Raw genomic sequence first — 143,671 nt, forward strand, 5'->3', positions numbered from 1 at the left:
ATGTTTTATTTTACTAGATTCTGGCTCATAGAATCATTCCCCAAACCAGCAGTGGGGTGACAATTATGCACACAGATCATCCAAGTGAGATTGCAGCAAGAAACACGTTTTACTTCCCATTCCAAAACCAGAGACCCAAAGCCAACTCATAAATATGTGTAGAAAATACTAAAGTGATGGCTTCTTGGCCTCCCCTGTTGTGAAGAAAGTATTCTGGATTATTTAATTATCACTGTATTGCTGTCCCTTCCTCGTGAATAAATGAATCTGCCACGGTGCACATAGTTTCACATGGAATAACTTTATTCACCCCTGGAATGATTCTGTGTTGGGGATTGGTAGTGGTGGTTGTGGGGGAGAGTGGAAACAATCCAATGTCAATCTGTTGGGAAATGCAAGAATGATGCATCAATTAGAACAATCTTACATCGGTGGATAATATGTCTGTGTGTGTGTGCACAATCTGCATATGTAGCCTGACAGTGTAAAACTGGTGTCACCTATGTGTTAGCTTCATCCTCTCTCTTGTGAACACAGTCATTGTTGGACCAGCATCAGTATGCATGGCTCAGGGCTCTGGCTGTCTCCCTCTCCACTGATCATTATTGATCTGTGGCTTTGACAGTGCACTGTGAACTGCACACAACCACACTGTCTCAGTTGAACACACATTTTAAACAACGTGCGAGGTAGTAGCCTACCCACAGAACTAGATTGAGATTCTATTTCTATGGCCTACCCATACATTTTATACCAGTGTGGTTCAATGGTAGAGTGGCCATCGCTTATGACATCAATTCAGCACTGCGTGAGCCCAATCATTCATTCAATAATGTGACAATAATTTTAAAAAATGGCCGGGGACCCCTTTTGTGATAGCAAATTCATCAGGGACCCCCTCATAATCAGAACACAACTGGAGTGAGATAAAACAAAAATGGCATACAAGGAGTTCTGCTATGACTTTGGTAGTGCATGGCCGGACAAACCAAGTCTGGCCCTGGGAAGGAATATTTTAAAGGTCCATCTCCTGGCATCGGAGAGAACATTTTTTAATTTTCAAGCACATTTCCTGCAATTCTACAGATTTTGTCATGGGGCAGAGAGAAAACTTTGCAGTTTTAAAGCTTAAATTACAGTGCATTTATGTTTAAAAAATATGTATATTTTTTTTTTTGGGGGGGAATACAATAAGTATTGAGTTGATAATTGGTGGAGTACTGTGGATACCAATATCCCTGAGAGCCTCCCAGGCCCATGTTGCTCAGGGTTAATTAAGAACATAAATTAATAATATTACAATGATTTGTATTACATCCTCTAAACTTGTTCCACAAATCTCTTGGCCAAAATTAATGTAAACTGTTGTTTGTAATATTCATTAAAATTCAACGTAAAAAAAATACAGTGTATATCAAAAGATTGGACATACCTACTCATTCAAGGGTTTTTCTTTATTTTTACTATTTTCTACATTGTAGAGTAATAGTGAAGACATCAAAACTATGAAACAACACATATGGAATCATGTAGTAACCAAAAAAGTGTTCAACAAATCAAAATATATTTTATATTTGAGATTCTTCAAATAGAACCAACTCGAACCTTCAGCTCCCTCCACAGATTTTCTATGGGATTAAGGTCTGGAGACTGGCTAGGCCACTCCAGGACCTTAATGTGCTTCTTCTTGAGCCACTCCTTTGTTGCCTTGGCCGTGTGTTTTGGGTCATTGTCATGCTGGAATACCCATCCACGACCCATTTTCAATGCCCTGGCTGAGGGAAGGAGGTTCTCACCCAAGATTTGACGGTACATGGCCCCATCCATTGTCCCTTTGATGCGGTGAAGTTGTCCTGTCCCCTTAGCAGAAAAACACCCCCAAAGCATAATGTTTCCACCTCCATGTTTGACGGTAGGGATGGTGTTCTTGGGGTCATAGGCAGCATTCCTCCTCCTCCAAACACGGCGAGTTGAGTTGATGTCAAAGAGCTCGATTTTGGTCTCATCTGACCACAACACTTTCACCCAGTTCTCCTCTGAATCATTCAGATGTTCATTGGCAAACTTCAGATGGGCCTGTATATGTGCTTTCTTGAGCAGGGGGACCTTGCGGGCGCTGCAGGATTTCAGTCCTTCACAGCGTAGTGTGTTACCAATTGTTTTCTTGGTGACTATGGTCCCAGCTGCCTTGAGATCATTGACAAGATCCTCCCGTGTAGTTCTGGGCTGATTCCTCACCGTTCTCATGATCATTGCAACAACACGAGGTGAGATCTTGCATGGAGCCCCAGGCCGAGGGAGATTGACATTTCTTCGGTGTTTCTTTCATTTGCGAATAATCGCACAAACTGTTGTCATCTTCTCACCAAGCTGCTTGGCGATGGTCTTGTAGCCCATTCCAGCCTTGTGTAGGTCTACAATCTTGTCCCTGACATCCTTGGAGAGCTCTTTGGTCTTGGCCATGGTGGAGAGTTTGGAATCTGATTGATTGATAGCTTCTGTGGACAGATGTCTTTTATACATGTAACAAGCTGAGATTAGGAGCACTCCCTTTAAGAATGTGCTCCTAATCTCAGCTCGTTACCTGTATAAAAGACACCTGGGAGCCAGAAATCTTTCTGATTGAGAGGGGGTCAAATACTTATTTCCCTCATTAAAATGCAAATCAATTTATAACATTTTTTGACATGCGTTTTTCTGGATTTTTTTGTCGTTATTCTGTCTCTCACTGTTCAAGTAAACCTACCATTAAAATTATAGACTGATCATTTCTTTGTCAGTGGGCAAACGTACAAAATCAGCAGGGGATCAAATACTTTTTTCCCTCACTATATGTCCTAACTTTAGACTGGTAGTGTGTATATATATATATAGAGAGAGATTGAGATCTGACTGCAGACCCCCTGCAGTACCTTGGGGTCCGTGTACCCCACTTTGAGAACCCCTGGGGAGGATAGACGGGTTGGTTGTTTAGCAACAAAACCAACACATGCGCAACTATGGGGCAAAAAAGACAGGGTTCGCTTATATTATTGACATGTAAACTATATTTTGTCCCAAAATGTTTATTGAAAACATAAATACATTTGCAGAAGGACCACTTGTCTCTCAAATACATATTTACAGTTGTTGGTTAGCTAGCTAGCAAATTTTAGTCATATTAGCATAGACATGACATGAGTCAAATCACCTCAACACAAGACATGGTATCAATAACAAGGTACAATGAGCCACCTACAATTCCCCACATTGTAGCTTCTTGTCATGGTTGTTAGCTATCTGAATCATACCACCACACGGCCTTCTGCCTCATCGATGCGCGCACATCATTCGTGACGTTGTCAGCCAACTCATCTATAGGTCATTCAAACTTTCTCCATCAGGTTTGGTTTCCCCCACTTCTTTCAAAGATGTTCTTGATTCTTTTAGCTCTTCCTCCACAGACCTCCAGCTGTTCCTGGGTCTTTCCGGTTTCCTTTTCCCCCTGGAACTTCCAGGTTATAGATAATAAATATTATAGATAAGTGTTCTTTTAGGTGTTGTTGATATAGAGAAATTAGCTTGCCCAGCCTTCAGAGAGTGAAACAACCCAACCAAAACCCCCAAAAACACTCGGATCACAGTTTAACCAATAGTATTTAATGGTTTATGCAATTCTCTGCTAAGGCCCAATCTCCTCCCAACAGTACAGTATAATGGGTAAACCAGTCCCTTGCATTTTATTTGCAAAATATTCATTAAAACAGACCTAAATAAATATGTGTTTTCATGAAGGGGGCAAATACTGAAAAGAGAATAGGACAAAAAAAAAGAAAACAAATGTAAAAAGCACCAACTGCTTTTTTCCTTAAAATTGGGTAAACGTAAAAGTAACACTTTTTTTAAAAAGGGACCATTCATTAGTTTTCCACTTCATATATCATGTAACACAACTAGAACCAATATAAAAACTGCAGCGGAACAGCGCCACCATCTGGAAGTCTTACACTTTGGTCATAGGATTTAAAACAGACATGGGGGAGTGAGGGGAGAGCATGCCTCCCTTCAAAAACTACCTGGACTCAGGAGAGCAGCTTAAATGAATGAACGCCATAGGTCTTCTTCAGGTCCAGTCTAAAGGCAGGCTAGACTGGTACTGTCAGTCAGGGGAGGGGGTTGGATGACAACCAAAGCATTTATCAAAGGAGAACCCAGACTATCTGGGATGACTCCGAGGCATGGTGTGTGTGTGTATATGAGATGGAAAACAGAGTCTTCCAACAGTCCCTTCCATTTCTCCAAGCTAATGCAGCTCTGTTCCATTCTTCTCCTTTCCTTCCATCTAAAATTGTTGAATTTCCCCACTTCTCCTCAGCTCAGTGCCATGACCCCCTCCTCACTGTAGGGGGACCCTAGGGCTTTGACCCCCAGAACAACACCACCCTTCAGGGGAGGGAGAGACAGGGAAGCTGGGTGGGTGGACATGGGGGATGGAGGGCTCCAGGTTGCAGTTGGAACACACAGATTACCCCCCCTCCCCCTCACCCATGATTCCTCACGCTCCCCCTGCCTGCACCCAAGAGGTTTCCCTGGGGTGCTGAGCCCATGGCAGGACATAGCAGGATGGTAAGTGGTGAGGGGGCTGAATCAGGCAGCCACCCCTACCTCCACCTTCCACTCAGGTCAGTCAGTCAGTTCCTAGTGAGATAGATAGTGAGGGCTCAGTTTGAGGCGCTGCTGTTGGAGGAGCTGGAGGTGGAGGGTAGAGCCGTGCCAGCGGCCCCGGACGTGGCCACAGACTTGCGGATGTGAGGCATGAGGAAGGGGTCACTGGCTAGCTGGTGCACATCGATACGGTCCTCCTTTCGGTAGACTAGACAGCGCCTTATAAAGGCCTGGAGAGAGATAAGGAGGGGACATTTAGAGAGGGTGTGACTGGGGAAGAGTTTGTTTACAGAGCAGAAAGAGATGAATGTGTAAAGTAACATACAAGTGAAAGAGGGATGAAGAAACAACATCAGGTGAGGAAGATTTTAAGGAATGGACTAACAAATGACAGAGAAAGGTGAGGGACAGACAGAAAACAAGTAGTACCTTCGCTTCTGGAGTGACCACTGGTTTGGGGGGAAACTGCACCTCTGTTGCCTTCAGTATTGTGTTCTCCTGTAGGATGTCCTGTTGAGACTGGTTATGGCCAAAGGGCTGGAGGGAACGACAAAGAAAGAGCAAAAGGTAAAAGTTAGCGACACAAACCGTCCTCATCTCTTAATGGAATATAAAGAGTATGAATACAATTCTGAGAGTAGTTAGTAGTGTGTGCGTGCTTGCTTGCATTACCTTGCGTCCATACAGAGCCTGGTAGAAGATGACTCCCACTGACCACACGTCCACCTTGTTGGAGATTTTAGGAGGCTCTTTACCCACCACAAAGCATTCTGGGGGAAGGTACCTGCAAGGGAAGATGATTTATTAGAGCAACATTCTTTCCACAATAATAACATATGAACGATCATCCAAACAAGATCCCATAAAAAAAAAATATATATATATATTTTGTGTGGAGCCTCACCAGTAGGTCCCTGCACCCTGCGAGGTCAGCTCCATCCCGTCCACTGAGTTGTAGCTGTCGTCGTCCATGATCTTAGACAGGCCGAAGTCGGTGATCTTGATCTCCCCACAGGCTGTGCCATTCACCAGGAGGATATTGCCTGAGGAAACATCAAGTCAGAGGTCAAGACATAAAGGTCATAATGAACATGGACATTTCTCAGTAATATACTGTCAAGGCTGGTTTATACTTGGTCTAACAACATGTCTGTAGACAATTCGAATGTGACAAGTTGCGCTGGTTAAAACAACATTTAATTTATACTCCGGTGGAATGTCTGTAGACCGTCGTTGAGACTGTCGGTTTCTTTGTCGCAGACAGATGAAAAGAAGTGTGTTGTCATGGTTGCCATTACCTTGAACAATTATCGTGTTGAGAGTTTATTTTCCTGTAATAATTAATAAAAATGTGCAAATGTTATGACGTCAGCTACGCTCTGGTCATTATTGGAACTGCCTAGCCTTCTAACGAGCTAGAAATAAACCAAAACATTGTTTCTAAAGTTGCTTTTAGTTGTCTGGCTTGCTAGATTGACATATATCGAATTCGTTTTTTAAACTGATGGGTTTATTGGTGTTAAAATACAGCAGTTATAAAGTGCAATTTGGACCACCAGGCTGCTGTCATGCATATCATAACAACAACGACAAGTTTGATGTCAGACAACTATAGAATGTTCATGATGTCACTGTGACAACAGTCTACAGACTGTCGATGTCGATAGATCAACAGTAAACCAGCCTTAAGAGTCAAAAGAGACCTTTCACTCAGTTATCTTGTCTCGTTTTAGTCTGCCGTCATCGTTTCAACTTGCTTTACATGCAAGTGATCGCATCAGTGTAAGTGTTGACCTGGTAATACTATTGCAGTGTAACTGCTGCCATGCTAGCGTCCGTGCGATCCGTTGCTGTGTGTACCCACCAGGTTTGAGGTCGTAGTGGATGATGGGCGGGCGGATCTCGTTGAGGTACTTGAGGGCGTTGACCATCTGCATGATGATGGAGCGGCCCTCCTTCTCTGACATCAGCTTGTGCTGCTTCAGGTAGAAGTCCAGGTCGTTCCCCTCACAGTACTCTAGAACCGTACAGAACCTGGAACACAACGAGACAGAGGAACCCACAATGAGGTATTGTTTCATCTCGAACCGTACAGACCCTGTGACATAACGAGAGAGAGAGAAAGGATGTGGCACTGTTTAACTCTAGACCTGCACAGAACAACGAGAGCGAGAGTTGAATCGGCTGTGTGGTACTGTTTTAGTTTAGAACCATACAGAGCCTGTTCCACAACGAGAGACAAAGGAACCAACTGTGAGGTACTGTTTCAAAACAGTAGGATACAGAGTTGAAAGAAAAATTAACACCAGAATTAGAAACCCCCAAAAAACTCATGTTCTATTCCAAAGATTTGTTGGATATGTTCTGCTGCTGTTTGAGAGGGGGGACTTACGAGTCTGTGTCGAGTGAAAAGTAATCGTAGAGTTTGACTATCCGCGGGTGGTCCAGCTCCTTATGGATTCTATACTCTCGACATGCGTGTCTGAAACAGAGAGAGACCACGTTTAACTCCAATATTAAATCCAAAGTGCTTTTATTACCCATATCACTCTGAGAAAAAGGTTTGTCTATCTTATCCAAAAGCATCTATGATAAGAAATAGACAACACTCACTTGTGGTAGTTTTCCTTCTTCTCCTCCCTCCAGTTCTTGTTCAACTGGTGGATTTTGACTGCGACGTATCTCTGCTCCGTTAGATCAAAGGCCTTCAAAAGTGATAGAGACATGACATCAATATCAATTCCAAATAAATAATTCTAACATCACATCCATTATTCGTTATCATATCTGAGAGAAACCTGGCACCAATATGAAATCCTATGAAAACTTGGCACCGACTTCAAAAATTGATTCAGGTGAACGTCAAAAGTTCATCATGAGAAATCCTTTAGACTATGTAGTCGCTGTACTTAGTTCAATAGGTATACAACTATGCTTTTGACCATGATGACAAAAGGTCAGTTCCAATGACTGTTGATGAGCGGGCAGAGTGCTCTCACCTTGTAAACTTCACTGAAGCCCCCTCGGCCTAGTAAGTAGAGTAGTAGGTACCGGTCGTTCAACGTAGGGTGGTCTTTGAACCTGTTGTGGAAATCAGACATATTTAGATCAAAAGTCAAAACAGAGAGCACACACAAATAAGAGAACACAGTAACACTGGTAGAGAGCACGTACGTGGAGTTATCCTCGTTGTGGATCCTCTTGAGCTCGCGGATGTGCAGGTTCCGTACGCGCTCCAACCTCTCCAACTCAGCCTGGATCTCTGCCTCCTCCTGCAATACACAGCAAGCATATTAGCTGCTTTTACAGGAACCAACAGATCAACAGTACAAAAAATACATACACACTGCATGTAAACAGCACCCTACCTTCTTGAGATGGCCCAGTCTTAGTTTGAAAATCTCCTCTTGCTCGTGATACTCCGCCTGCGATAACCTGTAAGAAGAAGAAACTCCCCATCATACACAAAACCAAACCTGGGAAAATGTATGCATTTGAACAGAGCGAGGAAGAGGCGAGGTACGTACGCGTCGCTCTCAGCTCCGTTGGCCTTGCTCTTGCGTTTGTTCTGCTCCAGGCTAGGGGGAGGGGTCTGGGCCATGGAGGGTGGTTTCCTCTTGGCCAGAGCCTTCCTCTGTCTCTCTATGTCCTCTCGCTGGGAGTTGATCCTCTCCTGTTGCCTAGAGACAAGACAGACAGACAGGTGACGGGGATGGTCAGTGCTGGTAAGGCTGAGCTAATCTATCCATCTTTCCCTCTAGTGCTGATATGTGCGTGAGAGAGAGAGAGACAGACAGAGTGAGATTAAAAACAACAGAGGAGGGTAGAGAGGAGGAGTATGAAGGAGGAGAGGATGAGATGCAGAGTGAGAGAGGCTTTTGAGTGGCCCTTACTTGATAAGGTTCTGAAAGGCATATCCGTCGGTCCACTGTTCTGTGAATGAGGCACCATGTCGGACGGTGGTGAAGTGACCCAGACGAAGACGGTCCTGCATGCTCTTGTCACGACACGCCATCTTCTCCTGCTTCGACTGGGGGGAGAGAACACACACACACATTATACCTGGGGAAAGCTAGTCCTTGGTCAAGACAAAAGACATGGGTTAAGGTATTCTAGACTCTGGTAGAGACAGAGGGAGAACTCACTTTCTCGATTAGCAGCTTCTTGCTCATGGTCACACATTTGTTCAAGCGTTCTTTGTACCGCTCCAGCATCCTCTGCTGCTCATCCAACTGCCGTCGAAGGTCACAGTTCGCCTGAAACAGAACACAGCACAGGTCAAAATCACATTAAATTAAACAAAGCTGTTTTAAAGTTGTCAGTTGGTCGTTTCTGAGGAGATCTGTTTCCATATCTGGAGAATAAACCTATCTTATGACGAGGCCAAGAACATGTTATTCCATTAGAAGAAAGAATGGAAAACAAAGGCGCATTGATAGCAGATGTGTACCCACCCGCAGTAAGTCATCTATCCTCCCCTCCTTCTTCTCCAGGTCAGAGTTCTTGTTGTTCTCAATAGCATTTAGCTTCTCTACCGTCAGGTCAGACTGCAGGAGGAGAACAGGATGACGAGAAATAGAGATGAAGAGAGGGATGGAATCAAACAGTCATTAGAAACAAGGAGACATGTCATATCATACAGGAGTTATTACAGACATCACCAGTGCTCTGTGTGTGTGTGTGTATGTGTACAGATGGTGTAAGGTAACAGCTACCTGTGTGGCTTTGTGGTTCATGTAGAGGGAGACAGGCTTCAGGGAACAGGTTGAGTGCTCTGTGTTGGCTGAACCCATAGAGGATGGGCTGCCCTGCTGCATCTGGGATACAAAGACATCCACACATACCACTAACATCATGTCATGGACCACAGTAACATTCTGCTTTGCATTCAGGTCAGTTTGAAGGACGTGATAGGTTCGTTAGGAACGGGGGGGAGAAAAAAGGTATAATGAAAAGGGAGGAGGGAGAAGTGAGGGAGAATGCTCACCGTGCCTGGGGGGTTGGAGAGGGAGTGATGTTGTGGGGAGGAGCGGACAACTGGAGGGAGACTCCTGGCAGGACTGGTACCAGGTCCGCTACCCCCCGCAAACTGACAGAGATTTAATGGAAAGGTCAGAAGAAAAGAGTAGGAATTCAAAGCTACATTATGTAGGCTATGCTATGGATGCGTTTTGACAAAAAGTGCGCACACTCACCTCAAAATAATCACTAATTTTCTGTCCTCTTGCTCCTCCTTTCCCTGGAGAAGAGAAAAAAAGGCAGAAAATCTGTGGGCCGTTGATCAACTCTGACACAAAATGGCTGCCGGCAAGGCACGACTGAGGTGCATGAGAGAGATCATGCAGGAAGGGAGAGACACCTCACCTTGGCTGCCGTCATACGGTTCTGCTTTCCTCTTCCTCGTTCTCTGGTCGTTAGGCTTTTTCTCTGGGGTCTGGAAAAAGAGTAGGAGAAACTTTATGACAGTGGAAGATGTATAAAATATCATCTAACAAGAGTGAAAAGATGTATGGCGTCACAGCTGTGGGACTCTGACCTCCAGCTCTTTGTCACTGAGAGAGCCCACGCTGCACAGGCTCTGATTGGATGACTCATTGTGGCCTGAACCCTGTTCAAAACAAACAAACAAACAAACAACCCCACACAATTACACATCAGACAAAGAGTGGAAGGATATGCCAAGGGCAGGAAGGGACTAAACTTAATTCACAGTTAAACCAGGGGTGTGGAAGGGAGGGATGGGGGCTTGTGCTTTCTGTTTTCATTTGACTGACTGTTTCTCCCCATGGCTACTGTCTGGTGAACAGATAAGGTGAGTAATTGTTTGTGAGAGAAAGAGAGAGCAGAAGAGAGTCAGAGAGGAATAAGGTTGAGCTAATATCATCACCATTAGTCTCCACACTGTACCTACCCTAACAATTCTAAATGTCTGTTCCCTAGGTGATGCCTGTCACTCAAATGACTCACTGCTCACTTTTGAATTCAACAGGCTCTGCCATATCAGAGAAACATACTTAGTCATTCTGGACACATAATGCTGCTCCCTCTAACTAAATTGAACCTGAAATTGCTGAACATCAGACATAACTAATGCAGGTGGGAGTAGGTCTCTCTCTCAATCTTTTTCTCCCTCACGCTCTCACCTTTCATTATTTCATCTTCATTCTCTCCAGCCTTGTTCAAATAATTAGAAAATCCTACTACTCAGATAGGGTATTGAGGGCTTTCACTGTTTCCCTGTAAATACATTTTTAGGATGGAAAAACGCTACACCCTGACAGATATAATATAATTGACATTATATATATATAATCTTTGAGAACTAGAAATCACCAAAATAAAAGCTAGCTAGACAGTCAGGGAGAATCAAAAATTCAACAACAATGAATTTAGGAGTATTTTTGGAATAGCTGGATTACTGACGGGCCACGCAGGGTACATGCCCAGGGACACCGATTGGGGTCCCCATTGGTTATGTTATAATGTTTAAGAATAAAAACACAGAAATGCTTAGAAATGCAGGAAATTAGCTTTCCCTCTACAAAATTATCTGAGCTCCATGGAAAAATGCATAGAATTGCAGGAAATTAGCTGAAAAACAGCAAATTTCCCTCTGCCGCCAATTCTGGACCGATTTAAGCCGCGCCCACAATGCTTCTAAGGCAGCTCAGGATGACTGATAGGGAGCAGAGCTACAGGGCTGTTCAAGGCCGAGAGACACAGGCTGAGCTGCCCCCACCATATCCTGGGGCTTTCAGACCTCCAACACCAGGGCAGGCTATATGTCTCTCATTTCTCTCTAGGCTAATACTTCCTTTCTTTCTCTCCCACTCTTTCCACACACTGCAACTCTGTCAGACGGACCCTGGTCAGACGGGCGGTCGTGGCGTGATGCCTTAGCGGGAGCCACCATTTTCTCTGCAACAGCACCATGCTCTGGGCTCAGTTCTGCCTATGGCTGGCATAGAGCCCAGTCCTGGCTTTGATTCGCTCTCTGGGCTCCGGTTCACTTTCCACAAAGGCAGCTCTCTAAGATGGAGTCTACCTCAGCACCACCAGGCAGGACCTCTAATCAAAAGCCAGAGCGTTACTGCCATAACATCTGGCCAGGGTTTCTATGCGTGAGGGTGACCGGCATTCCTGCCCTTCCTTGCCCCACTTCACCCTCCTGCCCGTTCCCTTCTTGGCAGTCCTCGGCACTTGCATATGCAGCCACCACATCATGAGCCAGGAGGACAGGATACCAAATCACACCAGCCAACAAACACAGACACACAGCTCTACATTCTCCAGAGAGAGAGAGGCGGAGGGGGCTAGCCTGTCCCTGGCCAAGCTCAACCAGAAATAGAGAATCAAACAAAGAAAGGGAGAAACAAAGAGAATGGGTGAGAGAGACAAAGAAAGATAGATATGGTCCTAAAATAAATGTGCAATACTAAGATCCCGTTCTGTCAGTCCTACATTAGGGGAAAGGGTGGAGCGGGAAAGGAGCAGGACCCCCCTATATAGGCCTCTCTCATCACCAATGATATAGTGTAGTAACACAGACCTTAGCCACGCCGACCCCAGTGAAGCGAGCCTCCAGCAGCTCCTGGCGCCGCGGGTCCAGGCTGTGCAGTTCTTCCATCATGGCTGCAGGGACAATGAGCAAAAGACACACAATTTGATATCACATCTGTTCACTTTCCATAGCACAGACAAGCACATCCTCTGTAGGTCAATTGGTAGAGCATGGTGCTTGTAACGCCAGGGTAGTGGGTTCGATCCCCGGGACCACCCATATGTAAAAATGTATGCACACATGACTGTAAGTCGCTTTGGATAAAAGCGTCTGCTAAATGGCATATTATTATTATTATTATTATCACACAGAGTAAGAATAAAAGGGGTTGGAAGTCATCTGACAACAGCGTTATGATTTAGTAAAACAACATTTTACATTTACATTTTAGTCATTTAGCAGACGCTCTTATCCAGAGCAACTTACAGTTAGTGAGTGAATACATTTTTCATACTGGCCCCCCGGGGGAAACGAACCCACAACCCTGGCTTTGCAAGCGCCATGCTCTACCAACTGAGCTACAGGACAGCCAGTTCAGGGTTGTGTATAGATGAATGTGTTGATGCATGCAACTATACATTCTTAGAAACTGTGACTCATGGATAACCTCGGACACACCTGTTTTTTGTTTAAAATACCAAAGCAAGCAAAGACTAAACAGGCATGAGCTATGCATACTCTAGTGCTGACATGGGACATTTAAGCAAATATGGTTTGAAAACTGATTACAGTATCGTGATAAGATTAGTGAATCTGATTTAGTCATTTTGCCACATAGTTAACTGGCTAGGTGACGAAGCAGACAGTTTTGGCAAGAAGGGTCAGGCCAGCGACCAACCATCTTGTTAATGTTATTTCAAATCAACTAGCTAGCTGGTCAAATATTACAGGCAGCCATCAACCACTTGCAGGGGACAAAATACTAACAATGAGAGTAACATGATAGACCTGGTCATGACTCATGATCATGTGTTCATTACATTAGTTGACGTGTCAATAATTCAGGTCCCCCTTGGCTAGTCTATGGGTTTGGCTGCCTTGTTGGTGATGGCATTCCAAACGTCCATGTTTTTGTAGCTAAAGGCTTGTTAGCGAACTAGTTAAACTACAGTACATAGCTAACGTCAGACGTTAGCCACCTGGTGCAGCTAACTAGTAACTAGCAAGTTGGTCACTTCGTTGGCGAATATGTCTGCTAGGTAACTAAAAAGCAATATATTTTATATTTCCCAAATATACCTACTTGCAAAATGGTCAATTTAAGAGAGGAATTGATAGCTAGTTAGCTAACTACTTGGCTAAGGGTGATGGATAGCGATATGGCAAATGTTCGACTAACATGTAACGTTAGCTAGCTAGCTAACGTTAGCTACATGAAAACTGCTGTTTTTCAGGAATATTATTCTGACCCAACCCAACGTTTTATGTTAGAAATAAAACATGAACAATACAACTAGACCAAGGTTACCTGTTGTAATTATATTTTCCACGGGTCCAATCTTTATTTGTCCAAGATTCTTGTCTCCCTACCTCGACACTGCCAAACAAGGCCTCGTCCAAATCCCCGTTTTTCGGTGTTGATTTGTTAACCAGTCAGGAGACGATCGTCTGCTTGGCCCCCCAATAACGACTGATAATTCCCTTCTCGGCCTAGAAGACCTGGGGTATCCCGAACCCTCCTTTCTGCACTCCCTACACGGGTATCCCCAGGTTCACATTCCTTTCTTCAAGGGCCGTACCATGCCTCTTTCGGGGTATTTTATCCCGAACAATGGCCATCACTTGCCCTTTTCATCGCACATAGATCCAACAATGTGGGTATTTTGTGTTATAATTTTGTCATCCGATCTGATATGTTCGGTCTAATTCTGTGCTCAATCAGAACAAAGTTGGTGTTCGGCTTCACCTTCCTCGCCCTAGCAAACAATATGTTACGGAAGTTGTGTTGTTCCGATCATTTCAGTTGAATCCGGATCGATTCGGTTCGGTTTCTCTTTTTTTTTTGTAATGTAAACAATAATCGGTAAATCTCCTTTATTCTCGTGAGATTGTTCAAACCACGCCTGCCGCCAAACCTTTGGTCTAGACCAATTGAAGTCGATTTACAAACAAGCTCAATGCAATCATCTTTTATAATATAATAATAATAATAATAATAATAATAATAATAATAATAATCTTTTGATATGTGAAGTGAAGGCAATTATCTGAAAGGAATCATGTGACAATGATGGGTTCACACATTGTTTTTTAATCATTTTGAAGGTGTAAATGTAATTTTAAAAAAATCATACAGCACAATTTATCTAAAATAATGGATTATGGTAAACAGTCTGTTGAATGTAAACATTAGTATATTGGGTTTCCAGCCCTTTGTTCAGGTTTCATGAGCTCATCAGCCTTCTCTATATGCCGTTTCTGAGTCATGTCCACCTCTCAGTCAGAGATACATTATCAAAAGGCACCTGGGGGAACCCAGAGCTGTGTAGACAAATGGCTGAAGGAACCCAATAGCAAAACATGTCTAATGCTTTGCACACACATCACCCCTCAATCCATCTCCATGGTGTCCATAATCACAATTGTCTCATGGAGGTATCCCAATTCTATCCACCCCTCCCAGGGGTTGCAGTCCCACTTCTACCTCAGACACTAGTTGAGACATAAACCGCAGTATTCTCTCTGCTGCTCCTGGCTCACTCCTGTGACTCTGTTGGTTGGGTATGAGGCTTGCGGTACTTGCATTGGATCCAGACACGGTACATGGTCAGCTGCTTTCCTCTGTTCACCTGCAGCCGCCGGTCCACCATGTTCTGGACCTTCTCCAGACCCGCTTCACTGAAGTAGTCATGTAGTTCATCTGGAGAGAGATGTCATGGAGATATTATACACAAAAAACCCAGAAAGTTTAGAAGGAAAAAAACAAAATTTGCAAATTACCACGGTTAAAAAGCAGTACATACCAGCCTTTTGCTTTGATTTATTTATTACCTTGAGTGAAGAAATAGACTCGTGTTCCATCACCCCGGACATAAAAGTTATCTGACAAACACCTTCCTGAAAAAGGAACACATTCAATAAATTTTCCCAAAAACATGTACATATTGCTAATCACAATTTACAAGCATTTCGCTACACCCACAATAACATCTGCTAAATATATATATGTGACCAATACAATTTGATTGGATCACACACAGTCCCACGCATGAGTGCCTATGGTAACTAACCTTTCTTGAAGCGTAGCTGTGCCATGTCATAGCGTCCATAGTCCCTGAGCAGTAGCACTCCTCCAGGCTTCAGCAGCCGAGCCAGTCTGCTGATGGAGGCCTGCATCCTGACAGAGAAAAAGAATGACATGGGAATTTGATTGCACTTAATTTTCCCTATCACACACACGCAAGCAAACACACATACATGCACCCACACTTGCTTGTTGCCACACTCAAACACACACATCACACAGGGGTGGCTTACTTGTCAGGATGCAGGGCTGAGAGCACAAAGATGAGCACTATAACATCCAGGCTGGCGTCTGGGACAGGGTAAATAGCTCCCTCATCACCCAGGTCATGAACAAAGGCATAGCAGCGCCCGGGGTCATACTCTGAATTAGCCTGGTGGTGAAAGGGACAATATAAATGAATCTATTTATCAGCCAACTAATGACATCATCTATCAAGCATTTCTCCTTCTCACCTTGACCAGCTCCACAGCGGTGCTGGAGAAATCACAGCAGTAGACAAAGAGCCCAGGGTCACTGTCACACACAAAGAAGACAGGGTCAGGGAACATGGAGGTGCTAAGAGGGTTGCATCTAAAACATATTGAGATCTGAATAGCAGATATACAGCATGTGCGTACGAAGAGGGTAGTAGCTAGTATACGGGACCACCTAGTGTTGACACGGAGCCCCGCCGATCCTACACGACTGGTCTGCGGACGAAATCGTCTGATGTGGTTACGACGTTAACCACGAAGATTCCATCCATCTGCTAGCCCTGGCCCGCTGGCCGTGGCCTCTTACTAGTGCTTCACCACCGGACCTTATGATAACTCAGCTATACAGCTGATATCTGCTGGACTGTTCCTTTTTACGGTACTACATCCTGTTTATGTTTAGCCTCAGCCCAAACATGGTTAGTTTATTGTTGTTTCGGTTATTTCTAATTGTACTATATCACTGTAGACCCCCCAGCCTAGCTAAACCTGCATTAGATAGCTCCTTTGCACCTCCCCTATACACGCGGAGACCGACTCAATTGATGACTCTAGCGATGCTATCTCTTTCATTGTTACCCAACGCTTAGGGTTACCTCCACTTTACTCATATCCTTCCATATCCTTGTCTGTACATAATGCCCTGAATCTTTTCTATAACACCCGGAAATCTGCCCCCTTTATTCTATGTACCCAACGCACTAGAAGACCAGTTCTTAAAGCCTTTAGCCGTATCCTTATTCTAGTCCTCCTCTGTTCCTCTGGTGATGTAGAGGCTAACCCAGGCCCTGCAGTCCTCAGTATCACTCCTACTCCCCCAGGCGCTATCATTTGATGACTTCTGTAATCGCAAAAGTCTTGGTTTCTTGCACATAAATATCAGAAGTCTACTTCCTAAGTTTGAGTTATTCACTGCGTTAGCACACTCTGCCAACCCTGATGTTCTAGCAGTGTCTGAATCCTGGCTCAGGAAGGCCACCAAAAATTCTGAAATTTCCATCCCCAACTATAACATTTTCCGTCTAGATAGAACTGCCAAAGGGGGTGGAGTTGCAATCTACTGTAGAGATAGCCTGCAGAGCTCTATCATACTATCCAGGTCTGTGCCCAAACAGTTTGAGCTTCTACTTCTAAAAATCCACCTTTCCAGAAATAAGTCTCTCACTGTTGCCGCTTGCTACAGACCCCCTCAGCCCCCAGCTGTGCCCTGGACACCATATGTGAATTGATTGCCCCCCATTTATCCTCAGAGTTTGTACTGCTTGGTGACCTAAATTGGGATATGCTTAATACCCCAGCCATCCTACAATCCAAGCTAGATGCCCTCAACCTCACGCAAATTATCAACGAACCTACCAGGTACAACCCTAAATCCGTAAACATGGGTACCCTCATAGAGATCATCCTGACTAACTTACCCTCTAAATACACCTCAGCTGTCTTCAACCAGGATCTCAGCGATCACTGCCTTATTGCCTGCGTCCGTAACGGGTCCGCGGTCAAACGACCACCCCTCATCACTGTCAAACGCTCCCTAAAACACTTTAGCGAGGAGGCCTTCCTAATTGACCTGGCCCAGGTATCCTGGATGGATATAGATCTCATTCCGTCAGTAGAGGATGCCTGGTTGTTCCTTAAAAGTAATTTCCTCTCAATCTTAAATAAACATGCCCCATTCAAAAAATACAGAACTAAGAACCGATATAGCCCCTGGTTCTCCTCAGACTTGACTGCCCTTGACCAGCACAAAAACATCCTGTGGCGTACAGCATTAGCATCAAATAGCCCCCGCGATATGCAACTTTTCAGGGAAGTTAGGAACCAATATACACAAGCAGTCAGGAAAGCAAAGGCTAACTTTTTCAAACAGAAATTTGCATCCTGTAGCACTAACTCCAAAAAGTTTTGGGACACTGTAAAGTCCATGGAGAATAAGAGCACTTCCTCCCAGCTGCCCACTGCACTGAGGCTAGGAAACACTATCACCACCGATAAATCTACAATAATCGAGAATTTCAACAAGCATTTTGCTACAGCTGGCCATGCTTTCCATCTGGCTACCACTAACCCGGCCACCAACTCTGCACCCTCTGCTGCAACTTGCCCATGCCCCCCGCTTCTCCTTCACACCAATTCAGACAGCTGATGTTTTGAAAGCGCTGCAAAATCTGGACCCCTACAAATCAGCTGGGCTAGACAATCTGGACCCTTTCTTTCTAAAACTAGCCGCCGAAATTGTCGCTACCCCTATTACTAGTCTGTTCAACCTCTCTTTCATAACGTCTGAGATCCCCAGAGATTGGAAAGCTGCCGCGGTCATCCCCCTCTTCAAAGGGGGTGACACTCTATGGGCTATACTCGGCCTTGTCTCAGGATTGTAAGTTGGTGGTTGGGGATATCCCTCTAGTGGTGCGGGGGCTGTGCTTTGGCGGAGTGGGTGGGGTTATATCCTTCCTGTTTGGCCCTGTCCGGGGGTTTCTTCGGATGGGGCCACAGTGTCTCCGGACCGCTCCTGTCTCAGCCTCCAGTATTTATGCTGCAGTAGTTTATGTGTCGGGGGGCTGGGGTTAGTTGGTTATACCTGGAGTACTTCTCCTGTCTTATCCAGTGTCCTGTGTGAATTTAAGTATGCTCTCTCTAATTCTCTCGTTCTCTCTTTCTCTCTGAGAACCTGAGCCCTAGGACCATACGTCAGGACTACCGGGCATGATGACACCTTGCTGTCCCCAGTCCGCCTGGCCTTGCTGCTATTCCAGTTTCAACTGTTCTGCCTGCGGCTACGAAACCCCTACCTGTCCCAGACCTGCTGTTTTCAACTCTTAATGATCGGCTATGAAAAGCCAACTGAGAGACCTGAGCCCTAGGACCATACGTCGGGACTACCGGCCGTGGTGACTCCTTGCTGTCCCCAGTCCGCCTGGCCTTGCTGCTATTCCAGTTTAAACTGTTCTGCCTGCGGTTATGGAACCCCTACCTGTCCCAGACCTGCTGTTTTAAACTCTTAATGATCGGCTATGAAAAGCCAACTGAGATTTATTCCTGATTATTATTTGACCATGCTTGTCACTTATGAACATTTTTGAACATCTTGGCATGGTTCTGTTATAATCTCCACCCGGCACAGCCAGAAGAGGACTGGCCACCCCTCATAGCCTGGTTCCTCTCTAGGTTTCTTCCTAGGTTTTGCCTTTCTAGGGAGTTTTTCCTAGCCACCGTGCTTCTACACCTGCATTACTAGCTGTTTGGGGTTTTAGGCTGGGTTTCTGTACAGCACTTCGAGATATTAGCTGATGTAAGAAGGGCTATATAAAATAAAATTGATTGATTGACTCTAGATCCAAATTGCTACAGACCTATATCCATCCTGCCCTGCCTTTCGAAAGTATTCGAAAGCCAAGTTAACAAACAGATAATTGACCATTTCGAATACCACCGTACCTTCTCCGCTATGCAATCCGGTTTCCGAGCTGGTCACGGGTGCACTTCAGCCACGCTCAAGGTCCTAAACGATATTATAACCGCGATTGATAATAGACAGTACTGTGCAGCCGTCTTCATCGACCTGGCCAAGGCTTTCGACTCTGTCAACCACCGCATTCTTATTGGCAGACTAAATAGCCTTGGTTTCTCAAATGACTGCCTCGCCTGGTTCACCAACTACTTCTCAGATAGAGTTCAGTGTGTCAAATCGGAGGGCCTGTTGTCTGGACCTATGGCAGTCTCTATGGGGGTGCCACAGGGTTCAATTCTTGGGCCGACACTTTTCTCCGTGTATATCAATGATGTCGCTCTTGCTGCTGGTGACTCTCAGATCCACCTCTACGCAGACGACACCATTTTGTATACATCTGGCCCTTCATTGGACACTGTGTTAACAAACCTCCAAACGAGCTTCAATGCCATACAACAATCCTTCAGTAGCCTCCAACTGCTCTTAAACACTAGTAAAACTAAATGCATGCTTTTCAATCGAACGCTGCTGGCACCCGCCCACCCGACTAGAATCACCACTCTCGACGGGTCTGACCTAGAGTATGTGGACAACTACAAATACCTAGGTGTCTGGTTAGACTGTAAACTCAACTTCCAGACTCACATAAAGAATCTCCAATCCAAAGTTAAATCTAGAATCGGCTTCCTATTTCGCAACAAAGCCTCCTTCACTCATGCTGCCAAACATGCCCTCGTAAAACTGACTATCCTACCGATCCTTGACTTCGGCGATGTCATTTACAAAATAGCCTCCAACACTCTACTCAGCAAATTGGATGTAGTCTATCACAGTGCCATCCGTTTTGTCTCCAAAGCCCCATACACTACCCACCACTGTGACCTGTACGCTCTTGTTGGCTGGTCCTCACTACATGTTCGTCGTCAAACCCACTGGCTCCAGGCCATCTATAAATCACTGCTAGGCAAATCCCCGCCTTATCTAAGCTCATTGGTCACCATAGCAGCACCCACCCGTAGTCTGCGCTCCAGCAGGTATATCTCACTGGTCATTCCCAAAGCCAACACCTCCTTTGGCCGCCATTCCTTCCAGTTCTCTGCTGCCAATGACTGGAACGAATTGCAAAAATCTCTGAAGCTGGAGACTCTTATCTCCCTCAATAACTTTAAGCATCAGTTGTCAGAGCACCTTACCGATCACTGCACCTGTACACAGCCCATCTGAAATTAGCCCACCCAACTACCTCATCCCTATATTGTTATTTATTTTGCTCATTTGCACCCCAGTATCTCTATTTGCACATAATCTCTTGCACATCTAGCATTCCAGTGTTAATACTATTGTAATTATTCTGCACTATAGCCTATTTATTGCCTTACCTCCATAACTTGCTACATTTGCACACACTGTATATATATTTTCTGTTGTATTTCTGACTTTATGTTTTTTACCCCATATGTAACTCTGTGTTGTTGTTTTATTGCACTACTATGCTTTATCTTGGCCAGGTCGCAGTTGTAAATGAGAACCTGTTCTCAACTGGCTTACCTGGTTAAATAAAGGTGAAATAAAAAAATAAAAAATAAAAACTGAACAGGCTGCATCCTGCATAATGGGACTGCCCCATACACGTGGTCCCAACCACCACTCACTTGTTGGTCTTCAGAATGGGAAAGACGGTGTTGCCAACACCACAGCCAACCTATTGAATCAAACAAGGACATAGGTTAGCCTACATTATGCCTGAGGGTCACATACAGTGAGGGAAATAAGTATTTGATCCCCTGCTGATTTTGTACGTTTGCCCACTGACAAAGAAATGAGCAGTCTATAATTTTAATGGTAGGTTTATTTGAACAGTGAGAGACAGAATAACAACAACAAAAAACCAGAAAAACGCATGTCAAAAATGTTATAAATTGATTTGCATTTTAATGAGGGAAATAAGTATTTGACCCCATCTCAATCAGAAAGATTTCTGGCTCCCAGGTGTCTTTTATACAGGTAACGAGCTGAGATTAGGAGCACACTCTTAAAGGGAGTGCTCCTAATCTCAGCTTGTTACCTGTATAAAAGACACCTGTTCACAGAAGCAATCAATCAATCAGATTCCAAACTCTCCACCATGGCCGAGACCAAAGAGCTCTCCAAGGATGTCAGGGACAAGATTGTAGACCTACACAAGGCTGGAATGGGCTACAAGACCATCGCCAAGCAGCTTGGTGAGAAGGTGACAACAGTTTGTGCGATTATTCGCAAATGAAAGAAACACCGAAGAAATGTCAATCTCCCTCGGCCTGGGGCTCCATGCAAGATCTCACCTCGTGGAGTTGCAATGATCATTAGAACGGTGAGGAATCAGCCCAGAACTACACGGGAGGATCTTGTCAATGATCTCAAGGCAGCTGGGACCATAGTCACCAAGAAAACAATTGGTAACACACTACGCTGTGAAGGACTGAAATCCTGCAGCGCCCGCAAGGTCCCCCTGCTCAAGAAAGCACATATACAGGCCCATCTGAAGTTTGCCAATGAACATCTGAATGATTCAGAGGAGAACTGGGTGAAAGTGTTGTGGTCAGATGAGACCAAAATCGAGCTCTTTGACATCAACTCAACTCGCCGTGTTTGGAGGAGGAGGAATGCTGCCTATGACCCCAAGAACACCATCCCTACCGTCAAACATGGAGGTGGAAACATTATGCTTTGGGGGTGTTTTTCTGCTAAGGGGACAGGACAACTTCACCGCATCAAAGGGACAATGGATGGGGCCAAATCTTGGGTGAGAACCTCCTTCCCTCAGCCAGGGCATTGAAAATGGGTCGTGGATGGGTATTCCAGCATGACAATGACCCAAAACACACGGCCAAGACAACAAAGGAGTGGCTCAAGAAGAAGCACATTAAGGTCCTGGAGTGGCCTAGCCAGTCTCCAGACCTTAATCCCATAGAAAATCTGTGGAGGGAGCTGAAGGTTCGAGTTGCCAAACGTCAGCCTCGAAACCTTAATGACTTGGAGAAGATCTGCAAAGAGGAGTGTGACAAAATCCCTCCTGAGATGTGTGCAAACCTGGTGGCCAACTACAAGAAACATCTGACCTCTGTGATTGCCAACAAGGGTTTTGCCACCAAGTACTAAGTCATGTTTTGCAGAGCGGTCAAATACTTATTTCCCTCATTAAAATCCAAATCAATTTATAACATTTTTGACATGCGTTTTTCTGGATTTTGTTGTTGTTATTCTGTCTCTCACTGTTCAAATAAACCTACCATTAAAATTATAGACTGATCATGTCTTTGTCAGTGGGCAAACGTACAAAATCAGCAGGGGATCAAATACATTTTTCCCTCACTGTATACTTAGCTGGTCCCAGATCTGTTTGTGCTCTTGCCAACTCTATTGCTCATTCTCACAACAAACATGTTTGACATTACAATGACTGAATGAGTTGGCATAATAACACAAACAGACTGGCACTCAAGCTAACAGATACTGCAGTCATACTATGATACAATACAATATGTCCTCACCTCCAGTATGCGATACATGGCACTGGATCCAGGGAAGTCACCATCTCCAGGGGCCAAAGGGGTGACTTCACTGCTTTGGCCCTGACTCTGATCGAGACCATGTGGTTCACTGTCCTCAGCTCTATGGTCCCCAATACTGGATTCCTGGTTGAGACGACACTGTGGGGCCAGCTCGGGGAACTCTGTGAAGAGCCAGTGGCGGTCTTTGAAGAAGCGATTCTCATGGATGGTGTAGAATTTATTCCAGTATTCGTTCGCCCGGCAGTCAAAGTCCTCTGTTCAAATGAGTGGAAGAGATGCAAATTGACTACTACATATACTGATCTTGTTCTGGTACTTACACTACATGACCAAAAGTATGCGGACACTTGCTCGTCGAACATCTCATTCCAAAATCATGGGCATTAATATGGAGTTGGTCCCCCCTTTGCTGCTATAACAGCCTCCACTCTTGCTTCCATTCAGCCACAAGAGCGTTAGTGAGGTCGGGCACTGATGTTGGGCGATTAGGCCTGGCTTGCAGTCGTCGTTCCAATTCATCCCAAAGGTATTCGATGGGGTTGAGGTCAGGGCTCAGTGCAGGCCAGTCAAGTTCTTCCACACCGATCTCGACAAACCATTTCTGTATGGACCTCACTTTGTGCACGGGGGCATTGTCATGCTGAAACAGGAAAGGGTCTTCCCCAAACTCTTGCCACAAAGGTGGAAGCACAGAATCGTCTGGAATGAACCATGAAAAACAGCCCCAGATCATTATTCCTCCACCACCAAACTTTACAGTTGGCACTATGCATTCGGGCAGGTAGCGTTCTCCTGGCATCCGCCAAACCCAGATTCGTCCGTCGGACTGACAGATAGTGAAGCGTGATTCATCACTCCAGAGAACGCGTTTCCACTGCTCCAATGGCGGCAAGATTTACACCACTCCAGCCGACGCTTGGCATTGCGCATTGTGGTCTTAGGCTTGTGTGCGGATGCTCGGCCATGGAAACCCATTTCATGTAGCTCCCGACGAACAGTTCTTGTGCTGACGTTGCATCCAGAGGCAGTTTGGAACTCGGTAGTGAGTGTTGCAACAGAGGATAGATGATTTTTACGCGCTACGCGTTTCAGCACTCGGCTGTCCTTTCTGTGAGCTTGTGTGGCCTACCACTACACGGCTGAGCCGTTGTTGCTCCTAGACGTTTCCACTTCACAATAACAGCACTTACAGTTGACCGGGGCAGCTCTAGCAGGGCAGAAATTTCACGAACTGACTTGTTGGAAAGTTGGCATCCTATGACGGTGCCACGTTGAAAGTCACTGAGCCTTCCTACTCCCAATGTTTTGAGAAATGTACCAAATCAACCTCATTACTGCCACCAGAGATCAGTATATAATGACGAGATGCTCATGTCTCCGCCCTAACAATGGGAAGGCAGCCGACAAGCTTAGGTCCAAAATAAACCCATTGGGCTTATTTTTGGACAGATTTTGGCGAGAGTGGAACCTCTCGCTTCGCCTTTTCCTCTCTGCTGCCACGCACAGGTTGGCTAATCCAGCAGCAGGAAAGGTAATTGATTTTATCACTTACAACAGTGTATGAACGTCCTAATCTGTTGTTTCACCGCGCTACACAGTATTTCATGTAAGTAGATTAAGTAGACAATATAGGGTACGTTTTTACAGTGATTGTATATTTCAAGATATGATTTATTTAGTGCATATTAATTGTGTTATTTATATTGAAGGAGGTGCAGAAGAGGTGGATTTGGCGCATGTGCACTTGCTCAAAAACAATACTTAGATTATTTTCAGACAAGGCATTGGCCATGTTCGAGAGGATCAAAACCGCAATGTATCATGGGTAAATTGTGACTGACTGACAGATCTTCAAATAATAATGAGTCGTTACTTATGAGGTGGTTTGTGGATCAGTCAGTCGGCAGTCGCCTGCAGTCGTTTTGATGCTCTCCAACACAGCCAGAGACATGAACATCGGCGGAGACATGAGCATCTCGTCATTATACAAAGATCTCTGGTGGCAGTAATGAGGTGGATTTGGCACTTAGATTATTTCCATAAAAGGCATTTTCTCTGTTCCATGGAACTTTTTATTTAGACCTTTTTTGGAAGTACATACTGGCCGGGACGGCAGTAATGACAATATTTGCTCAGTGAAACTCCTTTCTTTGGTAAGTACCAAACGTATTTTGACATTATTAAGCTTGAAAATCTGGTGAATGGCAAGTTGAATGGCTGCTTCCTGGTCTTAAAGGAGGACGTCTCCTGTAAACCCAGATGCTGGTTCAGAACCAACCTTGCTTCTCTTGAGGGAGGGGCTGACTGTTTTCTTGGACCTTCTTCTTGGCAGCTGCCTCTTGCTCCTCTGTCCACTCCACATTGTCCCTGAAAGTGAATGGGACACCAACACCATTAGAAACCATGAGGAAGACATGCTACCCATGCCTAGTTCTGTTCTGTCCATATGTAATCCCAATAATAGACTAATGGAGCCTAACGTTACTCCTTATAGTCCAAGGACCTTACATGTTTTGTTTAAAAGCAAATTGGCTCTGGAAGCCAAAACAGCCAAATACTCCACTTAAACGTGAATCGATTGTCAATTGCAGTAAGGTTCTAGAAACATAAATCCCTCTACTTTCATATCACATCAAAATAATTTCACAAATGCAAAATGTACACTTACCGTTTTAACACAATGAACATGTTTCTGGCGTCCGTCTTCCATTTACACACAGGTGATCGAAGACGCAGATAGCTAATAATCTGTTTTCCGCAAACAAGCGCTGTAACATTGTCAAAGACTCCAGCCACCCTGGTCATAGACTGTTCTCTCTGCTACCACTCGGCAAGCGGTACCGGAGCGCCAAGTCTAGTAGGTCCAAGAGGCTTCTAAACAGCTTCTACCCCCAAGCCATGACTCCTGAACATCTAATCAAATGGCTACCCAGACTATTTTCATTGACCCCCCACCCCTCTTTTACGCTGCTGCTACTCTCTGTTTATTATCTATGCATAGTCACTTTAATAACTCTACCTACATGTACATATTACCCCAATTACCTTGACTAACGGTGCACCCGCACATTGACTCGGTACCGGTACCCCCTGTATATTACATTTTACATTTACGTCATTTAGCAGACGCTCTTATCCAGAGCGACTTACAGTTAGTGAATACATATATATATATATATATATATATATATATATATATATATATATTTTTTTTTCATACTGGCCCCCCGTGGCTATTGTTATTTTTACGGCTGCTCTTTAATTATTTGTTACTTTTATTTCTTATTATTTTATATTGTATTTTTTGGGGGGTATTCTTTCTTAAACTGCATTGTTGGTTAAGGGCTTGTAAGTAAGCATTGCACTGTAAGGGCTACACCTGTTGTATTCGGCGCATGTGACAAATAACATTTGATTTTGATAACACACATCTCAAAATAGGGTTACTTAATGTTAGATCCCTCACTTCAAAGGCAGTCATAGTCAATGAACTAATCACTGATCATAATCTTGATGTGATTGGCCTGACTGAAACATGGCTTAAGCCTGATGAATTTGCTGTGTTAAATGAGGCCTCACCTCCTGGTTACACTAGTGACCATATTCCCCGTGCATCCCGCAAAGGCGGAGGTGTTGCTAACATTTACGATAGCAAATTTCAATTTACAAAAAAAAAAATGGCGTTTTCGTCTTTTGAGCTTCTAGTCATGAAATCTATGCAGCCTACTCAATCACTTTTTATAGCTACTGTTTACAGGCCTCCTGGGCCATATACAGCGTTCCTCTCTGAGTTTCCTGAATTCCTATCAGACCTTGTAGTCATAGCAGATCATATTCTAATTTTTGGTGATTTTAATATTCACATGGAGAAGTCCACAGACCCACTCCAAAAGTCTTTCGGAGCCATCATCGACTCAGTGGGTTTTGTCCAACATGTCTCTGGACCTACTCACTGCCACAGTCATACTCTGGACCTAGTTTTGTCCCATGGAATAAATGTTGTAGATCTTAATGTTTTTCCACAAAATCCTGGACTATCGGACCACCATTTTATTACGTTTGCAATCGCAACAAATAATCTGCTCAGACCCCAACCAAGGAGCATCAAAAGTCGTGCTATAAATTCTCAGACAACACAAAAATTCCTTGATGCCCTTCCAGACTCCTTCTGCCTACCCAAGGACGTCAGAGGACAAAAATCAGTTAACCACTTAACTGAGGAACTCAATTTAACCTTGCGCAATACCCTAGATGCAGTTGCACCCCTAAAAACGAAAAACATTTGTCATAAGAAACTAGCTCCCTGGTATACAGAAAATACCCGAGCTTTGAAGCAAGCTTCCAGGAAATTGGAACGGAAATGGCGCCACACCAAACTGGAAGTCTTCCGACTAGCTTGGAAAGACAGTACCGTGCAGTACCGAAGAGCCCTCACTGCTGCTCGATCATCCTACTTTTCCAACTTAATCGAGGAAAATAAGAACAATCCAAAATTTCTTTTTGATACTGTTGCAAAGCTAACTAAAAAGCAGCATTCCCCAAGAGAGGATGGCTTTCACTTCAGCAGTAATAAATTCATGAACTTCTTTGAGGAAAAGATCATGACCATTAGAAAGCAAATTACGGACTCCTCTTTGAATCTGCGTATTCCTCCAGGGCTTAGCTGTCCTGGATCTGCACAGACTCTGCGAGGGCCTGGGATCGGGAGAGACACTTAAGTGTTTTAGTACTATATCTCTTGACACAATGATGAAAATAATCATGGCCTCTAAACCTTCAAGCTGCATACTGGATCCTATTCCTACTAAACTGCTGAAGGAGCTGCTTCCTGTGCTTGGCCTCCTATGTTGAACATAATAAACAGCTCTCTATCCACCGGATGTGTACCAAACTCACTAAAAGTGGCAGTGATAAAGCCTCTCTTGAAAAAGCCAAACCTTGACCCGGAAAATATAAAAAACTATCGGCCTATATCGAATCTTCCATTCCTCTCAAAAATTTTAGAAAAAGCTGTTGCGCAGCAACTCACTGCCTTTCTGAAGACAAACAATGTATCAGAAATGCTTCAGTCTGGTTTTAGACCCCATCATAGCACTGAGACTGCACTTGTGAAGGTGGTAAATGACCTTTTAATGGCGTCAGACCGAGGCTCTGCATCTGTCCTCGTGCTACTAGACCTTAGTGCTGCCTTTGACACCATCGATCACCACATTCTTTTGGAGAGACTGGAAACCCAAATTGGTCTACACGGACAAGTTCTGGCCTGGTTTAGATCTTACCTGTCGGAAAGATATCAGTTTGTCTCTGTGAATGGTCTGTCCTCCGACAAATCAACTGTACATTTCGGTGTTCCTCAAGGTTCCGTTTTAGGACCACTATTGTTTTCACTATATATTTTACCTCTTGGGGATGTTATTCGAAAACATAATGTTAACTTTCACTGCTATGCGGATGACACACAGCTGTACATTTCAATGAAACATGGTGAAGCCCCAAAATTGCCCTCGCTAGAAGCCTGTGTTTCAGACATAAGGAAGTGGATGGCTGAAAACTTTCTACTTTTAAACTTCGGACAAAACAGAGATGCTTGTTCTAGGTCCCAAGAAACAAAGAGATCTTCTGTTAAATCTGACAATTCATCTTGATGGTTGTAAAGTCGTCTCAAATAAAACTGTGAAGGACCTCGGCGTTACTCTTGACCCTGATCTCTCTTTTGACGAACATATCAAGACTGTTTCAAGGACAGCTTTTTTCCATCTACGTAACATTGCAAAAATCAGAAATTTTCTGTCCAAAAATGATGCAGAAAAATTAATCCATGCATTTGTTACTTCTAGGTTAGACTACTGCAATGCTCTACTTTCCGGCTACCCGGATAAAGCACCAAATAAACTTCAGTTAGTGCTAAATACGGCTGCTAGAATCCTGACTAGAACCAATAAATTTGATCATATTACTCCAGTGCTAGCTTCCCTACACTGGCTTCCTGTTAAGGCAAGGGCTGATTTCAAGGTTTTACTGTTAACCTATAAAGCGTTACATGGGCTTGCTCCTACCTATCTTTCCGAGTTGGTCCTGCCGTACATACCAATACGTACGCTACGGTCACAAGACGCAGGCCTCCTAATTGTCCCTAGAATTTCTAAGCAAACAGCGGGAGGCAGGGCTTTCTCCTATAGATCTCCATTTTTATGGAACAGTCTGCCTACCCATGTGAGAGACGCAGACTCGGTCTCAACCTTTAAGTCTTTACTGAAGACTTATCTCTTCAGTAGGTCATATGATTGAGTGTAGTCTGGCCCAGGAGTGTGAAGGTGAACGGAAAGGCTCTGGAGCAACGAACAGCCCTTGCTGTCTCTGCCAGGCCGGTTCCCCTCTCTCCACTGGGGTTCTCTGCCTCTAACCCTGTTACAGGGGCTGAGTCACTGGCTTGCTGGTGCTCTTTCATGCCGTCCCTAGGAGGGGTGCGTCACTTGAGTGGGTTGAGTTACTGACGTGATCTTCCTGTCTGGGTTGGCGCCCCCCCTTGGTTTGTGCTGTGGTGGAGACCTCTGTGGGCTATACTCGGCCTTGTCTCAGGATTGTAAGTTGGTGGTTGAGGATATCCCTCTAGTGGTGCGGGGGCTGTGCTTTGGCAGAGTGGGTGGGGTTATATCCTTCCTGTTTGGCCCTGTCCGGGGTTTCTTCGGATGGGGCCACAGTGTCTCCGGACCGCTCCTGTCTCAGCCTCCAGTATTTATGCTGCAGTAGTTTATGTGTCGGGGGGCTGGGGTTAGTTGGTTATACCTGGAGTACTTCTCCTGTCTTATCCAGTGTCCTGTGTGAATTTAAGTATGCTCTCTCTAATTCTCTCGTTCTCTCTTCTCTCTGAGAACCTGAGCCCTAGGACCATACGTCAGGACTACCGGGCATGCTGACACCTTGCTGTCCCCAGTCCGCCTGGCCTTGCTGCTATTCCAGTTTCAACTGTTCTGCCTGCGGTTACGAAACCCCTACCTGTCCCAGACCTGCTGTTTTCAACTCTTAATGATCGGCTATGAAAAGCCAACTGAGAGACCTGAGCCCTAGGACCATACGTCGGGACTACCGGCCGTGGTGACTCCTTGCTGTCCCCAGTCCGCCTGGCCTTGCTGCTATTCCAGTTTCAACTGTTCTGCCTGCGGTTATGGAACCCCTACCTGTCCCAGACCTGCTGTTTTCAACTCTTAATGATCGGCTATGAAAAGCCAACTGAGATTTATTCCTGATTATTATTTGACCATGCTTGTCACTTATGAACATTTTTGAACATCTTGGTATGGTTCTGTTATAATCTCCACCCGGCACAGCCAGAAGAGGACTGGCCACCCCTCATAGCCTGGTTCCTCTCTAGGTTTCTTCCTAGGTTTTGGCCTTTCTAGGGAGTTTTTCCTAGCCACCGTGCTTCTACACCTGCATTACTAGCTGTTTGGGGTTTTAGGCTGGGTTTCTGTACAGCACTTCGAGATATTAGCTGATGTACGAAGGGCTATATAAAATAAAATTGATTGATTGATTTGATAACATGGAAATATGGCCGTGTGGGAACCCTAACCCTATATAAAAAGGTGTGTGTCAATTTAACCTTAAAAAAAAAAAAAAGATATCTCGCTGATATGAAAGATACGATCCAACTCCCCTTACAGAAGACACCTTCGTCCAATGACTCTTTTGTAATGTAATGGAACTGAGAGTCTTGATCAAGGGCTATTCATGTGTGTGTACTACCACAACAACGAGCAGTATGCATGCTAAAATACGAACCATGCGTTATGTTGAAAAACTTGACGTGGGTCTGTCAGGAAACGGGTTCCGAACTGAGGTCTTTTCAGTTCTCCAGATGTGGATTCTGGTAATATTTGTCCCGTTTCGGTGCTGTTTTGCTCCGCTATCCCTACCACAGTCCCGGTCGCTGCCATGTTGAATTGACGCACCGGAAGGAATGTCCAGAGAAGTTGAAGCAAAGACCACATTGTCAACAAGATATCCCACTACAGTCGGTAAATCAGCGTTGCCTGTGAGTACTCGATTACACCAGTTGAGGGAGCCATAGCCCTACATTTGCCATTATGATCGAGGACGTGGCTGCGGGTGAGATTACCGCGTGGGGATGAATGGAGGTAGGACGAAAGAAGATGACGGAAAAAAGTGGACATATTATGAATAAATATGGAGTGTGGGATTGCACAAGCCTTCTGGAAGATCTAGTGAAGGAGAAGATGGCGGATAAGGAGAAAAGGGGAATATGTTTTGAGGGAATATGGAATGGAGGATCGCACAGAACTTTTGGAAGAGCTAGAGAGGGAAAGTTAACATGAAAAGAGTGGCAGGTGCAGTGATGACCACCGAGAAGGAGCTGAGTGTAGAGGGCAGTGGTGTGGTAAGGGAGGTTGGCACAAAGTGCAAAAAGAGGGATACGCCCCCTAGTAGCTCAGAGATGGAACCTGACGAGTTTATGGAGTAGTACCTGCGGTGAGGACCGCCAAGCGTCCCGAGGATGAAAATGATGATTCTGGCCCAGTGGGACTAAGATTTGTGGAGGGAATGGATCCTTGCATTTTGGCTGATCCATATGTGGTGTCAGGTTGAAGAGGAGTGGAGAAGAGGTTGGGGACTGTTGAGAGTAACTCAGTGGAATAGTGATTATTTATTGTGTTTCTTCAGTCCAGAGGGAGCGGGCACTCCAGATCACGTGATTAGGGACAAGAAATGTGACTTGCTTTGCTCTCTAGAGCAGGGTGCCGTTGAAAGCGGGGATGGCATTGTGTTGAGGAGGATCAGTTGAAATGGAAGATTCCCGGTGTCTGTGACACCCACCGTATGGTGCGACGCAGAGCGGGTGGGGAAACATTGTCTGTCCTGCTGAGTTTTGAGTAGAGTCATTACTCGACAAGGTCAAGTTAGGAAGTGTAAGTAACTACGGTGTTTTAGGTGTCAAGTTTATGGGCATGTTGCAGCAGTGTGTAGGAAGGGAGATTCCTAGATGTGAGAAGTGTGCAGGAGGGCACGAGACGAAGGAATGTGGTGTTGCAGGTGGTGTTGAGTGGTAGTGTTCTGTCCTCTCAGACTGTTGGTCTGGAGTAGGATTAGATAGGGTTAAATAGTGGAATGGGGTGGTATTTGATTTTAGAGAGGGCTAATAGTTAGCAGGGTAATTTTCCTTTTCCCCAATTTTGTATTACTGTATCAAGAATTTCATGTAGGTAGGTTGTGAAAGGCCTCACACACCAGTAGAGTAGGTGGCGGTGTATGCACCTAAAAATTGGATGTGATCTGTCAACCAAATCATAAAGAAGAAGAAGAAGACTTGGCTGTGAATACAGAGTTTTTGCCCCCGCCCCGCCCCTCTGGAAACGGTCCATGCTATCTGGGATCCTTGGGATGTCCCTCTACTAAAATAACATATGGAATTGTTTTAAGATGGTCATACCAAGGATAATTTAGCTATTTGATTTTGAATGTTAGGACCCCTTTAGGTATCAAAATTAAATTTAAAAAATGATTTGATGAAACATTGAATTTGGCCTCACTGCTATTGGTCCATAGAAACGCATTGAATAACAGATTCATATATGGAAAAACAGACAGTGAAAAAATAAATCAAAATAAAGTTTGTTTTTAAGTGTCTGGGCTACCTTCAGACGAGTCTTGTGAGGCTTGTGGGCATCCTAGAGCAAAACAACTGAGATGTATGTGTTTGTGAGAGTCACCTTTCCACAGAGTCATTAGTGTATAGCCCAAACTGTTTGGACACTACAGACAGAAGTTGGCAGATCAGTGGTACCGACTTCAGACGAGTCCTGTGATGCTTGTGGATGCTTGTGGAGGTCATATAGCAAAACGGGGAACACCATCATGTTCTTGAGTCTCATCTTTCCATAGTATTAGTTTGTAATACAGGCGTTTTCGTGAGAAGACTGATTTTCAGAATGTCTCATGGTCTGACAAACACCGCTGTAGCTCGACCACCTTCCACCGCAGATGCGGAAGACCGGCGGATGCGGTAGATTGAGACGCAGCCCATGCAAAACAACTGATATCTTTAGCTTAGATGGATGTCGTGGAAATTCACCACTAAGGACTCAAAATTAAAGTAAATGAAGCAATCTTTATTAACACGTGGAGAGGTTCACAAACTCAATACAAGCCTGATGAAACTCTAAAGGGGAGGTTCCCTTTCAGTCCTCTTATACTGCTACACAAACAAGTCATATAAGCATGGTTGGTTCCTGTATGTGACTGATTTATACCACATGAGGCTTCTTACCTTGAAACAGATATATTGTATCACTCCTTCTAGTTCCCAGAGCAATGTTCTGGGAGTACTGCCAACTTGCTTAAAGTGATAGTGTGGTTTACTCCTTTGTGCAGTCAACCCACAAGAAACTTTCCATCACACAGATTTTTATGGGTATTTTTGTATTATGCTAATTATATTTATTTGGGGGTGCAGATATCGACTCTAGGGGGTAACCCTTAGGAAACCTCTTTCTCAAAGCTACAGATCCATGCCAACGGCCTGGGAGGACGGGACACCACCACTCAACACACACTGTAACTCTTCTGAAGTCAAATTTCGTATACCCAAATATTTATCTGCAGCTGCCATCACAACATCTCTTTTCTGTGATTTATGTTCCATTTCTGCAATAACCATTGCTATGAATGCTAAGAAGCCAACCTTACTGAAGCATACTCACTCTTTGGCCTATCCCTCTGTCCTGGCACAGATCTACTACTCACAAGGATCCTCTGAATTTCCTTCACCCTTAACCCATCCTCCTCTACTTTCTTCACTGCCTCAGCATACGACACCTTCTGCACTACTCTGACACTAGCCACCTTAACTTCCCTCTCTCGCACCAAACAGTTCTGATTCCCAGCAATATGGGCACCCCTACAGTTGACACGCACTACTTTATCCAACGAAACTACACAACCCTCTATCCCATGCCCTCCTGCACACTTCCCACATCTTGGAATCTCCCTCCTAAAACTGCTGCGACATGACCATAAACGTTGCACCTGAAACAGTGCAGTGGATTCGGCACAAAAGCTCTAACAGGATAACTGATATATCCTAACATGACTTTGTCTGGTAGAGACTCTGACTCAAAACTCAGAAGGACTGACAATGACTCCTCTGTTTCACCACGCTACCCACTAGGTCTACGTCGCACCAAACGGCAAGCCTCACCAACACCAGGAATCTTAAACTTCAATTGCTCCACCTCAACACTTAATGCTACCCCAGAAATCACTCCTTTCAATATTGCCCTGTTCCTCAGAGCAAAGCAAGAAACAGATCTTGACCCAAGTTGCGTGACACGGAGTGCCTGCTCCCTCTGGTCAGAAGAAACACAAACAAATATCACAAGTACACTACAGTTTACCTTCACTGATTCAACTGCACCCAACTCCTTTTTTAAAGCCATGGTTCATATGTAAAAAGCCATATGTAAAAAGCCATGGTTCATATGTAAAAAGCCATATGTAAAAAGCCATGGTTCATATGTAAAAATGTATGCATACATGACTGTAAGTCGCTTTGGATAAAAGCGTCTGCTAAATGGCATATTATTATATTATTATTATTATTATTATAAAGGCAAGGATCCACTTTCTCCAAAAATGTAACTCCTGCTGGACCAGATTCTTCTTTATCATGTCCATTAATGCCAGGCTTGGGTTCCGAGCTCTTCACCACACCTTCCACCTCACTTAACTCGCCCTCATTCACTTCCATTTCACCTCTAGATCTCAGTCTGGTGCACGGCTCACTCTGTTTGCACTTGACACCAATCTTTATCGACACTCCATCTCCATTTTTATCACCATCTTCCTCAAATTCAAATCCAACCTCTGCTTTCCTCATTCTCTTCCACTTCTTCCTCTTTTTTCAGCTCCATTCCTCCTCAGAAATCCACCATTCTATGTCCCTGTCCCAATATTCCTCTTCTCCTGACTTTGCTTGCGGCCCAGTGGCATCCCGACATAACTTCATCTCATAATCGTCCTGCTCACCTCGGAAACGTGTCATCTCTGGGCGTCAACATTTTGAGAGCATGAGCAGTCTTTTTACTCACCCTCTTCTGAACCATGATGATCAACCATTATGATGAACCATGATGATGAACCATGATGATGTAGCCTATGGGCTTGTTCGACATTGCAGTCGACAGTGCAGGCGACTGCCGAATGACTGATCTACAAAGAACTTTGCAACATAATTTACTACTCATTATTATTTGTAGATCAGTAGTCAGTCAGTCACAATTTTCCCATTATACATTACTGTTTTGAGCCTCTCGAACATAGCCTATGTCTCTTCCTCATATTTCTGAACAGCCTACATAAAAACCCTGCAGCGATTTGAACAAACATTCAAGACCATTATGAAGGTTACAACCTTCTCTGTCTGTTGTAACGGAAATTGCAAATCAAATCAAATCAAATCAAATTTTATTGGTCACATGCGCCGAATACAACAGGTGCAGACATTACAGTGAAATGCTTACTTACAGCCCTTAACCAACAGTGCATTTATTTTAAACAAAAAAGTAAGAATAAAACAACAACAAAAAAGTGTTGAGAAAAAAAAGAGCAGAAGTAAAATAAAGTGACAGTAGGGAGGCTATATATACAATAGAATAAAGTGACAGTAGGGAGGCTATATATACACAGGGGGGTACCGTTGCATAGTCAATGTGCGGGGGCACCGGCTAGTTGAGGTAGTTGAGGTAATATGTACATGTGGGTAGAGTTAAAGTGACTATGCATAAATACTTAACAGAGTAGCAGCAGCGTAAAAAGGATGGGGTGGGGGGCAGTGCAAATAGTCCGGGTAGCCATGATTAGCTGTTCAGGAGTCTTATGGCTTGGGGGTAGAAGCTGTTGAGAAGTCTTTTGGACCTAGACTTGGCACTCCGGTACCGCTTGCCGTGCGGTAGCAGAGAGAACAGTCTATGACTAGGGTGGCTGGAGTCTTTGACAATTTTGAGGGCCTTCCTCTGACACCGCCTGGTATAGAGGTCCTGGATGGCAGGGAGCTTTGCCCCAGTGATGTACTGGGCCGTACGCACTACCCTCTGTAGTGCCTTGCGGTCAGAGGCCAAGCAGTTGCCATACCAGGCGGTGATGCAACCAGTCAGGATGCTCTCGATGGTGCAGCTGTATAATTTTTTGAGGATCTGAGGACCCATGCCAAATCTTTTTAGTCTCCTGAGGGGGAATAGGCTTTGTCGTGCCCTCTTCACGACTGTCATGGTGTGTTTGGACCATGATAGTTCGTTGGTGATGTGGACACCAAGGAACTTGAAGCTCTCAACCTGTTCCACTACAGCCCCGTCGATGAGAATGGGGGCGTGCTCAGTCCTCTTTTTTTTCCTGTAGTCCACAATCATCTCCTTTGTCTTGGTCACGTTGAGGGAGAGGTTGTTGTCCTGGCACCACACGGCCAGATCTCTGACCTCCTCCCTATAGGCTGTCTCATCGTTGTCGGTGATCAGGCCTACCACTGTTGTGTCGTCGGCAAACTTAATGATGGTGTTGGAGTCGTGCCTGGCCATGCAGTCATGGGTGAACAGAGAGTACAGGAGGGGACTGAGCACGCACCCCTGAGGGGCCCCGTGTTGAGGATCAGTGTGGCAGATGTGTTGTTACCTACCCTTACCACCTGGGGGCGGCCCGTCAGGAAGTCCAGGATCCAGTTGCAGAGGGAGGTGTTTAGTCCCAGGATCCTTAGCTTAGTGATGAGCTTTGAGGGCACTATGGTGTTGAATGCTGAGCTGTAGTCAATGAATAGCATTCTCACGTAGGTGTTCCTCTTGTCCAGGTGGGAAAGGGCAGTGTGGAGTGCGATAGAGATTGCATCATCTGTGGATCTGTTGGGGCGGTATGCAAATTGGAGTGGGTCTAGGGTTTCTGGGATTATGCTGTTGATGTGAGCCATGACCAGTCTTTCAAAGCACTTCATGGCTACAGACGTCAGTGCTACGGGTCGGTAGTCATTTAGGCAGGTTATCTTAGAGTTCTTGGGCACGGGGACTATGGTGGTCTGCTTGAAACATGTTGGTATTACAGACTCAGTCAGGGACATGTTGAAAATGTCAGTGAAGACACTTGCCAGTTGGTCAGCACATGCTCGGAGTACACGTCCTGGTAATCCGTCTGGCCCTGCGGCCTTGTGAATGTTGACCTGCTTAAAAGTCTTACTCACATCGGCTACGGAGAGCGTGATCACATAGTCGTCCCGGAACAGCTGGTGCTCTCATGCATGCTTCAGTGTTGCTTGCCTCGAAGCGAGCATAGAAGTGGTTTAGCTCGTCTGGTAGGCTTGTGTCACTGGGCAGCTCGCGGCTGTGCTTCCCTTTGTAGTCTGTAATAGTTTTTCAAGCCCTGCCACATCCGACGAGCGTCAGAGCCAGTGTAGTATGATTCAATCTTAGACCTGTATTGACTCTTTGCCTGTTTGATGGTTCGTCGGAGGTCATAGCGGGATTTCTTATAAGCGTCCGGGTTAGAGTCCCGTTCCTTGAAAGCGGCAGCTCTACCCTTTAGCTCAGTGCGGATGTTTCCTGTAATCCATGGCTTCTGGTTGGGGTATGTACGTACGGTCACTGTGGGGGACGACATCATCAATGCACTTATTGATGAAGCCAGTGACTGATGTGGTGTACTCCTCAATGCTGTCTGAAGAATCCCGGAACATGTTCCAGTCTGTGCTAGCAAAACAGTCCTGTAGCTTAGCATCTGCGTCATCTGACCACTTTTTTATTAGCCGAATCACTGGTGCTTCCTGCTTCAGTTTTTGCTTATAAGCAGGAATCAGGAGGATAGAGTTATGGTCAGATTTGCCAAATGGAGGGCGAGGGAGAGCTTTGTATGCGTCTCTGTGTGTGGAGTAAAGGTGGTCTAGAGTTTTTTCCCCTCTGGTTGCACATTTAACATGCTGGTAGAAATGAGGTAGAACGGATTTAAGTTTCCCTGCATTAAAGTCCCCGGCCACTAGGAGCGCTGCATCTGGATGAGCGTTTTCTTGTTGATTAATGGCCTTGTACAACTCATTCAGTGCAATCTTAATGCCAGCATTGGTTTGTGGTGGTAAATAGACAGCTATGAAAATATAGATGAAAACTCTCTTGGTAAATAGTGTGGTCTACAGCTTATCATAAGATACTCTACCTCGGGCGAGCAAAACCTTGAGACTTCCTTAGTATTTGATTTTGTGCACCAGCTGTTGTTTACAAATATACACAGACCGCCGCCCTCGTCTTACCCGAGTCTGCCGTTCTGTCCTGCCGATGTAGCGTATAGCCCGCTAGCTGAATGTTGTCATTGTTGTCGTTCAGCCACGACTCCGTGAAACATAAGATATTACAGTTTTTAATGTCCCGTTGGTAGGATAACCGTAATCTTAAATCGTCCATTTTATTCTCCAAAGCTTGAACGTTGGCTAATAGGATTGATGGGAGAGGCAGTTTACTCGTTCGCCGTCGGATCCTTACAAGGCACCCGGATCTGCGTCCACGATATCTCCGTCTCTTCCTCACGCGAATGACGGGGATCTGGGCCTTGTCGGGAGTCTGTAGAATATCCTTCGCGAACGCCTCGTTGAAGAAAAAGTCTTCGTCCAATACCAGGTGAGTAATCGCTGTCCTGATATCCAGAAGCTCTCTTTGGTTATAAGAGACGATGGCAGAAACATTATGTACAAAATAAATTACAAATAACGCGGAAAAACACACATAATAGTACAATTGGTTAGAGGGCTGTAAAACGGCAGCCATCTTCTTCCGGCGCTGTTCTGAGAAGGATGCGCTGCACAAGAAGGATGCAGTCCCTACACATTATCGTAGCCGTTAGCCAGAGTTGCTGAAAAAGAACACTGTCTGACTCCCAGGGCTGGCGCCAGAACGAATCAGTTGGATGGGCCCATTTTTTTCACGGGACCTCACATGCACAAATTTTGTTTTGGGTGTTATAATTAAGCTATAAGGCCCGAGGGGGTGTGGTATATGGCCAGTATACCATGGCTAAGGGTTGTTCTTATGCACGTCGCAACGCGGAGTGCCTGGATACAGCCCTTAGCCGTGGAATATATGCATTATACAGTTGAAGTCTGATGTTTACATACACTTAGGTTGGAGTCATTAAAACTCGTTTTTCAACCACTCCACAAATTTCTTGTTAACACAATATAGTTTTGGCAAGTCGGTTAGGACATCTACTTTGTGCATTACACAAGTAATTTTTCCAATAATTGTTTACAGACATTATTTCACTTATAATTCACTGTATCACAATTTCAGTGGGTCAGAAGTTTACATACGCTAAGTTGACTGTGCCTTTAAACAGCTTTGAAAATTCCAAAAAATTATGTCATGGCTTTAGAAGCTTCTGATAGGCTAATTGAGTCACCATTTGATACCACTGTGGATATATTTCAAACTCAGTGCCTCTTTGCTTGATATCATGGGAAAATCAAAATAAATCAGCCAAGACCTCAGAAAAAACATTGTAGACCTCCACAAGTCTGGTTCATCCTTGGTAGCAATTTCCAAACGCCTGAAGGTACCACGTTCATCTGTACAAACAATAGTACGCAAGTATAAACACCATGGGACCACGCAGCCGTCATACCGCTCAGGAAGGAGACTCGTTCTGTCTCCTAGAGATGAACGTACTTTGGTGCGAAAAGTGCAAATCAATCCCAGAACAACAGCAAAGGACCTTGTGAAGACGCTGGAGGAAACAGGTACACAAGTATCTATATCCACAGTAAAACAAGTCCTATATCGACATAACCTGAAAGCCTGCTCAGCAAGGAAGAAGCCACTACTCTAAGACCACCATAAAAAAAGCCAGACTACGGTTTGCAACTGCACATGGGGACAAAGTTCGTACTTTTTGGAGAGATTTCCTCTGGTCTGATGAAACAAAAATAGAACTGTTTGACCATAATGACCGTTGTTATGTTTGGAGGAAAAAGGGGGCTCCTTGCAAGCCGAAGAACACCATCCCAACCGTGAAGCACGGGGTGGCAGCATCATGCTGTGGGGGTGCTTTGCTGCAGGAGGGACTGGTGCACTTCACAAAATAGATGGCATCATGAGGAAGGAAAATCATGTGGATATATTGAAGCAACATCTCAACACATCAGTCAGGAAGTTAAAGGAATTTCAGGAATTGTGAAAAACTGAGTTTAAATGTATTTGGCTAATGTTTATGTAAACTTCCGACTTCAACTATACCACTAACCCCCGAAGTGCCTTATTGCTTTTATAAACCGGTTGCCAACACAGTAAGGCAAGGAACTACACATCTAAATTGAAAATGTTGCTTTAATAAATAAATTCATAATAAATACATTCCGCCAGAAAAAGTAGTCCGGACACAAGTCTCGTTGCTAGACTGGTTGCTATGCAACATAACCACAGGCTAGCTAGCAAGCTTACATGTATGCAAAAACCGAGCATTAGCACCACTTCTAGAGTGACTAACATGCCAATTATTTATTAATGTTGATCTGAATGTTGCCATTTATTGTGCACAAATGAAAAAATGGTCCCATGTTATCGTTTCTTGTTGGCTCCACGCTGCCGGAATGGATGCCGTTCTTTTAGCTGGGGGAGCTGCTGCTGTGTTGTCAGAGAGAATAGTGCTCCACCACTTCCTAGCTTTGAGATTTGGCCTCCAGTAACATTGAAGAGGGGTTTTGAATCTGTGTCCTCTGACAGACAGTATTTCTCATGCCTCTAGCCAAGCATCCGACAGTTTATGGATTATGGTTGTTCGGAGGCAGTGGTTTGTGTAAATCTGTGACTGGCCACCATTTTGCAGATCTTTGGCAGCATTGTTCACTCCCATCGGCTCTTTTGTGTACCTGAAACATATAAGACAAAATAACGAAGCTAATAGTTAGGCCTACATATCTACCGGTTATATTGTCAGGGTACATTAGAATGATTGAGCTAGCTAGCTAAAAGTTACATACCATATGTATCCATTCACTGGTGGGCAGCTTTGTCGCGCCCCTCTTTCCTCAACTTTTTAATTACGCCGACAGACACGTTGCTCGTTGGGAATTCAGTGTCCTTCTGTATATTCCATGCCAGACTGAGAGGGGGGGGTCGTTGATAGGTCGGTTCAAACCAGCTCTGAGTCCAGTGTAGCTGCTAATCCAATATTCTTCGCCGTTCATGTTTGTCACTGAACCATAAAAGTCTTGTAGAATGACGTTCAGTTCCGTTTTTGTTGTATTCCCAAACTCACAATGTATCCCTTTTTCTGCACACCAGTCAGTGAAGCAGGTAAGTGCCCACTTTGTTTGTTTCACAATGTTCTTTTCATTTAGGTTTCTCTCAAGTTCATCTAAATGCTTATTTTCTACATTGGCATGTCAAACTATTGTTGATGTAGCCATTTTATCGAGGTGAAAAGGCTCAATGATATCAAGGTGAAAAGGCTAACGTCATAGTCATGGTATATTGTCTCACATACACACGGCTAAATGCTGTTTTAGCCAATCAGCATCCAGTATCCAAACCACCCGGTTTATAATAAAGACCATAGTTTCAAGTTTGGGGAAGCTTACAATGTATCCTACCATTTCTACCTATCTGCGTGCCGGTGAAGATTTTTTATATGCGCATTTTCGTGGAACAGTGTCATTTCAATAATGTAGGCCAACACTGGCCTACACCGTGATCCATTGGCGGCTAAAGAAATTAGCGCATGGAACTCAGAGATAGCCTATAGGCCAATGCAGAAGTAGGCCTATATCTTCCATCGTCAACCAAGTAAAGTACATAGGCCTAAAGCCAACAAATAAAAACAGTAGAAAATATCCTGATGAAAATTCTGGTTCTTTCAATAACATTCATCTCTCTACTCCACCTGTCTGCCTCCCTTTCTATCTGTCTTGACTTGAGCTGTTGCTAGTGAAGTGCAACATTGTATAAACTCAGCAGGTTGTTGTGCTCAGGCTAGCACACTCCCTCAACGCTCACATGGAGCACTCCAAACAAAAGACAATGAAAACATTTACAAAACTCCTAAATGATGGTTATGAAATAAACCAAAACTTGTTTCTCACAAGTGTAGCAGGTTGTGAACTCTGCAAACAACAATTCCCCTCTGAGAATGAGAATGGTAAATGACTGTAATACATGCATTAACAGAAATTAATGTAACCAAATGATGGGGATTAACTGTAGTAAAAATTTACATTTACTAGGCCTACTGGTTACATATGAAATGGGGAATTTATAAAAATCAACAAAGGGCAACAATTCACACAATGAAACAATGCATTTGCAAGAATTGGCGGGAGACAGTGGAGCACATTCTGGAGAGTGCATGCATTCTGGAGAGAGACGCCCATATTTTCGCCACACACCTCCCCTTCTTCTTGTCTCAACATTTTAAATTATATTGAAGACCCATTATCTTCACACATTTTAGATGCTTTTCACTGACAGCCGCAACTCAATCAGCTAGGCCTATTGCCACGCATTGCCCAAATAGCTGACTTCCCAAATAGGCATAGGCCTATGCACTTGTGATTTGAAACAATCCAGAGCTATTTAAAAAAAAAGAAACTAATGATCCTCTATGGCTAAGTCAAACTCTCTGGTAAAGTATATTGAATTATTAAATTTTGGCAAAACATCATTGTACTTTAGGGGAAGCCAGCATCTGAACATCCTTTATAATTTGCAAGTGGCTGAAACCAGAGATCTGTATATAATGACGAGATGTCTCCGCCCTAACAATGCAAAGGCGGGAATGCAGGCGTCCAAATTCTCTACGCTATACTTGCTTGTTTTGTCACATAATCAGAATTGTTTTTAGCAACCAGGAAATCGCGGCGATTTCTGCATAGTGCAGCTTTAATAGCCTACTGAGGTATGGAATGCACATGTCCTTTGTGTACAACATGAAGTTTGTAGGCTACACCAGACAAAGACGTTCATCGCTAATCAAGGAGGGGGAAGCGGCAGCGGAGCACTGAGCAGCAGCTACATAGGCAACCGAGTGGACAGCAGCTACGTTAAAAAAGAATCCTGCACATGCGCAGAAATCTCCGTATCTTTAGCGATGGCAAATCGGGTTTGTACTTGTTTGCACTATGTGTTATTGATACTCATTCAATTACAAACAAAATATAAAAAAGGAAAACACAAACGCAGATAATTTTTTCTAAAATGTTTCTTAGCAGAGTAAAATTGCCCAAAAATACAGAAAAATTGATGAGTGACATCTCAATTTTTTTAATCAACATAGTAAAACCAATCAACTAACCAAAGGCCACCCAAAACATATTACATTTAACATAAACATATTTCATGCAATAAAGCAAATGACAGAACAACCAATGTCCCAGAAATGCATTATTTGATAAAAAACGTGATTTATAAAAGGGACCAAGCTAAACGTCTGTTTGTGTAGCCACATTCTAACAACTGGCAAACTTGGCTACAAACAGTTAATTGATGTCCATCACTCCCAAGTTTGATACCAAAGCACAAATGCATACTGTACTGTACACATGCTAGAGCAGATAGCCATAGCTGCTAATTGGTGGCCATTAACATACATTGTCCACCAGCACCACTAACTAAAACAACATTCACTCATGATGATATCCCATGATATCCCATGTAGCTATTACAGTTAATTTTTTTTACAGTCAGAATATCTGAGTTCAGTGTCATAACACAAGTAAACAGTGGCAGTAGTAGCAAGCAGCTGGGATCCATAATAACATACTACAACCAAGTTGTTTGTCAAAGAGGTCTGTGAGCAAGTGTGCTATGGTGTGTGCGCAGGACAATTTCATGCATTTCTTCTTATCAAATTTGAAACAAAAACAGAGCATAAAAATAACACATTTCTCTCCAAAGGTAGGTTTGGGGTCTCTGAACTGTACCAGGCCTTATTATGGGAATGACGTCACACTTCCTGGGTAAAATAGGGGTCCTGGAGGCCCTGCCATCATTTGGACTGACATCAAAATGTTGGATAAGGCAGTTTTAATGCTTTGGTTTTTATATAATACACAGAATAGCAACATTACAGTACAATATCAACAAATGTCTTTAATTGACAGTAGAGTCAGCACACTTTATCACATGACAGTGGAGAGGGTCTGCCTCACCAACCCCCTCTGTGTCACTACATTGCATCTCTTTTATAGACCCCTGAGTTTTGCTGATTGTGATTGGTCCCTCAAGAGTTCCCACGATAGGTCACATTGGTGAAAGTGGTAGTGGCTCCTTTGTACAAGGGGTTGTTAGCCTGGAAAATGGTAACAAATAGAGGACAATATATCAAATATCTAATCAGACACGTGTCATATTGACATGGATAAATATTCTTGCCATTCATATTTTCTCCATCAAATGGCAGCTTTGTCTTAAAAGCATAATTGAACTCACCGTGTCCCACTTGGCCTTAGCCCTCTCCTCCTCAAACTTGGCGAACTCTCGGCGGTCGTGGACGGTGACCAGCAGCTTCCAGATGAGCAGGCCAGCCAGACCCAGAAACAAGATGGCCCCCGCCACCGCCATGAGAACCACCAGGATATCAGGTCCTTTGGGGCAGTCTGAAAGAGAGGGAAGAGAACAGGAGGAGAGAGGAGAAGAGAGAGGATTGAGCAGGGAAAATAAAGATGAAAAAGAGGGGAGGGTTTGGGTGGATGAGATTTGTGTCGGCAATGGGGCACTAGCATTAATGCACCTCGTCTGGCTTTGGGGTTGTCTTTGTTCCTCTTGGGTGCGTGTCAGAGGGGAGAAGACTACCAGGGGTGGCAGGGCTGAATGGTATTATCAGCTTTAGAGAACCAGTCTGCCCTCTCTGTACCTGCTCTACTCTATTGGTGCCTGCCAGCCACACAGACAAAGACTGACATGGCACCCAGGAACACACTATTCTTAGCTAGGGAGAAAAATGTACTCCTCCTACAGCTCCCGACTTCGGTCCTATGCACACATAGTACTGCACATTATTTCTACACACACAATAATTATCTAGAAAACTAAAGGAATTCACTCTCATCCAGACCCTGTCAAACACATATGATATGCAGTACATAAGCACAGAACTCAGACCCATTCACACACTGATGGACACACTCACCAGGCTCCATGACATACAGGATGGACTTGCCGCTGGCATCCTCATAGTACTGGAAGCGCTCCACACAGTCATTCTCATCCTTATAGGTGCAGTTCACAGCATTCTTCTCATAGAAGACTGGGATGAGAGATAGGGTTATAGATCCAAGTGGAGGATAGAGAGAGAGAGAGAGACAGAGAGAGAGAGAGAGAGAGAGAGAGAGAGAGAGAGAGAGAGAGAGAGAGAGAGAGAGAGAGAGAGAGAGAGAGAGAGAGAGAGAGAGAGAGACCAGATGAGGAGCTGGAGGTTAATTATATTGATTTTGCAGCACATAGTAAATTCAATGGATACATAACAATAAATATATCAACAAAGGACAAAAACAATAGAAGCAGCAGTGCCCACAGGAATTAGACCTCTAAAGCAGATATGAATAAACCAGTCCGTACCAAAACAGTACAGTCCTACCGCATATTGAGAAAGCTAATAGCAGCTGGGATGAAGGAGAGTTTTTACCTATTCGTTTTAAACCTAAGGAGCCTGTTTCTGAGCTCTAAGGGAAACAAACGAGGATGCTAGGAGTCTCTCAGAATGGATGGCTCCTTGCGAATGACTCGTGTCTGTTACTGGTGAGAAAGGTCAGTTACTGTAAGTTCATACCAATGATCCTGCTACCTAGTTTCACAATGTTACCCAGCCTGTTCTGGCTCTTTAGGTTTAGATTACCGAACCAGCAGACCATACTGAATGTTAAAATGGATTCAATGTAGGATCTCTAGAAAATGGTCATCAGCGTCATATCCACCCTGAAACTGCAGAGTTTCCTCAGGAAGAACAAGCTCCGAGACTGTAGAGAGATTGGGGCCTCAATGTGGACTGTTAACACACACAGTTTTGACTCCATATCACAAACCTGTAGTCTGGAGCTACATGTATATAACATGCTTTAAACTACTTAAAGGAGCAATTAGGGTAAATGCCTTGCTCAAGGGCACATTGACAAATATTTCACATAGTCGGCTCAGGGATTCGAACCAGCAACCTTTCGGGTACTTGCCCAGCGCTCTTACCCGCTAGGCTACCTGCCGCTCACATGATGAACTATGTGAGAACATCAAGAACTTTAACACCCAGTGTAAATAATGCAATCTGTTGCATGGAGAGCATGGTGAACACACAATAAGGGAACATTGTGTAATAGTTCTTACCTAGTTCTTCCACCTTGTGAATTTCATCCCTGCAGATTCGGGCACAGCTTTTCTCCTCAAAGAGACGGCCTCTCTTGAAGTGCTTACATTCAACACATTCCCTGCAGATATAACACAATGTTAATACATCATCATCATCATCCCCATCATCATCATCATCATCATCATCATCATCATCATCATCATCATCATCATCATCACCACCAACTTCTTCATCATTATCATCCTCCTTTTCCTCATCTTCCTTATTGCATCACCATTTCATCATCACCCCTATCACATGTACTCATACAGTATCTGTGTGTAGGCAGTTATACTCTCTCCTGTATTTACTCACTTCTTGATGCTGCAGGCATCAGGGCAGGTTGGACACCTCTCACAAGTGGCCCCGTAGGCCCCTGGCTGGGTGCACTCACAGGCCCCACACACACACTGGCCCCGGCCACTGCACAACAGGCCCATGCTGGACATGCAGGTGTCTGTCCGGGTGGAACAGTTACAGTTCTCCCCCATCCAATCAGAGCCACACTTGCAGAAGCCACAGTCACATTTACCATGGCCTGGCAGAGACAGAGAGAGAGGATGGGCCATGTTTCATGGACATTTTATGTCATATTTTTATACATTAGGTTTGTCTTTCTCTCATACATCACGTTATAAGTACTGGACAAACCCATGAGTGCAATTACAACCCTGGCCTAGAATGTTATGAATTTCAAAGCAATGTGTGTGTGAGTGGTTGTGCGTGTGTTTTTGCCAGATTGTATCTACACTGAACTAAAATATAAATGCAACATGTAAAGATCCCATAAATGTTCCATATGCACAAAAAGCTTATTTTGCTCAAATTTTGTGCACAAATTTGTTTACATCCCTGTTAGAGAACATTTCTCCTTTGCCAAAATAATCCATCCACCTGACAAGTGTGGCATATCAAGAAGTTGATTACTTCTCTGCCTCCGACCGCACGGCACTACACCTGAACATCTAATGAAATGGCTACCCAGACTATTTGCGTTTTTAGAGAATTTGGCAGTACGTCCAACTAACCACATGTATGGCGTTGTGTGGGCAAGCGGTTTGCTGATGTCAACGTTGTGAAAAGAGTGCCCCCTGGTGGACTGTGGGGTTATGGTATGGGCAGGCATAAACTATGGACAACGAACACAATTGCATTTTATCTATGGCAATTTGAATGCACAGAAATACCATGACGAGATCCTGAGGCCCATTGTGAGGCCCATTTTCTTTAAGGTATCTGTGACCAACAGATGCGTATCTGTATTCCCAGTCATGTGAAATCCATAGATTAGGGCCTAATGAATTAATTTCAAATGACTGATTTCCTCATATGATCTGTAACTCAGTAAAACCTTTGAAATTGTTGATTGTTGCGTTTATATTTTTGTTCAGTATAATTTTCAGCAGATCTGCATGTGTTTGTCTCTGTATGTATTAATGAGTGTATTGAGAGCATGGGCAGGTAGGCGTGATGAGTCCATATTGAGTAATAATTCCCAAAACATTAAGTCATCAATTCATGACCAGACAGTGCAGACAATGGCAGGATAAGCTCCCTTCTTAAGGAAGCAAACTAGTAATCCATCCCACTGTTCCCCTCCCAACACTGGCGCAATCCCTGGCTGTGATGACCACTCCCTGGAGCCTCCTCAATATCTCTCAGCCCAGCCAGCAAAGTTGAGAAATTATTGTTTGATTGCCCTCAGACAGACATACTAGAGCAACCAGCTATTTCCCACAGGATGAAGGATAAAGCAACAGGTCTGGGCAATGAATGACTAAGAGCAGAGACTAACTGAGTCACTGACTCAGAGCTCAGCTGGGTTAGAGTTACCAATGGAAACTAAACAGGGGTCTGTAAACTGTAAAAACAGGCCCTTAGAGACATGGCCATTGTTGTTTTCAGGTGAAACCACCTCCTTCAGCTGAATTCCCCAGTTCCCACCCCCTGTCTGACTCTGTCATCACTATGAGATAATGTGTGTGTGTGTGTGTGTGTGTGTGTGTGTGTGTGTGTGTGTGTATACGTGATGAAAGAGGCAGCTATAGTTACAAAGGGTCGCTTTACTGTCTTGCAGGCACATAAGTGGTCTGTGTTGAGCTGGTTAATGTTTTACAGCAAGGATCATCAACATCTAGTTGATCTAGTCAGGCACGGGACAATTTTTTCTTGAGTGGATGGTCCGGGGGCCGGAACATAATTACAAGTAATTTGTAGACTGCAAATTGACCGCAAGAAGCCCAAACAGATATAATATTTGGCTAAAACATAATAATTTCAAATTATTCTTATTTTCTTCTCCGAAAACATGGGGGGCCAAATAAAACCACCTGCGGGCCAAATTGGAGAGAGCACTGACCCAACTGAATGCTTTTGACTGGGACAAAATCAATACATAGTAAAGAAAGTCCCGGTTTTCCTCTCTTAAAACCTTGTTTGGCTAATGCTCCTTATACTCTCCCTCATCCGCACAGTGAGTTCATGCTTGTGCCTTGTTTTCTCTACTTTACTTGTTCTAGGGTCAAGTCAGAGACATGAGAAGGAGTTTCTAGGTATACATCCCAAATGGCACCCTATTACCTATATAGTGCACTACTTTTGACTTGAGCGCTATGTGCACTATATATGAAATAGGGTGCCATTTGGGATGCATGCCTAAATCATCTGCCTCGGTCTGAGAAGGCACTCTAATCCTCCAATTTATCAAGTAGTAAACATAAACTACAGAGACACATAAACCAGGAGGGAGGACAGAGCGAATGAGAGCGAAGCAGTGGAGGAAGTCATAGACAGAAATATAAAGAAAGAGAGAGAGAGAGAAAGAGGGGGGTACTGTAAACACACCGATGAGAGAATCATTTTAAAAAGAGAGGAGATGAGTGGGAGTATTGGTGATGGAGATGAACTTTAAACAGGGAGATAGAGAGGAGAGGATAGAAAGAGAGGGCAGCGTGCCAGAGGAATGCTAACTTTCATGTTCTCTCCAGCCTGTTTGTGTGCCCTGTGGGTGTGCTTGCTGACTCCTGCTCTGCTGTGCTCTGCTGCCACAGTCTTAGCCCCAGCTCTAGCCCCAGCTCTAGCCCCAGCTCCAGCCCCAGCTCTAGCCCCAGCTCTTTCCCAGCCCCAGCCCCAGCTCTAGCCCCAGCTCCAGCCCCAGCTCCAGCCCCAGCTCCAGCTCTAGCCCCAGCTCCAGCCCCAGCTCCAGCTCCAGCCCCAGCTCCAGCCCCAGCCCTAGCTCCAGCCCCAGCTCTAGCCCCAGCTCTTTCCCAGCCCCAGCCCCAGCTCTAGCCCCAGCTCCAGCCCCAGCTCCAGCCCCAGCTCCAGCTCTAGCCCCAGCTCCAGCCCCAGCTCCAGCCCCAGCTCCAGCTCTATCCCCAGCTCCAGCCCCAGCTCCAGCTCTAGCCCCAGCTCCAGCCCCAGCTCTAGCCCCAGCTCCAGCTCTAGCTCCAGCCCCAGCTCTAGCCCCAGCTCCAGTCCCAGCTCTAGCCCCAGCTCCAGCTCTAGCCCCAGCTCCAGCTCCAGCCCCAGCTCCAGCTCTAGCCCCAGCTCCAGCCCCAGCTCTAGCCCCAGCTCCAGCTCCAGCCCCAGCTCTAGCCCCAGCTCCAGTCCCAGCTCTAGCCCCAGCTCCAGCTCTAGCTCCAGCCCCAGCTCTAGCCCCAGCTCCAGCTCTAGCCCCAGCTCCAGCTCTATCCCCAGCTCTAGCCCCAGCTCCAGCCCCAGCTCCAGCTCTAGCCCCAGCTCCAGCCCCAGCTCCAGCTCCAGCCCCAGCTCCAGCCCCAGCCCCAGCTCCAGCCCCAGCTCTAGCCCCAGCTCTTTCCCAGCCCCAGCCCCAGCTCTAGCCCCAGCTCCAGCCCCAGCTCCAGCCCCAGCTCCAGCTCTAGCCCCAGCTCCAGCCCCAGCTCCAGCCCCAGCTCCAGCTCTAGCCCCAGCTCCAGCCCCAGCTCCAGCTCTAGCTCCAGCTCCAGCCCCAGCTCTAGCCCCAGCTCCAGCTCTAGCTCCAGCCCCAGCTCTAGCCCCAGCTCCAGTCCCAGCTCTAGCCCCAGCTCCAGCTCTAGCCCCAGCTCCAGCCCCAGCTCCAGCTCTAGCCCCAGCTCCAGCCCCAGCTCTAGCCCCAGCTCCAGCTCTAGCTCCAGCCCCAGCTCTAGCCCCAGCTCCAGTCCCAGCTCTAGCCCCAGCTCCAGCTCTAGCTCCAGCCCCAGCTCTAGCCCCAGCTCCAGCTCTAGCCCCAGCTCCAGCTCTATCCCCAGCTCTAGCCCCAGCTCCAGCTCTATCCCCAGCTCCAGCTCCAGCCCCAGCTCCAGCTCTAGCCCCAGCTCCAGCCCCAGCTCTAGCCCCAGCTCCAGCTCTAGCTCCAGCCCCAGCTCTAGCCCCAGCTCCAGTCCCAGCTCTAGCCCCAGCTCCAGCTCTAGCTCCAGCCCCAGCTCTAGCCCCAGCTCCAGCTCTAGCCCCAGCTCCAGCTCTATCCCCAGCTCCAGTTCCAGCCCCAGCCCCAGCCCCAGCCCCAGCTCCAGTCCCAGCTCCAGCCCCAGCTGGAGAGGGGGGGGGGGTACTGTAAACACACCGATGAGAGAATCAGCGTGCCAGAGGAATGCTAACTTTCATGTTCTCTCCAGCCTGTTTGTGTGCCCTGTGGGTGTGCTTGCTGACTCCTGCTCTGCTGTGCTCTGCTGCCACAGTCTTAGATCCAGCCCCAGCCCCAGCTCTAGCCCCAGCTCTAGCCCCAGCTCCAGCTCTAGCCCCAGTCCCAGCTCCAGCCCCAGCCCCAGCTCCAGAGCAGAGGGAGAAATACACACCCTCAGGGGGATGTGGGAGGGCCTGGGGTCAGGAGGACGGGATGGGTCTTGGGGGAGACTCAGATTGAGCTGGGGCCCAGGGACTCTGATACTGTACTGTTCTTCACACAGCAATGACATCATGCCAACAAGACTCCAGAGACACAGGCTGACTATGTTGAGTCTCCTTCAGCGTGCTCCACTGGCTCTACTCTCTAAATATGGAGTTCTGGACTGTTGCATTTCTGTGTCATTCATTCCAACCCTAGACGCTTCATACAAGAGTAGATCTCATTGACTAAGACCACAATCCCACAAACGACATCTTTTCCACTGACAAAACCATAGCTAATGCTGAGTTAAGATATAAATGACTGTTTTAACCAAATATGTCCCATTCCCAAGTCCTGACTTCACCCTAACCATCATACATAACATTTCACACATAGCACACACTATAAAAAAGCCAACTTAGCCAATTGCTTAATCAGCATTATTCTGTGAATTGAGTAGACTTCAGAAGGACAAGAAATTGAGCTAATGTGTGAAGGTTTGTTCACTCAACAAACGTTGCTCACATTGAGCTGAATGTACTGTATATAAACTTGTTTGCCTTTGGAGTAAAATTACAAATATATATTTGCTCAAAACCATGCCCATCATTATCATATTTCCCAGCATGATCTATTGCAGGTTGATTTTCAGAATTGTTTGTTTCAATACCTGTGTTTTTGCATGTACATTGATTGGATGATTAATCTTATGCTACACAAACATAAATAACATACATTTTTCTAAACTAATCTAATCTAATCTAATCTAATCTAATCTAATCTAATCTGTAAGTAGTTGGACTTTTTGCACCCATTACTGAGATAGCTGTTCCAGTTTATATGATTTAGGTAGTCTCAATAATCAGTCTTTCCTACCCTGGCAGTCATTCTCAATGCAGGTTGCGGGTAATTAAAAGTTCAAATTGTTGGATATCCTCACTCTGGCTGGACTCCAATAGGAATTACACTTCGCAAGCCAGCATAATGTGACTTGCAGGCTTGATGTGGCCTGTAAATCAGGAGTTTCAAAGAAAGGCCTTATGATATATGTAATTTATTGTCGTGAAGAGTTTAATTTTACACTGGGAAATATGCAAATAACGTAGAATAAATTAAAATTTGAAGTTGAGTGAACATACAATTAAACTTGAGAATGTATGTTGGTTCAGCTATATGCCCAAATGTTGAGCAAATGCACAATCCTATTGCAGCTGGTTGCCTTACGTAAATTGAATAAATGGAAACAATTCCGGTTCACATGACGCCCCTCTTGTTCAGCCCACAGGCCCTTTCTATGGTGCCTTCCCAAAGGGCCAGACTGTTTGGGTTAGGAGATGCTGTCTCACGCGACTCAGACCCCCCCGCCTTCCCGTCTAAATCCCTGTGGAGGGACGCTATGGCTGGGTGAGGTGAGAGAAGGATGAGGAAAAGTCTGGACAATGTGAAAACAAACAGAACATTTGAAGCGGTTGACCATGGGAACATCCTCATTCCTTGGACTCAAGGCTACACTGGGAACTAATGGGAACTATCTATTTGACAACAAAGGATGTCTTATGGAGGGAATTAAACAGTGTATTTTCAGTAAAATACTATAATATACTACATAGCTCTTTCCCTGGAAACATCAAGAACTTACAGATATAACTTCTGTACAGGTATCCAGTGCATCTCATTCTTTCAGTGAGTACAACAGCAACTGGCCAATCTGACTCTAACCTCTGTTACCATAAGCACAGTGCTGGTTGTCTAATAAAGCTCAGCTAAGGGAATGGCTGTGGTTAAAACACAGAGTTATAGCTACAGCCAACACATACATAAATGCAGCAACAGCACCATGACTCATCTGCTATGCAGCAACATTCAATTATCTAACGACAGGACCTATTAAAATGTTGTTACTTTGATTGAGCAACGGGTGTGCTGTGCAGGCATGCAGTAGGGAGAGATGATCAGGTATGACATCTCATACTTCATTCCGAAGAGTGGTTAGAAGATTGATAGAATCAGTGAGTTCTGTGAGCTTGTTTACTCCACTAGAATGATCATGGAAGAAGACGTGGTTTTGATTTGAATAATTTGAATAACTTCTTGTGAATAAGTGTATTGTAAACATGTACCGTTTCCTTCGAATGTTTTCACATTTATAATACAATCTAAGTGTAAGAGCAGACTGGGTATATCCATTGGAGCTACAGTACAGTAGGCATAATGAATTTGAGCAAATGTCAGAGGTCAAGGACATCGACCAATTGTGAACCACCGCATTCTCTGTTTATCGCTAAACAACATTGTGTAGTCTTCTTGGCCTATTTCAAAGGCAACAACGGACAGTATATGGCATGTAATAAGAATGTGGGGTAACACCTTATTTTATAGCCTGGTTTAAACCGGTACTTACCTAGTATTTACATTGTATTAACTATGAAACTTTGTGGTAACAATGGATCCCAATGGATTACCACATGTGGTGTTCAAGAGCCAAGCTGAAAGAGAACGTTTTAGATTATCTACGATTAAAGCCAAGCAAATCACAGAATGGGTTAAATTAACAGTAAAAGAGTTAAAGTGACAGTAAAAGAGAGAGAGAGGTTGTGTTTTCTCTAACAGGAGGTAAGCTTGGCTTCTTATATGGTGTTGAGTAAAGCTTAAACCATGTATTTAGATTGTAGGTAGGTATTGTAGTTAGGTATTATAGGTAGCTTACTTAGGTAGTTATTGTAGGTTATTGTAGGTAATCATTGTAGGTAAGTATTGTATTCGGCGGACCCCGGCGAAGCACGAGGCTAGCTAACCCACTACTTGGACCAACAAAGCTAGCTAGCTAGCGGGTAGCTACTGGTAACTTTTAGCAACTGTGGTTAGTTGTTTCCAATGTTATTTCACGCTTAAGAGTACCTGTGATTGAGCCAGCTAGCTGCCTACCATTCAACTGTGTTTCTAACCTCATTATCAGAGGCATTAACGTTAGGTGGTTGGTAGCTGCTGTACTTAATTACAGCTACTGATTGCAGTCTGCCACCCAGACAGCTAAGTTTGGCTTTATACATAGCTTGGGCTTTGTCGAGTAAGGCTTAAACTATGTATTTAGATTGTAGTTAGGTATTATAGGTAGGCATCGTGGGCTGTATATTATTAGGTATTATAGGTAGGCATCGTGGGCTGTTGTGGGTAGTTGTTGTATGTAGTTATTGTAGGTTACTTTTGTATTCGGCGGTGCCGGGTGTAGCACGAAGCTAGCTAGCTAACTCACCTCCTGAACTAGCTGGCGAGCAGCTATTAGCAACGGTAGCTACTAAATACAATATCCTTTTAGCCAGCTACATTCGTTCGCAGCGACGCCGTTTTTCAAACAAAGTCAACACAGCAGCCATTGCTAGCTAGCCAACACTACCAGCTAGCTGTACTGTAGTAGCTAAATACAATATCTTTGTGCTAGCTAGCCAACGTTTAATTATTGCTGCGTTATGAAAGAACTAGACACGGACACAAATTATTTGTTTAGTGTGTTAACACACTATTGGTAGTTTGTTGTAACCAAGTATTGGTGCTAAACTGTGTGTTATTGGATGCTAGCATGCTAGTTAGCTATGGCGTCATAGTTAGCTAGCTGAATAAAGTAAGTTGAGTCCATTCCTTGAAACATTGAACCGCTGTAGTTTACAACAATTCTAATTTCTAAAGTGGAAGTTGGGAGAGTTTTATTCGGGTGGTTCAGTGAAACAATTATAGTTTCTGAGGTGGAAGTTGGGAGAGTTATATTTTTTTGGTGAGGGGAGGCCCTGCTCTCTCCTTTCCCAGATGTTTAGTTCATTTCATTCCGATCTCCTCTGCATTATTGTAGCCATCTGCTACAGCCTGTCAACTATGCCTCTGCCTATCCCTGTTCTCTCCTCTCCGCACAGGCTACTCAAACGCCTCACACCGCGTGGCTGCTGCCTCTCTAACCTGGTGGTCCCTGCACGCACCACACACCTGGAGTTCCAGGTCTCAGGCAGCCTCTGGAACTGCCGTTCTGCTGCCAACAAGGCTGACTTCATCCCAGCCTATGCTACCCTCCAGTCCCTCGACTTCCTGGCGCTGACGGAAACATGGATTACCACTGAAAACACTGCTACTCCTACTGCTCTCTCCTCGTCTGACCATGTGTTCTCGCATACCCCGAGAGCATCTGGTCAGAGGGGGTGGTGGCACAGGAATCCTCATCTCTCCCAAGTGGTCATTCTCAATTTTCCCCTAACCCATCTGTCTATCTCCTCATTTGAATTCCACGCTGTCACAGTCACTAGCCCATTTAAGCTTAATATCCTTGTCATCTATCGCCCTCCAGGTTCCCTTGGAGAGTTCATCAATGAGCTTGACGCCTTGATAAGTTCCTTTCCTGAGGATGGCTCACCCTTCACAGTTTTGGGGGATTTCAACCTCCCTACGTCTACAATTGACTCATTTCTCTCTGCCTCCTTCTTTCCACTCCTCTCCTCTTTTGACCTCACCCTCTCACCGTCCCCCCTACTCACAAGGCAGGCAATACGCTTGACTTCATCTTTACTAGATGTTGCTCTTCTACTAATCTCACTGCAACTCCCCTCCATGTCTCCGACCACTACTTTGTATCCTTTTCTCTCTCGCTCTCCTCCAACACTACTCACTCTGCCCCTACACAGATGGTAACGCGCCGCCGCAACCTTCGCTCTCTCTCTCCCACTACTCTCTCCTCTTCCATCCTATCATCTCTTCCCTCTCCTCAATCCTTCTCCCTCCAATCTCCTGATTCTGCCTCCTCAACCCTCCTCTCCTCCCTTTCTGCATCCTTTGACTCCCTGTGTCCCCTATCCTCCCGGCCGGCTCGGTCCTCCCCTTCAGCTCCGTGGCTTGATGACTCATTGCGAGCTCACAGAACAGAGCTCCGGGCAGCTGAGCGGAAATGGAAGAAAACTAAACTCCCTGCCGACCTGGCATCTTTTCACTCCCTCCTCTCTACATTCTCTTCATCTGTTTCTGCTGCTAAGGCCACTTTCTACCACTCTAAATTCCAAGCATCTGCCTCTAACCCTAGGAAGCTCTTTGCCACATTCTCCTCACTGCTGAATCCTCCCCCCCCCCCCCCCTCCTCCCTCTCTGTGGATGACTTCGTCAACCACTTTGAAAAGAAGGTTGATGACATCCGATCCTCGTTTGTTAAGTCTAATGACACTGCTGGTCCTGCTCACACTGCCCTACCCTATGCTTTGACTTCTTTCTCCCCTCTCTCTCCAGATAAAATCTTGCAACTAGTGACTGCAGGCCGCCCAACAACCTGCCTGCTTGACCCCATCCCCCTCCTCTCTTCTCCAGACCATCTCCGGTGACCTTCTCCCCCTACCTCACCTCGCTGATCAACTCATCCTTGACCGCTGGCTATGTCCCTTCCGTCTTCAAGAGAGCGAGAGTTGCACCCCTTCTCAAAAAAACCAACACTCGATCCCACTGATGTCAACAACTACAGACCAGTATCCCTTCTTTCTTTTCTTTCCAAAACTATTGAGCGTGCCGTCTTTAGCCAACTCTCTTGCTATCTCTCTCAGAATGACCTTCTTGATCCAAACCAGTCAGGTTTCAGGACTGGTCATTCAACTGAGACTGCTCTTCTCTGTGTCACGGAGGCTCTCCGCACTGCTAAAGCTAACTCTCTCTCCTCTGCTCTTGTCCTTCTAGACCTGTCTGCTGCCTTTGATACTGTGAACCATCAGATCCTCCTCTCCACCCTCGCCGAGCTGGGCATCTCCGGCGCAGCTCACTCCTGGATTGCGTCCTACCTGACCGGTCGCTCCTACCAAGTGGCGTGGCGAGAAGCTGTCTCCGCACCACGTGCTCTCACCACTGGTGTCCCCCAGGGCTCAGTTCTAGGCCCTCTCCTTTTCTCCCTATACACCAAGTCACTTGGCTCTGTCATATCCTCACATGGCCTCTCCTATCATTGCTACGCTGACGATACACAACTAATCTTCTCCTTTCCCCCTTCTGATAACCAGGTGGCGAATCGCATCTCTGCATGTCTGGCAGACATATCAGTATGGATGACGGATCACCACCTCAAGCTGAACCCTGGCAAGACGGAGCTGCTCTTCCTCCCGGGAAGGACTGCCCGTTCCATGATCTCGCCATCACGGTTGACAACTCCGTTGTGTCCTCCTCCCAGAGTGCGAAGAGCCTTGGCGTGACCCTGGACAACACCCTGTCGTTCTCCGCTAACATCAAGGCGGTGACCCGATCCTGCAGGTTCATGCTCTACAACATTCGGAGAGTACGACCCTGCCTTACACAGGAAGCGGCACAGGTCCTAATCCAGGCACTTGTCATCTCCCGTCTGGATTACTGCAACTCGCTGTTGGCTGGGCTCCCTGCCTGTGCCATTAAACCCCTACAACTCATCCAGAATGCCGCAGCCCGTCTGGTGTTCAACCTTCCCAAGTTCTCTCACGTCACCCCCCTCCTCCGCACACTCCACTGGCTTCCAGTTGAAGCTCGCATCCGTTACAAGACCATGGTGCTTGCCTATGGAGCAGTGAGGGGAACGGCACCTCCGTACCTTCAGGCTCTGATTAGTCCCTACACCCAAACGAGGGCATTGCGTTCATCCACCTCTGGCCTGCTGGCTCCCTTCCTCTGCGGAAGCATAGTTCCCGCTCAGCCCAGTCAAAACTGTTCGCTGCTCTGGCACCCCAATGGTGGAACAAGCTCCCTCACGACGCCAGGACAGCGGAGTCACTCACCACCTTCCGGAGACATTTGAAACCCCACCTCTTTAAGGAATACCTGGGATAGGATAAAGTAATCCTTCTACCCCCCAATTTGTAAGTCGCTCTGGATAAGAGCGTCTGCTAAATGACGTAAATGTGCCCTTGAGCAAGGCACTTAACCCTAATTGCTCCTGTAAGTCGCTCTGGATAAGAGCGTCTGCTAAATGACTAAAATGTAAATGTAAATGTAATGTTCTAAGGAAAGGGAAATCTCCTCTTTCCTGCTAAAACCATAGGCCTGCCAAAAATGGTAAATGATAATTGTAATGACAGATGTGGTTCACATTCTAAAGCAAACACAGAGAAGGAATGTTACAAAAACAACCTGTTGACTTATGTTGATGAATAATGCTTCAAAACTCAGCAGAAAATAACATGCAGTAAAAGAAACCAACATGGCTGTCTCATTGACAGATACAACAGTGTATCTATCCACTCACCTGAGCAGATCTCTCCTTTGAACCGCAGGCAGTTGAAGTCATCACACTCGCAGTACTTGCCCCACACCTTTCCAAAGCCACTAGTGTGGCAGGAGCACTGGCCACACACACAGTTGCCCCTCCCACTGCAGATGGGGTCCTCAGCTTTGGGGCTGCAGTTGCCCTGGTCTGAGGGCCTGTAGTCCCCGTCAGCACACTCACAGCGGTCTCCCAGGCGCCCCGGGTGACACTGGCACACACCACACTCGTAGGTCCCGTTGCCCTGGTTACAGAGAGGGCTCTCGGGCTGAGCTGCGGCCTCACAGTCACACCCACAGGCGAAGTGGACCATAACCTCCAGGGCGTCCTTGAAGCCCACAGGTTTAATGGTGAAAGTACGGTTCTTCTCCTTAGGGCAGCCGCGTAAACTGGCCTCCACACTGAACGACACCTGGGGGGAAAGGTGTGTGTGATACAGCAGGTTAATATTTGAACTGTGCAGTAAGAACAGAGCATTATTCCTATACCTAAGATCTGACACTAGGCCAGGCATTTAACATCCAGATGGTGAGTGGTACAGGTACTGACTGTGTCTCCGATCTTAAGTCCGGAGCAGGACTTGAGTCCCTGGATGAGCTCTCCGTTGAGGCAGGTGGCGTTGAAGGACAGGGCCAGCTCCTCTGGAACACCCAGCAGCTCCAGCTCCACCTTGGAACGGATTCTCTACTCCACAGGTCAGGGGTCAAGGGGCAGAGGTCAGAGGTCAGAATGAACTCAATCAGAAACATAAACGATTCAGAAAACCTCTACTCTTAGTCTCTGCGTAAATGGATACAGTGTGTATATACAGTGTTCTATCTGTCACACATTGGCTCTTGGGAAGTCAAATAGACTGTTTGAGAATTAAAGGGGGGCTGAACTCACTCATTTCACCTCGCTTTTCCACGTCCTCATTAAGAAATACTAGAAGCAATGAGAGTTTGAAGTGGAAGTGTTGTGTTTGCTAGCGTTGTGTGTTCCTCTTGAAATATCCCAAACAGCCAATGTACGCGACGACTGGCTTAGCAACCACATGACGCAGCATGACAAGCTCTGAGCATTTCCTGCTTTCTAGAGTATCAGTATTTTTTATGACAGTTGTGTTTGTTATGCTAACGTTAGCTCCTGTTCGTTCAACATAAGTGTCGTTCTTTCAACATAACATTGGCTACAATGTTATGTTATATTGTCCCTACTGTAGCTCAGTTGGTAGAGCATGGTGCTTGCAACGCAAGGGTTGTGGGTTCGATTCCCACGGGGGGCCAGTATGAAAACATTTATGCACTCACTAACTGTAAGTCGCTCTGGATAAGAGCGTCTGCTAAATGACTAAAATGTAAATGTCTATGTTTTGTTGTCTCATATTAAACAAGTCCGAGGCGCTGCGTGCTAATGGATATTTCTTACCTCGTAAGCATCCAGGATGAGTTGGATCACATTCCCAGAGTCATCCGACAGCGTTCCAACTGTGGTGCCAGGAATGAGCTGGCTGTAGTTCTGAGGAAAGAGGGACCAAGGGGACATAAGACGTACTGTACCATAATCCTACACCTAGTAACCATGGTGACCCTGATAACAGTCAGGTGTACTCACCTGGTAGAGGGACACCACATTGTTGGTCACAGCGAAAATTAGGTTGATGTTGTTCTCAGACATCTTCTCTGTAATCAGAGCCAGAGAGGGGTAGTCCTGAAGGAGAAGACCATCATTATTTTTATTTACATTTACGTCACTTAGCACACGCTCTTATCCAGAGCGACCTACAGTTAGTGAGTGCATACATCATTTTTTATTTAAAAAATGTCAGCCCCCCGTGAGAATTGAACCCACAACCCTGGCGTTAATACGCCATGCTCTACCAACTGAGCTACATCCCTGCCGGCCATTCCCTCTCCTACCCTGGACGACGCTGGGCCAATTGTGCGCCGCCCCATGGATCCATAACGTTTCTCTAGTCTCCTGTGATAACAGAAGAATAGAACTCAAACACACACTCCCGACACACACCACTCACCAGGGCTGAGGACTTGTCATAGTTGTTGTCTTTGTCGATGTGACACTGTCCATCATTGGGCTGCACTAGACCAGCCAGTCGGCCGTCCAGGGCTATGTGTGTCGTAGCATCAGTAGTGAACACCAACAGGTGGGAGGCATCCGCACGCCAGCCTACCTTGTCCTAATGACAGAGGGAGGGAGAGAGATGGAAAGAAGAGGAGAGGAGAGAAACGGTATGTATTCAAGTTTGTGTGCTGTTTCTAAACCACTGATTGTGTGTGTGTGTGTGTGTGTGTGTGTGTGTGTGTGTGCCTGTATGTCTGTAGGTGTGTGCGTACATGCGTGCATGTGTGTATCACCTTGCACACCACTGCCTGTATGACCGCGTCAAAGCCTCCCTCTGGGGAGTCTCTGTTACGAGACACCTGCTGCTTCGCCACCTCTTCAGTGAAGCGCTCCACCTGCTTCGTCAGAGACAGAACGTGCTTGTAGCCAAACTGAGGCAGGCACCGCGTCTGGATCCTACACATCACACCCCATGCCATGCCGAAAACAGGAAGAGGGCAAAAAGGTGGCGAGAGAGAGAGAGAGAGAGAGAGAGAGAGAGAGAGAGAGAGAGAGAGAGAGAGAGAGAGAGAGAGAGAGAAATACGTTGCTGTTAGACACAATTTGACAGCTATTAACAGACAAATCCTGAGGGAATTTGAGCTCCAACATAGTATATCAGCCTTTTTAGAGTCTCAGCAGAATCAAAATCTTCCCCTCTGCAAAATCTCCTCCTCCTCTCCCTCCTTCTCCAACTCTCTGTCCCCTCTAGCCCTCACTCACCCATAGCAAGGGTTCCTGATGGCTTCCTCAGGGTAGGTGTACATATATGGGGACAGGGGCTTGTCCACAAAGGCCCCAAAGCCCATACGCAGGTTGCTGGTGGTGCGGCCCATGGCTGCAGCCAGCTGGTTGCCAAGGGAGCGCAGGCGGGCCAAGTCGTCCTTCATGGAGAAGGAGAGGTCCATCAGATAGTATAGGTCCACTGGGTAGTCCGCCACCTGCTTCACTGTCACTGTGAAACGCCTGGCATCATCTGAGGAGGAGAGAGAGAGAGAGAGAGAGAGAGAGAGAGAGAGAGAGAGAGAGAGAGAGAGAGAGAGAGAGAGAGAGAGAGAGAGAGAGAGAGAGAGAGAGAGAGAGAGAGAGAGAGAGAGAGAGAGAGAGAGAGAGAGAGAGAGAGAGAGAGAGAGAGAGAGAGAGAGGTGGGAGGTAAAGGATAAAAAGGAGAGGGATGAATTTGTGAGAGAGGAAAGGAGAACGAGTGAGAAGGAGATCAAAAAGTATGTAACAATTCCTCTGTTCAATGTACTTTAGATCAGTTATGAAACCATTATACAGTGCATTCGGAAAGTATTCAGACCCCTTGACTTTTTCCACATTTTGTTACGTTACAGCCTTATTCTAAAAGGATAAAATAGTTTTTTCCCCTCTCATCAATCTACACACAATACCCCATTATGACAAAGCAAAAACAGGTTTAGACATTTTTACAAATGTATAAAATAATAATAATTGAAATATCACATTTACATAAGTATTCAGACCCTTTACTCCACCACCATGCTTCACCATAGGGATGGTGCCAGGTTTCCTCCAGACGTGACGCTTGGCTTTCAGGCCAAAGAGTTCAATCTTGGTTTCATCAGACCAGAGAACCTTGTTTCTAATGGTTGAGAGTTTTTAGGTGCCTTTTGGCAAACTCCAAGAGAGCTGTCATGTGCCTTTTACTGAGGAGTGGCCTGATTGGTGGAGTGCTGCAGAGATGGTTGTCCTTCTGGAAGGTTCTCCCATCTCCACAGACAAACTCTGGAGCTCTGTCAGAGTGACCATCGGGTTCTTGGTCACCTCCCTGACTAAGGCCCTTCTCCCCTGATTGCTCAGTTTGGCCGGGCGGCCAGCTCTAGGAAGAGTCTTGGTGGTTCCAAACTTCTTCCATTTAAGAATGATGGAGGCCACTATGTTCTTGGGGACCTTCAACGCTGCAGACATTTCTTGGTACCCTTCGCCAGATCTGTGCCTCAACACAATCCTGTCTCGGAGCTCATGGCTTGGTTTATGCTCTGACATGCACTGTCAACTGTTGGACCTTATATAGACAGGTGTGTGCCTTTTCAAATCATGTCCAATCAATTGAATTTACCACAGGTTGACCCCAATCAAGTTGTAGAAACATCTCAAGGATGATCAATGGAAACAGGATGCACCTGAGCTCAATTTCGAGTCTCATAGCAAAGGCTCTGAATACTTATGTAAATCAGGTTTTTCTGTCTTTTATTTGTAATACATTTGCAAAAATTTCTAAAAACCTGGTTTCGCTTTGTCATTGTGGGGTATTGTGTGTAGATTGATGAGGATTTTGTTGAAAAAAAATCAATTTTAGAATAAGGCTGTAATGTAACAAAATATGGAAAAGGTCAAGGGGTCTGAATACTTTCCAAATGCACTGTATATGGGTGTTTGTATGTAAGCCTATGCTATGTTAGAGTACCTGGTCTCAGAGTGAGGCTGAGTTTCTGGGGTCTGATCTGGGTGACGTCGTCAGCCGCCCCCGATGCCTTGTCACTGAGGGGCGTGTCTTCCTGTACACTGATGGTACTGGAGGGGAACTCTAGCTCCCCTTTCGTACACCCACCATCCAACAGGTTCTGCTTCAGATCACAACGGGACGCACTGGAGCCCCCTTGGCCAAACTCCTGAACCCAGGAAAACAACACACACACTGGTAAGAGTAACAATTCCCAATGAGACAACCAGTAAAGTGACATTGACAATTCAAAAAGTGCATCTAAATACATTACAATAAAATGGGAGGGGGTTCAGTAGATGAATACAGTATTTGGACAGCGACATATTTTTGGTTGTTTTGGCTCTGTACTCCAGACCTTTGGATTTGAAATGATGCAATGACTATGATGTTAAAGTGCAGAATGTCAGCTTTAATTTGAGGGTATTTTCAAACATATCAGGTGAACCATTTAGAAATTACAGCACTTTTTGTACATAGTCCCCCAGGGGATATACTCACTTCCTTAAAGCACCAAGCACAGCTAGGGTGGATAGCCAAACACTGTCTGCAGTTGCTCACCCCTCGAGATGTGCAGATGTTTGAGCCTGAGGTATACACACCAACATAAACATGAGTGAATCGGTAGGAGGTCCAGTAGTGGGAATCATATAAGTCATATATGGACACTTGAATAGGAATCATATAGGCTATGTGCTGTATGGACACTTTTAGATTGATTCTTTATTAGCTTTGAGTGTTTCTGACAATGTTATTCTACTTGCTGTTTTGCTAAGTCATTGTGTCTCATGACCATTTCTCCATATGGACTCTGCATTTAAACCACACTTCTTCTTATTTTCTGTGGTGAGTTGGGCCACAGACGGTTCTGTTTCTCTACCACACACTCTCGTTTCTCTCTCTGCTGGTCCCTCCTCCCCGCTTCCTCTCTGCCCCAGGCTCTACCTCTCTCCTCCTCTGTTACACCATCCCGCTTGCTACCCAGGCCTGTCCTGTCACGCACAGTGTTTTGTAAAACAGCAGTCATGAAGGCAATTCGATGGTAGAGGAAGATACGCACACTGCAGGAATTTCCACCACTGTGGATGACGCTAAAATGTGTGATGTTGACGCTGCTCAATACGTCTCTGATGTTACACAATATGTCTTGCAACAGTTGGTTATAACCTGATTGCAGTCATATCAATTGAAAATGCTATTTCATAGAAAAAATGTTTTCAATGAGATGTACGCTTTGTCTATTAGATATATTGAGGTTTAATTATGTGTTAGATATCCTTTTGTTTATTGGTATTAGGCTACTGTGCATGTTGAAGTGATTGCTTGTCTATATAGCACGGTTTCTATAATGATGGAAAAAACATGAGGCCAAAACAAATACTATGTGAAAGTGCTATCGTATGATGCAAAGGTGTGGCCTGTACAAATATAAGCGCACTCTGGCACGTCTCGAGAATTAGCGCTCCCTTATAAGGAATCAACATATCCAAAGTTCCATTCCAGTAGGGCAATACACTGCCATATAGTTTATTGTTTTAGTAAATAAAATCGTCAAAAACGTTGTGAGTTTTCCTGGAACTTAAGACGTATTACTTATTAAAAACATAGGATACAGCAAAAGTAGAATTAATATTCAGTCGACATACGCACCCTAGAATAGAAAATGATTTATAGAATGGCAGAGGAAAACGTATTGCAGAAAAATTATTGAATGAAAAAGAAAATACTTACCAAGAACTTCAGAAGAAGCTAATAATAAAGCAGACAATATCCATAGTCGGTCAAAAAAAGTTCCCATGTTGGAGAAACCGGTTAGGACTGACTGCTTGACTTTCTCTCCCTGCTCCCCTTCTGTAATAGTATTTGTAGCCTACTCTCAAACCAGTGAATCACCAATTAGAACGCTTTTCCTCATTCTTGCACAATGCAATGCTGATTATGATTCAGAGAGGCTCGGACATACACGTTTAGGCTACTTTATAGAGATAATATATAAATACATAATATATAGGCTATAGTATGGATATTTATTATATTTAAGAATATGCTGTTGGCCTGTTCTCCACGTGTCAATGGTACATATGCGTCTGTCTCTATAATGGTAGCAGGCATCTGTGTGATTCAAGACATTCAAATTGCCTGCTAATCTTTTGAAGTCTATTCGACAATATCCCCCGCCCACCCCCCACCACCCCCCCAAAAAATATAAATAAATAAATGAATACATTTATATATAAACTAAACAAATGTATAAATAAAAATAAAAGAAACATGAAATAGAAAATGTATAGAAATAAAAACATATTGTCAAAAACAATACATTGTTATAACAATGCAGAGAAAAGTGTTTGTAGACATTGTCGTTTACATCTTTGTTTAGTTTTCAGCTAACGGCATGTCCGTTCACCTGATCGCAAACCGCATATAACAAAGGTGAGAAAGTTTCAGAATCAGTGACCTGTGCTTGAAAGCCCCCTAGCGGTTGAAATTGATATTCATTTTCAACCAGAGGACTGTAGGATGAGTTTATAATTATTTGATTATAATCCCAATTAAACTGATGTATTCATACTTGATCTTTTATATATTATTATCTGAGGAGGTTTGAGTTTATCTGCTATTCTTCACAAGAGGGTCTACAGGGCTTTGAGCATATTTTGCTTGTTGTGTGTGTGGCCATGTAGGCTGGGCTATTTACATCCATCCAGTAGACCTGTTTGATGTATTCTTCCTTTATCTGAATCTGACCTGCCTAGTAGCCCTCCCAGGCCTGTCCATTATGGAGTGATGGAGCAGGAGAGAAATTGTGTGCCTCTAAAAGTGCAGGAGGGGGATGAAAACGAGATTAGGTCAATGCCCTGGCCGTCTCCAGCCCCGCCACCACTGCTGCCTACCCGTCACCATCACCGCCACCCCTGTAGAAATTGACTGCCTCTAAGCTTGTCCATTTATTGAATCACTGTTCCTCTCCCCCTATACCCGTTATTCTCTCTGTCTCGCTGGTTGCTAAGCTACTGCCACCAGCCAGTGTTCTGGAATTGCGGCGAGGTGAGGTGATAGAAAAAGAGACATAGATAAGCTGTAATGCCCAGGAAGGCAGGCAGTGTTCTGGCATTAGGCTCTGATTGCTCCTGGTGGGGGATAATGCTCCATGGCTCACACTGTGCTGGGTAAAGAGCTAAAGAGGGGGTCAGATGGCACCCAATTAAGACAGTGAGCCGGACCATCGGGAGGAGAGGGGGGTTTGGGGGGTGGGGGGGTGGGGGGTGGGGTGGGGGGGGTGAACAGGAGATTGTTCTTGACCTCTGTCTCAGCTCCATAGAACACTGGTCAAGCTTTTCACCGAGTCTGAGAATGCAATCACTCTGCCAATATCAGTGTTGGGATAACCAAGCGCCGCAACGCCACCCATTTCCTTTTCACTGGGTCTGATTTAATGAAGACCACCTCATCATGGAAGAGAGGGTCAACCTGGGATTTGTTTGAACTCAGGTAGTCTATATATCAGTCTGGTTTACCTTATGAGATGTGCCCTAGCTCTTCTCATGGCGGACATGTTGTTTGTGTTGCGACGCTGTGCCTCCTGACCCACTGGCCCCCTGCCTCTCTGGCTCGGAGAGCACTGCTCCTCTCCTCAACAGGTGTCCCTGGGTAAAGAGCAACTCAAATGAGAACGTATAGAGAAAGAAAGACTCGTAACTGCCATTTAAAGGAGAGGAGAGAGGTATAGAGGGATAAAGAGAGGGTGAGCATTTTTCCTACACAGGCTATTTTTTTAAAGCACATCCACTCTTTGGCACAATGGGGTTGTTTCATAGCCTGCTGTGTAACACAGAAAGCTGGAGACAAAAAGAGAGCGGGAGAGAGGAGAATAAGAGATGGTGGAAGGGAGAGAGGTGGCGAGAGAAAGAGGGGGCAAAAGAAGGAGAGGAATCAAGTTAGAAAGTTTAATGAGAGATGTATAGATCTGCCAAAATGTTTAGGCCAGGAGATTCTTCAATGAGAGAAGTGTGGGAGACATTGTCCCTGGAGATGGGAGGTAGAAATAGCAAGTTAATTAAATTAAGGCCATGCAATTCAAATTCACTGCCCTCAAACACACAAACAAATACACTCACTCAAACAAATGGGAGCGCACACACACATACACAACAAATTAAGGCAATGAAGCCATTATCTCCCTGAAACAACTTTAATGACTAATGGATGCAGCCTGTTACGGGGTTGTTGAGCGGAGCAGTCGGAAACACTCTGCTGCTGTGTATCTGGAGTCTCTGTCAGGTGGGAACTAATGACTACATTCAGCTCTCTGTGATTAACAGTCCCACAGGTGACAGTGCCCACCACCCCAGACATGGCCCCTCTCTCTCTCGCTCTCTCTCTCTCTCTCTCTCTCTCTCTCTCTCTCTCTCTCTCTCTCTCTCTCTCTCTCTCTCTCTCAATTCAATTCAATTTCAATTTAAGTGCTTTATTGGCATGGGAAATGTATGTTAACATTGCCAAAGCAAGTGAAGTAGATAGTAAACAAAAGTGAAAAAAACAATAAATATTAACAGTAAACATTACACTCAGAAGTTCCAAAAGAATAAAGACATGTCAAATGTCATATTATGTATATATACGGTGTTGTAACAATGTGCAAATAGTTAAAGTAGAAATGGGAAAATAAATAAACATAAATATGGGTTGTATTTACAATGGTGTTTGTTCTTCACTGGTTGCCCTTTTCTTGTGGCAACAGGTCACAAATATTGCTGCTGTGATGGCACACTGTGGTTTTTCACCCAGTAGATAAGGGAGTTAATCAAAATTGGGTTTGTTTTCGAATTCTTTGTGGATCTCTGTAATCTGAGGGAAATATGTCTCTAATATGGTCATACATTTGGCAGGAGGTTAGAAAGTGCAGCTCAGTTTCCACCTCATTTTGTGGGAAGTGTGAAAATAGCCTGTCTTCTCTTGAGAGCCAGGTCTGCCTACGGCGGCCTTTCTCAATAGCAAGGCTATGCTCACTGAGTCTGTACATAGTCAAAGCTTTCCTTAAGTTTGGGTCAGTCACAGTGGTCAGGTATTCTGCCACTGTGTACTCTCTGTTTATAGCCAAATAGCATTCTAGTTTGCTCTGTTTTTTTGTTAATTCTTTCCAATGTGTCAAGTAATTCTCTTTTTGTTTTCTCATGATTTGGTTGGGTCTAATTGTGTTGTTGTTGTTGTCCTGGGGCTCTGTGGGGTCTGTTTGTGTTTGTGAACAGAGCCCCAGGACCAGCTTACTTAGGGGACTCTTCTCCAAGTTCATCTCTCTTTAGGTGATGGCTTTGTTATGGAAGGTTTGGGAATCACTTCCTTTTAAGTGGTTATAGAATTTAACGGCTCTTTTCTGGATTTTGATAATTAGCGGGTATCGGCCTAATTCTGCTCTGCATGCATTATTTGGTGTTTTTCATTGTACACTGAGGATATTTTGCATGCAGAGTCTCAATTTGGTGTTTGTCCCATTTTGTGAATTATTGGTTGGTGAGTGGACCCCAGACCTCACAACCATAAAGGGCAATGGGTTCTATAACTGATCCAAGTATTTTTAGCCAGATCCTAATTGGTATGTCAAATTTGATGTTCCTTTTGATGGCATAGAAGGCCCTTCTTGCCTTGTCTCTCAGATTGTTCACAGCTTTGTGGAAGTTACCTGTGGCGCTGATGTTTAGGCCGAGGTATGGATCGTTTTTTGTGTGCTCCAGGGCAACGGTGTCTAGATGGAATTTGTATTTGTGGTCCTGGCAACTGGACCTTTTTTGGAACACCATTATTTTTGTCTTACTGAGATTTACTGTCAGGGCCCAGGTCTGACAGAATCTGTGCAGAAGATCTAGGTGCTGCTGTAGGCCCTCCTTTGTTGGTGACAGAAGCACCAGATCATCAGCAAACAGTAGACATTTGACTTCAGATTCTAGTAGGGTGAGGTCGGGTGCTGCAGACTGTTCTAGTGCCCTCGCCAATTCGTTGATATATATGTTGAAGAGGGTGGGGCTTAAACTGCATCCCTGTCTTACCCCACGGCCCTGTGGAAAGAAATGTGTGTGTTTTTGTCAATTTTAACCGCACACTTGTTGTTTGTGTACATGGATTTTATAATGTCGTATGTTTTTTCCCCAACTCCACTTTCCATCAATTTGTATAGCAGACCCTCATGCCAAATTGAGTAAAAAGCTTTTTGAAATCAACAAAGCATGAGAAGACTTTGCCTTTGTTTTGGTTTGTTTGTTTGTCAATTAGGGTGTGCAGGGTGAATACGTAGTCTGTCGTACGGTAATTTGGTAAAAAGACAATTTGACATTTGCTCAGTACATTGTTTTCACTGAGGAAATGAACTAGTCTGCTGTTAATGATAATGCAGAGGATTTTCCCAAGGTTGCTGTTGACGCATGTCCCACGGTAGTTATTGGGGTCAAATTTGTCTCCACTTTTGTGGATTGGGTTGAACAGTCCTTGGTTCTAAATATTGGGGAAGATGCCAGAGCTAACGATGATGTTAAAGAGTTTAAGTATAGCCTCTCTCTCTCTCTCTCTCTCTCTCTCTCTCTCTCTCTCTCTCTCTCTCTCTCTCTCTCTTTCTGTTTCTCTCTTCTATACTCCCTAACCTTCTCTCTGTTTATCCGTGTTTCCTGTTGGTTAATCCCCTCGCTCTCTCATTTAATCTTGACTCACACTCACTCACACACATGCCCGTCGCACACACACTTTGTTAATCTAATGAAGACTTGGCTGTAGGTAATCTATTACACTAATTGAACTGGATCAACATCCTAAGAAGTCTGCCCCCAGCTGCACCTCTGGAGAAGGGATGTGGAGATGAAGGGTTTGGGGTGGGTGATGGAGGAGTGTATGGAGGGTGGGGGCTTCTCCTCTGCTGTGTTCAGGTGCTACCATGCCCTGTGTGAAGGCCTCTAAAGACATGGGTGGAGGTGGAGTGGGGAGTTGGAAGGGGGAGGTGGTAGGTATGGGCTAAACCCCTCCCTGTTGCTAGGGGATGTCTTCACTTAGTTTGTGTTGCTAGGCTGCCAATTCCCCCGTGCTAAGTGGAAGCGTTTTCCCTTCTCCTTCGTCCAGGCACCCCATCTCTATCTCTCTCTCTTTTCTTCCCTCCTTCCTTTTCTCAACCAAAATAACTTTACCAACCATCTATCACTATGCTCACGGGTCTACTGTTGCTAAGGAACACGTCTGAGACACACATACATGTCTATATCTACTGTATTTCCATGTCTATTGATATCTTTACACATAGGCCTGGGTGTCATGATATGAAATAATAATGAGCTCATGCCACCTGTGACCTGTGTTGAGTTCTATATTGCATCTAGTGCCACTAATGATGTCGATAATTGACTTAACAGAACGTGCTGCTTCTCAGAAAATATAACTTCTGTATTTCACATATAAGCCTCAGTTTTACCAACAGGTTGCATGCAGCAAATGAAAGAAAAATATAAAACATTGTACTTCAAAGGCTGCTGGAATGTTGTGAAAGACTCTTTGTAAGCAGTTTCATATCAAAATGTTTGAAAGTAACAGAATCTTCATTCAATAACTTCCTCTTCACTTTGATTCAGGAATTAAAGTCCCTGACTGTAATTTGTGTTGCAACCTTATTTAACTTAGCGTGGGCTGCTGTTTCATGTTTCATAAATAGATTACTGTGTGTTTACTGCTTTATTGTTAACAGGGAGGCAGGCTGTATTTACAAAAGGAATCAACATTTAAATCCTTGTCTGTTCTATAATTATAATACACTATTAAATGAATGAACAGAATGACATCTACACAGCATTAGTTGATACCACCAACTGTTGCCATTTACAAGTACCTGATCTAAATGAGAAAAGCTAATAGGATTATTCCAGCTTGGTGGACACCAAACACTTTGTTTGATCTCCAGTTATTATACAGTGATAAATAAACTGTAATTTACCCCCTGGAAGTCAAATTAAATATATTTGTGTAAAGAGCTAATCGTTATTTGTATACACACTTGTCAGTTCGCAGCCTAAAGCCGCTTATAACCAGACATGTCGTGAGCATCCTAAATTGCTTTTCACAGGCTTTGTTGAGCAGATATACAGAACATTAGGTCTGGGGCCTTTAATAGTCTCTCACATTATCTGAGGGAGTATTTTGAAAGCATCATGATAGCCTACACCTGCTCACCATAGAGTTGGTGCCATTGCTTCTTCATATAATAGCCTACTCTACAATGCCAAGGGACATGCAAGCATAAATTACTGTATATACATTATTATAATACTCCTGTTAAAATAGAAGAAATACTGAACCATGGAGGTTCTATGTGAATAATAGTAGTGGTCTGGTCTATGATAAGAAATACTGTCTACTACTCAGAGTGATATCACTGCTGTTCCAAGTCAATGTTCTTTACAATCAAAGTCATTGTGGATGCCAGAGATAATGACCTATGAGAATACAGTTCCCTGTTTGGCCATTAAAGAGGGCTTGATGGTAGTAAAGAGAACAGATGGTAATGGAAGCAGGATAATAATATCACTGTAGCAGGTGATCATCATGAGAAGAAGAATATGAACAGTTGGATACAATTGCCTCTTAAGGCTCCTTGTGAGGTCCTCTATCTTGACACAAGCTCAACACTGAAAGCCAAACTGGGAAGGGAAAAAGTCCTTACAAACCATTGAAGATATGCATAATATGAGCCTTGGAGACTCTTTCAGTAACTAGAATATGTCTAGCCAATCATATAGCCTATCACTAGGGCACATATGAGGTTTACAATACAAAGGCATGGTTGATGAGGTTGTGTCCATAGGGGGCAAAGACAATAAATTATCATACCCAATCTTCAATCTGCATGTAGATTATGGTGATTATGGTTGCTTTCAGTTTATGTCAGAGCATCGAAACCTACGCATCTCGTTGACAGGTATAGGCTACATTACCGTATAGTGCTGCAGAGATCTTAATGTTCATCGAGGGTGTTGGCTTCCTCGCAGCTGAAATAGCTTGACTGTTCACTTGAGACAGAAACTGATATTTGAATAAGGCATGTTAATAAAACAGAGAGAGGCTGCTACCCAGCAAGTTAATCTCAGAGAAAATAGCACCAGCATCTACACACACCGGGAAAGTATGCAGAGAGGGGAGGAATGGAAATAGACTTCTCTGCTGTAAAGTTTGCCCAGATTGATCAACTTGATAAAATTGATCCATCTCTCAATTCAAGTAGTCTGTCTCTGAATGTATCTCTCTCTGACTGTGCTTACTCCAAGGTTTAACTGTCACAATGGCATTTAGAGGATGAGTGCAGAACTGAACTGTACAGTACATCAGGTTCTTTTCAGAACCCTCTTTTGTTATTATACCTCCTGTTTCATTATGCAGTGAATATTAGAACGTTGGCACTTCAGGGAGAAATGCAGCTTGAGCAAAGTGTTGTAGGGATTGATACATTTATCTTCCAGAATTAAGGTTACAAAGCATTGCCATATTCTACATCCATCAGAAATCATCTAATGGGACTTCTTCAGTGGTGGTGTCAGACCATAACCAATCCTTGTACCATTGATTACATGCCTGCTGTCACTGACAGTCGATGAGGGCTGCATAAATCGTTCAATTCTCTACTCTCCGCACCCGCCCACCCACCTCCCCTCGTGGAGAGCGATGGTGTGGTCCACGGGGAACTCATCATCCCTTTAAAACGCGAGAGAGACTTGGCACAAAAGCGCACACACGCGGGCACAGGTGCGCATGCAGGGCAGTCTTACATACAGACGTACACCTCCTTCGATAATGTCCAAGGGGACCCGCTTGCGTAGAAGTTGTGTTCAGTTTATTACTTTGACTCGCAAGTTAGGGTTGTGATAGTTTCTCTCCGCTAATACGCACCGACATATATCAGCTTTTGGCCGTGCTGCAATTATCGAATTTAAAATAAGATTATACATTTCTCCTTTGATTTTTACTTGGGTTTCTTTTCACAGTCATATGACGCAAAGTGCAACTGCGAGCCAGGGTTTAGCCGTGAGTTTGTGTCTGTGGAACCGCGTGAGCCCATAGCTGCCATAGCTCTGTCAGACTGACATCCACGGAGACATGAACCGCTCCTTCTTCGACCAAGCCCAGGGCGCACTATTCAACAGGAGCCAAGTCCTCGCCGGCACTCTGGTGAACTGCTGCAACGGGACCGACGTGGCAACCAGTGACGGCGGCTCGTTGACGCTACCTCCAGACGAGCGGAAACTCTTCATCAGTCGCGTCGTACAGATCGCCGTCCTGTGCGTACTGTCGCTCACCGTCATGTTCGGCATCTTTTTCCTCGGCTGCAACCTCATGATCAAATCGGAGAGTATGATTAACTTTCTGGTGAAGGACCGGAGACCTTCCAAAGACGTAGAGGCGCCGGTGATGATAGGACTCAGCTAGTCTCTGGCGCGGGGATGGAGAATGGTGTGTAGCCGCGCGCCATGGACCCATAGCCTCACCACGCTGTCTTTGGGGCCGCATGATGATATGCAAAACGTTTGATTTCCTTACGAAATGTGTTTGCCAATAAAGACTACAATTGCAGTCAAGCGCGGCCAATTCCTCACGTCAAAAGTTCCAGCAGAACCAGGAATGCATGGTTGTTTACGCATAGGCTATTGGATATGGTTTTGTTTTTGACTGTCAACTTGAACAAAGTAATGAACTCTTGTGATAAAAATGTTTACACGCTGTTACCTCAAATTCTATTTGCAAAAGTCGATATTTCCATGATTGTTTAAGTAACAAAACAAACTCGTTATCAACGTTAGGCATGCAGATTGTATGTTTTTTCCGTTCCATTTCTGACAGTGGTCTATACATTTTGGACGTGGGTATTCTCTGAAAATATATTTTTCTTGATCCAGTTTCTTAGTAGCATGTCGGGCAAACACTCAAGGTGCAGGGATCTTGCACGTTTAACTAACCCCATCACTGCTTTAAAGAGTGTTTTATTGTCCAGTTCAGCATGCACGCGACTTGTTATGTAGCCTACAGTAGAAGGTGGTATTTGGACCTACTGTTTTTGCACTTTTTGAAAGCACCTGATGCTGCATGATTTTTGTACCAAGATGAAACTTGAATGAAAAGTGCAGCATGCTACGAATAAAAGTGACGTTGTCGTATCTCTTCATTGCCATCTATTGTACATAATGTACCTAGGCTACCTGTTGCAGTGGATTAGACTTATTCGTTTATGGCATAGGCATATCGCACAAAGCAGCATAAATAAGCAGTATAAATTAAACAAATGAGTTACATTTAAATGTGATCGAGGACCTTGTGCATGTTGTACTGTACTGTAATAGGAATAACAATAACAGTAACAATAATAATAATAATAAATGACAGTAATAATAACAACGATACTAATAATAATAATACAAATAATAATATTACTAGTCTATTATAATTATAATGATCTATTATAAGGATACATATTAATTGTTTTTAGACACATACGTCTAAACTTTTCACCCATTTGCACACAATTACGCACATAAATAACTGTGTGTAAAATCGAATATTGTTCAAATGAATAGATTTGTATTGGCTGCAAGACTGGTCCGTTTTAATGCACAGGTGAACGATTACTCAAGACTATTAAATGTAGTGCACTCATGCCTTGACTTTTATCAAAATTAATTTGTGAAGTTCTTATCTGACGATAAAGTGGAGATAATCCACAGAGGGTATGAGCCACAGAGGGTATGATCCACAGAGGGTATGATCCACGGAGGGTATGATCGACAGAGGGTATGATCCACAGAGGCCTTCTCTCTATAAAATCCATGCAGTCACATAAAGTCAAGGTTGAGTAGAGACATACCCCACTGGGCAGAAACTGGTTGAATCAACGTTGTTTCAATGTAATTTGTCAATTTATTGTGAAGTGGATCTATGTGCAAAATACATTCGATTTGAAAAAAGTAATCAACATTAAGTTGTTTTGAGGATGGAATTTCAACCACAGGATTATGTAATAATTGTAACCAATTTTCAACATAGACAAACCTTGTATAAAATATGTTGAATTTGTACCTTTGAAACAATGCCAGCTCTTCAATGTTGTATCCACTATCAGAAAAACAAAACAATAGGCTGGGCAGCACCTCCTACTGGTCTCCCATCCAGCATTTTACCCAAGCTCTGCTAGCTTTGATATTTGTCATTGACTATTACCAATGTGCTATAGTGAGAATGAATATTGAGAGCTCTCTAAATAACTAAATATATTCACTGTTGCTATCGAAGTCATTCCAAAGGGTAGGTTTAAACAGAGCAAATAAAATGTAACCTTACTTCATAAGTCATATATCATCAATATCATACTATTTAGGCCTATATAGCATTTGCGAAGTCATCAACAGCTATTGTTTAATTTCAACCCATGGTTCAACAAAAAATAGACAAAATATACAGTATAGGCCTATGGTTTCAAGCTTTGGTTGATTTCAAATGTAAGTTTGAAGTTAATCATTAATATGTTGGATTCACATCTCCATCTCAAACAAAAATCAAAGTTAAAGAATAGGACGAAATCAAATCAAACTTAATTTAAAGTGCATTCAAAGTTTGATTAGATTTAGTATTATTCTTTAACTTTGGTTTTTGGTTGAGATGGAGATGTGAATCCAACATATCAATTATTAATTTGTAGACAAACTGGATGTTGAAATGTGTTTGATTGTCAACGCAACCAAATATCAACATTTGAAGGAGAGGTATCTTCAGCTTGGATAGTTTCATCTGTGCCACTGTTTTATGCACAGTTCAGACGCCGAATTTATGGCGAGTTGAAGTGAATAGAAATTAAGAGCTGGCTGGCACAGTTAAGAGCTTTGCTTGACGTACTGATTGGTTTCATACAACCGCTCTCAACACTGCAGCTCAACACTGCAGCGACATCTTCGTCGGGTTTGGGTCGAATTCAGGCATAACAGCGACCTCCCACAGAAGTCCTCCACCTGCGAATCCGAGACCATGATTGTGCTTCGGTTGTGGGTGTGGTAGCGAAGCAACCTTTATTTGCATGCAATTTACATGTGTTTTGGTTGAGATGGAGACATGAATTCATTTTTCTAACATATTAATTATTAATTTGTAGACAAAGTGGAATTAAAGCCAGACTTAGCCCTAGTTCAAACACTGCTCTATCGCCACACCTAACTAAAAAAGACATTACCATGTCTCCCGACAGTGGAAGAACTGCTCTGGTGCGCCACATGAAACAGAGGCGTGCTTCATCCGCACAGCCCGGAAAGAGCGGCAGAGGCTGCCGAACTATTATCAAAAGTCCAATGAGGCGCAGTTAATGGTTTCAGACGGCACTCTAACCCCGCTCTTCCAATGAGAAAGTGAAGTATTTTTTAGTTAGGTGCCGCGATAGAGCGGTGTTTGAACTAGGGCTAAGTCTGGCTTTAATTCCACGTTGTCTACAAATTAATAATTTATATGTTAGATAATGAATTCATGTCTCCATCTCAACCAAAAATCTAAGTTAAAGAATAGTATTAAATCAAATCAAACTTTAAATGGACTTTATATAAAGTTTGATTTGATTTAGTCCTATTCTTTAACTTAGATTTTTGGTTGAGATGGAGACGTGAATCCAACATATCAATTATTAATTTTTAGACAAACTGGAATTAAAGTCAGTGGCACAAAATATACATCTCCTGCTTATAAAAGTGATTGAAAGCGCAGTGATAACACATTTGGATGACAACTAAACCAAAAATGAGACATTGTTTTTCCAATGGAATTTGGTTGTGCTTTTAGATGGTTGAAAGCATAGTGCTAACACATCCGAAATTCAATACATCTCTGGCTGTCTTTTTGAGTGGGTGAATAAAGGTTGACATTTCATTGATTAATGTCTCGCCCAAATATTACCCACATTGAAATGATGTGGTGTGCGCAGTGGGACAGTAGTCTACAGTATATGGTTCAGACTTCAGAGTCAGACTGAGGTATACCTACAAGTCTGGTCAAAATACTCTTAGCACTCAGCAAGGCGCTAAATGTTCTCTCAATGCAGGTTCCAGTCCATGAGACTCTTTTGTTGCCACACACACACACAAACACACACACACACACACACACACACACACACACACACACACACACACACACACACACACACACACACACACACACACACACACACACACACACACACACACACACACACACACACACACACACACACACACACACACACACACACACACACACACACACACACACACACACACACACACAGGTGGGGGGCTCATGAACCTCCACATTTATGAGGAATACTGGGTAGTGAACAGCTAACATTTTGAACAGCTAACCATATACTTCCAGTCCAAGCCCTACAAGCTAAACTTCAACACTTTTATCCAGTACACTGAATAAGGGCTTGTAAACCTAATAAAATAATACTTTGCACTGTCTACCTTGAGATGAGAGCCCAACCTCAGCTAAAACCCATAGGACTGGAACGACACTATATTGGGTTCACAGGATCTGGCCAGTTCTCTCTAGCCAAACCCTACAATTGACTGACCGCACCAGTTGACCACAATTAGGAACCCTTTCACCCCTCTACACCTCCTCACACCCCTGGGGTGTCTATCTACTGGACCCTAAGGGCTTTGGTCCAAGCACACCGTCTGTCCTCAAGACATCCACATGAATCTCTTTCCCTCAGGATATAAACAATGCTGGGGTAGAGAGAGGGACAGAGAGAGAGAGAATGAGAGAATGAGAGAGAGCGAGAGAGAGAGAGGAGAGACACATAGAGATAGGGAGACAAACAGACAGACAGACAGAGAGAGAGCAAGAGTGAGAGAGAGAGAGAGAGAGAGAGAGAGAGAGAGAGAGAGAGAGAGCATATGCAGCTGAATGCAGTCTCACAATGGCTGACATCTCTGGGCATTATACAGCCAAGAAACAGCTCGTCAAAGCCCCTTCAGACATCTCTCCTTCCCTTTCTCTTTCCCTCCCTTCCTCTCTCCATCTCTACCTGCTGTCACCCACAGCCTGTGAATTACACCTCTTAAAGTAGACCTCGCTCTGTTCACCCCCCAGCACCAAAACCCATCATACTTTTCACCACTTTCCCCGTCTTCCTGGAAGTTTCTTTGCATTTCAAGGAAATCACACCGGGTAGAGTCTACGTGAAATCTATCCCCCATCTTCCTCTCTTTCTCTGCCTCTCTCTCCCTCACCCATATATCCCTATCTCTGCTCTCCTCTCTGCTTTCCCCTACCCCCTCTACTCTTCTCACTCCCTCTCCCTCTCTCTCTACTCAGAAGCAACAAATGTTCTCATTATTATTTTATCACTTGTCAGGAGAGCTGAGTCTCTAAGAGGCGGATGAGTACGTCCCACACACACACACACACACACACACACATACACACACACACACACACACACACACACACACACACACACACACACACACACACACACACACACACACACACACACACACACACACACACACACACACACACACTAGCTCCTCATCCACTGAAGCATCCACATACACTCAGACTGAAATCCATTTAATCAAAAGAAGTGAAATAAATAACACACCACAACGTTCTGAGAATGTGGGCCCGTTGACATGGATACCACAAAATCCTTCGACTTAGATTTGAAGCCCATGAAACTTGAAGCCCTTTGCTGTAGATAGGACCACTCTTTGATCATTGACTAACAGCTGCTTATAAGCCACATTAACGATTATGAATCTAGATGTTTCCTCATGGCCACTCTGTGATCTGGAGAAGAAACACACTGTAGTGTTCTGAGATACAGTCGTGATCTGCAGGTGAATGCTGATTAAGAGAGAACAACGTGCTGCCCTATATTTAGAAGAAAAGGCGGTTCACTTCTTAACTCATTACATGAGACCCCAGACTTCCTGGGTGAGGGAGGGAGGAGGAGAGGGTGAGGGGGTGAGGGACGGATGGAGGAAAGCGAGAGAGGGAGGGAGACAGTCCAGCACACTGTTGTGTCGGAGGAAAAACAACATCTGTCATGAACCACTAGTTACAGCAGGGAAGATGACAATAACAGCAGAAAAATCTTAGATGTGAAAAAAGGGAAATGGTTAGCTACAACGCTCACTGATGGATCATAGAAACAATGGGACCTAATTGGAACTGTCATATCTGAAGTCCCTTAATGAAGATTAAAGATTAAAAGCAATGACATGCTTGATTATGCAAATTCCACTTTGAAGGATTGATTGATTGTGTGACAAGGATAAATTAAATAGCCACTGCAACAGTACAGTGTACTTATTGTATGTTCACCCAGACTACCGATCCAATGATCTTGATGCCTCTCAATCTTCCCCATCAACCGTTTTGAAACAATCATCCCTATCTCTCTCACACCAGTCCTCACCATCTCATTTGCATATTTAATTTGTGTGGGACAGATAGGGATGATTGTTTCAAAACGGTTGATGGGGAAGATTGAGAGGCATCAAAGATCATTGGATCGGTAGTCTGGGTGAACATACAGTAAGTACACTGTACTTTTGCAGTGGCTGTTTCTCATCCAGTCATTCAGTGCTAGACTGACAGACGTTAACCCTTCACCTTTGTGGAGAATGTGGCCCTTTATTGCTTCGGTACAGTGCTTGGAGCGCTCCATAGAGCTATATTAGCTTGTCAGGCAACGTCAGGGGTGACCTTTTACAACAGAAACAGCAGTGGATATAATGAACCCTATACCAGGACAGGAAACATAACAGAAATAATGGTGATTAAGCCACGGTTGGTATTTAACACTTAGTGGAATAATACATCAGATGATTCACCAGCAGAGAAACTTCATCTGGAATGAAACTTTCACATATTACATTGGTTTCTAGTGTTGCCGAATATGTTCTGTCTGGGAATGGTTTTGAGTATTTGAGAGATATCCAAAATACACATTTGCCAGGGAGAGATGATGCCAACCTTTTACAAAAACAAGTATCTATTCTCCCTGTATCTTGGGGGAAAGCAATCCACAATAGACACATTATCTGTGCCGGCACCAGGCTTACTAGAATTGAAGTGGCCTTTCTCAACCCAATTCAAGTCATTTCTAATGGGATGTGCTGAAGAGAACGGAGACAGCAGAGGCAGTGCAGTGACACTACACAATAGCGACATGGAATAGTAAAACCCCTCTTCTATCTCTCCCTCCTGCATCCCCCTTTCTGATTCTTCTCAGGTAGATGGAGATGCATTCTTAGTCAGCCATTTTGTGAGGCTGGTAGCCATACTGACTCCGGTCTTCTTCTCAAGAAACACCCACACGTATAATACACTTTCAGTCAATAAAACAGTCAATAAACTAACACCTGTACTCTTCCACTGTGTTACATTTTCACGAACATAAATATTCTTACTATAGTACAGGGAGAGGGGAAGGTTTGGCATGTTGAATGCAAGTCACTGGTGATGATTGCTCATTGTGTGTGCAATATAATGGCATGCAGTCAGATATGAACCGTGTGGATTCTTCAGCTCCAGGGTGAAGTGCATTTACCTGCACAGTCCTGAACCGCCTTAGCTGTCAGCATGTCATCCTGTTCTCCTCTTTCCTCCTCACCATCCTCCTTTCTCCTTCTTTCTTCCTTAGCTTTCTATCTGCTGTGCTATATATATATATTTGTTTTTTTTGTGGGGATGGATCAGCTTAATATTGCAGATAGATTGTATCTTCTATCAATGTAATTGTCTGCATCACTTCCAATCCCCCATGTTTTTTATATATATACTCCCCTTTATTACTTTTCAACCCCGCCATCCTTTCCCTACTTGGAGTAAATTAGTGAACAACAATGCCCAGGCCTCTACTTCCGGTCTATACTTACTATCTACACCTTATGGACAGAGTTAATTTTACAATAATTCTATTATATATATATATATATATATTTTATTTTATTTTATTTTTTTATTTTATTTTTTTGCTCCTGAACTTCTTCTACTCTCAACCTCTCCGATAATTTCCATGATGTCCATCCGGTTTGCTTCTATATGCCATATCTTTCTAACTGTGTTCTTTCCCAAAAGCTCCCAACATACAACCTATATACTTATTATGGACACAGTATGCTTACATTATTAGCTATCTTTGTTATTATTTGTTGTTATTTGTTATTAGTCCCATCCTTCAACTCTATTCAATACCTCCCATCTATCTCTTAACACCATCCATATAGGATTTCTATTTGCCATTTGTATTTCAACCGTACTGTGATGTTTTACAAAAGTTCTAAACCTTTCTATTATCATTGCTTCTACAGATTGTGAATTAAAAATAAACATTTTTGCTAAAAGTATTATTATATTATTGATTGATTGACTATGACTTTTCAGATCACCCAGTAATGCTATCTGCAAGGTTAGCTCCAGGTAAATATTGCAATCCTTTAGCCATTCCTGGACCTGTTTCCAAAAACAAGCTACAAATGGACAGAACCAAAACAAATGATCTAACGATTCTGTCTCTTCACAGCAAAATCTGCAGAGCTGGGAAGATTGTATCCCCCATATAAATAACATTATATTGGTAGCAAGAATTTTCTATAATAATTTAAATTGAAAGATTCTAATTTTTGAATCCGGTGTCGTTTTGCATGTCAGTTCATAAACACCATGGGATCGGTACGTCTAAGATCTCTTCCCAACTATTTTGCAATCTATATGGGACGGCTGTCAATCCTTTGGTCCTTAAGTGAAACTGATATACTTTTTTATTTATCACAGTTTTCCTTAACCAATTATGTTCTTTAATGCAAGGCCGACAGACAAGTTCCTTACTTTCTCCCCCTTCCACTTTCCTCTTCCACTTTTGCGGTAAGGCTGCAATTATTTGGTTGTAATTTTGGGTAGAGCAGACATTTCCATATTTTTTTGTTAGCTGCATGTGCGACATAACTCCACCAGTCCTACCGATGATATCATTTACGAAGATTATACCTTTTTTAAACATTCTGTCAAAAAATAAAGGTTTTTTGTCAATTAGTATATTTGAATTTAACCACAATATTTGTTGCATTATTTGTTCTGTCGTTTCTGGAGGATTAAATTGAAATTGCAACCAACTTTCTATGGCTTGTTTTAGAAATAGTGATATTTGGGAGATGATTTCCTTTTCAAATAACTGCAAAAGAGTTGTTGTAATCTGAATAAAGGGGAAAAGGCCTTTCTTGAACATTGGGTGAGACAATCTTACTGATTTGCTTGAGTACCAGTTCGGATTTAAGTATAACTTTTGTATGACTGAAGCTTTTAGTGATAGGTCTAATGCTTTAATATTTAATACTTTCTGTCCTCCGAATTCATATTCATTATATAAATATGCCCTTTTAATTTCATCTGGCTTGCCATTCCAAATAAAATTGAATATTTTTTTCTCATATAATTAAAAAAACTGTTCGCTAGGCGTAGGCAAGACCATAAGCAAATAGGTAAACTGGGATAATACTAAAGAGTTAATCAGGGTGATTTTTCCACAAATTGAAAGGTATTTTCCTTTCCATGGTAGTAAGATCTTATCTATTTTTGCTAACTTTCTATTAAAATTTATTGAAGTGAGATCATTTATTTCCTTTGGGATATGTATTCTGAGTATATCCACATCACCATCAGACCATTTTATTGGTAAACTACATGGTAATGTAAAACTGTATTTTTTAGTGATCCAATACATAATATAGTACATTTGTCATAATTTGGTTGTAATCCAGAGAGGTTAGAAAATGTATCTAGATCCTCAATGAGGCTGTGGAGGGATTCTAGTTGTGGATTTAAAAGAAAACATGAATCATCAGCATACAATGACACCTTTGTTTTTAAGCCCTGTATTTCTAATCCTCTGATATTATTATTGGATCTGATTTTAATAGCTAACATCTCGATGGCCACAATAAATAGATAAGCCGATAGTGGACAACCTTGTTTCACTCCTCTTGACAGTTTAAAACTTTCTGAGAAATAGCCATTATTTACTATTTTACACCTAGGGTTACTATACATGATTTTGACCCATTTTATAAGAGATTCTCCAAAATTGAAATGCTCCAGGCATTTATATAAAAACCCCAGTCGAACTTTATCAAATGCCTTTTCGAAGTCTGCTATGAATAGCAGGCCTGGTTTTCCCCATATTTTCCATAGTGTTCTATTGTTTCCAATACTTGCCTTATATTATCTCCAATGTATCTTCCATGTAAAAAACCTGTCTGATTAGAATGAATAATATCCGACAATACCTTTTTAATTCTATGCGCTATACATTTTGCTAGGATTTGTGCATCACAACACTGAAGTGTAAGGGGCCTCCAATTTTGTAAATGGACTGGATCTTTATATTTTCCACTTGTATCCTGTTTCAGTAATAATGAGATCAGACCTTCTTCTTGAGAGTCAGATAATCTACCATTTACATAGGAGTGGTTAAAACATGCTAATAACGGTCCTCTTAGTATATCAAAAAAGTTTTGGTATACCTCGACTGGTATGCCATCCAACCCTGGAGTTTTCCCAGACTTAAAGTCTTTAATTGCATCCAGTAGTTCCTCCTCTGTAATTTCATCTTCACATGAGTCTTTCTGTGTGGCTGTTAATTTGACATTATCAATAGAAAAAAATCTCTACAATTAGCTTCAGTTAGAGGAGATGGAGGCGACTGAAAAGAAAACATATGCTTAAAGTACTTTGTTTCTTCCTTCAAAATATCATTTGGTGAATCATGGGTGACTCCGTCAATTGTAACCAGTTTCATTAAGTTATTTTTGGTAGCATTCCTATGTTGAAGATTAAAAAAGAATTTTGTGCATTTTTCCCCATATTCCATCCAGTTTGCTTTATTTTTATAATATATTACACTTGATCTTTCTTGAATAAGTTTCTCCATTTCTTTTTGTTTTTCCTCTAATTTATTCTGAGCCTCTATGTTACAGTTTTTATTGCCATCTATCTGTTCTGTTAGACTTTCTATTTCCTTTTTTAGTATAAACTCTTTTGACCTAAATTGCTTTTGTTTTCGAGATGAGTACTGAATTGCATGGCCTCTAAAGGCACATTTAAAGATGTCCCATACAATAAGGGGATTCGCTGTACCTATGTTATGTTGGAAAAAGTCAGTTATAAATTCCTTTGTTCTAATTATAAATAAATTATCATCCAATAGGCTTTGATAACATTTTCAATATCCTCGCCCACGTGGAAATTCAGTAAGAGTAATGTATATGCCTATTATATCCTCCTGAGAACCAAGGAAAATATTGTTTTTCCTAATCATATTTTTTGTGATTCAATAACTGTTTAGGGTTAAAAAAAGCATCCTACAATTTCCATATTTTAATTTTAATTAAAATTTTTTATTTTACAGCATGTCCACTGTAGTGGACAACAGGATCATTTGAGTACGAAAAGAGACACATTTGGTAGATACAAATTTTTACAGAGTTCTTACAGATTACAGAGTTTTTATGAACTAAGAATACATACATTTTGGGCTGTAGATTGATTATTATCCAAGAATACAGACATTTTGATTATACAATACACATTAATCATTCTTGAATCCTTTTCCTTACATTTCGCAAGGATAGCTTTACTATTAAAGCTTAACACTTTGTTATGTCCATATCCTTTGATTGGTCCCCTTGAATCCTTTCAGTGTTATTTGAACAATGAACATATAACTAATGTGTAACAGATTTATTTTAGATTTTTTCCTTCTGTCAAACTGAATCCAATCTAGCTTTTTCCTTCACTCTTCATTTTGTTCTTAGTATTTTCTTTGTTAGTGGTGAAAGTCCTGGAAGCAATTTCTCTTTTTGGTAATGCAGAGGAACATCTTGCATTTGGTACATCTCATGTACGTCTTGCTCTTGCAGCCCTTATTTCTGCATCTTTCTGCATGCTTGGTATCCATCATCTCAGGCATGTGCATGGCTCCTAGTCTGCGCACAGATGGCTCTGGTTGTGGGATCCTCATTTTAGATGGTGGCTCATACTCATCCTCACTCTCTTCACAGCTGTTTTCCAGTTCCGGACTCTCCAACAGCTCCTCAGCTAGGAGTAGTTTGAAGTCCAGGTACTGATGTGTGTTCTTGGATGGTCTGTGCAGAGCTTTGCTGTCAGACTGGTATTGTATCCAGGAGTTGGTGATGGCAACATCAAAGAAGTGACTGATCACGCGCGATGTCCACTTCTTGGTCCTGCTTGACATACGATAGAAGCTAAGCATGCGATCACAAAGATCTACGCCACCCATGTTATCATTATACTGCTTAATTACTGCTGGTCTTTTAACCTGGACCAGGTGCTTTTCTTTCTGGGACCATCTGGTACAGATGTCTTCTGGGTCTTTCCCATGTACAGTGGATGCCATGAGCACTGGTTTGTTGTCGAACCATTTTGTGATGGCCAGCTCAGGACTCTTTCTGGCCACTGACACTGATGTTCCTCTCCCCTCTTTTTTCAACTGTTTGTCTACTGGCAGCTGGCACAGCTTTGGGACACGGTTCTTCATTATAGTTCCAGTTGCAGGAAGGCCCTTTGCCAGCAATGCATCCAATAGATCTATGGTTGTGAAGTACCTGTCAAAGAATATGTGGCTTCCTGTTGGAACAGATTCAACCATGCGTAGAACTGCTGCAGCTCCAACTCCTAACCTTTGGACTGTAAAGGTATTCTTCCCTTGGTAGACTTCAAAATCAAGCATCAGACCATTTGGGGATGCAAGGACAAAGACCTTTAGGCCAGTAGGGTTTGGCTTGCCGGGAACATATTGCCTGACTGGACAACGGCCTGTGAATGGGATGATTTGCTCATCAATGCAGACCCTTTCTGGCTTTGCAAGGCTGAGACAGCCTTGGCGCACACGATCGAGTATTGGCCTGACTTTCCAAAGAATATCTGCCTTCTTTGTTTCCTCTGTTACAGCCAGGTCATTGACAATCTTGAGGGAATTTCTTATCCTGAAGAATCTATCCCTAGTCATTTTGCTACTTATGACTGGCACTTTAGTTTTGTTGGGCCAAAACATTTTAATTCTGGGATAGCCAAGGCAGGCCATGTGGACTGAAATGCCCAAGAAGATTTTTATTTCTTGTGGCGTGGTGTTCATGCACACTCCTTTGATTTGCAGCTCTCTTTGATTTGTGTATGTTGCCAAATCTTCAAAGACCTTGTTGTCAATGTACTGTGAAAAGTATTCAATTGGACTCCAGTCTGCACGTGTTGTAGGGTCATCTTGACACACAGGAAGCCCAGGTAACACAGGTGCAAATCTGATATGAAGGAAAAAGAATAATAAATGATAAGTAATAACAGTTTAAATACTCAATGCAGCTGAATTTAAAATTGTGGAACTGCATCAAACATACATGTTACTCCTGGCCCACAGAGGGCGACGAGTTTCCTGTTCATCCCTGTCTGTATCTGTGTCTGTGTCTGCATCTGTCCCTTCAACTGAGCCTTCTGCATTGTCTTCCTCTTCTTCATCACCGTTTTGTATCACTGGTTGAAACTTATCCTCATCTCTCTCATCATCTGACAACTCCAAATCTGAATCTCCCTCGACTATTCGGTAAATAATTATTTCTGCTTCAGTTCTGTTTCCCTACGACAATGTGGGAGTCATTATTTACATGAAGATAGTCCTGATGTCCACTATAATTGACATTCATAAAATGGCAAATCTTTCAAAAGATACATAATTTAGTTGCTATCAGAACTAAATATATGATTCCTAACACCTTCATGAACAAGAAAATATATGATTATCATAGTAACAAAACCATAGACAAACAATATTTGACTTACCTCTCATCTTTCCATAAAATGTGCTTGTTCCTTTGCCGTCCATTTTGAAAGGAAAGATAGAGGCGGTTCCCAGCCTCCCAGCCAATTAAATGACATATCACTGAAAAGCCCAGGATGTCCTCTGTACAGTACAGCAGGAATTCAGAGACTTGCACAAAATATTCCAAGAAGAGGGATGAAACTCAAATGTCCACAACATTGGACATAAGTCAATGGGCGGGGTCTCAGGAGGCTAAGATGGTCCGACCGCATTCTGTCCCCTATCAACACTTTTTAAACTTTTGGTGCCAACGAGAATGAGATAAGAAAGAAGTCAAGACGACTAGCTTGATTCAGTCTCCGCCATGTATATCTCACTAGATCAGTATATTTAAGCCTCCATATATCTACTTGTTCTAATGTATCCATGACATTCACAATTTCCTTAAGAGCATGTGGGTGATTGTTTGTGGTGTGATTTCCTTTACGGTCCATTGAGCTATTTAAAACAGTATTATAATCCCCCACCATAATAATGTTGTCTGCTGTGCTACTTTCCATCAGCCAGCCCCAGTCCTGAATTCACGTCACACAAATGTAGAAGACTGATATAATTTAGCAGCATGCACCAGGTGTACCAGATAACAACTGATGAGACAGATGCTTTTGGTGGATTTGAAGAGACTTCAAACCGCAGGATATGAAAGGAATTATTATGGAAATTCAGCCAGCTAACTCAGCCTTCAGTTTGCCATTCGTCTCCACTATTATACCTAAACCAATGTGGAATATAGGTCCTCTAAAATGTTGATTCTTATGAACTAATTGACGATATTGACGCTTGCAGTGAAGTTCAACATCATTATAAAAAAACAGAATAATGGGCAGACTATGTCTATGACTCCCTCTCATATATTGACATTCAGACCTCTTGACTTCATTTACCAAACATATAGGATTCTGAATTGAATAGATCTAATGATACTCTAACCATATGAACGTTTGAGACTGAGCATTATATTACTGCGGCGCTCGTTGTCTGCAGAGGCAGCCCTTTGGCAGTGTGGCCAAATCAAATTACCATGAAGAGGAATGGGCTGTTAGAGACTGTATTGACCCATCTTTCATCTCTGTTTCTGTATTTAGCTGAATAGCATGTCCAGGTCAGCCCTATGCTGCAGGATAGAAATAAACAGATGCACAAACACACTAACAAGCTAAAGGGGTTATAGCAGGGGTGTCAAACATGCGGTGCGCGGGCCGGAGGGGTTCCAATCTGGCCCGCGGGTGGTCAGTGTTACTTAAAATGACTAAAACAGTGTAGAAATTATAATGGACCCACATTTACAGTTTCTTGACTGTGTCTAGCTTTCTAATAATCACCGAATTTAAAGCTAAACAATCAGTAAGTATCGAAAATTCCAAAAAACAATGGATAGAGGACAATTTTTTGACAATATTGGCAGAGAGGAAATCACACCTTTTTTTGAAGACCCAATGTGACCCCCGGGGCAAAATAAGTTTGACACCCCTGGGTTATAGGGGGGATCTATCTTTCAGTAAAGTGAATCACAATGGTCATGGGGGGTACTTTCCATAAAGGTATCCCCCCATCCATTAGCACCTAACGCAACACACGAGCAGTTCTAAGATCAGTTATGACAAAACAATTTACTAGACAACATCTTCAGGATCCCTTCAGGATGGGAGTAGCATAAGGACAGGCATGACAACTCTGCCAAGTTCACTGCAGACAGAGGCAGGTATTTTTTCATTATTACTGGGACTGAACTTCTGTGCCTGCCTGTAAAAAAACATAAAACAAACAACAATGGGTTCTGGAGAGCTTAGAAATGCCAGGATGCTGTCTGAGACAATTGACATGAAAGTGTCTCTCTCTGACCCCTCTATCCCAGGAGGACTCTGGGTATTGTGCCATTGATTTCCACTGAAAATCACCTGTAATGAGCTTGCGTAACCCCACCAGTGATGCTGGGTAAACAGTGGGATGAAATGCTAACTCAGGGGGCTATGGCGGTGCTTGTCGAACCTCCCCGTTCCCCAAATCCACAGTTCCCTCAAGACCAAATGAGATTGCAGTCTGTTACTAACTGGGTAATGCAGTATTCACAAGCTGAGTGAGTGTACAGAGATGTGTTCATTAGAAGGAGTCGGTGGTGGGGGGGGCACCACACATGCTGCCTGCTACCACACAGAGTGTGTGTGTATGTGTGCCTGTCATTCAACACCATTCTCCTCGAGGTACTGACAAGAAAAAGGGGATACAGACATGTATTCATGGCCTTATCTCCCTCCTTCTCTCTCTCTCATAAGGTATGCCAGATACGGGACCTACAAAGAAAGAACAGTCTCTCTCTCTCTCTCTCTCTCTCTCTCTCTCTCTCTCTCTCTCTCTCTCTCTCTCTCTCTCTCTCTCTCTCTCTCTCTCTCTCTCTCTCTCTCTCTCTCAATTCAATTTCAATTCAATTCAATTTCAATTTAAGGGCTTTATTGGCATGGGAAACGTGTGTTAACATTGCCAAAGCAAGTGAAGTAGATAGTAAACAAAAGTGAAATAAACAATAAATATTAACAGTAAACATTACACTCAGAAGTTTCAAAAGAATAAAGACATTTCAAATGTCATATTATGTATATATACAGTGTTGTAACAATGTGCAAATAGTTAAAGTACAAATGGGAAAATAAATAAACATAAATATGGGTTGTATTTACAATGGTGTTTGTTCTTCACTGGTTGCCCTTTTCTTGTGGCAACAGGTCACAAATCTTGCAGCTGTGATGGCACACTGTGGTTTTTCACCCAGTAGATAAGGGAGTTTATCAAAATTGGGTTTGTTTTCGAATTCTTTGTGGATCGCTGTAATCTGAGGGAAATATGTGTCTCTAATATGGTCATACATTTGGCAGGAGGTTAGGAAGTGCAGCTCAGTTTCCACCTCATTTTGTGGGCAGTGTGCACATAGCCTGTCTTCTCTTGAGAGCCAGGTCTGCCTACGGAGGCCTTTCTCAATAGCAAGGCTATGCTCACTGAGTCTGTACATAGTCAAAGCTTTCCTTAAGTTTGGGTCAGTCACAGTGGTCAGGTATTCTGCCACTGTGTACTCTCTGTTTAGGGCCAAATAGCATTCTAGTTTGCTCTGTTTTTTTGTTTGTTCTTTCCAATGTGTCAAGTAATTCTCTTTTTGTTTTCTCATGATTTGGTTGGGTCTAATTGTGTTGTTGTTGTTGTTGTTGTCCTGGGGCTGTGTGGGGTCTGTTTGTGTTTGTGAACAGAGCCCCAGGACAAGCTTACTTAGGGGACTCTTCTCCAAGTTCATCTCTCTGTAGGTGATGGCTTTGTTATGGAAGGTTTGGGAATCACTTCCTTTTAAGTGGTTATAGAATTTAACGGCTCTTTTCTGGATTTTGATAATTAGCGGGTATTGGCCTAATTCTGCTCTGCATGCATTATTTGGTGTTTTACGTTGTACACGGAGGATTTTTTTGCAGAATTCTGCATGCAGAGTCTCAATTTGGTGTTTGTCCCATTTTGTGAATTCTTGGTTGGTGAGCGGACCCCAGACCTCAGAACCATAAAGGGCAATGGGTTCTATAACTGATTCAAGTATTTTTAGCCAGATCCTAATTGGTATGTCAAATTTTATGTTCCTTTTGACGGCATAGAAGGCCCTTCTTGCCTTGTCTCTCAGATCGTTCACAGCTTTGTGAAAGTTACCTGTGGCGCTGATGTTTAGGCCGAGGTATGTATAGTTTTTTGTGTGCTCTAGGGCAACGGTGTCTAGATGGAATTTGTATTTGTGGTCCTGGCAACTGGACCTTTTTTGGAACACCATTATTTTTGTCTTACTGAGATTTACTGTCAGGGCCCAGGTCTGACAGAATCTGTGCAGAAGATCTAGGTGCTGCTGTAGGCCCTCCTTGGTTGGTGACAGAAGCACCAGATCATCAGCAAACAGAAGACATTTGACTTCAGATTCTAGTAGGGTGAGGCCGGGTGCTGCAGACTGTTCTAGTGCCCTCGCCAATTCGTTGATATATATGTTGAAGAGGGTGGGGCTTAAACTGCATCCCTGTCTCACCCCACGGCCCTGTGGAAAGAAATGTGTGTTGTTTTTGCCAATTTTAACCGCACACTTGTTGCTTGTGTACATGGATTTTATAATGTCGTATGTTTTTCCCCCAACCCCACTTTCCATCAATTTGTATAGCAGACCCTCATGCCAAATTGAGTCAAAAGCTTTTTTGAAATCAACAATGCATGAGAAGACTTTGCCTTTGTTTTGGTTTGTTTGTTTGTCAATTAGGGTGTGCAGGGTGAATACGTGGTCTGTCGTACGGTAATTTGGTAAAAAGCCAATTTGACATTTGCTCAGTACATTGTTTTCACTGAGGAAATGAACTAGTCTGCTGTTAATGATAATGCAGAGGATTTTCCCAAGGTTGCTGTTGACGCATATCCCACGGTAGTTTTTGGGGTCAAATTTGTCTCCACTTTTGTGGATTGGGGTGATCAGTCCTTGGTTCCAAATATTGGGGAAGATGCCAGAGCTAAGAATGATGTTAAAGAGTTTAAGTATAGCTAATTGAAATTTGTGGTCTGTATATTTTATCATTTCATTGAGGATACCATCAACACCACAGGACTTTTTGGGTTGGAGGGTTTGTATTTTGTCCTGTAGTTCATTCAATGTAATTGGAGAATCCAGTGGGTTCTGGTAGTCTTTAATAGTTGATTCTAAGATTTGCATTTGATCATGTATATTTTTTTGCTGTTTGTTCTCTGTTATAGGGCCAAAAAGGTTTGGAGAAGTGGTTTACCCATACATCTCCGTTTTGGATAGATAGCTCTTCGTGTTGTTGTTTGTTTAGTGTTTTCCAATTTTCCCAGAAGTGGTTAGAGTCTATGGATTCTTCAATTACATTGAGCTGATTTCTGACATGCTGTTCCTTCTTTTTCCGTAGTGTATTTCTGTATTGTTTTAGTGATTCACCATAGTGAAGGCGTAGGCTCAGGTTTTCTGGGTCTCTAGGTTTTTGGTTGGATAGGTTTCTCAATTTCTTTCTTAGGTTTTTGCATTCTTCATCAAACCATTTATCACTGTTATTACTTTTCTTTGGTTTTCTGTTAGAGATTTTTAGATTTGATAGGGAAGCTGAGAGGTCAAATATACTGTTTAGGTTTTCTACTGCCAAGTTTACACCTTCACTATTACAGTGGAACATTTTGTCCAGGAAGTTGTCTAGAATGGATTGAATTTGTTGTTTCCTAATTGTTTTTTGGTAGGTTTCAACACTACTTTCCTTCCATCTATAGCATTTCTTAATATTATTCAGTTCCTTTGGCTTTGATGCCTCATGATTGAGTATTGCTCTGTTCAAGTAGACTGTGATTTTGCTGTGGTCTGATAGGGGTGTCAGTGGGCTGACTGTGAACGCTCTGAGAGACTCTGGGTTGAGGTCAGTGATAAAGTAGTCTACAGTACTACTGCCAAGAGATGAGCTATAGGTGTACCTACCATAGGAGTCCCCTCGAAGCCTACCATTGACTATGTACATACCCAGTGTGCGACAGAGTTGCAGGAGTCGTGACCCGTTTTTGTTGGTTATGTTGTCGTAGTTGTGCCTAGGGGGGCATATGGGGGAGGGAATGCTGTCACCTCCAGGTAGGTGTTTGTCCCCCTGTGTGCTGAGGGTGTCAGGTTCTTGTCCAGTTCTGGCATTTAGGTCGCCACAGACTAGTACATGTCCCTGGGTCTGGAAATGATTGATTTCCCCCTCCAGGATGGAGAAACTGTCTTCATTAAAGTATGGGGATTCTAGTGGGGGATATAGGTAGCACACAGGAGGACATTATTTCTCAGTTGAGATAATTTCCTTTTGAATTTCTAACCAAATGTAAAATGTTCCTGTTTTGATTAATTTAATAGAGTGAGTTAGGTCTGCTCTATACCAAATTAGCATACCCCCTGAGTCCCTTCCCTGTTTCACACCTGGTAGTTTGGTGGATGGGACTATCAGCTCTCTGTAACCTAGAGGGCAACCAGTGGGTCCGTCTCCTCTATACCATGTTTCTTGTAGGATGACAATGTCTGTATTTCCGATTTCTTTGGTGAAGTCCAGATTCCTGCTCTTTAGGCCAAAGGCAGATGACCTCAGGCCTTGGATATTCCAGGATGAAATAGTGAAGGCTTTGTGTTCCATAAAGTGTCTAATGTTGTTGGTTGTGTGGTTTGGCCTCAGGCCAGTAATTGTGAGCAGAGCCTGCTGAGCATCTGGTACATGCCATTGGCTTGGGCTAGTGTAAGAGTGGGTGTTGGGCCTGTTTGCCTGCTCACGGCCTGGGCGTATGTGTGACTTTCATGTTGAGGCCCTCTTTGTGGGAGTGGGGGGCTTGGGGTGGGTAGGAGGGGCATAGGTCTGATCTGAGGGGGCCTAAATGGGGTGTGGGCATGGTTGACTTGGGGGGAGTTAATTGGTGGGGGGTGTAGATGTGGTTGATGGTGCTGTGGTCTGGATGTAGGTCCTCTCTGCGGGGTCCTCTATGTGTAGGTCCTGGGGGGGTCCCGCAGGTCTGGGAGAGTGTCTCGCTGGTCTGGGCGGGGTGTCTGTTGATCTGTTGCTCCTGTGTGAGGTGTTGGGTCTGCGGTTGAGGGCGATATCCTTTAGGGTCCGGGGCGAAGGTGGGCACTGCTGCCTTGTATAGGTGGACCTGGTCATAAAGGCTGTTCACGTCCAGGGTGGAGTGGTGGGCCAGGTAAACATTTGGTTTTGATGCACAGTCACGGGAAATACTTGCGTTTACCCGCTGTATGGTAGCAGGGTGGAAGTCTTTTCGTGGTAACAGGGTTGAGATAACCACTTGTGCGTTTGGGAAAGTAGAAGAAGCTTTTTCTATCACTCCCTTGAGTGATGTGGCCACCCTTTCCTGCTGTGTTCTCAGGTCGTTTGTGCCTGTGTGTATTATTATGTGGCTGGGTGATCCTAGTCGGTCCTCAGACAGAAGGTCTAGGGCGCGCTGGGTGTTTGGACACCAGAGTTTAGACACTGTGTGTTTTGGAAAAAGTTTATTTTCTTGTATGTATTTCCCGTTTGAGTCCATAAGGAGTACAATCTGTGGCTTGTGTATGTCCTCAGTGGGTGTGGGGGGGTCATCATGAGGGCTATCAGGGTGTCTGACTGGGGGGTTGCTCAGAGGGGTTGGGATCCCCTGGGCTTGGGGTTCTTCATTTGTTTGTCTGTGTGTGATGTCGAGGCTATGGTCAGGGTCTAGGGCAGGGTTCTTCAATCCTGGTCCTGGAGGGCCGAAACACCTCTGTTTTTCATCCTCTCCTTCTAATCAGGGGCTAATTCAGACCTGGGAAAACCAGGTGAGTGCAATTAACTACCAGGTAGAAATAAAAAACAGAAGTGTTTCGGCCCTCCAGGACCAGGATTGAAGAACCCTGGTCTAGGGTGTACTGTTCTGCTGCGGTGTCGAGACTTTGGCCAGGATCTGAGGTGGGCTGTTCTGCTGGCTTCTCTGCGGGGGTGGCCAGCTCTCTAATGGGTTGTTCTATGTCACCCGTCATCATTCTCACCTTCTCCTCCAGCACTCTGATCCTCTCCTCTAGTGCTCTGTTCTTCTCCTGCTCCTGCTCTTTCTCCTGTTGATGTTGTCTCACCACAGTCCAGAGTGCAGACATGTCTCTCTCTACCTGCAGCTCTCCAGGTCTAGTTAAGGGGGTGTTGTTGTGCTGGACTGTTGTCTGGGTCTGTGCTGACTGGAGTGTGTTCACCTGCTGTTCCAGCTCCACCTGCCTTACCTCCAGCTGGGTGAATGTATCCTTCATTTCAATGAGGGAGTAGTACTCTGTGCTGGGAAGTAGACTTTCTGCTTGGGGTTGCTCTGTGGGGTTATTTAATGAAGAGGTCTGGTCTGACCCGCTCGGGGTAAGGGTATCTTTCTCAAGGGAGAGCTTCTCCTGCTGAGCTATTTCTTTGATTAGGTGAAAGTCCAGCTGGAACTGTTTGGTGTTGCCTTGAACCAAAATGGTTCCAGATTTATAGAGATTAATATTAGACGACTCAGAGTCCTCGTTGTCCAGTATCCTGAGTTTCCACCCGTCGCTAACACCCCCCCTCTTAACAGAGGGGTAGTGTGCTAGTATAGCACTGTGCCATGCCAAGGGATGGTCTGTGTGGAAGATAAGGTTGCTTATGTTCCCATTTTTATACAAATCAGCAAAAGTGTCTCCTGCTTCCCCAAAATAAGTTTCAATTTGTACTCTTTTCGTGTCTTGTCGTTTTTTACATTCAGAGGGTACTGTATTTTAATGACCTCTGAACAGTGGGGGGGTGCTTCTAAGGCCTCTCCATTTGGTTGGGGTAGACTGTACGACTCTCCTGCCATTGTTGGGCTCAGGGGCTTTGACACCTCTCAATTCACACGTCAGTGCTAATTGAAATTGTATCTCTTTGTAAAAGCAAGCTTAAGCGTGGTAGCCTTAGCATTCAGTCCTCTCTCTCTCTCTCTCTCTCTCTCTCTCTCTCTCTCTCTCTCTCTCTCTCTCTCTCTCTCTCTCTCTCTCTCGCTCTCAGCACATGTACAATGGACAGACTGAATCCCTAGATGTAGAAGCCATAACACTCACAGGGGGGTAGAGCTGACATCCGTGTGATCCTGCAGCCCCAGTGATTGTCAAGTGGTTCTAATCAATGGGCCACTTATCACCCACAGAGAAGGACCCTAAAGAGTCAGAAAGAACACACAGACACAGAATGTTTCATAACACTATATTGACAACTAAGATGACAACTAAGCCAAGCATGACCAAGACCAGATTTCCACCCATATGATGACTTTGAAAACGGAATGAATCTGAGGCTCTCTCTCTTCATCCCTAGTTGGGTGCATTAGTGTTTTAAAGAATTATGAAGAGATGTGTGTGTGTGTGTGTGTTAGTGTGTGTGCATGTGGGTGTGTGAAACCAAGCAAGTGAGATAGAGGGAGAGAGAGAGATGGAGATGAAGACTGAGAAGGAGAGATTGAGTGTATGTTCCAAAATAGCACTTGTCTATCCTAACTGTAAACATATACATTTTTTGTTTGCCGAAACCCCACTGAGCACACATACTGCCACTGCTACAACCATTACTTAAGGGCTGCAAGAGCAGGGTAGGGTTGCCATAGGAACCGAGAAAGGTAATGGCCATGTTCTTGAGCACATGCCGCAGGGGTTGAGGGGGGCAAAGGAGGGGAGGGGACGCGGGGGTGCAAGTGAGTCAGAATAAGGAGCGATGATGAGGGGTGGAAGTTAAAAACCGAAACCTTCTCTAGTCTACCCATTCCTAACCGCACCCTCAACATTACTGGCCACCTGTTCATAGTGACAACACAAGCACACAAAATTAACTCACTAATAGGATAACATTTACAGTAATGTGATAACATTTGAAGCGATGCCACTATTTCCTGTAATGTATTCAGTGGAGGATTTAGTTAATGCTGAGTTAATGTTAATGATGTTATCTGTGATGAGAATGGGAGCTGAACTTCTCTCAGGCATGAGGTTTCATCAGGGGCTTAGAGCATTAATAAATCATCCCTAATGGGATGGAGCTAACCCTTAACCCACACTTTCCAGTTTGTGTGTGTGTGTTTTCATTAAATATTACTGAAGATAATTTAAGCCTAATTCAGATGCACACAACAGGCACTGAAGACTTATTTAGGATAGCCTACCTGTATTAATGCAACTGTCCTAGTGTATATTCACTTAATTGAGCACTCAGGATTAACTGTATAGAATAGAATAGAATTACTAGATTTTTGCAAAAGGATCTTCAGTTGTAGCAGGTCGGATAAGATAACGATATATAGTAAACCTATCAACAGCAACACTCACATGACAGATGCCTACAAATGCTTACTCGCTTCACATTGTAACAATGATATGTGAATGCTTCCATACAGCCGCTTTACCTTAGTTAGCGGAATGCCACGTGTCAAAGTCGCGTCAATTCAAATCTGGTATTAGGAACAAAAGAGGTCAACACGACTTCTAAGATATACTAGTTATTTTAATTAATGCAAAAACCTTCAATGGTAAATATGATGTTTCGTATATACGGGCTCTTTGAAATACCTCGCAGGGCACTTCAGATAACTAAATCCATTGTTTCAGATTGTTGCTCAAATACTCTGACAGAGAGAATTTCCCACCTCTCTGTTGGCCAATCAGAGTAAAGGACTGATTGTGGTTTAAACTTTACTCAGCCAATCCGTTGGCGCAGGGGTTGGTCCCATCTCATCGACGCTCCATTTGTTGCACACTGTAGCCAGGCACAAGTTTATCATAACAACCTGTCATAGTGAGAAGAGCCAGCTCCCTTAGACACCATTCCTATGTCCAAGGAAGGTTCACAGATCACAAAGAACCAGTATATTCCAGTATCTGGAGACACAAATCCCTATCTCCCTTTACCCCCTAAAACAGCTCTTCACATCAATCACAGCTTGCCAGGTGTCACAACCTACATTAGCCCAGTCAAGAATGCATTCTTTCTAAGTTAGTCATCCCATCAATCCAATTATTAGAAAATAGAACCCAACAATCCCTCTTTTGACACCCTCTAGGGTGTCACTCATTAAAATACAATACAAACAAAAATAATCACACTTTTATTAATAGGCCATAATGATACTAAAAAATTAAAACCCTCAGTCCATCTACACCCAACTTGCAAATTGTTACCAGTCATCAAAGAACTTCAAACCATATAACACAGGATTAATAGAACACAAAACATAAAACTATTAACACATAAAACACAAACAGAGAAGTACATTTTGACTCCCTTTTGACACCCTCTAGGGTGTGATTCCAAAAATGTGAAAGGGAAAATTTAAGATTCCCTCTGTTGACACCATTTATGGTGTCACTCCAAATAAAAGTTTGAACAGAATATAAACAACCCTGAGTATAACAGGATATGGAAATTAAATCACATCAAAAATGTTAATAAACGAAAAATAATAATTGTAACCCTCTATTTCTCCCCTACACCTAACATGTACTGAGTTGGCTACCAGCCACCCAGGAATCCTTTACCTTCACCTCAGGAGGAATAAACAATCACAGTGGTTAGTAAAAACACAAGGTAATAAATGAGCAAAAACTGAAATTAAATGCGTGTATATATTTTACTAGGCAAACCATGGATCATCCAACTTGGTCTCAGAGTCAGTGGCAGAGTCACCCGCAACTTCCTGGGCTGGCAACAATGGCATCACTCCTGACTCCCGCACCACTCCTACCACTGACTTCCTGAGACAGGGAATGATACAAGCAGCAAAACACATCAACAATAAAAACACAATTACTAGGGTCAGAAATCCAGTAACCACCATAGAAGAATACTTACCGAACCAGTCACTTAACCAGGAGAACAGCCCACCACTCCCCACTCCAGCCATGCTCTTCATTTCTGCTGACAACCTATCCAGGCCAACTAGGGCCTTTGTGATGCTCCCGTCCGGGCTAGTATTGTTAGGAATAAACGTACAGCATTGTTCCCCAAACATCTTACACACACCCCCTTGGTTAGCAAGCAACATGTCAAGTGCTAGTCTATTTTGCCTAGACACCCTAGAGGTGGCCTCTAGTTGTTCCGACATTCCAGTCAGGGCAGTGCGTGTGTAGTTAACAAATCGCTGTTGGTTATAATAGATGTAATTTATCCAAGATCGCTGTTTAGCAGCATCTATGGCAGGTCCTATGATTGGCAACAAATGCCACAACCCATCATTCCTGTTGAGTGCCTGGAACTGTAATGGTACTCCCACAGGCACCCTGTCACGTTCGCTTAAGGAGGAGGACCAAGGCGCAGCGTTGAATGCGTACATATTATTTATTAAACAGATCACCCGATCAAAACAACGAACGAAACGTGAAGTCCTTCGATACACACAAACCAAAAGGAACAAGAAACCACAACACAAAGTGAAAAGACCGATAGTTAAATATGGCTCCCAATCAGAGACAACCAGCTGACACTCGTTGCCTCTGATTGGGAGTCACTCAGGCCAACATAGATATACAAAACATAGACTTACACACCCTGGCTCAACATAACATAGTCCCCAGAGCCAGGGCGTGACAGTACCCCCCCCCAAAGGCGCGGACTCCGGCCGCGCCGAAACAACCACAACAGGGGGAGGGACCGGGTGGGCACTCCGCCTCGGCGGCGGATCCGGCTCCGGACATGACCCAGGCACGGGTTGTGCTGGACTGACGACGCACACCCCTGGCTTGATGCGTGGAGGAGGAACGGGCCGGACCGGGCTGACGAAGCGCACCCCTGATTTGGTGCGGGGAGCAGGAATGAGCCGGACCGGGCTGACGACGCGCACCACTGACCTGGTGCAGGGAGCTTGGATGGGCCGGACTGGGCTGGCGACGCGCACCACAGACTTGGTGCGGAGAGCAGGAACGGGCCGGACAGGGCTGACGAAACGCACCATAGACTTGGTGCGGAGAGCAGGCACGGGCCGTGCCGGACTGACGACGCACACCACTGGCTTGGTGCGGGAAGCTTGGATGGGCCGGACTGGGCTGGCGACGCGCACCACAGACTTGGTGCAGAGAGCAGGAACGGGCCGTGCCGGACTGACGACGCACACCACTGGCTTGGTGCGGGAAGCTTGGATGGGCCGGACTGGGCTGGCGACGCGCACCACAGACTTGGTGCGGAGAGCAGGAATGGGCCGGACCGGGCTGGCGACGCGCACCACCGACTTGGTACGGAGAGCAGGAACGGGCCGGACAGGGCTGACGACGCGCACCACAGGCTCGGTGCGAGAGGCAGGAACAGGCCGAACCGTACTGGGGACACACGCCACTGGCCCTATGCAGGGATCAGGAACGGGCCGGACCGGACTGGTAATACACCCCAGTACCTCTCGCCGTGCCTCCACACTTTCCCTCTCCTCTGTGACCAGTGGCCCCCTTAACCTGGCGGCCTCCTCTGCACACCCGCTGGACCGCTCCATCGCGGCCTCCGGCTGCCCCGTCGTCCACGTCGTGAGTCCCCCCTAAAAATTTTCTGGGGTTCTCTCCTCCCCGTGGACCAGGCCTCCCTAGTTCTCGCCAGACTCTCACTCCACTGCTTCAAAGTCCAACCTTTCTGCTCTTCGCTTGGCTGGGCCCAGTTGAGACTCCTACTCCACTGATCCCAGGTCCATCCACTCTCCTCTTCACGCTGCTTGGTCCTGTCTTGGTGGTTTCTTCTGTCACGTTCGCTTAAGGAGGAGGACCAAGGCGCAGCGTTGAATGTGTACATATTATTTATTTAAACAGATCACCCGATCAAAACAACGAACGAAACGTGAAGTCCTTCGATACACACAAACCAAAAGGAACAAGAAACCACAACACAAAGTGAAAAGACCGATAGTTAAATATGGCTCCCAATCAGAGACAACCAGCTGACACTCGTTGCCTCTGATTGGGAGTCACTCAGGCCAACATAGATATACAAAACATAGACTTACACACCCTGGCTCAACATAACATAGTCCCCAGAGCCAGGGCGTGACACACCCCCAACAGGTTAGAGTGGATCTCCTCTCCTGCTGACCATGGGGCACTACGTTTCCCCCGCCTCATTCTCTCTCTGTCTGGGGCTAGCTGGGCGATGCCCAAAAGTTGGTCTGAGGAAACATCAATAATGGTCAGAGGTATAATCAAACTGGCTAATGCACACGTGCCCTGCCAGTCCCCCTTTAGAATCGGGGTTAGTTTTCTATTTGGTCCACAGATCCACCACACATCAGCCACCCCTTTTGTCTGGGTTTTACCCTCTACTGGCCAAGTGCTGTTCATAGTTACATTCACAGCACAGTCCCCTGGTGGTAGCCTACCATAGTTAACACCCTTACCTGTTCCAGTAATGCAACTGTAATTACCTCCATAAGCCTGAACTCATTCAGGTGCCATTTGTGGGGGAACCTCAGGGAAAATCAAACTTAGGGCTTTGCACAGGGTGGTGTTTGGCAGTGAATGGTAGAACTCTTCCAATATGCACTGCCATCCTTCCCCTTCTCCTAAAGCGAATGGGTGGGTTGCCAACCCAGGTCTTGCATGCCCACAGATAACACAATTCTGCCTGACCAGTGTCCTAGCCATATACCTCATGTATGCCAACCACATATTTTCTTTCCCTTCATATCCAGTTTCTGTCCCCAATTGGTCGCTGTCCGTTATATCCCTAACATTAATCACCCGAACGGGGTTTGGTACCTTAGTGGATTGAAGCTGAGCTGGTCCTGGAGTGGTGATGTGGTTCAACTGGGTCTGTCTCTCCCCAGCTGCAGGTTTGGGTGTGACCACGATGGTGAACACACCCATGGTGTCTGGTCCGGATCGTACTGCTGCTAAGGTGTACACACCTGCGTCTGTAAGTTTAATGTCTTGGATGGTTAGTAGGATTTCATCGCCTTTACATGCACCCCCTTTTTGACCCCTGCACACCCCCTTATCATTGAAAACCTAGCTGCTTTAGAAGCATCTCCTATTACATATGGATAGCCTCTACGCCATTCCCAGAAGGTGCCAACATTTGTAATCATAAAATCCCAACATGGACACCACTTTCCCTCACACAGATAAGTACCTCTCTTTAACACATGGGGATACATTTTGTTACAGTTTTCCTTCTGGTTCCAATTGCAACCAGTGTCCCCAATTCCACTAGCCCTATTCCTCCATGACCAGATCTTACATGGTTCTAGGGACATCACTTGAGATTCCCCTTCCTGTAAGGTAATGACTATATTATGATACTGACTGGATGTCACTGTTCCCCATAGGGCCAGCCCCGCTAGTAACCATAACATCCTCCCCGTCTGCAGCCAAGTCCTGTTGTACTTGATCTAGAGTTCTTCCTGGAACTATATCTTTGGCACAATGTGTTCTGTGGTACCACACGTCCTTCTTACTCGTGTTTACCCTCAGCGAGTGACTTGATACCTCTTTCACCTGAAAAGGCCCTTCCCACCTTGGCTCCGTCCACTTCCTGGAATGCACCTTCACTCTCACCCAATCTCCTACCAGGATGTCTCTGTTCTCGTCCGTGGTTTCAACAGCAGGAGTGCGCACTTCCACCACCTGTTTAGACAATCTTTCAACAAGAGAAATTAGTGCCTGCATGTAGTCTGTATATCTGATTTTTGCAATATCTAGCCTAGGCATACTAAGATTGTCTGCTGGTGGCCCTGGCATTCTGCGTCCTGTCATAAGCTCATGTGGAGTCAAGTGGGTATCAGACCCAGGTGAATTTCTCATTGACATTAGAGCAAGGGGTAGGGCATCTACCCATTTCAGTTTAGTTCCGGCCATGATTTTGGCCATTTTTCGTTTCAGCGATTGGTTAGCTCTTTCTACGAGTCCCTGCGATTGGGGGTGGTATACTGACCCAAACTTGTGGGTGATTCCTAGGGCCTGCTCTACCTCCCTTAGGTGTTTATTCTTGAAATGGGTACCGTTGTCAGAACGGACCATTCGCGGGACCCCGAACCTTGGAATGAGGTCTCGCCTCAGCCACTTAATCACGGCCTTTGCGTCTTCTCTTGCTGTGGGGATGGCTTCCACCCATCTGGTGAATCTGTCCACCATTACTAACAGGTACCTTTTTCCTTCCACTTTGTTGTCCTGTCCCATGTCCGTGTAATCTATGCAAATGTCTTGAAATGGTGCATCAGGTATTGGGAAGCTGCCTATCACTGCTCCAAGTGACACTTTGTTGTTGTATTGTTTGCACACTTCACAGCTCTCTGATGTCTCTCTTGACATGTCCAACATGTGTGGATGCCACCATGCTTTCTCAACTGATTTTGCGACACTTTTCCATCCTCCATGAGCCTTCTCATGCTCTTCCCTTAAGATTGATCTGAGGAGTTTTGCAGGTCCCACTGTTTTTCCTGTGTGAGATCTCCAAATCCCATGATGGTCTTGCCTTGCTCCCTGTCTGCTCCATACGTTCTGTTCGTAAGCGCCTGCTGCTTCTTGCAACTGTCTTACTGTGTCTGTCGTCAACTCCTCCTGTCCTTGAGTGGCTCGTTGCACCATCTGTTGGGCATTGTATCCTCCTGCATCTTTTGCTGCTTGATCAGCCCGATCATTTCCTTCACGCACTCTGGTGCTTTCTCTGCTGTGACCTTTGCACTTCATTATTGCCACTCGTTTGGGAAGCTGGATTGCATCAATTAACTTCTGTACTTCAATCTTGTGTTTGATGGGCTCATTTGAGCTGGTCACAAATCCTCTCCTCATCCACTGTGGTCCATCAATGTGTGCAATCCCATGTGCATAGGCAGAGTCTGTGTAGATGTCCACATTCTTTCCTTCACTTAGTTGTAGAGCTCTCCTCAACGCCCTAAGTTCAGCTAGCTGTGCTGAAGCTTCATTGGGACCAAGTTTCTCTGCTTCCATTACTTCATGTCCTCCTTCTGTGTCTTGTTTCACCAATGCATAGGCAGCAGTGTTTCCTTCCTTTGGGTCCTTTGACCTGTAGCAGCATCCATCAGTGAACAGGGTGATTTTGTTCCCCTCCAAGGGTGAGTTTTGCAGGTCCATTCGGACTTTGATCTGTTTGGCTGCTCTATCCTTACAGACATGTGGTTCTCCAAGACCCATACCATCGGTCATATTGGTTGCTGTTGTCACATATGTAATGTGCTTTGCAGTGATGGCCTTTGTTATGCTGGATTTTCTTTTACTGGACAGTGTGAAAAGTTTGGAGCCTATAAAAGCGGTCACCCCATGATCTGTATTGATTTCAAGTGGATGTCTCATCACAATGTGGGCTGTTTTACCTATAGCTTTTGCAATGGCAGCCATGTGTCTGGCACAGTCAGTCTGTCCTGTTTCAATGTTGTCCAGTTTCGCGCTATAGTAGTGTAACACTCTTCTTTCCCCCTTTTGTTTCTGATACAGGATGGAATGTACATAACCATCCTGCTCAGAAACATCCAAACAGAATGGCGTGGTGTAATCGGGTAAGGACAGTGCTTCAGCCTGTGCCAGCTTCTGTTTGAGTTGGATTAAAGCTGCCTCTGCTTCCGGAGTCCACTTAAGGACTGCTGTGAGGTTTCTGTTTCCTGCTTCTCTCAAGATTGCCCGCAGTGGTTCCACTTTAAGACAGTATTCTGGCACGTGCGTTCTGCTATATCCAGTAAGGCCAAGAAATGACAAAAGGTGTTGTACAGTAGTAGGTTTGGGATGTTCCAAGATGGAGGTCCTCTGAGCCACAGACACAGCTTGTCCCTTCCCTGACAGCACTCTTCCCAGGAACTGGACACTTCTCCGACAGCACTGCACTTTCTCTTTCTTTACCTTGAATCCCTTTTTGGCCACCAACAGGAGAAGGGACTTGGTGGCCTGCAAACAAGACTCAGCAGTGGGTGCTGCCAACAGAAGATCATCAACGTATTGGAGTAGTGTCACCCCCTCAGGTAATGTTAGTTCTTCCAAGTGGCTCTTCAGGATAGCGTTGAAGATTCCCGGGGAATCACGGTAGCCTTGTGGAAGTCGGGAATACGTAAATTGCTGCCCTCTATAGGTAAATGCAAAAAGTGGCTGGGACTCTGGATGTAATGGGATGCAGAAAAATGCATTGGCGAGATCCACTACTGTAAACCAATCTTGGGTGGGTGAAATGTTCTGTAAGGCCAGATATGGGTCTGGTACAGGTCGAACATCTGGTACAGTTACTTCATTGATTGGTCTGAAGTCCTGCACCATCCTCCATTTCCCAGTGTCACCTTTCTTTACTGGAAGGATGGGTGTATTCCACACAGAACAGGTTGGATATATAACCTGTCCTTTTTGGAGTCCTGATATCGTAGGCTCAATTCCCCTCGTCTTCTCTTCACTGAGAGGGTATTGAGATTTGTGAACTGGGATAGTGAGTTCACTTCCTTCTCGAATGGAGACAACCACTGGTTCTACATCAACCAGCCCCACATCTTCAGCACTTGTTGTCCACAGTTCCTCTGGTAGTTGATTGAAAATGTTAGGAGTATCCGGATGATCAGTCATTTCCCTGCCATGGTAACGTGATCTCCTCACAACCTCTGGTTTTGACACATCATCCACATTGAGTTTAATTCTCCATACTTGATTTCCCTTAAGGAATGCACTTTCCACTTTGTAACAAGAGGTTTTGTTCCACCGTAGGCAACTTGCTGCCTTTACCGCTGGTCCCAGAGATCTTGCCTCATATCCAAATCCCACGAGAAGGGTAACATGCGGCACAGAATCATTAGGAAGAGCAAACCATTTGTCTGTGAGTACCACGTCTCCATCCATGACCATGCAGCTGGTAGCCACTCCTTCTTTGAGTATGTACAGTGGGGAAAAAAAGTATTTAGTCAGCCACCAATTGTGCAAGTTCTCCCACTTAAAAAGATGAGAGAGGCCTGTAATTTTCATCATAGGTACACGTCAACTATGACAGACAAAATCAGAAAAAAAAATCCAGAAAATCACATTGTAGGATTTTTAATGAATTTATTGGCATATGATGGTGGAAAATAAGTATTTGGTCAATAACAAAAGTTTCTCAATACTTTGTTATATACCCTTTGTTGGCAATGACACAGGTCAAACGTTTTCTGTAAGTCTTCACAAGGTTTTCACACACTGTTTCTGGTATTTTGGCCCATTCCTCCATGCAGATCTCCTCTAGAGCAGTGATGTTTTGGGGCTGTCGCTGGGCAACACAGACTTTCAACTCCCCTCCAAAGATTTTCTATGGGGTTGAGATCTGGAGACTGGCTAGGCCACTCCAGGACCTTGAAATGCTTCTTACGAAGCCACTCCTTCGTTGCCCGGGCGGTGTGTTTGGGATCATTGTCATGCTGAAAGACCCAGCCACGTTTCATCTTCAATGCCCTTGCTGATGGAAGGAGGTTTTCACTCAAAATCTCACGATACATGGCCCCATTCATTCTTTCCTTTACACGGATCAGTCGTCCTGGTCCCTTTGCAGAAAAACAGCCCCAAAGCATGATGTTTCCAACCCCATGCTTCACAGTAGGTATGGTGTTCTTTGGATGCAACTCAGCATTCTTTGTCCTCCAAACATGACGAGTTGAGTTTTTACCAAAAAGTTATATTTTGGTTTCATCTGACCATATGACATTCTCCCAATCCTCTTCTGGATCATCCAAATGCACTTCAGACGGGCCTGGACATGTACTGGCTTAAGCAGGGGGACACGTCTCGCACTGCAGGATTTGAGTCCCTGGCGGCGTAGTGTGTTACTGATGGTTGGCTTTGTTACTTTGGTCCCAGCTCTCTGCAGGTCATTCACTAGGTCCCCCGTGTGGTTCTGGGATTTTTGCTCACCGTTCTTGTGATCATTTTGACCCCACGGGGTGAGATCTTGCGTGGAGCCCCAGATCGAGGGAGATTATCAGTGGTCTTGTATGTCTTCCATTTCCTAATAATTGCTCCCACAGTTGATTTCTTCAAACCAAGCTGCTTACCTATTGCAGATTCAGTCTTCCCAGCCTGGTGCAGGTCTACAATTTTGTTTTTGGTGTCCTTTGACAGCTCTTTGGTCTTGGCCATTGTGAAGTTTGGAGTGTGACTGTTTGAGGTTGTGGACAGGTGTCTTTTATACTGATAACAAGTTCAAACAGGTGCCATTAATACAGGTAACGAGTGGAGGACAGAGGAGCCTCTTAAAGAAGAAGTTACAGGTCTGTGAGAGCCAGAAATCTTGCTTGTTTGTAGGTGACCAAATACTTATTTTCCACCATAATTTGCAAATAAATTCATAAAAAATCCTACAATGGGATTTTCTGGAATTTTTTTTCTCAATTTGTCTGTCATAGTTGACGTGTACCTATGATGAAAATTACAGGCCTCTCTCATCTTTTTAAGTGGGAGAACTTGCACAATTGGTGGCTGACTAAATACTTTTTTTCCCCACTGTACATATAATTGCTGGTCACAATCGGGCGCCTATCGTCCATTTCCTCCTCCCAGGCTTCATCATATGCTTCATCCAAGTCCCTGGTATAGTTCATTGTCATGTGCGGAGGGTCCTCAGGTGGATAGTATGCATTTAAGGTCTGTATCCAGGCCTTCCATAGTTGGAACTCTCTGCATACTCGGGGAGCATCAGGGTCAGTATCCATGAGCTTCAGCCAGTAAACATATGCTTCCTCCTCATCTTCCTCGTTTAGGTGTGTTCCCACATATAGCATGTGAGGGGGGTCGGATAGTTTTTTCATGATTACTGGCATGAGATCATCTATGGGCGTGATGGATGCATGTAGACCCTCCTGGTTACAATAGATACTACATCCCAGTTTGGAAAGCAGGTCCCTCCCCATGAGCCCCATTGAGCATTCCGGGTTGTATAGAAACTGATGGGTAACCTGTTGGTCATCCCATACAACCTCCAATGGAACTGTGTATGGCTTTCTCATAATAGCCCCAGAGAAAGCTTGTGTTTTGGTAGTGAGTTGATATGTTGCTTGTACAGAAGACCATGTACATCCTGTATCAATCAGCATATTATGTTGTCTTCCTCCAATCGAACATGTCACTATCGGCTCTGAACCTGGTGGGAAAGTGTAAATGTTGGTGGTGGGATCCTTATGGGTTTCTGGGCAGCTTCATTGGTAATTGTGTTCATCACCCAGCCATGACATGCTGGGCAGGAAGGCAGCGTTAGGCACTGCTGGGTCTTGTTTTCGGTTCTGCTGTTGTGGTGGTTGGTGCTGCTGGACTGGCATTCCTCCTCCTTGCCAGTTTCCCCATCCTTGCTGGTATCTCGGTTCTTGTCTTCTGGACTGTCCCATGTAACCCCTCCCTCTTTGTTGTCCCTGTCTTGGGAGATGACAGTGTCTTGCCAGGTGGCCATGCATCCCACAGTTAAAACACCCTTGGTCAGCGTATCTAGGGGTGTATCCCTGTTGTCGTGGTGGTATATAGGGTTGCTGGTATGCGGGTGCACCATATCCAGGAGGACCAGAAGGTGCCATCATTCCCGTCATTGCCTGTATTACAGCAGTAACTGCAGCAGTAGTATCATTTCCGGGTGCAGGAGTGGTAGGATTAGATGTTGGGGTACTGGTTACCACCATTTGTTTTCCCGGCTTGTCCTCTGTCAGTTGCTTCTTCAGAACCTTTTTCTGAAGTTGTTTGAGTTCATCCTCTTCCTTTCGCTTACCCTCTCTCCATCGTTCCACATGGTGTTGTGCTATCTCGGTAAATTCCGGAATTGATTTTGCGGTGATTGCCACAACTTTTTCACATTCAGCTCGAGCCTGATCCGGGAGTCCCCCAAGCAGTTTGTCAGGAAGAGGTGCTTCATGGTGTCTTTTCCTGGTTCTTCATTCCATGCTTGCCTCCAGAGGCACTTAGCCCTCTTCATGTATGCTGGTATGGTTTCATCGTCATTCAATATCAGAGTTCTCATCAGTTCGGGTCTGGCCTGGGTAGGATACTTCCTCCTTATGACATCCCATACGTCACTGCGGTGGGGGTCAAATCTTGTAGCCGACCCCACTTGCCCTCTCAGTCCCCCAGAGGTCATTATCTCTCTGCATTCCTGGTCTCCCATACACCTGTTCATTACAGTAACCATATCACCTATGGTGAGTTCATCCGCTGCTGTGAGACTCTCAAAAGACTTCACCCATCTGTGTCCAGATTCTTCAGGTTGGGGGAGACTGTCCACCAGTGTCTGTATGTCTCTGTGGGACCATGGCTTGTAAACTGAGACCCCCTGGGGTCTCCCTCAACGGGTACTGCCCCCCTTTGTGTCCTTCTCTGGACTGGGCCCTGGCTCGGGTATGGTATGCGGGTCCATCATTGTTGTCCCATATGTCTCCATCAAAAGCTCCACATATGAGTTTTTGTTGTTTCCCTCTTTCCTCCTCACTCTCTTCCCCGTCTCTGAGGTCAATACAGTGTCCCCTTACTGGTGAGCGTTCACTTTCACTTCCGTTCTTGTTCGCTTTGAGCTCCATTTTTAACTTTTGCAATTGTGCTTCCTGGTGTCGTACTTCCTCTTTTATCATCTTCAACTCTTCCAGTCGTTCTTCATCTCTCTGTCTCTCAAGTCTCTCCCTCCTTTCCCCTTCTTCAGCATCCTTGTTTCGTTGCCACTCCCCCTGGGCTAGACCACCCCTTACGTTTCCTCCAGTTAGGCTCATTCTCTCTTCCTTCTCACTCTCACCGTCACCGTCAATACTCCCTCCTCCTTCTGTTCCGCATCTGTTCCCCGTCTCTCCCTCAATTCTACTCAGTTCAAACACTCCTTTTTCTAGCGCTCTTGCAGCTTTTAAAAGTACATCCACTTCTCCCCTTCTGTCAGTCATATCGCTCTTTCTGACCCACATTCCTTCTTCCCCCTCATCTGTCCTTTGTTGATAGTGGACTTTTCCCGCTATATCCAGAACCGGAGCCATTGTTTTTGGGTGGTCGTCATATGGTGGTGGCGCTGTTGGTAAGGGTGGGTATAAACGGGTCCTTTCCTTTTGTCCTGTTTTCTCCGCATACAGTTTCTTCAATTTTCCAAGCATTGCTAGGCCAATCCTCTCCTTTAGCTTTGCTTTCTCCATTGCGTCTTTAATTTTGCCACTGCGGGGCTCTCCTTCATTTTTCCATTCGCCTTCTGCTTTCTGGGTTTTCCGTTTCAACGTCTCCAGTATTCTCCCTGGTTCGCCTTCTACAGGCACTCCATCGGGGGACAGTATACAACCATCGTCTATCCATTCCCTATAGAGTTTTTTCTCTCGCCTGCTCCATTCCTTTCCATCTTTTCCTCCGTTTGTTTCAAGTGTGGATTTTAGAGCCTTCAATATTCTTTCCGCTTCTCCGCTGGTAGTCATGTTTTTTTTCGTTTTAATTTGTAATATTCGTCCGCTATTTAGTTATTTAAAGTACATCTATCTATTATTCCCACCTAATTAGTTAAACTCGGCGCCAGGTTATTTCAGCCTTAATTGTTTGAAAGCAGTATTCTTACAGTGCCACACATCAAATGGTAAATTGAACGAATAAACCCAAGTGTTTCAATTATTTAACCAATGGTTGTTACATCAAATTAAACGCCACACATCAATTGGTAAATTGAACTAATAAACCCAAGTGTTTCAATTATTTAACCAATGGTTGATACATCAAATTAAACGCCACACATCAATTGGTAAATTGAACGAATAAACCCAAGTGTTTCAATTATTTAACCAATGGTTGATACATCAAATTAAACGCCACACCATATCACTTCAATTTACTTATTTAAAACCAGTATTATGCTATGTCAAACATCAAATGTTATATTTCAAATATATTAGTTCAAACGTTTTAGTTCAGTCACACTCATTCATCACATTTCATTTCATGTTTTCGATTGTTACTGACGGGTTATATGGTTTGAGTAACCACAAATCCAACATTTATTCCCAAATTATACCGTTTGGACAGCCACAAACGTCTTTTGTTTCCCAATTCGTTTTCTATCAAGGTATACAGGTTTATCATTCACACTTTCATGCATACGACAACACTCGCACTGTCTAACTTTTTATAGTACCTCCTATGGGTGTCTTTTGTTAACGTTTGCACAATTTAAACCTTATTTCCTAATTGTAATTCTCATTATTTACTGTTTTAAAATATTCTTTGTATTCACAGCCAAAAATGGTACACAGTTAAACGTAGTATACAGTTATCACACAGCAAAAATAGTACACAGTTATCGTACTCACTCACAATACACAGTCATAATCCTATCACACAGTCAAATATGTCACATAGTCATAAATGACACACTTATATTCCACACACAATCTATTTGGGCACACAGCCGCGTCTATTTTATTCAAAACACTGTGCTGAACCTAGCCGCAACCCTTAGTTACGGACCTTGCCAGTCACCAGTATTATCTAAAATTTACCGAACCCAGCCATATCCTTAAAGTTATGGACCTTGCCGGTGTAATTCTTCGAACCTAGCCGTACTGTCGTAGTTACGGACCTTGCCGGTAGATGTCAGTATTGTCTCCTGAACCTAGCCGTCTCCCACGGACCTTGCCGGTAGCACAAAATACTCTCTGGTACCATGGTTTTAACATCACATTTACTAAAGGTTTGCATGTCACAATATTGTGCTTATCTACTCATAATAGTTTCATAATTTAGTTCACTTACATCAGACAGTTGTTTCACAAAATTAATTTGAATAAAGCCAATGTGCAGAAGTTTAGTTATTTAACAATAGGTATCTGCTTACCTTTTTAGAAGCACGGGCAGTTTGTGAAACACACGGTTCGATGAAAGAGGTGACCAAATGTGCCGGACATTACCCAGCGAAGTCCCTTCTACCAGATCACGTCGGAGTGTCACCAATTGTCAAAGTCGCGTCAATTCAAATCTGGTATTAGGAACAAAAGAGGTCAACACGACTTCTAAGATATACTAGTTATTTTAATTAATGCAAAAACCTTCAATGGTAAATATGATGTTTCGTATATACGGGCTCTTTGAAATACCTCGCAGGGCACTTCAGAGAACTAAATCCATTGTTTCAGATTGTTGCTCAAATACTCTGACAGAGAGAATTTCCCACCTCTCTGTTGGCCAATCAGAGTAAAGGACTGAGTGTGGTTTAAACTTTACTCAGCCAATCCGTTGGCGCAGGGGTTGGTCCCATCTCCTCGGCGCTCCATTTGTTGCACACTGTAGCCAGGCACAAGTTTATCATAACAACCTGTCATAGTGAGAAGAGCCAGCTCCCTTAGACACCATTCCTATGTCCAAGGAAGGTTCACAGATCACAAAGAACCAGTATATTCCAGTATCTGGAGACACAAATCCCTATCTCCCTTTACCCCCTAAAACAGCTCTTCACATCAATCACAGCTTGCCAGGTGTCACAACCTACATTAGCCCAGTCAAGAATGCATTCTTTCTAAGTTAGTCATCCCATCAATCCAATTATTAGAAAATAGAACCCAACACACGGCAGCAATTTTTTAACTCTCAATTCGGAAGAAACAAAGTCTACCATAAACTTCTGTGTCCAGTTAAAGGTACAACTCCAAAAACCAGAGAATATTCAGAAAATTATTAACTCCACTTTTTGTATCGAGTGAGAAAAGCCTCTTACATGTGTGTAGATCTTTGTTTTGGTTGCACTGTGTGACGCGGTCGCCGCCACGTCGCGTAGAAATGACTAATTTCTGCAAAGATGTTGGGAAATGCAATATGTCTGGCAGCTAAAATGGCGAGGGGAACTCAGGTGGATGGATTATATTGGTATAGGAGAAATGCTCACTAACATGGATGTAAACAAATTTGTGTACAAAATTTGAGATAAATAAACCTTTTGTGCGTGTGGAAAATTTCTGGAATCTTTTATTTCAGCTCATGAAACATGGAACCAACTCTTTACATTGCATTTATATTTTTGTTCAGTATATACAGTTGAAGTCGGAAGTTTACATACAACTTAGCCAAATACATTTAAACTCCGTTTTTCACAATTCCTGACATTTAATCCTAGTAAATATTCCCTGTCTTAGGTCAGTTAGGATCACCACTTTATTTTAAGAATGTGAAATATCAGAATAACAGTAGAGAGAATTATTTATTTCAGCTTTTAGTTATTTCATCACATTCCCAGTGGGTCAGAAGTTTACATACACTCAATTTAATCACTGGATATTAATCACCGGATATTCGGCCAGTCTGCACAGCGCGTTATCGACCCAGAACATATCAGTTTTTCTGCCGGAATCACTGAATCACTGGACCTTTAACTCCGGATTCATCGCTACCAGCTAGCTTCAACTAAATGGACGCTGTGGTCTGGCTAATCATCCTGAGCTAGGCCCATCTCCCGGCTATCTACCTCTCTGTCAACCGGACGGGACCACCTAGTGTTGACACGGAGCCCCGCCGATTCTACACGACTGGTCTGCCGACAAAATCGTCTGATGTGGTTACGACGATGTCGACCACGAAGATTCCATCTGCTAGCCCCGGCCCGCTAGCACACGCTAGCCGTGGCCTCTTACCTGCTAGTGCTTTAGCAGCCTCCGAACTATCCTATTGCTGTTCACCGGACCTTATGATAACTCAGCTATACAGCTGATGTCTGCTGGACTGTTCCTTTTTACGGTACTACATCCTGTTTATGTTTAGCCTCAGCCCAAACATGGTTAGCTTATTGTTGTTTCGGTTATTTCTAATTGTACTATTTCACTGTAGATCCCCCAGCCCAGCTAAACCTGCCTTAGATAGCTCCTTTGTCCCACCCCCATACACGCAGAGACCGACTCAATTGGTGCCTCTAGTGATACTATCTCTTTCATTGTTACCCAACGCTTAGGTTTACCCCCACTTTACTCATATCCTTCCATATCCTTGTCTGTACATAATGCCCTGAATCTTTTCTACAACACCCGGAAATCTGCCCCCCTTTATTCTATGTACCCAACGCACTAGAAGACCAGTTCTTAAAGCCTTTAGCCGTATCCTTATTCTAGTCCTCCTCTGTTCCTCTGGTGATGTAGAGGCTAACCCAGGCCCTGCAGCCCTCAGTATCACTCCTACTCCCCAGGCGCTATCATTTGCTGACTTCTGTAATCGCAAAAGTCTTGGTTTCTTGCACGTAAACATCAGAAGTCTACTTCCTAAGTTTGAGTTATTCACTGCGTTAGCACACTCCGCCAACCCTGATGTTCTAGCAGTGTCTGAATCCTGGCTCAGGAAGGCCACCAAAAATTCTGAAATTTCCATCCCCAACTATAACATTTTCCGTCTAGATAGAACTGCCAAAGGGGGGTGGAGTTGCAATCTACTGTAGAGATAGCCTGCAGAGCTCTATCATACTATCCAGGTCTGTGCCCAAACAGTTTGAGCTTCTACTTCTAAAAATCCACCTTTCCAGAAATAAGTCTCTCACTGTTGCCGCTTGCTACAGACCCCCCTCAGCCCCCAGATGTGCCCTGGACACCATATGTGAATTGATTGCCCCCCATTTATCCTCAGAGTTCGTACTGCTTGGTGACCTAAATTGGGATATGCTCAATACCCCGGCCATCCTACAATCCAAAATAGATGCCCTCAACCTCACGCAAATTATCAACGAACCTACCAGGTACAACCCTAAATCCGTAAACATGGGTACCCTCATAGATATCATCCTGACTAACATACCCTCTAAATACACCTCAGCTGTCTTCAACCAGGATCTCAGCGATCACTGCCTTATTGCCTGCGTCCGTAACGGGTCCGCGGTCAAACGACCACCCCTCATCACTGTCAAACGCTCCCTAAAACACTTTAGCGAGCAGGCCTTCCTAATTGACCTGGCCCAGGTATCCTGGATGGATATAGATCTCATTCCGTCAGTAGAGGATGCCTGGTTGTTCCTTAAAAGTAATTTCCTCTCAATCTTAAATAAACATGCCCCATTCAAAAAATACAGAACTAAGAACCGATATAGCCCCTGGTTCTCCTCAGACTTGACTGCCCTTGACCAGCACAAAAACATCCTGTGGCGTACTGCATTAGCAACAAATAGCCCCCGCGATATGCAACTTTTCAGGGAAGTTAGGAACCAATATACACAAGCAGTCAGGAAAGCAAAGGCAAACTTTTTCAAACAGAAATTTGCATCCTGTAGCACTAACTCCAAAAAGTTTTGGGACACTGTAAAGTTCATGGAGAATAAGAGCACTTCCTCCCAGTTGCCCACTGCACTGAGGCTAGGAAACACTATCACCACCGATAAATCTACAATAATCGAGAATTTCAACAAGCATTTTGCTACAGCTGGCCATGCTTTCCATCTGGCTACCACTACCCCGGCCACCAACTCTGCACCCTCCGCTGAAACTTGCCCATGCCCCCCCCCGCTTCTCCTTCACACAAATTCAGACAGCTGACGTTTTGAAAGAGCTGCAAAATCTGGACCCCTACAAATCAGCTGGGCTAGACAATCTGGACCCTTTCTTTCTAAAACTAGCCGCCGAAATTGTCGCAACCCCTATTACTAGTCTGTTCAACCTATCTTTCATAACGTCTGAGATCCCCAGAGATTGGAAAGCTGCCGCGGTCATCCCCCTCTTCAAAGGGGGTGACACTCTAGATCCAAACTGCTACAGACCTATATCCATCCTGCCCTGCCTTTCGAAAGTATTTGAAAGCCAAGTTAACAAACAGATCACCGACCATTTCGAATACCACCGTACCTTCTCCGCTATGCAATCCGGTTTCCGAGCTGGTCATGGGTGCACTTCAGCCACGCTCAAGGTCCTAAACGATATTATAACCGCGATTGATAATAGACAGTACTGTGCAGCCGTCTTCATCGACCTGGCCAAGGCTTTCGACTCTGTCAACCACCGCATTCTTATTGGCAGACTAAATAGCCTTGGTTTCTCAAATGACTGCCTCGCCTGGTTCACCAACTACTTCTCAGATAGAGTTCAGTGTGTCAAATCGGAGGGCCTGTTGTCTGGACCTATGGCAGTCTCTATGGGGGTGCCACAGGGTTCAATTCTTGGGCCGACACTTTTCTCTGTGTATATCAATGATGTCGCTCTTGCTGCTGGTGACTCTCAGATCCACCTCTACGCAGACGACACCATTTTGTATACATCTGGCCCTTCATTGGACACTGTGTTAACAAACCTCCAAACGAGCTTCAATGCCATAAAACACTCCTTCAGTAGCCTCCAACTGCTCTTAAACACTAGTAAAACTAAATGCATGCTTTTCAATCGAACGCTGCTGGCACCCGCCCACCCGACTAGAATCACCACTCTTGACGGGTCTGACCTAGAGTATGTGGACAACTACAAATACCTAGGTGTCTGGTTAGACTGTAAACTCTCCTTCCAGACTCACATAAAGAATCTCCAATCCAAAGTTAAATCTAGAATCGGCTTCCTATTTCGCAACAAAGCCTCCTTCACTCATGCTGCCAAACATGCCCTCGTAAAACTGACTATCCTACCGATCCTTGACTTCGGCGATGTCATTTACAAAATAGCCTCCAACACTCTACTCAGCAAATTGGATGTAGTCTATCACAGTGCCATCCGTTTTGTCTCCAAAGCCCCATACGCTACCCACCACTGTGACCTGTACGCTCTTGTTGGCTGGTCCTCACTATATGTTCGTCGTCAAACCCACTGGCTCCAGGCCATCTATAAATCACTGCTAGGCAAATCCCCGCCTTATCTTAGCTCATTGGTCACCTGTCACGATCGTGGGAAGGCGAAGTAGACCAAGGCGCAGCGTGTGAAAGAAACATGACTTTATTATATTAAAGTACTAACAAACCAAACAAAACACGACTCGTGAAGTCCAACGGTTAACACTGACCGTAAAGGAACAAAAACCCACAACACCCAAAGGAAAACATACAGATTAAATATGGCTCCCAATCAGAGACAACCAGCCGACAGCTGACACTCGTTGCCTCTGATTGGGAGTCATACAGGCAAACATAGAAACAGAACAACTAGAATACCCAACATAGAAAACGAACACATAGAATGCACACACCCTGGCTCAACATATAGAGTCCCCGAGCCAGGGTGTGACAGTACCCCCCCCTAAAGACTGCGACCGCGTCTAAACACCCCAAACAGGGGAGGGCTGGGTGGGCATTCCTCCTCGGAGGCGGCTCCGGCTCCGGCTTTGACCACCACCCCTCCATACTACCCCCGTAGCGCCCCTGGTCCGGTCTGACCACGCTGGCTGGATCTGGACTGGACATTGACGGAGCGGATTGCTTACGCTCCGTTGTGGAGCAGCTGACCGGTCTTACCAGGCTGACGACTCGCACCCCGGGCTTGGTGCGAGTAGCAGGAACGGGCTGAATCAGGCTGACGACTCGCACCCCTGGCTTGGTGCGAGTGGCAGGAACAGGCTGGACCAGGCTGGCGACTCGCACCCCTGGCTTGGTGCGAGTGGCAGGAACAGACCGGGCCGGGCTGGCGACTCGCACCCCTGGCTTGGTGCGAGTGACAGGAACAGGCCGGGCCGGGCTGGCGACGCGCACCGTAGGTTTGGTGCGAGTGGCAGGAACAGGCCGGGCCGGGCTGGCGACGCACACCGTAGGTTTGGTGCGTGGAGCAGGGACAGGCCGGGCTGGGCTGGCGACGCACCCCGTAGGCTTGGTGCGTGGAGCAGGGACAGGCCGGGCTGGGCTGGCGACGCACACCGTAGGTTTGGTGCGTGGAGCAGGGACAGGCCGGGCTGGGCTGGCTACGCACACCGTAGGTTTGGTGCGTGGAGCAGGAACAGGCCGGGCAGGGCTGGCGACGCACACCGTAGGTTGGGTGCGTGGAGCAGGAACAGGCCGGGCTGGGCTGGCGACGCACACCGTAGGTTTGGTGCGTGGAGCAGGAACAGGCCGGGCAGGGCTGGCGACGCACACCGTAGGTTGGGTGCGTGGAGCAGGAACAGGCCGGGCTGGGCTGGCGACGCACACCGTAGGTTTGGTGCGTGGAGCAGGAACAGGCCGGGCAGGGCTGGCGACGCACACCGTAGGTTTGGTGCGTGGAGCAGGGACAGGCCGGGCTGGGCTGACGACGCACCCCGTAGGCTTGGTGCGTGGAGCAGGAACAGGCCGGACTGGGCTATGGAGACGGATAGGAGACCTGGAGTGAAGAGCTGCCACAACCCGTCCTGGCTGAATGCCTACCTTCACACACTCTGTGTGAGGCATCAGCACAGGACGTACAGGGCTGTGTACCCGTACTGGCATAACAGCACGTGACACTGGCGCAGGATATCCGGGACCGAGGAGAGGCACTGGAGGCCGCGAGCGCTGAGCCGGCACACTCTGTCCTGGCTGCATGCCCACCTTCGCACAACCCGTGCGGGGTGCTCGCACAGGACGTACAGGACTATGCCGGACCACTCGCGGCACAGTGCGCATCTCCGCATACCGCGGAACCTGCCCAGTCTCATGCTGCCATGCCTGAGTACGGGGAGTTGGCTCTGCTCTCCATCCAGGCTCCGCCAACCTGCCTTCTGGCCCCCAAAAGCCGGTGGCCTCCTCTCTTAATCTCCCGATTCGCCCTGTGGCAGCCTCCTGCTGCCCAGTCGCCCATGCCGTGTGCCCCCCCCTAAAAAATTATTGGGGGTGCCTCTCGCCTTTCCGACCACGGCCCGGTTGACGCCGCTTCTCCACTCCTGCCTGGGTCTCCCCCTTCATCGCCTTCCGGTACCGGACGGCCTCCTCCTCGGTAATCTGCCCCCAACCGAGGAGGACATCCACCAGCGTCACCTCCTGCGTGTGTTCCTGGACACGCTGCTTGGTCTTTGTATGGTGGGTTTTTCTGTCACGATCGTGGGAAGGCGAAGTAGACCAAGGCGCAGCGTGTAAAAGAAACATGACTTTATTATATTAAAGTACTAACAAACCAAACAAAACACGACTCGTGAAGTCCAACGGTTAACACTGACCGTAAAGGAACAAAAACCCACAACACCCAAAGGAAAACATACAGATTAAATATGGCTCCCAATCAGAGACAACCAGCCGACAGCTGACACTCGTTGCCTCTGATTGGGAGTCATACAGGCAAACATAGAAACAGAACAACTAGAATACCCAACATAGAAAACGAACACATAGAATGCACACACCCTGGCTCAACATATAGAGTCCCCGAGCCAGGGTGTGACATCACCATAGCAGCACCCACCCGTAGTCTGCGCTCCAGCAGGTATATCTCACTGGTCATTCCCAAAGCCAACACCTCCTTTGGCCGCCATTCCTTCCAGTTCTCTGCTGCCAATGACTGGAACGAATTGCAAAAATCTCTGAAGCTGGAGACTCTTATCTCCCTCACTAACTTTAAGCATCAGTTGTCAGAGCACCTTACCGATCACTGCACCTGTACACAGCCCATCTGAAATTAGCCCACCCAACTACCTCATCCCTATATTGTTATTTATTTTGCTCTTTTGCACCCCAGTATCTCTATTTGCACATAATCTCTTGCACATCTAGCATTCCAGTGTTAATACTATTGTAATTATTTTGCACTATAGCCTATTTATTGCCTTACCTCCATAACTTGCTACATTTGCACACACTGTATATATATTTTCTGTTGTATTTTTGACTTTATGTTTTTTACCCCATATGTAACTCTGTGTTGTTTTTATCGCACTGCTTTGCTTTATCTTGGCCAGGTCGCAGTTGTAAATGAGAACTTGTTCTCAACTGGTTTACCTGGTTAAATAAAGGTGAAATAAATAAAATAAATAAAATTTGGTAGCATTGCCTTTAAATTGTTTAACTTCGGTCAAATGTTTTCGGGTAGCCTTCCACAAGCTTCCCAAAATAAGTTGGGTGAATATTGGCCCATTCCTCCTGACAGAGCTGGTGTAACTGAGTCAGGTTTGTAGGCCTCCTTTTTCACACACGCTTTTTCAGTTCTGCCCACACATTTTCTATAGGATTGAGGTCAAGGCTTTGTGATGGCCACTCCAATACCTTGACTTTGTTGTCCTTAAGCCATTTTTCCACAACTTTGGAAGTATGCTTGGGGTCATTTCCATTTGGAAGACCCATTTGCGACCAAGCTTTAACTTCCTGACTGATGTCTTGAGATGTTACTTCAATATATCCACTTAATTGCAAGCTATCCCCTTTTTCCTCCAAACATAACGATGGTCATTATGGCCAAACAGTTCTATTTTTGTTTCATCAGACCAGAGGACATTTCTCCAAAAACTATGATCTTTGACCCCATGTGCAGTTGTAAACCGTAGTATGGCTTTTTTATGGCGGTTTTGGAGCAGTGGCTTCTTCCTTGCTGAGCAGCCTTTCAGGTTATGATGATATAGGACTCGTTTTACTGTGGATATAGATACTTTTGTACCTGTTTCCTCCAGCATCTTCACAAGGTCCTTTGCTGTTGTTCTGGGATTGATTTGCACTTTTCACACCAAAGTACGTTCATCTCTAGGAGACAGAATGCGTCTCCTTCCTGAGCGGTATGACGGCTGGGTGGTCCCATGTGTTTATACTTGCGTACTATTGTTTGTACAGATGAACGTGGTACCTTCAAGTGTTTGAAAATTGCTCCCAAGGATGAACCAGACTTGTGGAGGTCTACAAGAGTGTGAAAAGCTGTCATCAAGGCAAAGGGTGGCTATTTGAAGAATCTCAAATATAAATTATTTTTTTATTTGTTTAACACTTTTTGGGTTTCTACATGACTCCATATGTGTTATTTCATAGTTTTGATGTCTTCACTGTTATTCTACAATGTAAAAAATAGTAAAAATAAAGAAAAACCATTGAATGAGTAGGTGTGTCAAAACTTTTGACTGGTAGTGTGCATGTCATTTAAAATGTAACTTGCTTTAGTCAAATTCTCTATCATTTATAGCCATGCTAAACCTTCCAGAAGAATGAAAAAGATAAACAACATTTCTTAATCGTTTATATAATAATTTAATACAATAATATAATACAATGTGTGACAACAAAATAATTGACAATAATAATAACCAATAATGAAATCATTATAATCAGTACACTCTTCAAGCAGTGTATGTGTGTGTGTGTGTGTGTGTGAAAACTAGACATCACATTCTTGCTTCCTCTGTCCTTGTTTCCTCCATTCCTTGCCTCTGTGCATTAGCGCCCGAGGGGAGGAACCTGCCCTCCACTCCCCCAATGTGCTTTGAGAAGGAGGTGAGGAATGGAGGAAACAAGGGAAGAATCTCAATTGCATTTCCTTCATTCCTCACATTCTCTCTCCTCGCCTCCTTCTTTAGATAAGAAGGTGAGAGGGGAGACCCCTGACCATCTCATCCAATGGGTTTTGAGAAGCAGACGAGGAGAGAGGATGCAACGAATCAAGGAAATGCAATTGAGGATAGAGGAAGCAAGTATTTGACAGGTATACATTTTTTGGGACAGTGCCAGACTGACTGACTGACTGAGCTACCATAATACCCATGGCCTGTCCAGAAACAACCCCTAACCCCTACTGCCCAGAGTCTAGACGCTTGTGGAGATCTGAGAGGCATTGATGGGTGGTGACATGGTGAGAGCTCCACCTTACCCTCTGATAGGCTTGGTGGAATTTTGGTGGTATTGCTTAAACCTGTCCAATTCTCTCAGATCTCCACAAGTGTCCAGGGGTAGGGGCTAGTAAATCTTGGTGGGGCAAACTCCCAAAATGTTTTTTAGATGCATGCCAGCAAAGCCACTACACAACACAACACTAAACAATACATGAATTGCACTATAACGGTGACAAACGGTGCCCACAAACTGTTAGGGCCTACATAAAGCTGTCCCAACAGCAGAGCTTTCTTTTCAGCACCATGAACTGAATCCTTACCACTGCTACACCTGGCTATCAGTGGAGCCTTGTCTGGAAGCGAAACAGTTCATTCAGCCTCATTTACTGCCTTTAAAAAAACCTAGCTTATATGGCTGACTTCCTTAAACAAATATGGTTTCTACTGACAAATGAGATGTACAAACTATGACATAAGGGGATGATGAGTGGATAAGACGCAATCCATAATTTTGATTAAGACATTACTGAGCCAGCTAAGATGGACGTAGTCAATATAACTATTTGTTCAGCACTTTTGAAATGTACAGCGACAGAATTCAGAACATGGGCCGTTCTTACAGTATTCTCCCTGCACACCAAGTCAGAATTGTAGGATAAATAAAGGGGGCATATAAGCAGACAATGAAAGCTCTTACAATATTTGATGATGACATTTCTCTAAAACAGGTTACAGGCTACATGTGCACCACCAAGTCAGAACAGTAGGCTAAGTTACATTTACATTTACATGTACATAATTTAGCAGACGCTCTTATCCAGAGCGACTTACAAATTGGTGCATTCACCTTATAGCCAGTGGGATAACCACTTTACAATATGTCTTTTTTTCTTCTTCTTTGGGGTGGGGTAAGGGGGGGGTAGAAGGATTACTTTATCCTATCCCAGGTATTCCTTAAAGAGGTGGGGTTTCAAATGTCTCCGGAAGGTGGTGAGTGACTCCGCTGTCCTGGCGTCGTGAGGGAGCTTGTTCCACCATTGGGGTGCCAGAGCAGCGAAAAGTTTTGACTGGGCTGAGCGGGAACTGTGCTTACGCAGAGGTAGGGGGGCCAGCAGGCCAGAGGTGGATGAACGCAATGCCCTCGTTTGGGTGTAGGGACTGATGAGAGCCTGAAGGTACGGAGGTGCCGTTCCCCTCACAGCTCCGTAGACAAGCACCATGGTCTTGTAGCATATGCGAGCTTCAACTGGAAGCCAGTGGAGTGTGCGGAGGAGTGGGGTGACGTGAGAGAACTTGGGAAGGTTGAACACCAGATGGGCTGCGGCATTCTGGATGAGTTGTAGGGGTTCAATGGCACAGGCAGGGAGCCCAGCCAACAGCGAGTTGCAGTAATCCAGACGGGAGATGACAAGTGCCTGGATTAGGACCTGTGCCGCTTCCTGTGTAAGGTAGGGTCGTACTCTCCGAATGTTGTAGAGCATGAACCTACAGGATCGGGTCACCGCCTTGATGTTAGTGGAGAACGACAGGGTGTTGTCCAGGGTCACACCAAGGCTCTTTGCACTCTGGGAGGAGGACACAACGGAGTTGTCAACCGTGATGGCGAGATAATGGAACGGGTAGTCCTTCCCCGGGAGGAAGAGCAGCTCCGTCTTGCCGAGGTTCAGCTTGAGGTGGTGATCCGTCATCCACACTGATATGTCTGCCAGACATGCAGAGATGCGATTCACCACCTGGTTATCAGAAGGGGGAAAGGAGAAGATTAGTTGTGTGTCGTCTGCGTAGCAATGATAGGCGAGGCCATGTGAGGATATGACAGAGCCAAGTGACTTGGTGTATAGCGAGAATAGGAGAGGGCCTAGAACTGAGCCCTGGGGGACACCAGTGGTGAGAGCACGTGGTGCGGAGACAGATGAGGGGGAAAGGGACCAAATTATTAGGGTGAGGCACATGGGCTATTAACAGTTTACTACACAACCTACACTTAGTATTACTTTCTTAGCTACAGTATACATATCTCCCTGGCATATTATATCATTTATGGAGCAGCATACAATACATTTTTGGACTCACCTTGTTGTGCTGTGCTCACTTCAACAGGAAGGTGGCGCGACGGTCCTTCCTGTCTTCAAACTTTGTCATCAAAGTCTGGTATTCTCTGGATTTATGGTGCTTTCAAGACAACTGGGAACTCTGAAAAAAACAAGGTTGAATCATGACGTCAGTAATCTTCAGGTCGGAGGTCTAGAAAGACGCCCGAGTTCCCGACTTGGAATTCCGAGTTGGATGACCGTTCAAAATGTATTTTCCCAGTCGGAGCTCATTTTTCTCAGAGTTCCCAGTTGTCTTGTACTCACTGAAGTCAGAGATTTCCCAGTTCCGTGTTTCCAGTTGTTTTGAATGCAGCAAAAGTCATGCTGGATTGACAGCATGGCCAATTAATTCAACCCTTTCTGGCCCATGGTGTTGCATGTGAATGTTTATCCTTTTAAGCTTGGAAAGAGACCCTTATACCCAGATTTGGACCACACACCCTCTCCACTGAATAGCAGGCTAGAGATTGCTTTGCAACACTTGCAGTTAGCCACTAATTCCTTACAAACCACTCATTGTTGAATTTGTGATTTCCAACTTGTTGTGTAATGTTTATGTCCAATGAACAATGAGCTCCGACACGTTTTATCTATAATTTATCTTCATATGACAAGGATTGAAAAGGATTTGCCAGTAGATTGTCGGCTTGATTCATGATGATGATTGCTTGTCTAGCTTGCTAGCTAAGATTTTGAAAGTATGATGTTGACATGATCAGTCCAATCAAAGCTACGGTAGATATAACGTCATTTGACTTCATTTTATCTGTGGCTAATGACATTGAGCCTTCTTGGATGGGCACTTCTAATGTAAATCTATGGCAGCACCCAATGGGTTTGAATTGTAGAGCTATCCCCGTAGATTTTGCGGTGACGTAGTGTCCCCATGAGTGACAAAACACTGGCAACTAGAGAACATCAACAACCCCTACGCTCTGTATTTTCCGCTGGCTGCCCCACCACCACAGAAAACACTGAGCTAGGCTGAAACACCTGCATTTTGGAGCTGCCTTACTCAAGAAAGCAAAAAAGAGACCATGTTTGTTGCGGCTTTATTAACTCACTAATAATTTTTTACATTGTTTGCAAACTGATATGTGACACGTATTAATGCCAAAATAGCATGCAAAACAGGCAACAACATTATTAATTTTATTTATTTATTTGCTAAACAGGTGGGGCTCTGCCCCAGCCAGACCTAAATGACGGGTCGCCACTACCACTGACTAACTGTGGCTAGGGGAATATCTCTAGTCTAGCAATATATACTGTTGTATTTGCTGTATGCCATCATTTAATAAGATTACCAATGGTTAGTTAAGTAGCTAGGATATATCAGTCAGCTAACCATTTACAGTAACAGCAGTTCATTAATAAGTCAATACACACTAAATCTTATGCAGAAATTGACCTTACCTTATCTTGGCACTGTGGCATGGTATGAGCAGCTATTAATCAATTAATTAATAGATTCATAGATTCATAGAATGGAGTTAGAAGGGTGAATTCCTACTTTGAAAGGACAGGAAGTGTTGACTGTGCACTTGACCAGGCATTCCGTATTTAACCCCACCCACATTTTAACATTGAAATATCAAGTAATATTTTGTTTTTATATGCAAAAACAAAAAAACAAGCAATTTTTTCATGCTCCCCATTCCTCATTTGCTCGGAAAACAAAGGTTCAAAATGTACAAGGACTTTAATCTTACCTCAGGAATCTTGATTTAATGTCATTTAATGAAGTAGGCAAATTATCTTGACTGTTTAACAATATAGACACCAAAATGTTCTGTCAATCCTCAAGATCAACATTAATTCCTGCACTTTGGCTGTTTTTAAAACGAGTGCAGTATCACACAAGCTCTTTATCACTTGACATCATTCAGACATCAAACGTCAACCTGGTCTCAGAGCATTTCGTATTATTCTGTACATAAATCCGAGACACTCCATTTAGGATATGTTACGAATTACAATTCATATTATATGTTATGAATTTGCAAAACGTACAATATGTTATGAATTTGTCCATGAAGAGATTTGAACTCGCAACCTTCGGGTTGCTAGACGTTTGCGTTATATGCCTACCCATCCACCCCAACGTAACCTTACCAAACATAACATACACTACATGACCAAAAGTATGTGAACATCTCATTCTAAAATACTGGGCATTAATATGGAGTTGGTCCCCCCTTTTTCTGCTATAACAGCCTCTATTCCTCTGGGAAGGCTTTCCACTAGATGTTGGAACATTGCTGCGGGACTTGCTTCCATTCAGCCACAAGAGCATTAGTGAGGTCGGGCACTGATGTTGGGCGATTAGGCCTGGCTTGCAGTCGGCGTTCCAATTCATCCCAAAGTTGTTTGATGGGGTTGAGGTCAGGGCTCTGTGCAGGCCAGTGAAGTTCTTTCACACCGAACTCGACAAACCATTTCTGTATGGACCTTGCTTTGTGCACAGGGGCATTGTCATGCTGAAACAAGAAAGGGCCTTCCCCAAACTGTTGCCCCAAAGTTAGAAGCACAGAATCGTCTAGAATGTTATTGCATGCTGTATCGTTAAGATTTACCTTCACTAGAACTAAGGGGCCTAGCCCAAACCATGAAAAACAATCCCAGAACAAATCCAGATTTGTCCGTTGGACTGCTGAATGGTGAAGTGTGATTCATCACTCCAGAGAACGCGTTTCCACTGCTCCAGAGTCCAATGGTGCTGAGCTTTACACCGCTTCAGCCAATGTTTGGCATTGTGCATGGTGATCTTAGGCTTGTGTGCGGCTGCTCAGCTATGGAAACCCATTTCATGAAGCTCCCGACGAACATTTCTGGTGCTGACGTTATTTCCAGAGGCAGTTTGGAACTTGGTAGTGAGTGTTGCAACCAAGGACAGACGATTTTTACGCGCTACGCACTCGGCGGTCCCGTTCTGTGAGCTTGTGTGGCCTATCTGTGATGCGTGTGATAGAAGGAGTCAGGCGCAGGAGAGTAATACGCATCCAAAGAGTTTATTCCATCGATAAACAGTTGCGCAAGCATGTGACAACAAAACTCAGGCACAGGGGAAAATCTACCCTGGCAACAACAAAGGGTAGCTCAACCGAGCTACACACAGCTCACTACAAACAATTACCCACACAGACAAGGAAGCAGAGGGAACACTTATACAATGACTAATTGGGGATAAGGACCAGGTGTGTGTGATAAATTAGACAAGACTAGTGGAGTGATGATAAATGGATTGGCAGCAGCTAGTAAGCCGGAGACGATGAACGCTGAAACCAGCCTGAACAAGGAGGGGAGGCAGCCTCGGCGGAAGTCGTGACACTATCACTTCGCGGCTGAGCCATTGTTGTGCCTAGACGTTTCCACTTCACAATGACATCATTTATAGTTAACAGCATTTACAGCATTTACAGTTACAATTGCATGGCTGTGTGCTCAATTTTATACATCTGTCAGCAACGGGTGTGGCTGAAATAGCCAAATCCACTAATTTAAAGGGGTGTTCACATACTGTTGGCCATGTAGTGTATCATACTAATTTGAGTGTCCCGGATTTACATTTACTATGTTACATTTAGCCTATGAGACCAGGCTGCAAAAGCACATCAAACAACTATTATGCATAATTATTAAAGAACCTAATTTAAGTTACTATTTCTGTTTGAAGCATTGGATTTTTCAATCACAGACATTATTTTGAATATGTGTGCCCATGAAAACTGTTTTCACATCATAACATAGGGATATATACGAAATATTAAGAGGTTTCGGTACACTTCTGAGACCTCCATAAAAAAAAGAGACTGACAGCAATATCCAGGAATTTCACAGGATCAAGGTCACTGTTTTTTATGTCACATGATTTTTGCCAAATCTTTGAAGACTCCAAGCATGAGAAAGGGTTTAAACATAGTGTAAGGTTCTGTATTTATTTTCTTAGTTCACCTTGTGTTCTTGAACGTAGCCCTGTTTCTTTGTGTTCTTGAACGTAGCCCTGTTTCTTTGTGTTCTTGAACGTAGCCCTGTTTCTTTGTGTTCTTGAACGTAGCCCTGTTTCTTTGTGTTCTTGAACGTAGCCCTGTCTTTCATTTTTGTTCATTGATTTCACCTGTGTTTGTTACTCACCTGGTCTCATCAGCTCCTTATTTAGTTCAGTTCATTCTGTTTGTGCCTTGTGAGGTATTGTTTGTTTTGACTCTACTAAGCCTTTTCCTAGCTCGTTTGTGAGAACCAGTTTTAGCCTTCAGTCCTAGTTTTGTTTCACCTGCCTGTTTGCCTACCTGAATGACCATTGCCTGCCTGTGACCATGATTCCTGCCTTCTGTGAAGGGGTAATAAACACCTGCCTCGCTCTGCGTGTGAATCTACACCTTTTTCTCCCTGAGTATTCATTACAGATAGGTTTTGATTGAACTCATTAATTATATTGAATGTATCTATGTTCCCCCTTCATATCTTAATGTAGTCGCTTGAAAAAAGGCAAATTATTATTAATGACTTTGTAACAGCTCCAAACAGAAATGCTAACTGGTACCCTAGTTTTATAGAAAAATCAGCAGTTTTACTCTGTTAGTCATTGACAGTCACTCAATTAGCCTATGTCAGCTAACATTTTATAGATTGCTAGGTAAGTTTCTAGCCATGTAAACCTTCTAGAATCGCAAGGCACATGCCCAGCAGTCAATTTAGGAAGTAAACTAAACTCACAATTAAATAATCTAAAAGTTGCATTTTTTTTCTACGACTTCTCAATACACTGAAAAGTAGAAGCTATTTATTTCAAAAGTGTTTCAGAATGTTTTATTCAAATCAATTGACTGCCTTCAATTCGATTGTGCCCAACACTGGTGTCCAGGGGCCCTGACCTCCAGGGGGCCCCCGTTGATTTTGTTAGTCACTCTCACTCAGAATTGCAGGAAATTAGCTTTAAAACGGCAACATTTTCTCTCAATCCCATGACAAAATGTGTAGAACTGCATGTCTCTATGCTCCATCGCAAATTTTTATGGAATTGCAGGACATTCACTTTAAAGCAGCGATTATTTTTTCTCCCTCTGCCAAGAGGGGGTGGGGGGCACTAAAATGTTTTGTCCAGGAGTGGTGGGACCCCACAACCAAATCTCGCTTAGGGCCCCAAAAATACTAGAAATGGCCCTGGTGACAGGGATTTTTAAAAATAGAGGGAATCATTCCGAGATGGCGCCCACATTGATTAATTACACCGTTTGAAATGCTGCGGTGTGGGCGGATGGAGCCGCGTGAGAGACTGTGACAGAATATAGGAGAAGGAAAGGAGAGAGAGAGACACTGAGGAGGAGAACGGAGATAGTGGGAGTCAGAGAGAAACTCGTTAAATGGAAGCTGTAATTAGTGGTCTATGAAGTGAAAGAGAGCTGGCCCAGGCCTATCCCAGCTGTCCATAACTTTGCCCTCTTAATTTAGAGAGAGACCTACGTGGCGGCGGCCCACCTGTTCCCTGCCCCTTTCGTCAACATTGTGACCATATGGACTTGCCAGGCGCATTGTCTAGGGGCGGGAAATCACAATTATAGGCTACTTTTATGGATTCACTCACTTAGCTGCATGGAAGAAGGCTACCATTGTGCCACAGCTGTCAAAATCAATTCAAGTGTGACCACCTCATTTGCTCTTTTATAAACTGTTAGAACTCGACTACATCATATAGGCCTAAATGGTAAGAAAATAAATGTGTGTGAGAGAGCGACTAATTAGTCCTAGTTTAAATATCCCATAGCAGCATAATCATTACAGTGAGTGACGTACCAGCCTCTATGTGCGCAACAACCTGTGCAAATTTCTCGCACTTCTTGTTTGCGCTTTGACGCCTTGGCAACCCAACTGGTGCGTGTCTACTCCAAGCCTGGGTTGGATCAAAACAAGGTTTATCTTCAGTTACTGTTTACAGCTCTATTTTCTACCGACATATGAAATTCAATGGCATGGACAGATGATACTTACCCACAGTTTCAGCAGTGGAACCAGGACGCACAGAATGTGCAAATAATTCAACAGCCTGTAAGTGTGGCCAACAGGGATTTTTTTATAGCAGAAAATACAGTTGACCTGTTTACTTGTGTAATTCTATGTGATATTTAACACCCACACTAATTTACAGATAAAGCTGCCTCTCTATATGCCATTGACTTCATATGCAGCATCATCAAGGGAGGATCTTTAGCCTACAACAGCTGTGATTTGAGTATTGTCTTAATAGCTTGAGGCTCACTACTTTATAGTTTTAATTGGATGTTGTATCAGGCATAGCTATTGTTAACTATGTTGAGTGAGTGGGCTGATATTGCCTGCCTCTCAACAGTAGTTCATCCATGGCAGTATTAGATATGGGAGATAGATATTCTCCCTGGCTATATGCCTCCAGGCAGAGATCCTCATTACAGTCCCATGTCTCCTTCCCAGGCTTCCCAGCAGCCCACCACCATCCTACAGCAGCTCCATGCTGCCGTGTCATTTCCCACTCCCTCCATCCGGCCAGGACACGTCAAGCAGGGTGCGTATGGTAGGCAGGCTGTCAAGATAACTTTTCAGACAGAGCCCACGTCTCTCTGTTTCTCTGAGATGTCTTTCTGTCTCCAACATATGCGTGCAATATTATACAGTATATTTTCTCACCTCACTCGTTCTCTGTGTGTGTATGTCTGTGTCTGTGAAACTGTGAATGTCACTGCAGGTGCCAATTGGACCAAAGGGCCAGAGCTCAACCATCTATAATTGCAGTCTTGCTCTTTATAGCGCTCCTTCTCCACCTCTAGCCTCATCATTGTCTGTCTGTTGGTTGCTGAGGCCAGGGCAGTGATAGTTTGCTCTGACTGACTTTCTGCTCCTCTTACTTTCAACTCACTTATATTGAGGTTCATATCAGCATTGGCATTATTTCTGATATAATTCAATGAGTAGGTAGGATTCTTCTCATTTTGACAGAGTTGTACAATATAGTGTCGTTTTGCTAAATGTTGCATCAGGTTGTCGCCAGAGTACCCTGACAAGCAGCCAGTGGGCAAAATCTGTATTTTCATATTGCTGGAATGATGTCAGACAGAAATTGAGGAAGGGAGAGGATAGAACATTTAGGATGGCAGATTTGATTTATAACTCATGATTGGACACCATGCGGGTTGAAAAGGGTTGATTGTCACCTAAAAGATAAAGGACAACACAACAGACATACAGAAGAAGTTAGCTTCCACGGAGGTGTAAATATGTGTGTGTGTGTGTATATATAACGTTGCTCTCTGTTATTCTCCAGACCTGGTGGAGCTGATGATGATCCAGAATGCCCAGATGCATCAAGTCATCATGAACAACATGACCATGTCAGCCCTCAGCTCATTTGGCTATTCCCAGCCCCAGCTCCACCCTCTGTCTACCCCTGAGGTACTGTCATTTGGCCATTCCCAGCCCCATGGGAGTGGCTGACTAGTGTTTTTCTCTGCTCAATAACAGGAGTAATAAAGGCCTAGTTCAATACTTTTGTGGGGGAACATTTAAAAATATATATTTTTTATTTTTAATTTCGATTTATCAGGGGGTGCAGCAGCACCCTCAGCACCCCTACTTCCCCCGGCTATACCTCCTCCTACCTCTGAGGTACAGTCATTTGGCTATTCCCAGTCCCATCCTCCTCCTACCCCTGAGGTACAGTCATTTGGCTATTCCCAGTCCCATCCTCCTCCTACCCCTGAGGTACAGTCATTTGGCTATTCCCAGTCCCATCCTCCTCCTACCCCTGAGGTACAGTCATTTGGCTATTCCCAGTCCCATCCTCCTCCTACCCCTGAGGTACAGTCATTTGGCTATTCCCAGTCCTATCCTCCTCCTACCCCTGAGGTACAGTCATTTGGCTATTCCCAGTCCCATCCTCCTCCTACCCCTGAGGTACAGTCATTTGGCTATTCCCAGTCCTATCCTCCTCCTACCCCTGAGGTACAGTCATTTGGCTATTCCCAGTTCCATCCTCCTCCTACCCCTGAGGTACAGTCATTTGGCTATTCCCAGTTCCATCCTCCCTATACTCCTGAGGTACATTTACTGTTAGTCACATGTGCCAACTATTCATCCAGCCTGTCCGTGTGCAGCACACACATCTTACATTATTAATCTGAAAACATGTGTTTCAGTAGGTAAAGATATTCTCAATCTGATATGACATTCTGGAAAAGTAAACAGACCGAGGTCAGAGTGGCTCCTCACATTAGCTAATGCACCTAAACGTTACTTTTGGAGTCTGTTTTGGGTCACTCTGTTCCTAGTCAGTCTAGTGGTTGTGTTGAGGCTCCATAAGCAGTTGGCCGTCCAACCCATTGCAGTGGAGAGTGAGGATGCACCCCAAATGGCACCCTATTCACTATATAGTGCACTACTGTGTCTGAATGGGCTGTTTTTATCCTCCCCTCCAGGCCAGCTGGTCCTCAGTGATACTGCAGCAGCAGGAGGAGGATCCAGAGGTGTACCACCATCACTACCAGCCTGCCCCGGCCTACCTGCCCTACCCAACCTGGGTGCCTCCACCCCAGCCTCACCCTAGCCTGGTCCACCACAACACCGCTGAACCCCTGGAGCTAGCACCCTCCCCACACAGAGACACCATCAGGTGATTCACAACACAACCCCATTCATAATACCTACTGTACCCACACTTATATAGTCTGATGTTGTGACACAATGTGTGCCAGAGATAACAATGATACATATGTGTGATATCATCCAGGAGGGCAGTCCCACCTCCTCCCCCACCCAGCGCTACCAGGACTGTGGGGGCTGACATACCTCCAGCAACAGGTACACTACTGGAACACTCTGTACATCTCTGCTGTATATCTGTATAACACATATCGCGGTACTAACGTTAACACATGGGTGTCCATAGCAGAACACCAGATAAAACATAGGGAGGGAGTTACCATAGAAATAGAATGACTCAATAATCTGTCGTATTGTACATACAGAACATTGAGCTGGGGGATGGGAAGTCTCAAAGCCCTTATTGATCATGTAAGGGGCTGTGTAACACTCTTCTAATATGTAGGATATAACCGTAGAGATCTTATTAAATTACTACTACTACTAATTGCTAATTCTATGGATCCCACTAGCACCCTCTGTTAGATAATATGAGAGTTCTGTGATGCTGGTTGGAGGTGTTGGTGCTGACTACAATAAGGATGATCACAATGATGCTGATGAGGGTGCTGACAGTGATGGTGATTGCGATACTGTGGGTTATAATGAGGCTGATTATACTAAACACTTGTGAAGAATGTGTTCATCAGATGGTTTCCAAGTCTCTCTTTGTCTCTTGAATGTGTAGAGTACTATGATGCTACGGAATGAAGACAGTGACAACAAGAGGAGAAATCTACAGCATCCATTCATCATTAGCCTTATTATTATGAGATAGAATCATTCTAAACTTGTCATAGTAAACAGAAATACATTTCAGAGGCACTGCAGTTTTGTTCTTTACATTTACATTTATATTTTAGTCATTTTAGCAGATGCTCTTATCCAGAGCGACTTACAGTTAGTGAGTGCATACATAATTGTTTTATTTTTCATACTGGCCCCCCGAAAAACTATTATGAATAGTTATTCATAATATCATGTTTATGTAGCTTGCAGAAATCGTATAATGCTCAGCATATTTCAGTTTTTTTTACAAAATTTAATGTGGGTCTTTTTAGATTGTTGTTCCTTTATTTTAAGTAAAGAAAATGCCAAGTTCATCATTGTTCAGTATTGTTCCATTATTTTAGCTCCCTTCCAGACTTGTACTGTAGCTCAGTTGGTAGAGCATTGCACGTCTAATGCTAGGGTAGTGGGTTCGAATCCTGACACCACCCATACATAAAATGTATTACTGTAAGTGGCTTTGGATAAAAGTGCCTGCTAAATATAATAAATTATAGCCGTTTTTGGCCTTCTTTCTACATGCATTACACAAAATACCCAGCAGGGAGCAGCAGCATCTTTGTCATGACAAAGTCAGAGGGTGCTTTTCTTTGAGCTTGTGAGTTAGTTTATAGCAGGTTGACATTTATTGTCATGAATCTTGACCTGGAGGCAGCTCTGCAGAGAGGTCACTAACTAGCACAATCACAAAGTCATAAAATCTGATTTTAAACCTAACCTTAACCCTAACAGTAACCACACTGCTAACCCTAATGCCTAACCCTAACCTTAAAACCAAAAAGCTCATTTTTGTTTTCATACATTTTTACGATAAAGCCAATTTTGACTTTGCAACTGGCCAATCAAGCGAAATTGCTCAGTTCTGCCTCCAGGGCAAGATTCATCACAATAAACGTCAACCTGCTAGTTTATATCCATGTCTACCAGCATGTCTATCAGTATGTCACTTGTTATTTCATTGAGTTCATATATACACTACATGACCAAAAGCATTCTCTTTGAACATCTCATTCCAAAATCATGGGCATTAATATGAAGTTGGTCCCCCCTTTGCTGCTATAATAGCCTCCACTCTTCTGGGAAGGCTTTCCACTAGAAGTTGGAACATTGCTGTGGGACTTGCTTCCATTCTGCCACGAGCATTAGTGAGGTCGGGCACTGATGTTGATGTTTCCACTTATCCAGAGTCAATGGCAGCGAGCTTTACACTACTCCAGCCGACGCTTGGCATTGCACATGGTGATCTTAGGCTTTTGTGCGGATGCTCGGCCATGGAAACCCATTTCATGAAGCTCCCGACGAACAGTTATTGTGTTGACGTTGCTTCCAGAGGCAGTTTGGAACTCAGTAGTGAGTGTTGCAACTAAGGACAGACGATTTTTATGCGCTACGTGCTTCAGCACTCGGCGGTCCCATTCTGTGAGCTTGTGTGGCCTACCACTTCGCAGCTGAGCCGTTGTTGCTCCTAGACGTTTCCAAATCACAATAACAGCACTTACAGTTGACTAGGGCAGCTCTAGCAGGGAAGAAATTTGACGAACTGACTTGTTGGAAAGGTGGCATCATATGACGGTGCCACGTTGAAAGTCACTGAGCTCTTCAGTAAGGCCATTCTTCTGCAAATGTTTGTCTATGGAGATTGCATGGCTGTGTGCTTGATTTTATACACCTGTCGGTGTGGCTGAAATAGCCGAATCCACTCATTTGAAGGGGTGTTTATTTTTCTGCATATCTAAGCATACTCCTTGAGCTGTCTGGTGGTTATTTATTTTAAGAAACTAAATATGCTTCTCTGCTAAAATCTGAGTAAAAGATTGAAAGGAATATTATTCAGTACATTTCGTAATTGCTTCCTTTTCTAAAGTCTACCAACCTTGCCAGCAGGCATGCCAGCTAAGATAGTTAGACAAGTTAGCTACTCTAACTTGATTGATAGCATGAATTGCCTTTTTGGTAACTAGTTATGAGGTTGGGAGATTAGGAATCTATCTGGGTTAGCTAAAGCGAACTTCATAAAATTGCTAGGTGGCTAGTAGTATTACAGAGAAACAACAACAACAACAAAATATATATATATATAAATAAAAAAAATGGACTAATCTGAGGGGGCACATGCCCCTGTGCCCCCTATGAGCATGACGCCCCTGTGTGTGCATGCATACATGTGTGGGTGCATGTGTGCCGTGCGTGGGTGAGTGTGTACAGTCATGTGTTAGTGAGTAGCAGTGGCGTGTATTCATGGATGCCAAGGGAAGCCAGGCTTCCCCCAAAAATCAAACAATACAAAATAAACATAACAAATTATTTATCTCTCTTTATTTCATAAATTTCCTTCAATTCGCAAGAGGCTGAACATATCTCATTGGAGAAAGCATCCGAGCGAACGAAACAGCACCCCTCTGTCTCAGTACGTGTATCCCATCTATGGTCCAGAGGCAACTTTGATAAAACTAGCAAACTTTTGTAAACCGTTGTAGGAGGAATCATGGACCAAGAACAGGAATTTTGGAACAGGGAGACAGAAAGATAGATTTCTGAGGAGGAATGGAGGGGAAAAAGAGGAAGAAGAGGTCGAAGACAATGAGGAAAGCAGAGGTTGGATTTGAATTTGAGAAAGATGGTGATAAAAATGGAGATGGAGTGTCGATGAAGATTGGTGTCAAGTGCAAACAGAGTGAGCCGTGCACCAGACTGAGATCTAGAGGTGAAATGGAAGTGAATGAGGGCGAGTTAAGTGAGGTGGAAGGTGTGGTGAAGAGCTCGGAACCCAAGCCTGGCATTAATGGATAAAGAAGAATTTGGTCCAGTAGGAGTGACATTTTTGGAGAAAGTGGACCCTTGCTTTTTGGCAGATCCATTTGTGGTTTCAGGGTGGGTGAGGAAGGAGTTAGGTGCAGTTAAATCAGTGAAGGTAACCTGTGGACTTGTGATATTTGTTTGTGTTTCTTCTGACCATGCAACTTGGGTCAAGATCTGTTTCTTGCTTTGCTCTTAGGAACAGGGCAGTATTGAAAAGAGGGATTTCTGGGGTAGCGTTAAGTGTTGAGGTGGAGCAATTGAAGTTGAAGATTCCTGGTGTTGGTGAGGCTTGCCGTTTGGTGCGACGTAGACCTAGTGGGTAGCGTGGTGAAACAGAGGAGTCATTGTCAGTCCTTCTGAGTTTTGAGTCAGTCTCTACCAGACAAAGTCATGTTAGGATATATCAGTTATCCTGTTAGAGCTTTTGTGCCGAATCCACTGCACTGTTTCAGGTGCAACGTTTATGGTCATGTCGCAGCAGTTTTAGGAGGGAGATTCCAAGATGTGGGAAGTGTGCAGGAGGGCATGGGATAGAGGGTTGTGTAGTTTCGTTGGATAAAGTTGTGCGTGTCAACTGTAGGGGTGCCCATATTGCTGGGAATCAGAAGTGTTTGGTGCGAGAGAGGGAGGTTGAGGTGGCTAGTGTCAGAGTAGTGCAGAAGGTGTCGTATGCTGAGGCAGTGAAGAAAGTAGGGGAGGATTTGTCAATGAGTAGTATATTTGCGCCAGCACAGAGGAATAGACCAACGAGTGGTATATGCTTCAGTAAGTTTGGCTTCTTAGCGTTCATAGCTATGGTTATCAACTGTACCACAGAAATGGAATGTAAATCACAGAAAATAGATGTTGTGGTGGCAGCTGCAGAGAAATATTTGGGGAAACGAGAGTTACAGGGTGTGTTGAGTGGTGGTGTCCCGTCCTCTCAGGCCGTTGGCATGGTGCAGGAGCAGATAGGGTCAAAGTAGTGGAATGGGGCAGTGGGTTTTTTAATGAGTGTAGGTGGCAGCTGCAGAGAAGTACGTGGGTGGATGAGATTCTACTGCAGAGGATTTATAAGATGTTCTGAGGTTTTGTGGTACAGTTGAAGTTGGAAGTTTACATACACTTAGGTTGGAGTCATTAAAACTCGTTTTTCAACCACTCAACAAACTAGAGTTTTGGCAAGTCGGTTAGGACATCTACTTTGTGCATGACACAAGTAGATTTTCCAACAATTGTTTACAGACAGATTATTTCACTTATAATTCACTGTATCACAATTCCAGTGGATCAGAAGTTTACATACACTAAGTTGACTGTGCCTTTAAACAGCTTGGAAAATTCCAGAAAATTGTGTCATGGCTTTAGAAGCTTCTGATAGGCTAATTGACTTCATTTGAGTCAATTGCTTGACATCATGGGAAAATCAAAAGAAATCAGCCAAGACCTCAGAAAAAAAAGGTAGACTTCCACAAGTCTGGTTCATCATTGGGAGCAATTTCCAAATGCCTGAAGGTACCACATTCATCTGTACAAACAATAGTACGCAAGTATAAACACCATGGGACCATGCAGCCGTCATACCGCTCAGGAAGGAGACGCGTTCTGTCTCCTAGAGATGAACGTATTTTGGTGCGAAAAGTGCAAATCAATCCCAGAACAACAGCAAAGGACCTTGTGAAGATGCTGGAGGAAACAGGTACAAAAGTATCTATAACCACAGTAAAACGAGTCCTATATTGACAAAACCTGAAAGGCCGCTCAGCAAGGAAGAAGCCACAGCTCCAAAACCGCCATAAAAAAGCCAGACTACGGTTTGCAACTGCACATGGGGACAAAGATCGTACTTTTTGGAGAAATTTCCTCTGGTCTGATGAAACAAAAATAGAACTGTTTGGCCATAATGACCATCGTTATGTTTGGAGGAAAAAGGGGGTTGCTTGCAAGCCGAAGAACACCATCCCAACCGTGAGGCACGGGGGTGGCAGCATCATGCTATGGGGGTGCTTTGCTGCAGGAGGGACTGGTGCACTTCACAAAATAGATGACATCATGAGGAAGGACAATTATGTGGATATATTGAAGCAACATCTCAAGACATCAGTCAGGAAGTTAAAGCTTGGTCGCAAATGGGTCTTCCAAATGGACAATGACCCCAAGCATACTTCCAAAGTTGTGGCAAAATGGCTTAAGGACAACAAAGTCAAGGTATTGTAGTGGCCATCACAAAGCCCTCAATCCTATAGAAAATGTGTGGGCAGAACTGAAAAAGTGTGTGCGAGCAAGGAGGCCTACAAACCTGACTCAGTTACACCAGCTCTGTCAGGAGGAATAGGCCAAAATTCACCCAACTTATTGTGGGAAGCTTGTGGAAGGCTACCCGAAACGTTTGACCCAAGTTAAACAATTTAAAGGCAATGCAACCAAATACTAATTGAGTGTATGTAAACTTCTGACCCACTGGGAATGAGATGAAAGAAATAAAAGCTGAAATAAATAATTCTCTCTACTATTATTCTGACATTTCACATTCTTAAAATAAAGTGGTGATCCTAACTGACCTAAGACAGGGAATTTTTACTAGGATTAAATGTCAGGAATTGTGAAAAACTGATTTTAAATGTATTTGGCTAAGGTGTATGTAAACCTCCGACTTCAAATGAATATAGGTGTATGGTTGGTTGGTGGTGCATTTTTGAAAAACAATTCCCCCTTCCTTTTTATTTTTGTATCACAAATGTAATGTGATTGAACACACACTACCACACAGTGTGAACGCCGTAATACCAAAGAAGAACAAGACGAAGATTGTCCTGGCTCACAAATAAAAAAGTGTCAAGGGAAGCCAGTTTGGATTTGGCTTCACACCAATCACATCACATCAGAAGACAAACATCAGTAGACAGGAAAATTAACTTGAATTGTTGCATCTCATTATGTCGTTGTCCTCCGGTGGTTAGCTAGCTAGCTAAAATAGGCCCTTTCCTAAATTAGCCATGGATGGAGATAGGGATTTGGACTTGTGTTTTTCTTAATTCTCCGTACTGGCCAGTGATTATAACGGCGATTCTGATCCAACCATAAATTCATAAATTGTGCCCCTTGCCTGAGAGGATGGAAGTTCAACATGTAGCTAGATGTAGTATGCTAATGTTAACTAGCTGGCCTGGTGCATCATAGCCCATAAAAGGAAGTTAGGCTAGCAAGCAAGCATTTTAGACAGGTAGTGTTATATCTAGCCTAGTTGTAGAAGAACGGACATCTGCACAGTTTCACATTGAACATCACTCTGTCGTTTAATGACATGTGCCACGCGTTCTGACAACCCATTCATCCGTAACGCAGCACACTGTCGTAAACCATAACAACGTACAGTACGACGTACAGCACGTCGTACCATACATAACATTTCCCCCCCCTTTCCAAAACCAGGGACTGGTACCATATATAAAATGTCCATAGGGCAAGAACCTAGAGTGATACCTGTAAGAAATAAACATTAACCCCTTAAACGGATGGACTCTCCAAACTAGCCAGTTCAGTCCATTAACCTGGAGGTTGACTAAGACACCTAACGGAGCCTAAGAATGAAAAGAGGTTAAGTAGTCCCCCAGATAAGCAGGGCGAAGTTCGTGCCCGCATAGGCCTTTCTTCCACCGCCACCGCCTGTGGCTCTGGCCCTTGGGGAACCCACAGAGGCTGGGGCTCAGGTGGTAGTGGTGGAGGAGGTCCATCCGGTGGCGTCTCTGGCCTGCATGTCTGTTTTGTGTGCCTTCGTGTTCCTTGAGGGGCAGGGACTTTTCTGAGGCGGCTGGCGTGCCAGCGTGATCCATTGCTCATCATGAATGTGGCGGGCCCCAGTTGTCGACTGACCTGCAAGGGGTCCGACCAGAATGAGGCCATTTTGTTGCACCGCTGAGGCCGTCGGGCTCGGACCCAGTCTGACACTTGAATGATCGACTTCTTCACCCTGTGTGCCTTGTCAAAACGCTGTTTCATTGCTCTTTGGTGCCTGGTCACTGCCTGCTGTTCTTGGGTGCGCCTAGTCGCCGGTTCTGCTACTCTCTGTGTTCTGAGTCTGTCCAGTGGCAGTTCCATCTCACGACCTAGCATGAGGGATGCCGGGGAGACCTGTGTTGTTGTGTGTTTGCTTGCTCTGTAGTGCATTAGCGTTTGATTCAAAGCAGTTTGGAACGTGCACCCCTGGACCAGGTGCGCTCTGATGCCGTTCTTCAGCGTTTGGTTGAAGCGTTCCACCCCCTCCGTTAGCTTGTGGGTTGTAGTAGGCCGTGCGGATGTGTTTGATTCCCTTGTTGCTGAGATATGAGGAGAACTCGGCAGAGGTTAGCTGGGGCCCATTGTCCGTGGTAAGGGTGAGGGGTAGGCCCCACCTTGTGAACAGGCTGTCTAGGATGTCCACGATGGCCTGTGCTGTGACAGTTCCGACAGGAACCACTTCTGGCCACTTAGAGTGGAGGTCATACACCACCACCAGGAAGCGCTGATGGTGAGGGGACTGCGTGTCCATGGATCTCGCCACAGATGTCCAGTTGGATGTGCTCCCAGGGGTGGGACGGCCATGCGAGAGGCTGCAGGGGGGTGGGGCGGACTGTCCTGTTTTCCCACTGAGGAGGCATGCAGCACAATCCCTGACCAGGGCTTCAATGTCGTGGTCGATGCCTGGCCACCACACAAGGTCTCGACATCGCTGTTTGACCTTGACTATGCCCAAGTGACCCTCGTGCGCCATTGGATAGAACACGCGCACGCAGGCCACTCGGGACCACAGTGCAAAACCCTCGAGAGACACAGACTTCTTCCCAGCAAGAAAGTTCATGCTTCACTCTGGCGAAAGTCGCCAGCTCTTCCGGCACATGTGCTGGCCATCCAGTGCGTATGTAGGTGCGCAGGGTAGACAGTGTGGGATCCTGTTCCGATGCTTGCTTCAGCTCCTCCAGTGAGACGACTGACTGAAGAGGAGCGTAGAGCATTTGTACAAGCTCTGTTTCGTTGTCGTCTGGCAAGACGGTCGGAGTAGGAGCGTCAAAGGAGCGTGAGAGGAGGTCTGCCACCACGTTATCCCTCCCCGGAGTGAACTTCAGCTGATAGTCATACTGTCTGAGGCGGTCGGCCCATCTGTGCAGCCGAAGTGGCTTGTGGCCAGTTCCTGATGCTGACAGTAGCGTTGTGAGGGACTGGTGGTCGGTTCGGAGTGTGAACAGACGGCCATATAGGTAGAGGTGCCACCTTTCGCACGCCCAGACACAGGCCAGTGCTTCTCGTTCGCCCACAGAGTACCGTTGTTCTGTGGGGCTCAGGGCCCTTGAGGCGAAGGCGACGGGCCTCTCAATGCCATTCTGCAGCTGTGAGAGGACAGCTCCTAGTGCTCCAGCTGAGGCGTCACATGTGACAATGGTGTGGCAGACGGGGTCAAAGTGAGCCAAGACTGGGGCTGTGGTGAGCTGGCTCTTCAGTGAGCGGACCGCGTCTGAGCAGGCTGCCGTCCAGGCCCATGGCTCATTCTTCTTGAGGAGCTGGCGAAGGGGGCGCTGTGGTCTGAGAGTAGTGGGGCAGAAACCGGAGGTAGTAAGCTGTCATGCCCAAGAATGAGGCCACCTGAGAGGCTGAGGTCGGTTCCGGGATCCGGTGGACGGCTTCAATGTTCGACATGAGTGGGGCAATGCCTTTGGCCGACAGGCGGAAGCCCACAAACTCGACGGCTGGAGCTGCAAAGGTGCACTTTCCACCGTTCAGGGTCAGGTTGTTCCGCAGTAGAGCACTGAATACTCTGTGGAGTCGATAATCATGGATGTGGAGGTCAGGGCCGTGGACCACGATGTCATCCAGATAGACCGCCACCCCAGGTATTCCAGCGAGGATGGTGCTCATCACCTTCTGGAAGCAGCTGGGGGGCGGAGCTAAGTCCAAAAGGCATGCGTGTATATCTGAACACGCCAGCATGTGTGACAAAGGCCGTGAGGTCTCTGCTAGCTGCATGGAGGGGTACCTGAAGATAACCCTGACGAAGGTCAAGCTTCGTGAAGATCGTGGAGCCATGGAATTGTGCGGTCAGCTCCTCAGCTGTAGGCAAGGGGTACTTATCCGGGACAACGGCCTTGTTCACAGCACGGAGATCCACACAGGTCCGGATTCCACCGGACTTTTTGGTTGCAATGACCAAGTTTGAAATCCAGGGGCAGCGTTGACTGGCTCAATGATGCCTGCATCCAACTGTGACTGGAGATCTTTTGTGACGTCATCACGCAGTGCAAAGGGAATGCGCCGCAGGGGCTGCATGACTGGGGTCACTTCCGGATTCACTAGGGGCCTGTGAGTAAAGGCTGTGAGGCAGCCCAGTCCATCAAACAGAGTCGGACAGTTCTGTTGCCATGTGCAGGTAACCTGGTAGATAGCTGACCCACTGTCATCTCTCAGTGTGAATCCCAAGCCTGTGAAGAGGTCGAGGCCCAGGAGGTTGGCACCCCGCTTTGCAACATGAAATGTGAATGATGGCAGATGTTTGGTGCCGTAGTGTACTGGGACCTGGAGGGTGCCTACAATGTCTATCTTAGATCTACCGTACCCACACAGGGCAGTGGAGGGCTGTTGGAGTGGTAGGTGACTGAAAAACTTGTAGTAAGTGGCAAGGTTGAGCAACGACACCGCAGCGCCAGTATCCAGCAGCAAAGGCAAACCCACCTCACCCAGCTGCACAGTGCATGTCCTGAATGACACATGGTTGGTGGAGACGGTTCGGATTTCCGTGTGTTCATGTTGAGAGTGAGATGAAACGAAGGGCCTGTTCTGGGTGGAGCTAGTAGCAGGGGCAGAACGACACACTTTCGCAAAGTGATTGTATTTTGAACAGTTCTTGCATATTTTCCCACGGGCTGGGCAGTTTGAAGCCCTTGAATTGTGAGAGCTAGCCCCACAGTTGCCACAGCTAGTTCTGTTTGTTTGTCTGTGTGCCTGCTGCACGGGCATGTCGGTGTCTGTGTCCATGCAGTTATCGACGCGGGAGGGCGTGCGCAGCGCGTGATCGTTGTAGTGCGCCTGCTCGGGCTGAAGCTGCTGTGTGAGCATGGCTGGGGGCCGAGTGTATGCTGCAGAGCTGTCTGTTAGCATAGAAGAGCATTCCAACGCCGCTTCAACCTGGAGTGCTATTTTAATAGCTCCATCTAGTTGTAAATTATCCGATTCCAAAAGCAGTTTCTCCCTTGTCTTTTCACATAACGTCCCCTCTATCAACTGATCCCTGATGATCTCGTCCTGAAGTGTCCCGTAGTTACAAGAGCTAGCCAAATCCCTCAGATTAGCCACGTAGCTTTGAATGGACTCACCCGGCCGTTGGTGTCTCTTCCGTAGCCGGTAAAGCGTCGGAGGAGCACTCGCTCTTTCCCGGCGAAGTGGTTCCGTAAGAGGCTGACTGCAGCAGTGAATGTAGGAGCCGATCCAAGCGCTCTGAAAATCCTCTGTCCCTCTGTACCAAGGCAGTGACGGAGCAGTGCTGTCCTCCGCTTGTCGGAGATTGTAGAAAAGTCCATAGCTTCTAGATAAGTGTTAAAACTATCAAGCCAGTTATTCCACGAGACTGGAGGTTCGCCAGGCACGGCGAGGAATGGTGCTGGCGGTGGTAAACTGAATTCAGCCATCTTCGTCGCCAATGTTATATCTAGCCTAGTTGTAGAAGAACGGACATCTGCACAGTTTCACATTGAACATCACTCTGTCGTTTAATGACATGTGCCACGCATTCTGACAACCCATTCATCCGTAACGCAGCACACTGTCGTAAACCATAACAACGTACAGTACGACGTACAGCACGTCGTACCATACATAACAGGTAGCCTAGGACAACAAAAACTAAAGTGTGTACTGTATGACAGAGTCAAACCGTTTAGGCAACATGAAAGACGAGGATGGCATTGGCATTTCTCTACAAGAAGGGTGAGTCAACATGTTTTGTTCTACTTGCAGGCACACACAGAAATCAGTGCCATGGACAGCCACATCATATGTAGCTTATGCTGATTGGACTAAATCGTTTTTGGTATCTTTTAGTTGTCACTGTATTAGACTAAGCATAGGTGATTAGATGATGTTGAAGTTGAAATGGTGCTAGAATAGTGGAGGCAGCTCCTGTTTTCTTTGCGACTTGTGGTATCTCGGTGGTTCTAAATCAATAGTTGTTTAGTAGTCCGAAAATGTTGGAAACATTAACTTGCTTGGCCATCCTGTAGGTCATGTAACTGCTTGTTACATGCAATATGTTTTGTGGACTTCACCGGACAGATGTTGCTCTCCGGTTTTGTGATGAAATGAAGGTCTGGTTGAATTTATTCTGCCACTGTGTCTTCTTATTGTCTCGGCCTTTAGGCCTATATATCACAGTGGCAAGGCATATGAACTAACAGGTTATAGAGCAAACAACGCAATTATCACAT

General features: G+C 44.7%; 6 protein-coding genes across 8 annotated transcripts; 2 read left to right on the forward strand and 4 right to left on the reverse strand.

Annotated features, from left to right (window-relative positions):
- Positions 1 to 3,623: 3,623 nt before the first annotated feature.
- Positions 3,624 to 14,225, reverse strand: LOC123482319 (serine/threonine-protein kinase tousled-like 2). 2 transcript variants are annotated; one of them, XM_045209657.1, is made up of 21 exons: positions 13,674 to 14,225; positions 12,194 to 12,276; positions 10,181 to 10,252; positions 10,009 to 10,078; positions 9,840 to 9,883; positions 9,632 to 9,733; positions 9,360 to 9,461; positions 9,099 to 9,191; positions 8,790 to 8,900; positions 8,538 to 8,674; positions 8,172 to 8,324; positions 8,013 to 8,079; positions 7,819 to 7,916; positions 7,644 to 7,725; positions 7,258 to 7,349; positions 7,037 to 7,126; positions 6,509 to 6,678; positions 5,549 to 5,687; positions 5,317 to 5,428; positions 5,074 to 5,181; positions 3,624 to 4,874 (listed from the first exon to the last, which is right to left on the reverse strand). In XM_045209657.1, the coding sequence occupies exons 2-21, from the start codon at positions 12,272 to 12,274 to the stop codon at positions 4,701 to 4,703; spliced, it is 2,097 nt and encodes a 698-aa protein (XP_045065592.1). In that variant the 5' UTR covers positions 12,275 to 12,276; positions 13,674 to 14,225; the 3' UTR covers positions 3,624 to 4,700. The 2 variants fall into 2 exon arrangements, with proteins under 2 accessions (XP_045065592.1, XP_045065593.1); XM_045209658.1 differs by lacking the exon at positions 9,632 to 9,733.
- Positions 14,226 to 14,440: 215 nt separating this feature from the next.
- Positions 14,441 to 30,870, reverse strand: LOC123482267 (tRNA N(3)-methylcytidine methyltransferase METTL2-like). 2 transcript variants are annotated; one of them, XM_045209349.1, is made up of 10 exons: positions 30,710 to 30,725; positions 25,596 to 25,675; positions 25,206 to 25,294; positions 22,907 to 23,181; positions 21,029 to 21,078; positions 15,905 to 15,965; positions 15,683 to 15,822; positions 15,436 to 15,542; positions 15,197 to 15,262; positions 14,441 to 15,065 (listed from the first exon to the last, which is right to left on the reverse strand). In XM_045209349.1, exons 1-10 carry the CDS (start codon positions 30,710 to 30,712, stop codon positions 14,902 to 14,904), a joined length of 1,035 nt encoding a protein of 344 aa, XP_045065284.1. In that variant the 5' UTR covers positions 30,713 to 30,725; the 3' UTR covers positions 14,441 to 14,901. The 2 variants fall into 2 exon arrangements, with proteins under 2 accessions (XP_045065284.1, XP_045065283.1); XM_045209348.1 differs by lacking the exon at positions 25,596 to 25,675 and having other exon boundaries at positions 30,710 to 30,870.
- A 12,277-nt stretch (positions 30,871 to 43,147) lies between these two features.
- On the reverse strand, positions 43,148 to 64,965 carry LOC123481345 (integrin beta-3-like). Its single transcript, XM_045209350.1, has 15 exons — positions 64,655 to 64,965; positions 63,425 to 63,510; positions 62,888 to 63,092; positions 61,180 to 61,432; positions 60,711 to 60,873; positions 60,371 to 60,532; positions 59,950 to 60,045; positions 59,764 to 59,853; positions 58,906 to 59,040; positions 58,339 to 58,768; positions 46,610 to 46,832; positions 46,273 to 46,373; positions 45,086 to 45,202; positions 44,386 to 44,552; positions 43,148 to 44,245 (listed from the first exon to the last, which is right to left on the reverse strand). Exons 1-15 carry the CDS (start codon positions 64,719 to 64,721, stop codon positions 44,177 to 44,179), a joined length of 2,364 nt encoding a protein of 787 aa, XP_045065285.1. The 5' UTR covers positions 64,722 to 64,965; the 3' UTR covers positions 43,148 to 44,176.
- Positions 64,966 to 72,669: 7,704 nt separating this feature from the next.
- LOC121570228 (reprimo-like protein) lies at positions 72,670 to 74,102 on the forward strand. The gene has a single exon (XM_041881710.2). It carries the CDS (start codon positions 73,040 to 73,042, stop codon positions 73,367 to 73,369), a length of 330 nt encoding a protein of 109 aa, XP_041737644.2. The 5' UTR covers positions 72,670 to 73,039; the 3' UTR covers positions 73,370 to 74,102.
- A 10,596-nt stretch (positions 74,103 to 84,698) lies between these two features.
- On the reverse strand, positions 84,699 to 86,877 carry LOC123482268 (piggyBac transposable element-derived protein 3-like). Its single transcript, XM_045209351.1, has 2 exons — positions 86,816 to 86,877; positions 84,699 to 86,280 (listed from the first exon to the last, which is right to left on the reverse strand). Exon 2 carries the CDS (start codon positions 86,115 to 86,117, stop codon positions 84,789 to 84,791), a length of 1,329 nt encoding a protein of 442 aa, XP_045065286.1. The 5' UTR covers positions 86,118 to 86,280; positions 86,816 to 86,877; the 3' UTR covers positions 84,699 to 84,788.
- Positions 86,878 to 128,842: 41,965 nt separating this feature from the next.
- LOC121570226 (proline-rich protein 29-like) lies at positions 128,843 to 132,864 on the forward strand. Its single transcript, XM_045209352.1, has 6 exons — positions 128,843 to 129,035; positions 129,438 to 129,528; positions 130,285 to 130,412; positions 131,435 to 131,628; positions 131,746 to 131,816; positions 132,346 to 132,864. Exons 1-6 carry the CDS (start codon positions 128,955 to 128,957, stop codon positions 132,366 to 132,368), a joined length of 588 nt encoding a protein of 195 aa, XP_045065287.1. The 5' UTR covers positions 128,843 to 128,954; the 3' UTR covers positions 132,369 to 132,864.
- The last annotated feature ends 10,807 nt before the right edge of the window (positions 132,865 to 143,671 follow it).

The sequence above is a fragment of the Coregonus clupeaformis genome, chromosome 30 (genome assembly GCF_020615455.1).
Source record: "Coregonus clupeaformis isolate EN_2021a chromosome 30, ASM2061545v1, whole genome shotgun sequence".
NCBI lineage: Eukaryota > Metazoa > Chordata > Actinopteri > Salmoniformes > Salmonidae > Coregonus > Coregonus clupeaformis.

What these genes read in the sequence shown, in the direction of transcription:
- LOC123482319 (XM_045209657.1), bottom strand. Translation starts at nt 12,274, where the DNA reads ATGATGGAAGAACTGCACAGCCTGGACCCGCGGCGCCAGGAGCTGCTG. An exon ending in TCAGTGACAAAGAGCTGGAG is followed by an intron (nt 10,079 to 10,180) that starts GTCAGAGTCCCA and finishes CTCTTTTTCCAG; the next exon opens with ACCCCAGAGAAAAAGCCTAA. An exon ending in AACGGAGCTGAGAGCGACGC is followed by an intron (nt 8,080 to 8,171) that starts GTACGTACCTCG and finishes TTCTTCTTACAG; the next exon opens with GTTATCGCAGGCGGAGTATC.
- LOC123482267 (XM_045209348.1), bottom strand. Translation starts at nt 30,864, where the DNA reads ATGGCAGCGACCGGGACTGTGGTAGGGATAGCGGAGCAAAACAGCACC. An exon ending in CCTCCCTCAAGAGAAGCAAG is followed by an intron (nt 23,182 to 25,205) that starts GTTGGTTCTGAA and finishes TCATTTGAACAG; the next exon opens with AGGACTTTGACTGCCGGGCG. An exon ending in CCCATTCTGAAGACCAACAA is followed by an intron (nt 15,966 to 21,028) that starts GTGAGTGGTGGT and finishes TGTGTGTGACAG; the next exon opens with TGACCCTGGGCTCTTTGTCT.
- LOC123481345 (XM_045209350.1), bottom strand. Translation starts at nt 64,721, where the DNA reads ATGGGAACTTTTTTTGACCGACTATGGATATTGTCTGCTTTATTATTA. An exon ending in GTGCTTGGTGCTTTAAGGAA is followed by an intron (nt 63,093 to 63,424) that starts GTGAGTATATCC and finishes TCCTGGGTTCAG; the next exon opens with GAGTTTGGCCAAGGGGGCTC. An exon ending in TACAGGCAGTGGTGTGCAAG is followed by an intron (nt 60,533 to 60,710) that starts GTGATACACACA and finishes CTCTGTCATTAG; the next exon opens with GACAAGGTAGGCTGGCGTGC.
- LOC121570228 (XM_041881710.2), top strand. Translation starts at nt 73,040, where the DNA reads ATGAACCGCTCCTTCTTCGACCAAGCCCAGGGCGCACTATTCAACAGG.
- LOC123482268 (XM_045209351.1), bottom strand. Translation starts at nt 86,117, where the DNA reads ATGAACACCACGCCACAAGAAATAAAAATCTTCTTGGGCATTTCAGTC.
- LOC121570226 (XM_045209352.1), top strand. Translation starts at nt 128,955, where the DNA reads ATGGCATGGACAGATGATACTTACCCACAGTTTCAGCAGTGGAACCAG. An exon ending in TGCAAATAATTCAACAGCCT is followed by an intron (nt 129,036 to 129,437) that starts GTAAGTGTGGCC and finishes TCTCCTTCCCAG; the next exon opens with GCTTCCCAGCAGCCCACCAC. An exon ending in GCCAGGACACGTCAAGCAGG is followed by an intron (nt 129,529 to 130,284) that starts GTGCGTATGGTA and finishes GTTATTCTCCAG; the next exon opens with ACCTGGTGGAGCTGATGATG.